This window comes from Ictalurus punctatus, chromosome 10 (genome assembly GCF_001660625.3).
Source record: "Ictalurus punctatus breed USDA103 chromosome 10, Coco_2.0, whole genome shotgun sequence".
NCBI classification, from domain to species: Eukaryota; Metazoa; Chordata; class Actinopteri; order Siluriformes; family Ictaluridae; genus Ictalurus; species Ictalurus punctatus.
Window position 1 is genome coordinate 14,599,587 of NC_030425.2, and position 144,179 is coordinate 14,743,765.

The 144,179-nt window shown below is 37.0% G+C and overlaps 9 protein-coding genes across 14 annotated transcripts in view; 6 read left to right on the top strand and 3 right to left on the bottom strand.

The window, feature by feature from the left end:
• plekhb2 (pleckstrin homology domain containing, family B (evectins) member 2) overlaps nt 1-5,682 on the top strand; it is a 7,545-nt gene extending 1,863 nt beyond the window's left edge. Inside the window, exons 5-8 of one of the 2 annotated variants that reach the window (XM_017477523.3) lie at nt 125-164; nt 397-483; nt 580-700; nt 2,336-5,682. In XM_017477523.3, coding sequence (XP_017333012.1) covers nt 125-164; nt 397-483; nt 580-700; nt 2,336-2,472 — 385 coding nt within the window. In that variant the 3' untranslated portion in view covers nt 2,473-5,682. The remainder of the gene's footprint in view (nt 1-124; nt 165-396; nt 484-579; nt 701-2,335) is intronic. The other variant, XM_017477524.3, reaches the window with a different exon arrangement.
• Nucleotides 5,683-8,948: 3,266 nt separating this feature from the next.
• On the bottom strand, nt 8,949-18,688 carry LOC108270689 (vacuolar protein sorting-associated protein 4B). Its single transcript, XM_053683422.1, has 11 exons — nt 18,450-18,688; nt 16,773-16,884; nt 16,368-16,512; nt 16,224-16,282; nt 15,918-16,037; nt 14,306-14,462; nt 13,963-14,112; nt 13,789-13,869; nt 11,511-11,730; nt 10,999-11,139; nt 8,949-9,647 (listed from the first exon to the last, which is right to left on the bottom strand). Exons 1-11 carry the CDS (start codon nt 18,468-18,470, stop codon nt 9,546-9,548), a joined length of 1,308 nt encoding a protein of 435 aa, XP_053539397.1. The 5' UTR covers nt 18,471-18,688; the 3' UTR covers nt 8,949-9,545.
• A 984-nt stretch (nt 18,689-19,672) lies between these two features.
• ankrd29 (ankyrin repeat domain 29) lies at nt 19,673-30,537 on the bottom strand. Of its 2 annotated transcripts, XM_017477513.3 has the most exons (10): nt 30,367-30,537; nt 28,109-28,219; nt 27,878-27,976; nt 25,414-25,512; nt 24,310-24,408; nt 23,670-23,768; nt 23,401-23,499; nt 22,822-22,917; nt 22,532-22,630; nt 19,673-20,050 (listed from the first exon to the last, which is right to left on the bottom strand). In XM_017477513.3, the coding sequence occupies exons 1-10, from the start codon at nt 30,376-30,378 to the stop codon at nt 19,967-19,969; spliced, it is 897 nt and encodes a 298-aa protein (XP_017333002.1). In that variant the 5' UTR covers nt 30,379-30,537; the 3' UTR covers nt 19,673-19,966. The 2 variants fall into 2 exon arrangements, with proteins under 2 accessions (XP_017333002.1, XP_053539398.1); XM_053683423.1 differs by lacking the exon at nt 30,367-30,537 and having other exon boundaries at nt 28,109-28,234.
• A 2,850-nt stretch (nt 30,538-33,387) lies between these two features.
• Nucleotides 33,388-39,219, top strand: cts12 (cathepsin 12). The gene is made up of 8 exons (XM_017477512.3): nt 33,388-33,570; nt 34,625-34,782; nt 35,027-35,149; nt 35,486-35,650; nt 35,860-36,081; nt 36,489-36,657; nt 37,340-37,445; nt 39,090-39,219. Exons 1-8 carry the CDS (start codon nt 33,564-33,566, stop codon nt 39,187-39,189), a joined length of 1,050 nt encoding a protein of 349 aa, XP_017333001.1. The 5' UTR covers nt 33,388-33,563; the 3' UTR covers nt 39,190-39,219.
• Nucleotides 39,220-40,786: 1,567 nt separating this feature from the next.
• Nucleotides 40,787-81,776, top strand: lama3 (laminin, alpha 3). The gene is made up of 38 exons (XM_017477511.3): nt 40,787-41,181; nt 43,656-43,769; nt 44,223-44,341; nt 44,534-44,614; nt 44,812-44,909; nt 45,019-45,063; nt 46,322-46,473; nt 46,584-46,694; nt 47,919-48,030; nt 48,274-48,441; nt 49,378-49,574; nt 49,665-49,781; nt 49,943-50,097; nt 50,184-50,325; nt 50,422-50,521; nt 51,150-51,266; nt 51,375-51,545; nt 51,910-52,061; nt 52,446-52,649; nt 54,904-55,052; nt 55,171-55,333; nt 55,449-55,576; nt 55,663-55,798; nt 56,546-56,647; nt 58,131-58,273; nt 74,389-74,503; nt 75,216-75,350; nt 75,506-75,636; nt 75,721-75,855; nt 76,692-76,836; nt 77,563-77,660; nt 78,471-78,651; nt 78,822-78,977; nt 79,114-79,279; nt 79,636-79,766; nt 80,347-80,440; nt 80,960-81,079; nt 81,385-81,776. The coding sequence occupies exons 1-38, from the start codon at nt 41,005-41,007 to the stop codon at nt 81,525-81,527; spliced, it is 5,103 nt and encodes a 1,700-aa protein (XP_017333000.1). The 5' UTR covers nt 40,787-41,004; the 3' UTR covers nt 81,528-81,776.
• Nucleotides 81,777-83,584: 1,808 nt separating this feature from the next.
• Nucleotides 83,585-104,550, top strand: ttc39c (tetratricopeptide repeat domain 39C). Of its 3 annotated transcripts, none has more exons than XM_047158072.2 (14): nt 83,585-84,759; nt 86,127-86,175; nt 90,294-90,434; nt 90,646-90,760; nt 91,069-91,414; nt 91,669-91,837; nt 94,881-94,974; nt 95,076-95,183; nt 96,321-96,430; nt 96,542-96,665; nt 97,372-97,469; nt 97,718-97,822; nt 98,286-98,324; nt 100,297-104,550. In XM_047158072.2, exons 1-14 carry the CDS (start codon nt 84,614-84,616, stop codon nt 100,384-100,386), a joined length of 1,734 nt encoding a protein of 577 aa, XP_047014028.1. In that variant the 5' UTR covers nt 83,585-84,613; the 3' UTR covers nt 100,387-104,550. The 3 variants fall into 3 exon arrangements, with proteins under 3 accessions (XP_047014028.1, XP_017332999.1, XP_053539399.1); XM_017477510.3 differs by having other exon boundaries at nt 83,588-84,759; nt 90,294-90,422; XM_053683424.1 differs by lacking the exons at nt 83,585-84,759; nt 86,127-86,175; nt 90,294-90,434; nt 90,646-90,760 and adding an exon at nt 91,498-91,549 and having other exon boundaries at nt 91,396-91,414.
• A 7,301-nt stretch (nt 104,551-111,851) lies between these two features.
• On the top strand, nt 111,852-121,173 carry tnfaip8l1 (tumor necrosis factor, alpha-induced protein 8-like 1). 2 transcript variants are annotated; one of them, XM_017478555.3, is made up of 2 exons: nt 111,852-112,163; nt 118,978-121,173. In XM_017478555.3, exon 2 carries the CDS (start codon nt 118,983-118,985, stop codon nt 119,541-119,543), a length of 561 nt encoding a protein of 186 aa, XP_017334044.1. In that variant the 5' UTR covers nt 111,852-112,163; nt 118,978-118,982; the 3' UTR covers nt 119,544-121,173. The 2 variants fall into 2 exon arrangements, with proteins under 2 accessions (XP_017334044.1, XP_017334043.1); XM_017478554.3 differs by lacking the exon at nt 111,852-112,163 and adding an exon at nt 115,125-115,260.
• A 3,402-nt stretch (nt 121,174-124,575) lies between these two features.
• LOC108271183 (uncharacterized) lies at nt 124,576-129,993 on the top strand. The gene is made up of 2 exons (XM_017478551.3): nt 124,576-126,128; nt 126,722-129,993. Exons 1-2 carry the CDS (start codon nt 125,229-125,231, stop codon nt 127,196-127,198), a joined length of 1,377 nt encoding a protein of 458 aa, XP_017334040.1. The 5' UTR covers nt 124,576-125,228; the 3' UTR covers nt 127,199-129,993.
• A 417-nt stretch (nt 129,994-130,410) lies between these two features.
• Nucleotides 130,411-138,682, bottom strand: mydgf (myeloid-derived growth factor). The gene is made up of 6 exons (XM_017478553.3): nt 138,444-138,682; nt 137,027-137,077; nt 134,469-134,530; nt 134,032-134,113; nt 132,338-132,410; nt 130,411-130,838 (listed from the first exon to the last, which is right to left on the bottom strand). Exons 1-6 carry the CDS (start codon nt 138,630-138,632, stop codon nt 130,759-130,761), a joined length of 537 nt encoding a protein of 178 aa, XP_017334042.1. The 5' UTR covers nt 138,633-138,682; the 3' UTR covers nt 130,411-130,758.
• Nucleotides 138,683-144,179: the final 5,497 nt, after the last annotated feature.

Consider the following 144,179-nt stretch of genomic DNA (forward strand, 5'->3'; position numbering starts at 1 on the left):
GTTATTATACTAGTGTTTTAAACTAAAAACATGTGCTTTTTAGTCTTTGTAACCCAAAGACAAATCATGTAGTGTGTGCAGTGTGAATAACATTGATGTTTACTCTTTGCTCTCTTTCTTTCAGGGCCTGGACTGTGGCCCTTCAGGATGCCAGAATCAACACAGTGAGTCATTGCTTGCTTAAAGAAGCACGTTATGGGTGGAGTAGTTAACTCTGTAATCCTCTGTGCTCGCTTCATAACAGACAGCTCTGTTATGCTGTTGATATAAAATGTAAATGGAAACCTTTTGTTAGTTTCTGTCATAAATGTGCCATATTTTACATATCTTCAATTTTCCTCTGTCTTTGATAGCTTGTGATAGTGTAGCGTAATCTTGTTGTTATTTCTTTTGCAGGTGGTTGCACCCCCTCAGTTTGGTTTAACCCCGGAAGTTATTGCCTCTGCTCCTCCTTCTTATACAGAATTAAACCCGACTCCTCAGGTAGGAGCCAAGTTTACATCCCCATCCAATTATTTGTGTTTAATCTTAGTAGTAATAACAGAATGGAAGTGACTTTTTCTGTGACCCTTTTGTCAGGTATACTACCCGGACCAATATGGTGGCTATGTGCCTTATCCTCCTCCCCCCTATGCCCCTAATGCTGTGTACTCTGCAGGTGGGCACCAGTATGCATTTGCCTCCCCCTATCACAACCAAGGTAGATCAGATACTGTCACTGAATGTTTTATATATATACTTGTACGTTTATTGTTTAATTTGTGTAATATAGTTTATAAGGTGTGCAGGCAATGTGCAGTGCTGACTAAACAGTAATTCATAATTATGCCACTGAGATTATTTTTCTGTGCTCTCTGTAGTATTTACAGCTAAAATTTTGGTGTCCCTCATATTACCCTCACTTGCCCAGTTTAATACAGAAATAGAAATAACATAGCCTTGCCAAAATGCATTTAAGTGAACTTCTAACTTGAGCCAAATTTTAAACCCTGTTCAAGCTTAAATGGTTTTAGCAAATGTTTTAGCTTGCTATAAGTAGGCCTTTAGCAAAAAAAACAAACAAACCCTAAAAAAACGTTTTCTCCTCCTGCTCTTACTAAAAAGATATTTTCTTTCATCGAATATGAGTGTCCAATATTCACTACGCCTATATTAAATTCGTCATCAGTCAACAATTTGAATTAGGCTGGGTTATTGACTCCTGTTCTGTTTTTCAGCACTGACTGGTTGTCACTCTTTCTGAAGGCGTGTTACTAAGTCGGTTTTCAAAAAGAATCAATTCTTCGATTCTGAGTCATTGTGAATCTAGAATCGACACTAAAGCTTAGCTTTGACTCCGATCAAGGGCGTGACTAGTTCAGACTGTTCGTAAGTATTGTATAAATAAAGTATCGCTAAAGATAAAGACATATATAATTTATACAGTTGTAGCTGATCAGTCTGATACAAATTCTGATAAGTCAAAGCCCACACTGGCAATTGTTTTTTCTTTTCTGTTGACTAAGTTAAATAAGTAAACTTGAAGATTTTTTGTCCTGTTACGTACTTCAAATTGGTTGTACTTATTCATCCAGCTTGCTGGTTTAAATTAGTATTATCCATTTTAATCATGTGTCTGAGGTTCTTTGGGAGGATGCCAAAAATGTCCCGTAGCACTTGCTCTCACAGATAGGCAGGTGTGGCCAACTCCGTAAAGCCGAGACTGCCATCTAGTGGTAGCTGTTTTTCTTAGGCATAGGTGTGTGTGGATCGGGAGATGTGTGTGTGGATTGTGCAAGGCAAACCGCTGAAAGAAAGTCTCTCAAAATCCAAATGAACCAAACAGAATTGACTCAGAAAAGACGCCAATAAATGCACACATGTCCCCTGATCCACAAACTCACATTGTACTTGTGGCATGCACAAATTATGATATATTAATACAAAATATAACATTTGAATTCACACGTCTCTAATTCTGAATTTTGCAGACACAAATTGTAAGGCATTTGTTTGTGGATAATAAGATGCATATTCAACATTTCTCAAGTTCATGGATCATTGTGTATGCATTTGTTAATAATTTTGACACAAATTTCATCTCCTAGTTCATTAGGTACACCTAACGTGTCGCTTTACTCTTTGGTAATTTTTATCAGGTACATCTACCATATAGGTCACAGTAGATATTCAGTTACTGAAGGTAGCCTGTTTACTGCTAGGTACAATTTGTGCGCACCCATATGTTTGTCAATCAGATATTAATTGAGTTGTGCAGAGTTCACCTGCATAAAATGATTAATGAATGTAAACAGCTGGGGTTTTTTTTTCTTTCTTCCCTATCCATGCCCCTCAGGAGTGTACCCTGCACACGAAGTCAACCATGTGATCATTGAGGAGCGCCGGCGTGATGATGCAGGTGGTATCGCTCTTGGCATGCTAACTGGTGCTGCAACAGGATTGGCTATTGGTTCCCTGTTTTCTGTATTTTAACTTAATATGCATCATTCTGTCCGTTTGAGTCCCAACATGAGATGGATTAGTCTTGTGCTACTGCTCTTATCTTTGCTGCAACCCCATGCTATATGTAATACTTAGACCTAATAGACATTAACTGCCTAACAGATCACAAGCGCAGTTAATTAGTCTGTATGAACCAAAGCCTCATGGTAGCATTTATAGCTTGGTGTGGGAGAGTTTGTTTTACACATACATTATGAAATGAAGTATTTGTGAACTGAGACGGTATTGAACAGGCGTCAGGGTGGTTGCGCATGAAAATTAGGTCACCTGCTTAGATTGCATTTGTAGGTTAAACACGGTAAAATGACGTATGACTGGTGATTCTTTTTCATTATGGTGTCTTAAAATGATTGCCATTGTATTAATTGTTCTTTCCCTGAGTCCATGGGATGAGCAGACCTTGGTAGTTAATCAAACTGGACAAACATGAGATGATATTTGCTTGAAACTTACTACTAACAGTAGGTTTGCCGTGCATAAACATTTGATGATTCCTGAACTTAACAAGTTGTCAATTGGTGGAAACCTGTAATATGTTAAGTGCAATAATTAATGCATTTTGGAAAGATTCTGATCTTGATTTCGTCACAGGTCAATGATGGCCTTATTTGGGATGCTTTTAGACATGCACATACTTCCATTGTGGCCTTACAGGGAGACCTAGAAATCCAAGAAACAGACCATATCCTATAAATAATGAAATATGTTGACATTATTTTCCCATGTTTAACAAGTTGTAGCAGTTCATTGAATGGACATGACCCAGTATGTTGTATTGAACTAGGTTGGTGGAAAAATGCAAATCTACAATGGATATAAAAAGTTTACACACCCATGTTAAAATGGCAGGATTTGTGAAGTAAAAGAATGAAATAAATCATGTCAGATCTTTTTCCAAATCTAATGTGAAATTGTGAAGTATACAGATACAGTGAAAAAGCAATCAAACTTTTTTAGGGGAAAAAGGAAAATGTAATTTCCTGTGTACAGCCCGCTTTGGGTCACCACACAGATTTTTAGTTGGATTCAGGTCTGGGTTGTGGCTAGGCCATTCAGAAACATTGAGCCTCTTTTGGTTAAACAATTCCTTTGTTGATTTTAATGTATGCTTTTGGTCATTGTTGTGCTAAAAGATGAAATTTCACATTTCTTATCATCTTCAGCTTACTATCAGACACCTGAATGTTTTGCACTAAAATCGGCTGGTATTTGTAGCTATTCATGATTCTCTCCACCTTGATAAATGCCCCAGTTCTGGCTGAAGAAAGGCAGCCCTAATGCATGATGCTGCCACCACCATGCTTCACCGGGGGTATGGTGTTCTTTTGTTGATGTGCTTTTTGTTTGCACCAGACATACCTTTTGGAATTGGTCTCATCAGACCATAACACATTTTGCTACATGGTTGGGAGTGATTTAGTTGAGCTCGGATGCTTTTGTGAGAAAGGGATTCCATCTAGCCACCATAACCCATAGCTCAGACATATGAAGAATATGAGAGATTGTCATGTGCCGAGAGTAATCGGTACTTGTCAGATAATGTTGCTGTAGGACTCTTTGCAACCTCCCGGGTAAGTTTTTGTCTTGTCCTTTTGTCAATTTTGGAGGGATGTCCAGTTCATGATGTCACTGTGGTGCACCATTTTCTCCACGTGTTGATGGCCGTCACAATGTGTTATGGTATATCTAATGATTTGGAAATTCTTTTATACTCCTCTTGATCTATACCTTTTGTGAGATAGTGTGATAACGTACATGATTTATAAGCTCTTTGCGGTCCGTGGCTTCAGCAGTCAGATAAAACCAAGGAGATGACTAAGAAAATCCTACTGAAACAGCTGGTCTTTATTTGGGATTAATCAGAATAACTTCATTGGTGACACCTGTATGATAATTAATTTTTGAACATGATATTGAATGTGATTGGGTCAGTCTGAGCTCAGCCACACTCCCAATTATAAAAGGCCGTGCACACTTGTGCAACGTGGTTATTGTAAACTTTAACTCTTTATTTTTCCCTAAAATGTTTGTTTTTCACTTAATTTTTTTAATGTTGTAATTTCACATTGAGGGTGGAAAATGTTCTGATATGATTTATGTTGGTTAAATTTTTTATTAACAAAAAAACATGCTATTTTAACGTGTGTGTGGACTTTTTATATCCACTATAGCTGCATTTAAGATGAATTTTATTTTCCTTTCTGTGAAGAAAGATTGAATTTATGAACACTGCCACCATAGCCAGAAAATACACCCTTAGACGACCCACACCAGAGCTCAGATTTAGATATTTAGATTTAGGTTATTCCGTAGCAACAGTTATTTTTAATGTATATTAGGCTATCAGAGAAGCACTCCAGGATTGCACGGGTGTGAGAACTTGTTCTCCTGGCTTTATGTTCCTTCAGTGTTTTTCATTGAACCCTCATTTACTCTACACTTTTAAAGTGTTAAATCTGAAGAACTTGAAAAGCCGTTATAATAATAGAATTTATGATATTTGTTCCTTTTTTGGAAAATAATTTTTTAAAAAGCTTCTCTCCAGTTTGAGTGTTATTTATCTGGTTTGAGTTTGTGGAAAATGTCTTTAATGCCTGGTTGTGTAAGTTCTGTTTCTACATTGTTTTTTGTTGTTGTGTGAAGAAGTAAAATGAAGCAGCACATTTTAACCCATTAAGCCAAAATGAGTGAATGAATGCTCTGAGTAACATCCAAGGGAATTTGACCTCCGAAAATAATGTAAGGAAAAACATGATGTACACAGGGCATTGGCTCTTCAGCTTTTCTTCTGGTCAGTTTTTCACATGCTATACTTTAACATTAATTATGGTCTATGTTAGACCATATAAGTTATTGACTACATTTACTTTATCTACATTGCACACTGTGTTTACATGAGCAACAGTATGTTAAATTGGGTTTAAACTGAGGTCATTAGTATGTTTAATAAACTTCCCTTCAACATTTTATCACATTTTGAATGTTTAAAATATTGGTATTTGTGAACCAATAACCAAAACATCTACTAAATACTGAAGATACTTTGTTTTAGTTGTATTTACCTTTTACTCTCTTACGCTTGGTCCAATATATCTGAACATACACTTTTTGTTGCTGAACCAACTTGCATTCCCATGTTATACTATCGTGAAATTAATTAAAGTAAGTGACTAAATTGAATTGCAGTGTACATCATCTTTATGAACCAATGTTCTTCCAACAATCATGTTTGAAATATTACATTTCTGAAATGTCCTAGATCAGAAAAGTTCCACTGGGTCTCTCTCTCTCGTATATTCCAAAGGTCTATGTTCTGAAAAACTGGCTCAAGCAGGTTTTTAGTTTTGAATATTTATTTTAAAACATTTTCAGCCACAGTGAAAATTGTGAAATCTGTACCTTGTGGGGCTTCTTCTGCAGAAAGGCAGAAAAAATATATACTTTTCCTCATTAAAAGATACAAGTATGTGTTTCAGTGTGAAAATTACAAATAGTTTCAAATAGATTTGTTGGGGGGAAAAGTCATTTTAATTTTTTGTAGTGATTTTGTTTGCAAAAATGGAATAGATTTGTTGAATATGCTGAATTCAACATGACCCAAAGAAACAGAAGACAAAAGTGGAACTGCATTTCTATTTAATTCAAGTTCAAAAGAAATTTCTGGGGATCATTCTGTAATTTTGGTAGGGTCAGTTCTTGATTAAATGTCTGATAAACCCAACCAAAGTGGCAGGTTTTACAGTTTGCTCCTAAAAAGAGCAAACTGTATAGTCAGTGTAGATTTAACAAGCTATGTATGTTGATCAATCTAAAGCAAATATTTGTATACATAGCATAACTCACTTAAAGGTAGACACATAACTCAATAATAATTTAAAGAAGAAACTACCATGGTTTTAATATGGTTACCATTGTAAGTAGGTTTATTACATGTTTCACCATTATCTATTATGAATTTACTATTGTACTTAAGGTGATTATGTATTTTACTATAGCATTATACTGTTATGATAACTGTACTTTGGACATTTCATAACTATAGGTTGGGTAGACATTTATTAATTAATATTTAATATAGTTAATATTTCTTTCAAGTTGTCTTTATGCACAGGGAAGCAGATTATGCAAATAGCATCTACAGCTGTTACAGTGCAATGAAATGAAAAGAGTTGCATGCTGGCAGCTGATTAAAAATTAAGTGCAGTTATTGTTGATTAGGCGCAGTTATAGTATTGAATACAAAAGAGGTTAGTGGAGCTGATGGTAGATGTTAATGGGGGAAAGGGATGGGGTCTTGACAGATTGGGGATAAGAAATCTTTTATCAGACACAGAAATGTGAAGGTGGTGTGAGAAGTAGAGGGCAGCTGAGTGTAAAATTGTGCTGAAAACTTGAGTACTTCATGCTTAAACTGCACAGACAAAAAATTGCATGGGTCCGTGACAGTCCATAATTCCATACACTGTTTTGGTATTACACACATACCATTAAACATACAGATATTGGTAATAGCCATTAAGTCACAGTAATTTCATAACCATTATGTAACTGGGTATCTGCAGGTATCAGCATTTCAAATTTAATACGTTTTAATACCATATTCAAGATAGTTCTAAAAAAAAAAAAAAAAGCTCTGCATGTCACTTCAATCATGCTTCATACATAAGCTATAATGGATCATCATGCATATGCATCCATTTCTGGGTTTAAGTAAACTATCGCAAGGTAAACATCTCTAGAGGTATATGGGAGACCAGAGCAAATATCCTTTTTGCATTCCCTTTTACTCCAACAGTGAAAGAAAAAAAAATCCAGCATTTCTTTTCCAAGACTTTCCAAGAGAGGAAAAAAAATATAGAGAGGTGGATTATGGCAGTCAGAAGAGAAAAACATCTCAAATTTACCATCATTACCTCAGCAGCTGTATTAGAAACCCACTCCCAGCAGTGTTGACAAAACTTGGGTAATGCCAGAGTAATGTAACAAGTAGTGTTACAGTAAATGTACAGAAATTTCTGTGATTATATATATATATATATATATATATATATATATATATATATATATATATATATATATCATTTATTTAACGTTGCTATTTTGTATTGCACTGAATAATACTTAATAATAAAAAATATAATATTTCTGACTTAATTCACTTTTATGGCTTTTATTTTGGCGGAAGACCTCAGTTTAGTTGGCAACAGGTTTTTTTTTTTTTTTTTTTTTGTAAATTCACTTCTCATTACCAAATAGGTTGAAATGCTGTAAAACTCTGCCTACAAAAATGATTATTACACTAAGGTAAAACCAAAGTGAATCTGGCGTGTGTTGTGTCTACATGCAGGTTATAAGCGACTGAACTTCATAGAATGAGTGACTGAAACAGAGATGTAGTTGGTGTGGAGCGGCGTTCACTGTGACCTGAGCCGCTTTAAAACACTGATGAGCCGCACACGCGCACTCACAGGTTTACCATCTCAAACCGCAACGAGCCAAAATAAAATCTAAATCGGTGTCAGTTCGGTTAATTTTTTAAGACCGTTAAAACTTGTATTTAAGACATTTAATGCTAATTAAGGCCTTATTTTTAAACTAAGGAATTTAAGACATTTAAAGACTTCGTAAGGACCCGCAGAAACCCTATGAAAGCTGTAGTCATTAATGTAAGATAACTGAACATACATATAAACACATACACTTGTTTGTAAAAAATTATGAGGAATACCTACTATGTAGCTACACCCACTGAACATTTAAATGTAAACATATGAGATACAGGTCACTTTGTACACAGTAACAGATGGGCCACAGTGAATAATTAAATACCTACCGGGCCAGCCTCCCCTACCCTATCAATGTAAAGGACCGCTATACATCCAATTTTTGTACCAAGAGTCACGCGGGAGCCTGGAGCCTATCCAATGAAGCTCAGGACACGAGATGGGGGACACCTTGGATCGAGGGCCAGCCCATCCCAGGGTACAATCTCACACATTCACACAGCACAATTTGGAAGTGCCAATCAGCCTACAATATATGTGTTTGGACTAGGGGAGGAAACTGGAGTACCTGGAGGAAACCCCGAAGTACGGGGAAAACATGCAAACTCTGCGCACATAGGACAATCGAGTACCCAACCCTGAAGGTGTGAGGCAAAAAAGTTAATCACTAAGCCACCATTCCCCCATAAAGGACCACAAGAGAGACCACTCAGAACCAACAAAAGCCAAAAGAAAAATTAGCCGTAAAAATACAGTTATGTTGAATGTACTATTCACATATTTTATCTATTGGATGGCAGGATATAGTCATATTTTGTCTAAATTCGGTCAATTGTCTCCATTACTGCTGCTCTGTATAGCACTCTACACAGAACAGTCAATAGTGAAACAGGAGTGAGGAGGCAATCCCCAGACACATAGACAGACAGACACAGACAGAACTCATATTAAATCACTGATATTTTGGGAGTTGAGTCTCATGTCATTTAAATAAATCTACATGTTAAAATTTTTTACATTTATATAATTTTTCATTTCAACCAGATAAAATCTCTTCAGAGAAAAAAAAAAGCTTTAAAAAAAAATACAAAGCAGGAGACTAAAATTAATTACCATCTCCTGGCAAAGCCTACTTACAATACTTATTCACAATATATGGTGGATGTATCTGATAAAATTCCTAACGAGTGTCAAAACAAAGTGGGTGTACTTAATAAACTGGCAACCAAGTGCATGTCCTGTACATGTACAGTAGACGCAGTTACTGCAGAAAAAATACATTTTAGCAAGTGCTCAGTTACAGCTTAATATTCTCGCCAATATAACATCCACATACAACAAATAAGTTACCTCAGTTCCCTGTTAACACCATATTACGTAGGTAGACAGTTCAAGAAGCTACATTATGTAGCCTGTATTCCACAAAGAGTGGCCGTTATTACAAAAGTATTTATAATAAACTCTGAGTAGAAAGATAAAATGGAATATAAAATGCCTAAAATAAAGGTTCTTGTTTGTGTTTTTATGGCTGCTGTGTAGTTAGCCTTCTTGGCCAAAGTCCTCAGTAAACTTCACCAGCTTCTTCAGGTCTTCGTCATTCACAGTGGGCTTGGTTTTTTCCAGTGACCTGAGCATGTCCTCCTGGAGATCAGAGACACAAACAAAGACATGATACACAAATGATTTTAGCAATGACCACTGCTTAAATTTATAAGCCATTTTAATGGTTAAAATGGAAACTAACAAATGTAGATGCTGTGTGATATGAATTTCTTCCAGCCTTAGTCATAGCCACTTCCAACCCGGTGAGTAGATACAATGTGCTTCGCTTGCACAGTGCAGTAATACCAAACAGCTGAATGTGTTTGGAGGTTCTGTGTACAAGTGTGTACATCATGATGGCATGATGATGATGGCATGATATACAGTGCTATGAAATTTGGCCCCATCCTGATTTATTCTGTTTTTGTGTACATCTCATACTAAATAGTTTTAGATCTTCAAATAAAATACAACATAAAAAAAACGACCTGAGTAAACATACATTAGTGTTTTTTTTTTATTGAAGCCCCAAAAATAAATAAATAAATAAAATAAAAAATAAAAAAAATCCAACACCTATCACCCATGTGAAAAACTAATCACCTACTTAAACGTAAAGTCTGATTTTAATCCAGTTGTGCTTGAGTTTCCATTTACAGACTAAAGACCGGACATTCTCCTTTAGGATTTTCTGGTAGAGAGCAGAATTCATGTTTCCCTCAATTATTACAAGTTGCCCAGGCCCTGAAGCAGCAAAGCATCCTCACACCATCACATTTCCACCACCATGCTTGACCGTAGTTATGATGTTCTTTTTGTGGAATTCGGTGTTTGGTTTACAGAAGATGAAAAGGGACCCCTGTCTTCCAAACAGTTCCACTTTCGACTCAACAATCCACAGAACATTCTCCCAAAATATTTGGGGATCATCAAGGTGTGTTTTGGCAAAATTCAGATGAGCCTTAATGTTTTCTTGGTTAGCAGTGGTTTTCACCTCGACACTCTTCCATGGATGACATTTTTGCCCAGAGTCTGTCTGATTGTGGAGTCATGAACCTTTATTGATGCAAGAGAGGCCTGCAGGCTCTTTGTTGTTGTCCTTGGCTCTTTTGTGATTTTCTGGATGAGTCGTTGCTTTACTCTTAGAGGAATTTTGGAAGTCGGCCACTTCTGTGATGGTTCATTACTGCACAGTTTTTTTTTCCATTTGGAGATACATTTCAAATCCATTTGAAATACCTTTGTAACCTTTCCCAGACTGATGTATTTCAATCTCCTTCTTGCTCATCATTTTTGGAATTTCTTTCAACTTTGGCATAATGTGTTACTGGGTAAGAGCTTTTAACCAACTTAAAGAGTATAACCGACATTTGTATAACTGACAAAGAGTATATTTAATTATATGAAACATACTATTTTTATATCATAATGCTTTGTATTTCATCCTCACCATGCTGACGATGGGCTCCAGCAGTTTATCAGCTTCCACATCTACCCATGTCATCTTTATTGCGTTTGGGTCACTTGGAGAGCAAGGGGTCAATAGGTCATCTGCTATTACATCCTGGTTGTTCCAAGTTTTTCCACAGGTCTGTACATAAAAAAGAAAGCATTACAGAAATCTACAAGTAGACAAAAATAATTCAGAAATTTGCACACACACACACACATCATGTCATATGTCAGCTCAGAACACTTGAAACTAAAGCAAACTTAGCAATTTCTAACCATTAATGCATTGGGTAAAAAAAAAAAAAATTATATATTATATATATATATATATATATATATATATATATATATATATATATATATATATATATATATATATATATATATATATATAAAATCATACACGCACACGCACACACGCACATTTTTTAAATCACACTGATCAATCTCAAAAATTCAGAAACACAACTTCAGACTTCTCTGAACTTCATCAGGTATGTCCTCACCCACCTTTTTGAAGTGAGTGGCCATCTGCACTTTGCGAATGGGCTGCATGAGAGCGTCCCTGACAATGATGCTGATGTCGGCACCTGAATAGGACTCGGTCTTCTGTCCCAGCGTGATGAAGTCGTTATCAGTGAGGTTGTTGGGGGTTGTACCAAGGTTGAGCTTGAACATGAATGATCGTGCATGCTGCTCAGGAAGTGGGATGTAAATACGCTTCTCAAACCTAAGCCATACAAACACAGTAGTGATGCATAAAGTCTGACAGTAGCATCAGTATAGACATGCATGATTCCAGGTACAGTACATCCCCATGCAGTGATGTTACAACCCCAATTCTGAAAAAGTTGGGACAGTATGGAAAATGCTAATAAAAACAAAGAGGAGTGATTTGTAAATGTACTTTGACTTGAATTTAAACAATAAAAGTATAAAGACAAGGTATTTGATGTTTTACCTAATCAACTGCATAGTTTTTTGAATATTTATTTTGAAATTGATGTATGCAACATGTTCCAAAAAAGTTGGTACAGGGGAAATTTAGGACTAACAGCGATGTGACAAGGTGAAATAAGAAGGTGATGTAAAACAGATGAGGCAATTGTCTAATCATAGTATATAAGGAGTCTCCAGAAAAGGCCTAGTCCTTCAAGAGCAAGGATGGGTCGAGGCTCACCAATCTGTCAACAGACAGATGCTTCAGCAAATAATCCAACACTTTGAGAACAACATTCCCCAAAGGTAAATCTATGGGATTTTGGGCATTTCACTTTCTAGAGTGTACAATATAATTAAAAGATTCAAGGAATCCAGTCAAACCTCTGAGCGTAATGGGAAGTGCTGAAAGACACTCCTGAATGATCTCCGATCCCTCAGACGTCACAGTCTTAAAAACCGTCATGAGTCTGTAATGGACATTCTGACATGGGCTCAGGAATACTTTGGTAAACCTTTCTCAGTCAACACCTTTCGCCGCTGCATCCACAGATGCAAGTTAAGGCTTTACTATGCAAAGCAGAAGATATACATCAACACTGTCCAGAAGTGCCACTGACTTCTCTGGGCTCGGTCTCATCTGAGATGGACAGTAGCACAGTGGAATCGTGTTTTGTGGTCCGACGAGTCAACATTTCAAATAGTTTCTGGACAAAACAGCCGTTGTGCCAAAGAGGAAAAGGACCATCCAAGCTGTTATCAGCGTCAGGTCCAAAAGCCAGCATCTGTCATGGTATGGGGGTGTGTCAGTGCCCTCAGGTCACCATTAATGCAGAAAGATATGTACGCATTTTGGAGAAACATATGCTGCCATCCAGAGCAGGACAACGCCAAACCACATTCTGCCCAGATTACAAGCACATGGTTGGGTAAGCAGAGAGTGCGGGTGTTAGCATGGCCTGCCTGCAGTCCTGACCTGTCTCTGAGAATGTGTGGCACATTATGATGTGCAAAATAAGGCAGCAAAGGCCAGTACAGTTGTGCAGCTGAAGAAATGCATAACGGATGAATAGGGAAAAATCACGCTTGCTAAACTTAACCTACTGGTGTCTTCAGCGCCCAAACGCTTAATAAGTGTAATTAAAAGAAAAGGTGATGTTACACAGTGGTAAACTGTCGACTGTCCCAACTTTTTTGGAGTGTGTTGCAGTCATCAGATTTGAAATGAGTGTATATTTTCAAAAATAAATTAAATTCAAAGTAAAACATTAAATAATGTGTTAATAATGTGGTTTCAATATAGTACAGGGTGAACCGAATGTTCAAATGACTGTTTTTTTTTGCATTTTCCATACTGTCCATACTAAAAAAAATATATATATGGACTGTAGCCATAAAGACTGTCCTGTTTTCAACTCTTATTCGCATTCTGCTCACATTGAGCATCCTTTCAATACACTTAATACTGTTTGCCTTTTCTCTTCTATACCTGTATACTGTAAGGATTTATAATCCCACTATCTGGTGTCACCCAGAAGAGGATGAGTCTGGTTCCTCTGAACGATTTCTTCCTCATGTTGTCTCAGAGAAATTCTTTCTTGTCTGTCTCCTCTGGCTTGTTCTAAATCTACATCTGGATTTCTGTTAAACTGTCTATAGTTACAAGTGCTATACAAATAAGTTTGTTACTGGTCAACTAACTGTTCTTGAAATGTAATCTCAGAACTGATATAAGTATTAAAGAAAATCCTTAATAAGATTAAGCTTCCTGATCAAACTGGAATATGGATACAAATGAATACTGTCTGTTTAAATGAATATGTCTGTTTTAAATATAGTGATTCCTTGCCTTCTTCTGATGGCAGAATCTAAAGTCCAAGGAATATTGGTTGCTCCAAGCACCAGAATTCCCTCATTATCATTTCCAACACCTACAGTTACAGGAAAAAAAAAACGATTAGCCACGTAATATTTTCAGTCACTGAATGAAAAAACGCCAGCCCTGTCTAAACCCCTCGACTCCCCTTGCATCTGGACCAGGAACTCAGTCTTTATTCGACGAGCTGCTTCGCTCTCGTTATCAGACCTGGAGCCACACAGAGAGTCGATCTCGTCGATGAAGATGATGGAGGGTTTGTGTTGCCGAGCCAAGGTAAACAGGTTCTTCACCAATCTGGAGGAGGAAGAAGCAGAGATTATTAGGAGCTATGTTGTATGTACATGTTGCATGTACCACTACAGCTGGATTTCTACTTTTTCCTCATAAGGCATCCTGTTTATTCTTGTACATAATATTCAGGTTGCAGTGTGCCATGACCATGCTACTTAAACGTGCCGCTTTGATCAAGCGCAGTGCCAGGACTTACTTCTCACTCTCTCCCAGCCATTTGGACACCAGATCGGAAGAGGAGATGGAGAAGAAGGTTGAGTTGTTGGCCTCAGTGGCCACTGCTTTAGCCAAGTACGATTTCCCTGTACCTGGAGGACCAAAAAGCAAGATCCCTCTCCATGGAGTTCTCTTTCCTGGGAGCGAGAGATTATAGGGTTACAATTTCAGCTCAAATATAAAGTAATACAAATAAACATAGAGGATCTGCTGCATGAGTAAAGGTGCAAACTAAACAGATTCTCAAACACTATTCAATTACTAAAAAAGTCTTGCTTTTTCCGCCTTTACTGAAAATGACCTCAGAGTTTATGCTTTACATTGTTATTGCTTCATATAACAGAACTGCTCTTTACCATCATTATTGTTTATTTTGATAGAAGTTCCATTAATATTTACATCACTGCTGTCACATGATCTGATCAGATGATCAGAAAACAGTTATGAAGGCACAAAATTTGTTATTATATCACAGCACAGTTAAATTCTCGAATCTGACTGGTCAGATGGTGTTGCTTAATTTTATATAACACTAGCTTATCATTTCTATACTAACAGGTAGGTTTATAAAAGTTGCTTCACATAAACAGATTAAAATAAGTGTGTAATCACTGAATATGGTGAAGTTTTCTGAAAAGACAATTATTAATGCAATAATAAGAAGGCATGTATTACAGTGATTTTATCACCGATAAAGGTGTTTTTAGGCACATCACAAAGCAGACTACTTCTTTACCCATAATAAAATAACTGAAGCATGCCCTTGCATGGCTCCTCACTTTTATAAAACAGCAACAAAAAAAAAAAAAAGAAGAAGAAGAATATGGCAGCTTAAGTGTTACGGTTTTATTGGTTCAAAACCTGGTGCATTAGTATAGAATTATTGTGATGTGGTCACAGGTGTGCACAAGGATCTTACAATGGCTTTGAACCAATCAGATTTTAGAACCTTATAATCTTATAATTTATGGATGGTGTCTCAAGTGTCTGTTCTTTATACCAGTCAGAGGTAAAAGTTTTAACCCTACCGTTTTGCAGCTTAGGTTTTTGGACATAGGAAAGTCTTCAGGTCAATTATTTTGATCAGTATAGAGATCAACATGTCTTATGGACAATGTGAAAGACAATATCCCTTCAAACATATAATTCTATTGTCAAAATGATATAACTCCACCACTAAATGCAACCAAACAGTTAAAACATACAAATGGGGTGATGCACCAGAAACTCATGAATCTCTCATGAGTTTATTTAACTTCAAATCTCAAATGTGAAGTAAAATTTAAAAAGACCATGAGGTGAGACAATGATTACAATCAAACAGTCATAGGAGCCGATTCTTAACCGTCACAGCAATACCAATTTACTTGAGTGAGTTTACTAGACCTGAAATACAAGGGTATGCAAACTTTTGACAAGGGTCATTTGTTATTATGTTAGTTATTATTATGATTAAAATAATAATTGGAAATTTCTGTGCTGATAGATAGCTTCATCTGAGCACTATTACTAAATAAATTAAATGTGTTTTCTATGCTCACTCATATTTTCTAAAAAATGGAGCAGAATCTTACTATGTGTTTGTTTTGTACCTGTGAAAAGATGGGGAAATTTAATGGGTAGAATGACTGCCTCTTTCAGTGCCTCTTTGGCTCCTTCTAAGCCAGCAACATCACTCCACTTAATGTTTGGCTTCTCCATGACAATGGCACCTGCAAAACATAACAATACCTAATATCTACATACATGACACGCTCTTTATTAATGTAACACTGAGACATTTCATAATAAAATTGAAGAACATTACAAAATCATCGATTTGTGCTTGCTTAAAGTCTCTGACTGAAACAAAACTAGCCACAACAAGATGTTAAATGCAGCTAAGAAACCCCACACACCTTGAAGTTGATTCTGCAATTTCTTCTTCTCTGAATCATCACCATCATCACCGTCATTCCTGTCAAAAGACATTTTGGTTAATAAAGAGCCTACGGATCCTAATGGTGGTGAATTCAACAGCTGGTTTGTGCAGCAAGACTGACCCTTTGTCATTGGACACTTTGACAGGCTTGGTAGGTGGCTGCTTTTCTGTCTTTTTCAGATAATCCTTCAGCTGCTCAGCTCTGTCCAGGTAGTCTTTACACTTCGCCCTGATGCTTTGCTTGGCCTTTTCACCCTGAGCTTCATCTGCAGGACCGAGCACAGTGTAATGCAGCATTTTATCTAAAATTCCACATTCCACAGATGACTGATAAAGGATTCAATCCACGTAAGGATTCAGTTTGTAATCTAGGACCTGGTTTATACCTGGCTGCTTAGCGAGATTTGGTGTCAGAGCCAAATCAGGATGAGTAGGGAAAGAATTAGGTAGTTTAGACATTGAGAACTTTTGGTAAATACAGTCAAGCTGATGTTAATAAGCTTAATTCACACAGTGCTTCACTTACACTTCACTGCATGTAGAAAGTATTGAATAGAATGCTGATAGAGGCGCAAAGCTTCCTCGTAGTTTTTGGCCTTGTCCTCCTCTGAAGCCTTGGTGGCCAAGTCAATGGCTTTCTATTGCACAAAAAAGGAAGAACGTCAGTTCTTTTTCAGGAAGTTCATGTTCAGAATTGATTTAACTATAGTCAGTGAATCGAAATATAGAGAAAAATAAAATATATAGATACGTGTCATGCAACTGCCATGAAGCATTTTCTGATCTAGCTAAATAACATTAAGGGCAAGTTTATACAAATGGAATATTCTGAATAACATTAAAATGACTGTTGAATTAAACAACTAAAGTAGTACAATGGGATTCACAGGGTAGTTTTAAATCATTTGGCTCACTTTCATTTCTTCTTTACCACTATCGACATCTCGTTTGTTATTTTTCTAGTGTCAATTGCACCTTGTTCCACTTCCTTGCAACTTAGCTCAGGGGTCTGACTACAAAATCTGCTTTTTTGGCACTGTAACATTGCAAAAAATAGTAATCAGCCTATATCTGTAATAATTACCAAATTATTATTATTCTTGTTGTCAGAGTGGCACTGGCTCCCCTGGCCCGCCTATGACTGTTAGGGGCGTAACAATTTAACAATTTGGATTGATCTATAAATTTAAAAGGCAACAACTGACATGAATCTATACAAATCATAATTCAATTACTACAGGTTATAAATAAATTATTATGGACTATAATTTATTATACAATCGACTCGAATCATTGCAGATTCAGTGGTATCAGCAAACATCCAGTTGTTGACTTATGAATCAAAATCGTACCGTATCAGCTTCAGTGATATCGTCATGTATCAAATCATTGTCCAAATCATACTGTACTGAAGTTTACACCCATAATGCCTATAGCAGACCAACCCTTCTGAAAAAAAACCCCAATAGAAACAATCACAGTAATTCAAGTGGTTTCCACAACAAATACCATTACAAACCATAAGCTAACCATTAAAACCATTACCATTATTCGTCCTTAATGGTATCCACTAGACATAACATGCCACCAATAGAAGGCAACAAGTTACCAGTAGAGACCCACTGGGACCATTACAGTATCAATAAAAAACAATACGATTCCCATTATAAGACCATTACAAATTCCTTGGGGGTATCTATTGGGTTTTTGTTTCTTTCAGCAGGGAAGTGTGACTGAAGTGTCATGTTGCAATTATGTTAACCCACGAGTTGACGGTAGTATATGCCTTTTTTTGTGGTGAAAGAAAAAAACAGCAATAGGACTGGTTTGACTAGTTTGGACACATGTCGCATACCAGAACAGACAATAATAACTCAAGCTGAAGTTTGTCTATCTAAAGTGTTTGGACCTGAAAACATTTCATGAAATATGCTGTAGCTCTTACTATATAACTCTTATGTTTAGGTCATCATTCAAATATGAACAATGCGATTGTTTTCTTTTTTCTTTCTTTTTTTTTAAAAAAATAAATACTGATTTATTTTTAAACACAAATGAACTTCCTGCTAATTTTACTTGAAATGCAATGCCACCAAAATCTTAAGTAGTTAATTATATGTTTAATGAATCGAAATATATTTCACACTGAACTTATTAGTAGTACACAATGTTTTACGTAATGTTATCCTGACAAGAGACTTACCTGTAAATTACTATTAGCCATCGCAGTCGAGATGTTACAGCTGAACTTTACTCTTTTTAAATACTGAAAACACGGTTTGGATATAGTATAGGTTTCCCTGCTTGCTACTACATTTTTCCACACAAACTAAATACACTATAAAAATATTCCGTTTCAGCGTTTTAAAACCTTTAGTGTCCTTTCTCAGGGAACTATTTTCCCCAATGCGTGCGGTTTATCTACTTCCGCATTGAATGTTTTGTTCATGACGCCACAGACGCCGAGCCAATAAGAATGAAGCACCTAATCTGACACCTTCTAAATCAGAAATGGCTCCCTTACACAAAAACATTATTTTAAATCACACATAATGCAGCTAGGGACTCCTTTAACTGTAATAATAAATAAATAAATAAATAAATAAATAAATAAATAAATAAAAACGTTTATGAGCATTATCCAACCAATCAGACATTAGACTCGTTATTTAAATATGTACAATAATATTTCGGCGTTTTTATTGAAGCCATACAGTTTTTTATTCCTGAAATTTCCACTCACAGTTTTGTATTTTTATTTATTTATTCATTTATTTATTTATTACATTAGAATTGTCATTAAATTCAAGATTACCACTATAACAAATAAGGGTCCCCTAACCCTTTTAACGGTCCTAAGATCCCATATTAAAAAGTGTGGCTACACAGGGAGTACAAAAACTCTTTAGAAACACATTTCCACTTATATTTCATTGCAGTATTTATTTCACAAATATACAGTTTGACATATTTTCACATACACATTTTGCAAAATACTTTACAATTTTACAGCACCGGTTGTTAAACAATTTAGAATACCAAATGCAACAGCTGAACTGTATTTCAGAAGAAAATTAATTTAAACAAAAATACTGCACATAAAGCTTTAAGCTTACACAGCTATAAGATGCCTCCAGGCTGAGTTATATGGCTAGACTGGGATTGATATTTCTTTGCCATAAGGAACACAGTTAGCAAAATTCATTAAATGATGAGTTTCATGATAATAAATAGAATTATTCTTTCTATCCTAATATTTAATTTAAAAAAATCTAAATTTAATACAGAGAAACTTGTTAGAAGCTGCAATGGAAGAAACAATTCCAAAACATGGAGTAAATTTTGTGTGTATATATATATATATATATATATATATATATATATATATATATATATATATATATATATATATATATATATATATATATATAAACGTATCAGGGAACTGAACTGTGTCATACTTTATTCCTGCTACAGTTGTGTTGTGAACTAAATGATAAGAAGCTAAATTAAACTGATTTACAGCTTGTAACATTTGTCCCCCAGGACAAAGAATAATCTTGTTTATGTGCAATTACGAATTTCTTGTAGAAGTTTTAAAGCTGCAAATACAATCAGTCACCATTAAAAAAAAAATGTGGTTGCAGTTTTTGGCTTGGTGTAGTGCATATTCATCAGCCACAAAAACCAAAAGCTATAAAACTCTAAGAGGAACAGTCATCAACTTTCTCCATTTAAGATCTGCGGCCGCAGAATCCTCAGGATGCGCTCGTTCTTTGTGAGATCCCCTGGTAGGTCATTATTCTGTTGAAATACAACTTATTATTAGAAACACAGATAACAAAATATACCAAAGACAAAGTAATGCCACATAGTGCTGTTGTTATACTATAGACACTGTCGCTACTTACTAGGTAGCACTAATAAGTTTTTTAATAGTTTGTTCAGTGCAAAGGCACTTCAGAACTAGGAAAATGAACTAATTACTTTTAATACAGTTAAGGTGTGTACACAGACAATACTGTGTATTGTCCACTTGATGTCACTGTTAAACTGATGTAGGGCTACCACTCTGTCCCAAACTGGATCCTAATTATTAGTTCTAAAAACTCAGATTAGCGGTAAAAGCTTTGAAGTCTTTTTAGTGTTGAGTCATTTGACTGGATTCAGTTTAAGAATTTGTTCACTAATTTGTTCGGTGACAATTCTTGTTTGTTCAAATCAATAAGTAGCTTACTCATGCATACAACTAACAGTCTTGATAAGCATACCAATCTATTCAAATAACAAACAGCATAATGTAAAAATAATAACTGCAGAGGCCACACCTCCTTCATTGGGATTGACAGGTACAGAGGCTACACCTCCTTCTTCGGGACTGATGAGAAGAAGCCATACCAGAACACATAATTATACCTCAAGCTGACATTTGTTCATCTAAAGTGTTTGGACCTGAAAAATCTCATGAAATATGCTGTAGCTGTTACTATATAACTCACATGATAGGTCATCATTCATATATGAACTATGCAACAAATTTTTTAAAATAAATACTGATTTATATTTAAACACAAAGAAACTTCCTGCTAATTTTTACTTGAAATGCAATTACACCAAAATCTGAAGTAGTTAATTATGTTTAATCAATCGAAATTTCAGGCCTCTATCACTGGGTCTGGCGGGCACAGAAATCATTCCTCCCTCACAGAGAACTGACAATCACAGAGGCCATGTCTCCTTCACTGAGACACCAACTGGACCCCAAGGCAACATCAAAGGAACTGGTGAAGGAGTTGGAGGCATCAGGTATCAAAATATGTATATCCACTATTAAGAGAGTACTACATTGCCATGGCATGAAAAGCTGTCACGCAAGGAAGAAATCCCTATTCAAAGACCGGCATAAAAAAGTCAAACTGAAGTTTACAGGTGATGACATTTTGGAGGAGTGTTCTCTTCAGATGAAACACAATTTGAATTGTTTGGCCATAACAATTAGTGTATAGAGGAAAAAGGTTGAGGCTTTTAATTTGAAGAACACCATCTCAACTGTGAAGCATGATGGTGGCTGCATCATGTTGTGGTGGTGTTTTGCTGGAAAAGGGACAGATGCACCGCAGAAAATTTATGACATTGTGAAGTAGGATTATTTAGAAATGCTGAAGCAAACCTTGAGACATCAGCCAAAAAATTAAAACGTGTGTCTAAGCAAGGTCTGACTGAGTTACACCAGTTTTGTCAGGAGAAATGAGCAAAAAATTCCAGCATGGAATGGAAGGCTTATGGAAGGCTACCCAAAGTGTTTGATTCAAGTTCAAGCGATTAACAGACAATGCCACTGTGGCAGCAGGGGTGTGGCTGAGAGAGAGGAGCTGGGTTGAACCAGCAGGTAACGTGTGATGATTCTCACTTGTGTCGGATTACCGCCAGTCTACTTATGTTTGCTTTCAGCGGCTGCCGTAATGAGAGTGAGAGATAGTGTGGCATAGCACACACACACACACACACCGGGGTTCTACAGCCACCAAATTCAAATAAAGTGTATGTAAACATTTGACCCTATAAATATCTGACGTAGCAGTAGCAAAACTTTCACAACTTCACTGTGTCCCATCTGCTGAGCTGTTTCTCAGGTGGTAGAGTTGGTTTTCCACTAATTGTAGGGTTGTCAGTTCGATTCCTGGCCCACATGACTCCACATACCAAAGTGTCCTTGGGCAAGACACTGAACCCCAAATTGCTCCCGATGGCAAGTTAGTGCCTTGCATGGCAGCTCTGCTACCATTGGTGTGTGTGTGAATGAGACACAGTGTAAAGTGCTTTGGATAAAAGCGCTATAGAAGTGTGCCATTTACCATTTTAGTAAATAAAGACAGAAATAAATCTGTCCATTAGCTATTATTTTGGAATGACTTCTTATTAAAACAAAGTAGATATCCAAATTGACACATGACATGTATGGTGACATGTAATATGAAATGTGTGGAGTTGTGAAAAAGTCTGAATGTCTTGTTTGTTTGTATGTAAACTTTTGGCTGCAACCCCACATGCCAGACTTCCTTCATTGTGTCTGACAGGCACACTGGCCACGCCTCCCTCAATGGAAATGGTTAGCACTAAGAAAGGGAGGGTGAAAAATGCACAGCGCTAAAGCAATCCGAGTTAATAATGTTTTTAAAACAGGCTTTATAGATGCAGTCAAAAAAATTAATTCCCAATTTCTGCTTCATACACACTTTTTTGAATCATCATGCAGATTTAAACCTTTATACACCTATCACACACCTTATTACGTAAAGTAGGATCTGCATTTGCTTTCAGCAGAAGAATCACAGTTTTCGGATCTCCACCCATGACTGCAGCATGAAGGGCCGTAGAACCATTCTAGACAAACAACCCGTTATTTAAAACAGAGAGAAAATATGCTTCCAGAATTCACATCTGCAAGAACAGCAATATATATTATACACCTTGTCAGGTTATTAAGTATTAATGTAATAAATAAACAAAGTGAACTATGTAGTAGCTGTAGATAAACTCAAATGCAGGAACAATTTCAACAAGTTATCTCCTACCTTCAAAAGGCCAAGAGATGGGCTGAACTTTAGGAGCTCTTCTATGACATTGCAGTGTCCATTGTGTGCAGCTTTAAAAAGTGCAGTGGAACCATCCTTTCAGGGGGCAATGACAAAAACCCCATCCATTAATTAAGACGCAAAGGAGTCAGACAACTAGTGAAATAATTACTGTGCTTAAGGCATATTGCATGCAGAAAAATTTAAGTTCAATGTAGAACTATATTATTCCCACTTCATAGCACAATGCTGCTGAATTTGAAAATCTGACTGGTCAGAAGGCGTTGATTAATTTTCTATAACAGCAGTTCTGACAATAATTCCATTATAGTTTCAATTGTAACAACTTACACATGGGTAGCAAATGATCTACAAAACGAATTATTAATTTCTGTATAACTGCTGATATGATAGTTTTCTGAGTAGGTGTTTATTTAGCATTTATGGAAGGAGTCTTTAGTGTCAGCAATTTGTAACAGTTGGAGGTCAGGCTTTCGAGCAACACGATTAAATCAGTAAGGGAAACATGTAAATGAGATTTTTCACCAAACTAATTTTGCCAGTTATATAGAGCCATACGTTTCTGTCCGCATCTCGGTCAGCACCACGCAGTAGCAGAACTTTCACAACTTCGCTGTGTCCCATCTGTGCTGCTATCCACAGGGGTGTGGTGCCATCCTGAGGTGTGAAGTAAATATAGAGCAGCAGATAAACCAGACAAGATGCATGATCAAGATAACAAAGTACAGCATACAGGCACACACAATCATGTCATACCACTTGAACAAAACAAGCACTAGCTGTATACATAATGTACTAAAGAGAGGGTGAAGAATGGATCCCCTCACCTCACGAGGCTGGTTTACTTTGGCGCCAGATGACAACAGCTGACGGACGATGGTCACATGACCTTCCTGAGAGGCTAAGAACAGTGGAGTGGCACCGTCCTGAAATGTGATAGGAGAGTGATTGTGTGCTAAACAGGCAAAGTGGTTAAAAGATATGCTTGTATATATAAAACACTGAGGGAAAGCCTCCATGAAATATAGATTGACATATATTAAATTATACATACATTTTACTATACGTATATGTGTGTCTATGTTTGCGGCAGTGCACAAACGAGATAGATGTAAAAAAAAAATAAGAAGAATAATTATATACTTAAAGTAGCTATGTTATAGCTTTTTGATTAAACTAGCTCATAACATACTTTTGCTTCTAGCATGCTTTAAAATTAAGAGTTTTGTTTAGTTTTAGTTATAACTCCTTCCATCCTGCATCCCCAGTGGCATTTGTTTACATCTAAAGAACTAATTTGGTTTGTGTTGATGGTTTTTAGGCTTTGGTCCAAAATGGATTCCCAACAGCGGTACACACCCGCTGACATGGCAGCAACCTGAGAGTCACTGAGGCAACTCAAGCCCTACAGGCAGATATAAATAGGGAAAAGGCTGGGCATGTTCAAATTGAAGAGAATGAACTAACACTGAGCTGGTCATGGATGTTGGCTCCATTCTTGAGCAGCATCTCCACTACTTTGGAGTGACCACTCTGGCAGGCGGCACACAGGGCCGTGCCACCGTCCTGCAGGAAACACAACAAAAAAGGGGCACTTTTGTGAATATGGTCCCAAAAGTTTGTATGGCCAACATAGTGTCCAAGCTTTTCTAAAATCAAACAACAAAAAATCTTCAGTTGCAATAACTAGTATATTGGCTTGATTACAACACCCCCCAACATACATACATACACACACACACACACACACACACACACACACACACACACACACACACACACACCATTCAGTGATGTTATTTTCTCAGGCTGAAAATTAATTGTGCTCAGTGCTCTGATATTTTAAATCATGTTTGATTTTCTCTGCAGTGAATCAGATGGTGCGAACCCCTCTATAACTACCAGCAAGATAGTGCTAAGAAACAGCTAATTCATCTGCTGTCATGTGCAGCAGATTCCTGAATCCAGTCTTATTGTCCATTTATTTGTGTGGAAGAACGAGAGAAAAACTGTAAGCACAATAATAATAACACTTCTATAAGAAATTATTTGGCAGGTCATATCCAAATGGTTGTTAGAAACAACAAAAATAATAACAAACATGACATGATGATTCATGGCAAAGCACAGTAAAGAAATAGCTACAGTTTTTGCACTATACCTCCAGTTCTCTTTGCAGAACAGACAATCCTTACTACTGACAAAAGTAATCTCTATAATTAATGCAGATCCATGCTGTCTAGCACTGTGCAGCCAAAGCAAGTGTTAGCTCACTGGTAATACTGGTCAGCAGATTTCCTGCCTCCTAATTGCTAGGGCTTGACACTCTGACTCATTTTTTCCCCATCTCATCTCATAAAAAGCAGACTATATATTTCTGCAAAGCTTGTAATCATTGTCAGAACACTTTTATTTTTAAACTGACTTTGCATCCCTAGACGCAGGATCTTATCTGTATTAATTTACAGAGTGATTCAGGTTGCTGATCACTTTAAAGGCCCCAAACTTTGGGCCATACACAGTTACGTGTTTGTAATCAAGCTGCACTTTAAACACATTTCATTTGAATACCTTGGTCTGGAATTCTGTGGAAGCACCGAACTCAAACAGGAGCTTGACGATGTCATCATGTCCCTGCTGTGCTGCGAAGAACAAGGCTGTAGAACCTGTCTGAAGAAACAATCACAAGCACACATACCCACACACACACATGTTTGTCTTACTATTCTTGTGAGGACCATCCACTGATGACCATCATCAGCTATAGCTATAGCTAACCTTAACCTCAGCAACCCAAATTAAACCTTTAGTGTTTTTTTTCCCTTTTAAATAAAGGCAGTTGTTCTTATACAGTATCTCACAAAAGTGAGTACACCCCTCACATTTTTGTAAATATTTGATTAAGTGAAACTGTCCAAATTGGGCCCAATTAGCCAACCCCCTCCCCCCCACCCCCGGTGTCATGTGACCTGTTAGTGTTACAAGGACTCAGGTGTGAATGGGGAGCAGGTGTGTTAAATTTGGTGTCATCGCTCTCACGCTCCTTCATACTGGTCACTGGAAGTTCAACATGGCACCTCATGGCAAAGAATTCTCTGAGGATCTGAAAAAAAGAATTGTTGCTCTACATAAAGATGACCTAGGCTATAAGACGATTGCCAAGACCCTGACACTGAGCTGCAGCACGGTGGCCAAGACCATACAGCGGTTTAACAGGACAGGTTCCACTCAGAACAGGCCTCCCCATGGTCGACCAAAGAAGTTGAGTGCACATGCTCAGCGTCATATCCAGAGGTTGTGTTTGGGAAATAGACGTATAAGTGCTGCCAGCATTGCTGCAGAGGTTGAAGATGTGGGGGGTCAGCTTGTCAGTGCTCAGACCATACGCTGCACACTGCATCAAATTGGTCTGCGTGGCTGTCATCCCAGAAGGTAGCCTCTTCTAAAGATGATGCACAAGAAAGCCCGCAAACAGTTTGCTGATGACAAGCAGACTAAAGACATGGATTACTGGAACCATGTCCTGTGGTCTGATGAGACCAAGATAAACTTATTTGGTTCAGATGGTGTCAAGCGTGTGTGGCGGCAACCAGGTGAGGAGTGCAAAGACAAGTGTGTTTTGCCTACAGTCAAGCATGGTGGTGGGAGTGTCATGGTCTGGGGCGGCATGAGTGCTGCCGGCACTGGGGAGCTACAGTTCATTGAGGGAACCATGAATGCCAACATTTACTATGACAAACTGAAGCAGAGGATGATCCCAGCATGTATTCCAGCATGATAACGACCCCAAACACACCTCCAAGACGACCACTGCCTTGCTAAAGAAGCTGAGGGTGAAGGTGATGGACTGGCCAAGCATGTCTCCAGACATAAACCATATTGAGCATCTGTGGGGCATCTTCAAACGGAAGGTGGAGGAGCACAAGGTCTCTAACATCCACCAGCTCTGTGATGTCTTCATGGAGGAGTGGAAGAGGACTCCAGTGGCAACCTGTGAAGCTCTAGTGAACTCCATGCCCATGAGGGTTAAGGCAGTGCTGGAAAATAATGGTGGCCACACAAAATATTGATACTTTGGGCCCAATTTGGACATTTTCACTTAGGGGTGTACTCACTTTTGTTGCCAGCGGTTTAGACATTAATGGCTGTGTGTTGAGTTATTTTGAGGGGACAGCAAATTTACACTGTTACACAAGCTGTACACTCACTACTTTACATTGTAGCAAAGTGTCATTTCTTCAGTGTTGTCACATTAAAATATATCATCAAATATTTACAAAAATGTGAGGGGTGTATTTTTGTGAGATACTGTAAAAATACCAAATGGGGACCAGCCCAATGTCCCCACAAGGTCAAAACTGTCAAGTATTCTGATTCTTGTGGGGACATTTGTTCCCCCCAAAAAAACCCTCACACATTCAGGTATTATTGTACTTGATGGGATCAAATGTTCCCAGAAACACAATAATGTAACATAAACCTATCTCTGTGAGACAACACACACAGACATTACATTCTGCAAGGTCGGAAAAAGCTACAACACTTCCCCATCATCCCCAAACATTATCATCAGGCACACATTATAAATCCTTAAAATGAAAAATCAGTGTTTACAAAACCAGTTATTGTCCTGTTATAAATGAAAAATTACTGCTGCAATGTTTCAAATTATTCAAAACTACAAATGATGCTAATGAATAAATTTTGAAATGCCTTAATACTGAACACTCTGTCATATTTTGCTAAGGAAATAAACTAATCCAAACACATACAAGTGGCTCAAGCTGAGCCTCTCTAACACAGGGTAAATATTTCCTTTAACTTCTATGACAAAGGCATATTTTGCACATTAATAATGCAGGTGATATTGATCCTTTCAGGTACTCAAAGTACTTACTCCAATCCTCATAAGTAAAATCTTCAATCATAAGGAGCAGGTCTTTGCAACTTTGAGAACTCTTTCAATATCACCACAAACAGCTCTCCCAGATAGCCCTTCATCCAGCCCTAATTCTGACAGAGACAACTGTCTTACCTCCCTCTGCAGGTTGATGTCTGCCCCTTGCATTATGAGTTCCCTCACACAGTCATAATGGCCGCTGTAGGAGGCCACCATCAGAGCCGAGGTGCCATACTGGTAAAAAAGAAATCATCATAAAGAATGAAATGAGATACAGTTTGAAGTGAGTATATTTTTAGTTTGTCTCTAAAGCAGTGTGTGCTGAGTCAATGGTTGTAATAATGAATGTAGGTGAAACTGTCTTACGCTGTCTTTGCAGTCGATGTCCACACGACCACTGTTCAGCAATAGCTGAAGGAGGGCCAGGTTCCCCTTTCTGGCAGCCCAAAATGCAGCATTGGCTAAGGGAGTTTCCTTCTGCAAGACACACATATATGCAAATAATATGTATGCTACTAAAACATAACACATCATACAATATAAACAGAGGGATGTCACAAGACCTGTCAAAATAATTACATAATCAACTAATTGCAATTATTCAAGCTGAATCTGATTATTTGTTCTGATCATAATCAATCATTAGATTACACAGTCAAAACTTCACATTTAAACACATTGACAGTTTCAGATACATGAAGTTTATTATGATTTATTACAGTATAATTAGTTACTATCGAAACGATAACATATTAGAATCAGTGCATTGATACAGAGCAGGCGTGTCCAATCTTATACACAAAGGGCCGGTGTGGGTGCAGGTTTTCATTCCAACCAAGCAGGAGCCACACCTGATTCCACCTGTTTAATCAGTTGATCTTAGCTTTCAATGGACTCAGGTGTGGCTTCTGCTAGGTTGGAATGAAAACCTGCAACCACACCGGCCCTTTCCGGATAAGACTGGACACCCCTGATATAGAGGGTATGCAATGATGTCACTTTCCCACCAGAACACACCCACTCGGCCGGACTGAGTGGCAAAACATCCAGCAAAATGGCTGGTTTTAATAGGGGAAGCTGCAAAAATGATAGTATAACTAACGATTATCAGATTAAATTAAAGGCAGTTGGACTCAACAGTGACCCTTACAATGTGCCCAAGAACTTGTGGTCCATGGAAATCTGTTTTCCCTACATTTATATGTACTTGATTTCGAGGCCGGGGAAATATACTAAGCAAAGCCTGAAGACATACAAAAGCCTGGGTCCTACTTCAAGGTGGGATTTGTTGGATAAATTAAAGTGACAAGAACACCAATAAACATTCTGGTTATATGTGGACAGGTTTTTTAAATTTAATTATATTATTTTATCTGGTAACCCATAAACTAGCTAGTCCTAGTTTGTTTGTATCTAACACAACACTATTTCCACTTACTAACATTATATATTTGTGAAGGTAAAACAAAGTCAGAAAATGAATGAACCCACATTATTCATCAATGGAAATAGGCAGCATTTAAAAAGAAATATGTAGCAAATGACTCATCATTGTACAACATGAATACCACATGCCAAAACAACTTAGACTGCTCCACTTAGTAAAAAAGGACTGAATGTTTTTTTGGCACTCTGTAAAAAGATAGCTCTGAATTATTGTTGAATCTGTTAGCACAGTCAATCACACAACTGCTTTCCCCCCATTTTAGACGCGTCCTTTCTGTGTTTTAGTGGAATTAATGCTGTACATTAGCTCAGTCTTTTTGCCACTCGTTGGGCGTGACCGCGGTGAATTCCGCCTACCGTGACGTCACGTGCATACACTATAAATAAGCAATATCGCACGAGCGAGAGTGCGGTTATACTGACTATAGGCACAGCCATGCCAGTATTCCGTATTTAACAGCACGATTGCAAGTGCAATGTTGCTTTTTACAATGGTTATAAAAACAAGAAATTAATATCGAGTAAATGACATTTCGGATACAATATGCCCAAATAATTAGTTTATTTTTGCTCCGAAAATGGAAATAGATCCGGAAGAAGGCACACTCGTGGACAGCCCATCAGTCTAGGTCACATGCGTACGTTATGGTGCGTCTCAAACCACAATGTCAAATCCCTTCAAAATAACACGTCATCACGGGTCGCCATGACATCATATAAAGGCGTATTAAACTGTGACATATTGACGTACAAAAACGGGTAGTATTTTGACAGGCAAATTAGTGAAGTAGTATGCGGTTTAGGACGCAGTCTTAGAGGCAGATTGAAGTAGCGGTTTTATTTTCCGGATCTTATTATTTATTATATGTGCAGAACAGTGCGAAATTTTACTATATTATTTAACCAAAAAAAACCCAAACAAACAAAAAAACAGACACAAGCATTTAGAACACCACAAAATAGCACCACGCCTCAAAATGAACTAACGGTTTAAAAACCGCCATAGAAGTGCACAGTGAGAGGCGGCATGAAGGCGTCTCACCATCCTGCAGCCTGATCACTGCAAAGGGCGCATCAGAGATCAGCTTTCTATCTGAGCTGAGGGGGAAAACATGAGCACATTTCCCTAAAGTCTAAACCTAACGTCGTTATAAATGCGCGAAGACCAAGTGATTTACCTTGAAAGACATGCTGAGCTCACTGGGGTCTCATTCCGCGTGTGTAACTCCACTTTGCCTTCAGGAGCTCAGAGAATTCAGGGATTTATAGCGACTTGCTGAGGCACAGACTCTCAATGCAGAATAGCGGCATGAAGTGTGTTGTATTCAGCAGCCAACGCTCTCTCTCTCTCTCTCTCTCTCTCCTTCCTTCACTACCTCCACTATATTCACTAAAACATGAAGGGTAAGGTAAAAAAAAATATTCATTACAGATTATACAGTGTTGCATGTACTGTATGGTATACAGTGGGGTCCAAAAGTCTGATACCACTAGTACATTTATTTTCCTAATTTAGTAATATATATATATATATATATATATATATATATATATATATATATATATATATATATATATATATATATCCTTACAAATTATATTATCAGCAAAAGCTAGAGTGAAATTAAAATCCTAGAAATACTTATATTAATTATAGAATTAAATATAGCTGCTCGCATTAATGTTGGATTCATCCTGAAGGTTGCAGATCATTTCAATATTTACACAGTAGAGAAATGTATCCCACAGATACAACATTTTATCGCATTGTGATCCATGGCAGATTTTAAGTTCGTTGAGTAGTTTTCTGTCCTCTGCTCAAGTGTTTCTAAGTGAGCATATACAGATAGCTAAACACATTTCAGCTTGTAGAGAGGCTTGAATGACCACTCAGGCAACAACAACAAAAAAGTAAGTCTTACTTTGTTCCATAAGTGCAATCAAGTACTTTCTCTTGACAATTTTCTCTTACATTTCTTGTGAACGGAAAAGAAATACAAAAACACTTATTTAACATACATTAATCAGTAAATACAATTCAGTTTACAATGCAATCTTTTAAGCTATATGCATTAAGTGTACTTTGACCCGATCCAAGACAAACAGCGCCATATATTTTTAAACATTATATAACAGAGACTATAATTGCTTCTAATGTCATTGTTTTTGGATAAACGAGGTTGCCATCGCACTTGGTAACATGCTGTAGTGTCCTCTTTGTGTGTGGCACAGATCAAAACTATAGGTTTATGTTCCATTGATTTATGGACACAAGAAATATGTGCAACAGCTGTCAATTCACCGGTATGTAAATAGTTCAGCGAATTTTTATTTGATTCCTTATTGCTTATCACCCTATAGAAAGACATGTATCCCACACATATGTACCACAATTCAAGTTAATTGGACCTACGGTTCATGAGAAGATTTTTGTATTTTTGGACAAATTTTCAATGTACTGGAATATCTATCATGAACTTTATGGGTCCCTATGGCTTTTTTGTTCCCCATGAGAAATAAGGCATGTGTACCAATTTTCAGGCATTTTTCAGGGGCGGAGGGAAATCCCATAGAATTTGGTCATGGCCTGTAGCGCCACCTATGGGATCATGTGACGTGGGCTATTTGTGGTGTAGGAGTTACAATGTGCCAAGTTTTTTTTCCTCCTGACTGATGAATCCTAATTAGGTTTTCTTAGTATTTGTTATGTCCCCCATTTGGTTTAATGACAGCACTCAAGCTGGAAAGGTCTCCACAGGTTTGTCCAAAACCTGCTAATCATTTTACAATAAATCCATCAGTGTATTGTTTGAACATATACTTCAGCGGAATGGATAATTCTTAAAGAAAATATGACCTTCAGTTAACATGGTTAATATCACAAATTTGTGTGAATTTAAATAGTGAATTAGAAATAGTGTAAAATGTATAGTTGAGATATTGAACATTTCCTTCCTTTCCATTCTTTGTTTTTTATTTAAAAAAATAATTCTAAAACTTTGCTTATTTCCAGTTTTAAATGAAAAAAAAAATCCAGATTTTCATTGTGGTCTTTTGGACTGCATTTTATGTACTGTATGTGTTGTTGTATATGTTATATAATGTACACAAAAGGTCAAATCTAGAACCCTTAAAGGTTCATAGGTTGTTACTCTGTATCCTTAAAGTTCTTTGTAGAATAATACGACAGAAGTTTCCTGATTAGAACAAGGAAGTGTTATACAAAGAACCCATTTTCTAAGAGTCTATGTTACATGATTTACCAGGTAAAATTTCTGTATGAATAAAGTTTCTAATTCTCACTCATTCAATCACTCACTCTCTCTCTCTCTCTCACACACACACACACACACACACACACACACACACACACACACACACACACACACACACACACACACACACACACATACACACACACTCAGGTAATACAGCACATAAGGGGACCAAATTGTACCACAAACGCAAAATAAAAAAAATAAAAATGACGTAAAAAAAGCCTACTCTATGTTAAAAAAAAGAAGAAGAAAAAAGAAAAACCTAATGGGGACCAGCCAAATGTCCCTACAAAGTAAAAACTCCGGTATCCCTGTCATTGTGGGGGCATTTGGTCCCAATCAAGATTTAAAAAATCATGCCCCACATGTGTACCCAATTAGCAGTCTATGTATCAGCATTGTATCATAAATATCACCAAATAATAAAGATCCTCATAACTTCAAAATCAACACTTAATATCTCACAAACTCCAAACTACAGCACCTCAAAGCAGAACAGACGAGGCACAATGCTCATCAAAGATGAATGTTCATCATAAGACAGGCTCAAGTGTAATAACAGATTATTGCAGATTTCACCAACGTCCATGACATCATGTGCTGACATCTGCATTACATCTGTATAAATATCCCGGTAGGATTGAGATATAGAAAAGTGCAGATCAGCCTATACTATTTGGAGCATGGATATATTTATGAATGGACCTTATATACAACCTATCCATCTGATTTTGATGGCAATTTACTTCACATTGGTGTAATAACATTTGTAGCTAGTTAATATAGGGCCAGATGAAAACAGTTGGGATAGTCATATAATCTGAGCAGCATTTGACGTGCAAACCTGTTTGAAGGAAACGGTAAATGGTGTATCATTCACTAAAGCAGGGTGTTATTAACAAACACAGCTTATTATTTAAGGGCTTTCTGGGCCTAGGCCTGGCTTAGTGTGCTATGACTAAAAGGACCAGCACAGTGAAGACACACCTTCCATATAGTATATAAACCTACAGAGTAGCCTAGTGTAGTGACATCTGTATGGGTTACATCCTCTAGTTCTCATTAGGCACTCATCCTCTGGACAGTGCTCGCAAAACATGCCAGGTAAGTGTTAAATGTGGTTCAAATTGTTTTATCCATAGGTTTTGATTTTCTATAAAATTTAATGTCTATATGGGGCAAAGAAAATGTATAGGGCTTTTTTAACACCCCCCAAAAATAATAGATAAAAACGATTAAAGATGGATGTTTTTAAATGTTATGTAATATTAGACTTGTAATGTGGACTGTTATTCTAGATGGAATATTTAGCATTTTTCCCCATAAATATTTTTCGACAAAAACTTTTATGAGACATGGTACTATGTTGTACTGATATGAGTGTATCAGGTGCTGCAGAGATTTGGGGTCTTTAAATACCTCGGTTTCAGTGCCGGATTTAGAAACAGTCCACCAACCAATAATAGTCAAAAGCAGTGCTATAATCAGAATGTATGATGAAGGCTCTAACTACATAACATTTACATTGACCAACAATGTAAGTGTGTGTAATAAAGTCACCAGAAAGAACCTGCTGTACATGATACAATCAAATCAGCACTATATACACTGCAGATATTGGATATACATGCAGATGGGCTACAGTCAGTAACAGTAACCTGCAAAGAAACGTATATGGTAGATTTAGCTGATGAAATGGTCAATTAGTGTAGATACATGGAAGATGGTCCTGATAATACCATGAAATAACTATACATTTATACCACAGTACTGTTGAATTTTTTAATATGACTGTTTAAAATGCATTGATTAATTTTCTGTAGCAGCAGCTCTTAAGGTAGCTCCGGCTACAATGCAAATCATAGGTAATGCACTCTTTCTAATATATAAACATTTCTTTAGTAATAGCTATTCCACAGTGATTTCTATGGCAGATGCACCACATAACCTATGACCAATTATTAATAAAATGATCAATAATGAGTTGTTATTTAAGAAAGAATAACATCTAATTATTCATATGGTGAAGTTTTCTGTAAGATGTTTAGTATTTATTGAGGGTCTCCAGTGTCAGCATTTTGTAACAGTCAGAGGTAAAGCTGTAATTTTAACGTACCCTCAAGGTGAGGATACTTAGGTATATATTGCTATTTGGCAGATATGAGTCGGGTCCCTTGGAAGGTTCTGGTTAGGAGGACACTCCTGGTCAGCCTCTTCGTGGTTGTACCACTCTCAATGGCAGTGGAGTCAGAAGAGGAAGCATCATCAGAATGGAAGCTGTGGAAGAGAGCTAATGGAGTGGACTATGAAGAAGAGGTAAATATCAAAAACAGATAAATAGCATTTTGTATATCAGGTAGATCATGTTGTTATTTATATAACACACCTATACATGATAAGTAACAGTGCTTATAAGTGCTATAAGATATACTGTACATCATTGCCTACATTCTAGGGTTATTTTTCACTTCTGCATCAGGAAGAACTGAAAACTAATTCAGAGCACATAAAGATGTCAGGTCTTATAACATAAATCATTCTCTGTTCTTCTCTCCTAAAGAACACTGATAACAAAAGAAGAGCCATTTGGGAGAAAAACAAGAACCTGATTGAGGATAACAATAGAAAATTTTATATGGGCATGTCAGAGTTTACTATGGCAATGAACAAGTATGGAGACCTGGTAAGTCATAATTTTATAGATATCTCATGCCACGCTATTCAGTCCTTACTTCTATGCTGTCGCACATTGTAAAGACGTGGATTTTTGACATCATTATAGCATTAATTAACATCTGTATTTAATATTAATAAAATAACATGCTGTATAAATTTCCTTTATTTATTTATTTTAAATAATGATGCAAATAGGCCAAATCTAAAGAAAACTGTCAATTATGAACATTCACTAGCATGCTATAATACATGTGCTAACTTCCTTTTAAAAAAAAAAAAAAAAAAAAAAAAAGTTAAGCTAAATATAGAATATTCTTTGTCAAATACACATAAATTGTTCTAGACTCGGTTGGAGTATCATCAGTTACTGGGAGCCAGGGTAAATGGAAATGCACACAAGAAGCGTAAGACTGCTGATGCACGCAAACTACGCTACCATGCCAGAAGACTACGACTGAAGTCGGTAGACTACAGACAGATGGGATACGTCACAGAAATTAAAGACCAGGTGAGCGTTAACTCTTCTCAGCTACAAAGGGTTGATAGCCTTATGTTTTTCTTTGTAAAAACATGTAATAAAACACTTACTAAACATGAAATGCCCTGAAGATCTCCAGGAGAACTTCACCATTCTTAGCCTTCTTCCTCTGAATGTGTGTGTTTGTTTATATATATGTACATATCAATACATCACAAGTGTCTTGTTTTCTCATTCAGGGTTACTGTGGGTCGTGTTGGGCTTTCAGCACTACAGGTGCCATCGAGGGACAAATGTTCAAGAAAACAGGTCAGCTGGTGTCTCTTAGCGAGCAGAATCTGGTGGATTGCTCATGGTCCTACGGCACATACGGCTGCAATGGGGCCTGGATGGCCAACGCTTATGATTATGTGATTAACAATGGGCTGCAAGCCTCTGCAACATACCCTTATACCTCAGTGGTGAGTGCGAGTCACAGAGTCCGCTAGGTGGAAGCGTTTTCCTAATGAACACGAAAAACCTTCATCACATTAAAAATTATATTACTATTATAGGCTTGACCTGGCAGTAACAAATTAGTAATAGCAATAAATCAAATGGTTATGTTAGAAGTTTTTCCATTCTCTCCATTTCTTATTTACACTCCTCCAAATATGGGAAGTGTTTTGTGCATTTTTCCTTTTCACAAGAATTTCCAAAAATGTTTATATTTCTAATACTTGATTGGAAATATAAGGTACTGTATATTAGCAACATTATTGTAATATTAATTAGAATATCGCAATATTCTAAATAATGAACAGAACATGAGCCTTGCTTTGTTTCTTTAAATCACTTCTGAAATGTACTATTTGATTGTACTTCTCAGGATACACAGCCCTGCTTCTATGACAGCAGCAAGGTTGTGGCACAAATCAGTGACTACAGGTTCATTCCCAATGGAGATGAACAGGCGTTGGCCGATGCTTTGGCAACTATCGGTCCAATCACTGTAGCAGTCGATGCTGACCACCCAAGCTTTCTGTTCTATAGCTCAGGTGAGAGGTTCAAAATTGTACTTCAAAACATGATGAGAACATTTTTATGGATTAAAATGCAGAACTACTTAAAATAAGTAAATTGTAAAACATAGCAGAGTGTGCTGTTATAGGAAAATAGTCATTGATGAGGTGTGATGTGGTCATACGTGACGTTACTGTTACCACCTTTAAGTTGATTCTTTTCCAATAAAAGCATATCCTGAAGTGTTTTATTCCTCAATATAACAACAATTTCCAGATACCACTAACAATGAAAATTAACATAACTTATTAATGAAAGATATGTCTGTCATTGGATCGAGGGAGATGCAAGTGCAGATTTCTTTATTAAAAAAACAACAACAAAACAAAAACAAATAAATGACAATTTAATGCTTTTTAACCATTTGTAGTTATATTTAATGTGGTATATCATCGAGAAACATTAGTTGATGTCATAAATTACGTTATAGCAGCTATCTCTTGAACTTGATCAGATTTTTTTTTTAAATGTAGTGTGTCACATTACTGAGAAAATATAAACACAAACTCCTCGGTCCTGAAGACGCCAGTAAAGAAAAACAAACCTACTGTTACAAAGAGCTGACACTGATGACTCATAAAATAGAACTTAGTTCATATAAACTAAATCAAAGTGTACCTTTCTTTCACATTAAAGTAATTTTAAATGTTCTGTCAGGGATCTATGAGGAGCCAAGATGTAATCCGAACAACCTGAGCCATGCAGTGCTTCTGGTTGGCTACGGCTCAGAGAGAGGCAGAGACTACTGGATCATCAAAAACAGGTCAGAACATGCCCTTACACTCAGTGTATTGAAGATCTTTGTAATAACTGATTTTAGAATCAAGCTAAGGAAGTTATGACTTAATAGGTAATTCGCCTTGGCCGTTTATCACATTGATATACACTACAGTAGTGACTTACTAAAGGTTTCACAAACTTTCAAGCACAACTGTTTATATTGAAACAAATTAAGGTGAGGTGAACTTAAGTGAGGATTTTAAGCATTAAAGATTAAAAATATATATATATGAACACTGAATAGTGTAGTGTAATAGCATTGTTCACAGTATGGCCATGATATAGGGGCATTAGCACATGCTTTGTATGTGTATGTGTCCTGTACACACTATAGATACACATTTAGCATTAGCTTTGTAAATTGGAAACCAGCAACACTCTGAAAATGTAATCTAACCATAATAATTATGCAACATGTTACATTAGATTGGTTAAAGGTCAGTGGGTAGTAATGTGCTACATTCACAACTTTTTTGAAAAAAAAAAATACTTTTAAGAGAAGGTTTACCTGGCCATACATATAATATTACTCAAGTTCACTTTTAATCACAAAAATGTTCTTTTACATCACTACATTCGGTGGCGTTCCTCCATTACTGTTAAATATTAATGAATATATGTAGTTTTAATAATTAGGGTATTTTGCATATAATGAGGTCGCCAGTCTCGCAATACACTGCAGTGGTCTGAATGGATTTCCCCTTCATTTTGATCAGATCCAAAGTAACTAGTAACTTGCTACCTGAGTAGTCTTCTCATTGGATACTTTATTACTCTTACTCAAGTAATTATTAACATTATTACTTTTACTGTTACTTGAGTAATTATTTTTAAGATAAAATAAGATAAGATAAGATATAACTTTATTAATCCCCCATAGGGGAAATTTAGGTCAACATAGCAGCACGAAGGAATATAAAAGAATAGAACAGAACAGATGCCATATTGTAGAAGTATTCACACCCTATTTACACTATACAATCCATAATAATTATTTACAACCAGATAATGTCTCAGATATAATCAGGCTTAAATCTGTCAGTTTGGTGCTGTGGTGTTGTGGAGCCTGATGGCTGATGGCACAAATGAGCCCCCAAAGCGCTTTGAGGCTCGGGACTGGATGAGTCTGTGGCTGAAGGAGCTCCTGAGCTGCCTCAGCTCAGCATAGAGAGGATGAGAGGGGTTGTCCATGATGGTTTCTAAGTAGTTTTACTTGTACTTGAGTAAAAGTTTTCACTACTCTACCCACCTCTGCTGAATTTGCAGTTTGTAATGTTTACAGTTGGGTAGGGAAGAAAGAAACGGTTTGTCAGTATTTTCACTGCAGTCTCAATTCAGTCGCAGGCAGGAGAGGGCTCTAAAATTTCTTCTTTAAAGCACATCAATATCCTGTGCAAGAGAACACCAGGATTAGAAAATTCCACAGCTAAAATGCTAGGTTTTTTCCTCATTATAGCACACCGCATCTAAACTTCTGAAGGAGAAATGAGCTGAATCATGTATGCTAGAGGAGCATGAAGGAAAAACAACACTAAAATGTACTAACAAGTCCTACAGGACTGAAATATTGGGACTGTGGTGGAAGAGTGTACACTGTTGATAAGTCTAACCTTCTCTCTGTCATCAGCTGGGGCACAGGTTGGGGAGAAGGAGGATACATGCGCATGATCCGAAACGGCAGCAACACCTGCGGCATCGCTAGCTATGCTCTCTACCCTATTGTATAAATCTTTTTGTATCTCTCAATTAAAAAAATGTTGACTTATTAACTCAGTGTCCAAGATTGATTCTTTGTGCTGGAAATAATTAAACAACATTTCACTCTGGTTGAAAATGTACACTATAATATCCACGACTCTCCGACTCAATTCAGGAGCTCTACATGTGACATGATAAAAATGAATAAGAGATACTTTATTCCTTTGTATTCCGTGACTATCATGTCAAACACTGGGCAGTCATAGCAGGTGCAGACAGGGTATTTGGAGTCAGGTTTCCAAAGACTAAATATGGCAATGTTTTGAGAAAATGGCTCAAAAATGGACAAAGTTTCCAAATTTGACAGCAAACAGACAACATTACAAATGGCTTTAGTGGCAATCCTTCAAGTGAATGTAGAGACATTGGGGTGTTAAATCAGGCATAAATTGCACCTGGATACTGTAGATTTGTACCTAAGACCTGCTGCTGTAATCATAAAGACCTGTGGTCATCGCAAGACTCAATCACTGAACATCCTTTCAACACCGTAAATACTGATTGCATTTACTCTTACCTTTCTGATTCTAGCTCCTCTGAAGTTTTGGAAATAAAATTGTATTTAATAGATGAGGTCTGACAGGATAAAATGGCATATTATGCGTATTACTCATACTAAATCTCTCTCCATAGCAATCTGCAGTATTTACTATGTAAACATGCATAATAAAGGTAGCCTGATGACATACTGATGACATACTGAAACTTTGTCTCAACCTTTCAAAAAAAAGAATAATAATCTTAGAAACACACATACAACAGTTGACCCATAGAAGAGGGTATTGCATGTTTTACAATGCTAGATGCTGTACAACTGATCTGAGATATTTTAATTTTCCCCTTTTATTCACAGTGGTTAGGTTTTACTTTGGGATAATGGGTGCTGATCCTGGATCAGAATAAAACAAGCAAACATTCTACTGTGTTTATGATACATTCTCTCACTCCCACCACACCCGCACTGTACATACACTCATTTCAGAAATTACACAGCCACAGCAAATATCTTCTGCCATGCTTCACCCTTGAAAGCTTTGTCACATGACATAAAGCAACATGCTTGTTGTGTCTGGTTTGGGTATGTTTGGGGAAATTGGGAACATTTAACGCCATAACACTGCTTTCTTTCCCACAGTGCTGCACCTACCTCAGATATGCTTTGTGTCTGCCACAGGTGCTAGACACTATATTTTATTTTTAATTATAAGAAACAAATCAATTTTATTTTGGCTGAATTGATTGTGATGTACACTACACGGCAATGACAAATCGGTTTTCAGCGTGCAGTGATATTAATCCTCATGCTAGTAGGCTTTGGGTTTCTTTTGGTGTTATAATGATTGTAGACTGAAACACATTAAGTTCAATAAGGAGTAGGTAATCTCTCCCTCATAAACAAAGTTTTAGAGGTTGCACAAAATTAAGATCTATCCTCCCCTGACTCCTTGCCTGTGAAAACATGTAAGAAAGTCAGTCTCTGCCATGCCTTTATACTTTATACTATGCTATCAGCACTGAATGAATATGCAGCAAGATAAAATGTGATCTTTGAACCTGAGAAAGAGCCCAGCCCAAGCCAAGCACAAGACTTTCTCAGTATATGCATGCAGGAAGGAGACTATTTGATGTGTGCAGGTTTTTTTTTTAGATCAATACAGTTTTTCACATAATTGGCCTTTGGAGTAGATGTTGAAACTCAGAGGTTTGGCACTTAAATAATTTACTTTTGATTTCTTAATTCTGGAAGTGGATGTCAGAACTTCTTCTTGGAGATTGCAGGTAGGATGAGCTATCTCTGGTTCATACTGCTCTGCAGTTTGGCTGGCTCAACACTCTGTCTCGTGGACCAAGCATCACGACCCATTCAGGTACAACTGGAGAACAATCCAGAACATCCGAGGCTTCATTCTAGAAAATATTGTGACCCTACATACAACAACCACACTGGAGGGGATATACAGGTAAGGAGCTGCATGAAACGTTATTAACTGAATGTAGGCAGGTAGGCAGGTGTGAAAATGTCTGGATAACTGTAGCTCAAGAGTAGTTTGCATTATAAAAAGTATAGGATTACAAATCTGTGAACAAAAGAAAGAAAGACAAATTTTGGCAGCAGGTCAGCAGCTACAACATATGAAACTGGATTCATTTGGGGTCATAATGCTCCATGTACACCTCTGTTGATGTCAGTGTTATTCAGTATAACTGAACCAACCATTTCTGGTGTTTCCAAACTGAGACTATCTTTAACCATTCAATTTATTGGCCTATAATTCATTCATAGGTTATTCATTATTCATTATTCAGCAGTTGCTACTAATTATTGAGTAGTTACAGTGAAATAAATTGGAAAAGTATGTAACTGCAGGAGGAAGGAATGTAAATCTGGACCTGCTGATAAATCCTGTAGTTAAGCATGTTGATCCCGATAGAGGTTGAGCTCAATATTTGATATAGTTTAAGGTTTAATCCCTGCATGCAGGGCTCTAAATACTTTTCTAAAAACTTAGCTTTCCTAAATAATTAAGGGTTCAAGCGATTAGCTCTGAACCCCTATTGTAATTGTAAGGATTTTTTAAATAATTTTAAAAATATATATTTTTTATTATTATTCTACCCTAAAACTGATCATGCAAACCAAACCGTAAGGCTTAGAGAGCTGAAACATTGAGGGAAGGTAGTACCCCAGAGTACCATAGTGTCGCAAAGGTTCGGCCTAATCAACCAGACGGTGGCGCTATAATGAGCATGTTTAGAAAAATTGCCATAACTTTTGAGCTGTTTGTCACAGACTCAAGTGCCTTATATCTATGGAATCTTTGGGACCAGACGACCAAGAAATATATCATTTCCGATTTCATTTCTCCCTATAAAAAATTTCCGCCATCTTGGATTTTTTTGTAAAACCCACTTTTACGAACTAGTCGGGACCAAACCAGTGCAAAATGATTCTATGGAGTATCTATATCAAAAGTTATCAAAAATAAGTTTGAACTTTCGACTTGAGGTAGCTACAGTATACGAAAACAAAGGAAGTAGGCGTGGCCACTTTTACCTAAATGACTATGACTCTTGAATGAAATTAGATATCTTCACCAAATTTGGCAAGCTTATTTGTGAGGACATTCTATGGTCACTTAGAAAAGTTGGCGCAGTTTTGCCACATGGTGGCACTATAATACCGAAAAACATGAAATTGACTGTAACTATAGAACCATTGATCCACTGAACCATTGAAAATTTGCTTACAATATCTTTGTCTCAGTTGCCATCACTGTTTATGAGCACGTATGTTGAAAAACATGGCCGCCATGGGCCAATCAAATTTCAGTAGTTATTAGACAAGGTTACCAATGACCGATAGGACGAAACAACACCTGTTTGACTCTTGGTCTAAGAGGTTTGTGAAAAGTTATTTTTTTTAATCAGGCACTAGGTGGCGCTATCATGATTTCTGTCATTTTAACACAGTATTTTGAACAAATACAACTAATACATATCAAATGATAGGTCTTCTCATTCTAAATATATTTGCCTCAAAGAACCATTGGTGTCTGACAAACTGTTCGGTAAATGCTTTAGATAATGTTAAAAGACTACTTTTGCCAACTAGTCATAGGTTTTGGCTCAAGTGAAATAAAACTATTGCAGGACAATACTATGGACGTGTTAGATCAATAGTTATCAAAAAAAAAATTACTTTTGATTTATCCTTGCAGGGGCACATCAAAAGGTTTGAAGTGCGTGTGGCCTCTTTTACTTAAATGGCTGTAACTCTTGAACTGAATGAGATATTTTCACCAAACTTGGGGTACATATGTGTGGGTTCAATCTGAGGACAGAAGTAAAAACATTACTGAGTGTGACCAGTTGGTGGCACTATAGCAAAATGTGGATCCATTGGTCCAATAGACTTGATAAATAAATCTTGCAAGAATTGTCCTTGTCCAAGGTCCAATCAGCATATACGAGCACAGTTGTGAATCTTGAAAAACATGGCCACAATTCTCTTAATGAAGGCCAATATTTCTTAAAATTATATTTGGGGTTTTTAAATTTTTATTTAGGTGCTTATAGTATTTCACAATATTAATTAATATCTTTTAACGTCTTTAAGGGCCCTGAATGGCTTGAACCCCAATTATTGCTGCTTGCAGCTATATATATATTTTTAAAAGTTGCACATGAGCATCCCTTCAAGTTGTAAATATAAGCGTACATGCTTTCTAGATCATTAATGGGAATGTGGCTTTTCCTAGACAGTTAGCTAGCATGAGCTAACCTGACAAAAGTTATCCATAAATGTTTATTATCTTCACTGATAATGCCAACAGGCTAACATAAACTACAATGACTGTATTTATAAAGGATTTAAATAATATTCAGGTATGTTAATAAAATCCTAATTTTGCACCATTTTCTGTAATCTCTAAAGGACTGTGGCCCTGGACAGTACAGGGTGAGATGGGGACCATACAGAGGGCAGTGTGTCCCCTGTAATTGCAATGGCCTCTCCCATGAGTGTGACCGAGACACAGGGAAATGCTTGGTAAGAGCCTTCATCTTCTTTTAAGTGCCCTTCCCACTTTCAGTCCTATTATTCAGCTGTAGACAGGATGCAGCCAAGAATGCAGGTAACTTTTCTGATAGTCTTTTTCTGAGAGTCTGACAGATTTAATGAAGTGGAACTGTTATTGTGGAAAGCGAGACCACTACCATATGACCTTTTATATGTCACATTATTTTTAGGTTTTTCTTTTTAAATAAGAGTTGATTTAAGAGCATGGATACTACAATGTAATGTGAATTTTAGGTAATGGACAATGACATTGACAGAACAATTTTTGTAAATATTGCAATTTCCGATATGTTTTGCAAATAGGAATCTGAATTATCTGTAATCAGGTGTCCACAACACATTACTGGTCTAGTGCTATTTCTGCTGATTCTGTGATTCCCAACCTATATATTGCCAGCTGTGTTTCCTCTTCTGATTGTGTAGAATTGCCAGTTAAACACAGTTGGGGATCACTGTGAGCGCTGTGCCGAGGGACACTATGGCAGCGCTATTCTCAGGACCTGTCGACTGTGTCCATGTCCCTTCTCACATCTGTCTCACAGGTAGGTTCATATGACAAAAAGCACACACACACACACACACACACACATACACACACACACACACACACACACACACACACACACACACATTTCTCTAATGTACACACAGCACAGCTAACTGTTAATGATTAACACATCACAATCACACAGATGGGTAAAAGAAAACAGTTCAAAACATGTTTGTTTTTACAGTTTTGCCATTGGTTGTCTGCATGTTGAAGGTCACGTTGAATGCCTCTGCAAAGCTGGTTATTCTGGAACCCGCTGTGAAAGGTGTGTGTAGATCTAAACATTTATCCAGAGAAAACTTGACACCTAAAATTTGATGTCCTGTATATGAACACAACAATAAATGTTTATGTCTTAAACAAGACTATTTACTTTAGACAAACTCTAGACTTCCCAATAACGTCAGGCAAAGACATCTTTTAAATATCTTCATGCTCACTGAATCATCCCTCCTTCCGTAGGTGTGCCATTGGTTATTACGGTGACCCGCTAGCAGATGGAGGGAGTTGTCAACTCTGTGACTGTCATCATGGATACATCTGTGACCCCATTACAGGCAGTAGGCAACACTGAGCTCCTCAATGTGTTTGATATTATCCTGAGAATGAGCCTTTTTAAGTTCAGCTGCATTACTGTTTTGTGACTGTAAACTTGATGTGTTTCTGTAGAATGTGAATCTCCAGATAAGCCAAATACTGATAATGACTGCCAAGGTATGTATTCATTCTTTGTCATGCATATGGACATTGTGGAATTCAGTCAAGCACTTGAGTACCAGAGGGTCACAGTCCAGACTCAAGACACAGTGTTTTACTTTGTAATAAGAAATTGCTTTTAATGCATCCACATTACCCTTGCCATTTTCCTAGTTTGTTTCCCTGCTATCATTTTAAGTGCCACTCGATTACTTTGTCAACTAAATCCAATTAAATGACTGTTGTAATGACCAAGTATCTGTTCAAAAATAATGGGTACTTTAAAAGCAGAACTTACTCATCAGGCATTGTGAAATTTGACAACTTAATGTGTCAATACAGGTAAATGGAAGCACGAGGGTGGACAAATCAGTAGCAGATTTCGTGCACAGGCAGTAATAAAATTCTTTTTTTTTTTTTAGTTTTGTAATTGCCTGGCAAACAAGAAGGTTTTGCAAGCAGAAAAAGAAATAACAATACTCTTTATTATGTTTGAAAAACGAAAGATTTCATTTGGTAAGTATGTTTAGATCTTATGCAATGGATGCTGTAATTATAATCAAAAGACATGATTCGTTCCAAATCCCACTGCCTAAAGAACAACACACATCGGCCACAGGCAGTTTTACTAGCTGGATTAATGAATTTATACAGATAAAAGATGATCTTTTCAGAATCAAAGTCGTCATATAACTCTCTCTCTCTCTCTCTCTCTCTCTCTCTCTATATATATATATATATATATATATATATATATATATATATATACACACACATACATATCCTGCTATAAGTAGCAACCATCTTTCTGTTAAGCATTTTTTTTAAAAAAACAAAGTACTGACAAATGTGTTCAGAGATCCACCTGACACATGCAAATGCATACTCCACCCCAGTGCAGCAACAGCCATTCATGTGTACTCATGCTCTTATAGCTGTGAGGGGAAGTCAACAATGGCATGTTCCAAACAGTACTGGGATACAGAGCAAGACTCGCTCAGTGTGGCTTTGGTTTTACAGTCTCTCTCAAAGTGAAAACATCATCAACTATTGTTAGTAGCTACAAGAAAGAATTTCAAACCTCCACTACAGAAAGTAAAAATGCAAACTGTAATGGTTCAGTAGAGATTTAAATTTCCCTTTAGCAGATGGAGCATGTAGAATGAGTGCTTTTTTACTCAAGTCTTAAAACTGAATCACACTGGACCATAATGGATTGAAATCAGGCCTGGCTACAATATCCTCTTTCAGTGTTTTCAATGTTTGCTTTTTACAGAGTGTGATAGTTGCTTTCAGACATTAATGGATGCTTTAGAGGCGATGGATGATGAGCTCTCCATCCTCAAGGACCAACTCAAGTTTCAGAGAAACATCTCCATAAGTCTTACCGCTCTGAGAAAACTAGAAGATGACATTATTGCTACAAAGGTAGCTAAAATCTCAGCATTATACGATTTCATAGATTTGATTATTTCCCAGTACAGAAATGATCTGATGTCAAATCTCACATTCAGCCAGTTTATGTTTCATAATTTCAGGAACTAGTAAAGAATTACAGAGTATCTGTTGAAGTGCTAAAGCAGAAGGTGAACGAACTTGAGACAGACATGGGTGGTGTCAGAAAAGACAAGATGAAGCTTAAGATTAAGGTATATGTACTGCTATATTTGGACTTTTGGACTCTATAATAACAGGAATTCAATGGTTGAATCTGTTTATTAAAAAAAGTGTTAGATAATCAGCAGACATAATCAGAGGCAATTCTATAGTTACAAATGAGCATCCTGTCAAAACTACAAAAGCCCAAAATTAAGGAATAGGCATTTGGGCTAGAAACTGGGAAACCAGAAACTATGACAGACAAAATCCCTTGGAATACAGATTCAGTAGAAACAAATGTGTATATTCATAGGACAACACGACAGCAACCTAAATTATTATATAACCAAATATAAGGGTGACGTAGAGGTTCTTTGGATAGTTAAAGGTTTGTATCTTCCTAAAAGGTTCCTTTTTGAAAGAGAAACCTTCTCTTGTTTTATATAGAAGCTTAAAGTGTTCCAATAGAGGAACAAACTAAAGACCACTATAAGTTTCCAGATTCAACCTTTTTCCCCTTTTATATGTATATTTATGTATATTGAATATACAGTATGTAATGAGTAAACCAGGACAGGGTGTGCTGTTATTACAAAATAAACAGCACATGCTGATGAGTTTATTTTCTCTTATACCATAGCAATTTGACTACAATAACAATAATAATAATAATAATAATAATAATAATAATAATAATAATAATAATAATAATTTTTTACTTATGGACATGAACACGTTTAATGTTGTGGACCATCCACAAAACAAGTTAGTCCCTGTTATCAATTATGTTGTAACATCTAGAAACATTTGTTCCCTCACCAGCCTGTTTTTTCTATGTCTTAAAAATTAATACAACAATAAAATACAGCTTATCTGTGCATTATTTAAAATGATTATATTTAGAATCCTTAATGGTATAAGTTGCTCCAATGGGGAAACCCATAAAGGTTCTATGTATTCTCTAGTTCCAAGTAGAACCCCAGTGGGAAGCTAAGAACCTTTAAGAATAACTAGATAGCTCTTTGCTATCTACCTTATCTGTCATGGGCTCGGGATTAGACAAACCAAAACAAACAAACAAACAAAACAAAACAGAACTGTTTCTCTAATTATGTAGTCAAATATATTATACTAATATAAATATAAACAGATATGTTTACTTTTACTTAATATAAAATATATATATAAACAATAAAACAATATATTTTACTTAATATGTTAATAGTGGTTTACATTTAACATGTTTAATGGAATGTTAAAATTTTGTTCATCAGGCAGATCAAACATCTTTAACCATTAAGGACTTATTAAAGGATTTGAACAAAACACACCAAAAGGGACAAAACCTGCTCACTAATACTGGCAAACTTTTGAAAAGAATAAAAGGCAAGTCAGAAGATTCAATTATTTGACTTTTACCTTCAGATTTAGATGTGGTACAGTGGTATATTTTTGAGAAGACTGAATGTTACTGTTTCTAATTCTTGAAAAAATTCAATGAAAATATCTGTTTTTCAAACTCATGCCTTGCAGTAGTAAATCGAGTAGTACATTGTAATTGTAATGAAGTGTTCCTTACATACAGCCCTTAAACAATTCATGTTTATGACTGATCTGGTGCTTGTTTAGATTTCCTGGAACAACTGAGGATTTCAAATAGTATCGACTCCACTCTGTCCAGCAAGGAGCTGGCTGGCATGCTGGGGGAGGCGCAACGGATGGTGGAGCATATGCAAAAGCAAAATTGTAAGGTGCAGAGGAGGCTGGCTGAGAATGAGCTCTCAGAAACACAAAAACGTGAGTTTTAGTCAGTTGTGTTCTCTTGATAAACCTGTGGATGACTGCTGTTCAGGTGAATTTTGAAGTTGAGAGGTTTTGCCCTTGTTTTAGGGCACTGTTATTAGAAATTATTAGACACATACTTCTTTTGTTAAGATTGAAATATTCCCCTACCAAATTTAATCTCTTCCTGCCAACAACAATTGTTCATATTAAACTCAGAATTTATTTCACATCTGTTTCTAAGAAAAAAAAATGTAACCCTTTTTTTCTGTCCCATTGGACCATGCCATCCCTTTAGAATTTATAGAAATACAGTTGTAAGTTGTTTTAAAATATGTAAAATGTTACCTTTTTTAATGGCAAGTTGAAATAGAAATACAAGATAGTATGGGAACAAATGGAACATAAAGTAATGGTAAGATACTGGTTCACATTTACAAACATTTTACTTTCCCCTAAATACTCCAGGCAGATAATAACAGATTAATTCCAGATTAACAGATTAAACATCAAATTGAATTCCATTTATTTGCTATAAAATGAGATCTTGGTGGCCATGGACAAAAAATGTTTATAGAGTGAGCATGGGGCAGCGTGATTCCTGCCTGACCTCTGTTAGCACTTCCCATTTTTGACCACTAGGTGTAAAAATAACTAAATGGGGAAGTGAGCATGCTGCCCCATGATTGTGCATCATCTAGAAAGGTGAGCAAATCAGTGGGATGTTGCCTTATATCTGCCAAATAGCAATACTCTTTTCAATCATTGGTCACTCAAACGAGATAATTAGTCTTTCAAAGGAATTTGAAATGTATGGAGTTGTGAATGAAGATTAGCATTTGTTATATGTATATGGTGATGCTCTATATCACCTACCCCTATATGTACAAGCCACCACTACAATACATTCTACAATCAACCATTTTTCAAGTGAATGTGTCTTTTCCACAGTCTTAGACTACATCATGAACAATCTGACTAATCATCTGGAAAGTACCCAAGCTAATGTTGAACGAATAGCTCAAGACCTAATGTCCTGGAACACTGGCCTTAAAGAGCTAGAGGAAGCACTGAAACAGGGAGAAAAAGCTGTAAACAAAACAATTCTCATGAATGTTGGTAATGAAGACGTTCTGTCTGATATTATGGTACTTATATTTGTTTTCCCTAAGATTTTAAATAATGACAATCACATACACTTGTTCAGTAAGCTGCAGTTCACTGTATTGTGTCCTCAGGATCATCGGATGATGTTTCAGATCAAGCAGGATGACATCTTGTCTGATCTGTCAATGATTAGAGGAATACTGAGCGACACAGAGGATCTTCAGAACATGATGAACAATCTAAAAAATGTAAGACACTGGGATTGTAATGCATCATAGGATATACAGTATGTCAGTTTATATAACACATACATTAGTGTAAAATAGATCAAAATAACCGGTAAATAGCTGGTATTCATTTAGCATGAGTTATTTGACAGAGTTTAATGTTTTATATTTTTCTTTTTTAGGACTATGCAAATCTTGCAGCTGAAGTGGATGGGGCAAATTCACAGTTGAACCAGAGACTTGATGAGCTTTCTAAAGCCACAGCCATGGACATTATTGTCAGAAAGGCAGAGGAGCATGCACAGGAGCTCATGGATCTTGCAATGCATTTTCAAATGTAAGTTGACTTGTGTGAGTTTTGTGTGTTTTATACAGTATGTGTTGTTACAGAAATGCTAGTATTAACCACACATTTTGTTATAGGTCTCTTTTAAATTTCACCAACACTTCAACTATTCATAAAACAATAGATATGATCAATGCTTCTGGAGACATAATTAACGCTATCAAAGAAGCTGACGCAGCAGCTAATAAAGCCAACAAAGCTGCAGATCATGCCTTAGCGGTGAGTGCTACTGTGCAAAACAATTTCTATCAGTATAATTCATTTGTTTATAATGTGGCAAAACCTTTTATTTGATTGTATTCACTCTTTGGATAGGATGTGAAAGCACGAGACCTAACAAAAAAGGCAGAAGAACTAAAGAATTCTGCAAACAGCCTAGATGACAAAGCTAAGGAAGCAGAAAATAATCTGAAAGGTCTTCTTGTTTAATTTGCCATTGATGACCTTTATGGGTGTATAATACTAATTATGAACATAATAATTTTTATATCACAGTACTGGTGAATTCTTAAAATCAATTGGTCAGAAGGTGTTCATTAATTTTCTATAACAGAGGCAAATTATTTACATTAAATACACTCATTCTTATACTTTATCTTTTCTATGGTAACAACTTAAATGGAGACTTGTATGGGTGATATTCCACATAAACAGATTTCAAAAATGTGTTTACATAGCATTTATAATGTAAAATAAATATGATATAGATGTTGCATGGCAGAAATTAATAAACTTTAATGTATAACTATAATCTGATGAAAGTACAATGTGTTGTTCTAAATAAAAAATTGTAATTGTGAATTGCATTAGTATAAGCAGAGTAAAACTCTTGAGGGTGAGTTGTTTTTGGAACATTATCAGCTTAGGTATTGATTATTTTCCTAACACAGCACATACCATCATGTTTTTTTACTTTCATATTAACTGCAATATTCAAACCTCAGTTTAGCATTCTCTTCTCTGCTAACTCATCAGAACGAAACCTTATACATTAGTCTATGTTTTTAAAATCTCTAGCTTATGTTTTCCATATTGGCCTTCAGTGGCTGCTGAAAAGTATGATACCATAAAAGAACACCTGGACAAGGCAAAGGGCAAAAAAATGGATATGCAAAAAGATATCCAAACTCTCAAGGATGATCTAAACATAATCAACCGAGGTGAGATATCTGTCCATAAGAAAAACTTTTATTTCAATTGAACTATTTGCCTAGTACAAAACATATGCTGTTGGTTTAACAAGATTTTGAATTCACTTTTTGATTCAGATCATATTGGTGCCCTTCTGAAACAAGCTAAGGATGCTGTCCAGGCTGCCAACAAAACAGTCAACAATGATACAGCACGTTTAAGCTCCATTAGTAAGGAGCTGGACAAGATCAAAATACCCAGCGGTGACTCAAACGTGGACAACATACTCAACAGCATCAACAAAACATGTGAGATTCTTCAGATATTCCAAAAATTTACGGATATGCAATATATACAAAAATTGCTTCCTGTAATATTATTATAAAATTATTAAGGGGTGTGCGCCTAATTATACTGTCTAGGACAAAAATGCATATTCAGAACATTATTAGTTCCTTGACGATGTACTGACTTTGCTGTATTGGCATCATACTTGTTTTATAGTTCCTAATAATTAAGTGATTTGGTCAAAATAAGAATTCTACAGTGATGATTTAACTCACCATGAGCTAGATATGATTAATTCAGTCTACATAAATTGCACAGACATAAAAGATCTTTCAAATGTATAAACTGGGGTGTCAGTGCAGTAAACCTTGTGTTTCTTGTCAGTGGCTGAACTGAACAAATTCTTCCCCAACCTGACTGATACTCTTGCTGAAGTGGAGAATCAGAGCAGCCGGCTGCCCAGCAGAGCCAACATGTCTGATAGCATTATGAAAATCAAAGACATGATTGAGAGAACCAGAGAACTAGCCAATACAGTAAGTACTGGCATTGTATGCTATAGCATATTTTCACAAAAAAGCAGATTATTTTGGATTTTTGTGGAACCAAGCATGACAGCAGAAATACGAGAAATACACAGAACAGTATGAAGAAGCAAGGCTTGGCATGGCATGGCATGGCATGCCTCTTAGGTTTGCTCGCCCTTTGTGCTGAAATTTTTCAGCCCGCATCTCTGACACATCCATAACATGTCATCAGCGGTGATTGAAAAGGCACATGTGAAATATAATTGCCAGTGTAATCAATATGAATGAGGTGGATTGTTTACTCTATCATTATTTTTTCCCCCAAAATGACTGAGGCATTCTTGAGAGTTAAACTCATGATCTCTTGACTCAACATTTTGTCTGTGTCTTCAGATTAGGGGACCCATCTTATTCTCTGGTGAAAGCCACATAGAGCTGCGTCCTCCTAAAAACCTGGTTGATCTACGAGCATTCACTGCCATGGACCTGATGCTCCATCGGCCCAAAAAAGAGCCCCCTGGTCGTGAAGGCAGGCGCAGTCGACGCCAAAGTGGAGAGGAAGAAAATCTGTTTGTCCTGTACCTGGGAAACAAGAATGTAAGTTGTTGATGAATAGTATGTAATTGTACACAATCAAAACAAAACTTATTTTAACACATCTCTGTGTCTAGTTAAGGGCTTTTAAGACAACCTGTGTATCATTTTTTATACCATGGCACTGCTGAATTCTCAATTCTGTCTGGTCAAAAGGTGTTGATTAATCTTCTATAAGAGCAGCTCTGACAGTAGTTCCACCTCCAAGGCTAATCATACATTTATGTTAATGCTCTCATTCTGATATGTTATTGCTTCTACAGTAACTACAGCTCCTATAGCAACTTGCACAGACGTATATGGCAGACGTTACACGTAACATATACAGTATTGTGAAGAAGTACTGATCTCATACTAACTTGTTTCAGAAATTAAAGCTAAATCTAAGATAAAACAAAGGTAACCTGAGTAAACAAAAAATACAGTTTTTAAATTATAATGTTATTTATTGAAGCAAAAATGTTATCCAATACCAACTGGGCCTGTGTGAAAATGGCAAAAATGGCATCAATGGAAGAGTGGTGAAGCAAAAACCACTGCTAACACAGCAGAAAATTAAGGCTCATCTGAATTTTGCCAGATATACCTTGATGATCCTCAAATCTTTTGTGAGAATGTTCTGTGTATTGATGAGTCGAAAGTGGAACTGTTTGGGAAACAGGGGTCTTGTTACATCTGGCATAAACTAAACACAGAATTCCACAAAAAGAACATCATACCTACGGTCAATCATGGTGGTGGAAGTGTGATGGTGTGGGGATGCTTTGCTGTTTCAGGGCCTGGACAACTTGCAATAATTGAGGGAAACACAAATTCTGATCTCTACCAGACAATCCTAAAGGAGAATGTTTGGTTTTCAGTCCAGAAGTTGAAAGTCAAGCGCAACTGGATTATGCAGCAAGACAAGACAGTGATCCAAAGCATAAGAGTAAATCCTAGTCCTAGAAGTAAGTGAAGGACTGGTCTCCAGTTATCAGATGCATTTGGTTGCAGTTATTGCTGCTAAAGGTGGCACAGTCAGATGATAAATTTAAGGGGGCAATTCGTTTTTCACATGAGTTATAGGTGTTGGATAACTTTTTTTGCTTCAATTAAAAACAATAAATAAATAAAAACTGTATTGTGTGTTAACTCAGGTCGCCTTTATTTTATGTTGTATTTTGTTTGAAGATCTAAAATTATTTAGTATGAGATATACACAAAAAAAACAGAAGAAATTAGAATGGGGAAAATATTTTTTACAGCACTATAAGTCTAATAATACGTTTATGGTCTGATTGTACAAATTGGCAGCACTTTGAAACATTCAGCAATTTTTCCACAATAGGAAATTATACGCTTTCCAGTTTCTCAGTAACATGACAAGCTGTGTTTTTATAGAAAAGGAAGAAAAGGAAGGCTAATAAGAGAACCATAGTTTATAGCTGCTATTATGTTTAAGTGATAGGAACTAACTTGTTTTGAGGCCTTTTCACTAAATTAACTATAAAACAGATTTTTTTTAAATCAAATGTCCTTTAAATAAACAAAATCGAATTGTTGGCAATATGTGATTGTGCCCTGCAATGAATTGGCACCCCATCCAGGGTGCACCGCATCACTGTGCCCCATTCTCCCTGGGATAGGCTCCAGGTTCCTTGTGACCCAGTAGGACAAGTGGTATAGAAAATGGATGGATGGAATTGTTGTAAAATTGCCATGGAATACGAGGAATAAAAAACACTTCAGCATGTGCTGTTATAGGAAAATAATCAACTTTGTGGTGGTAACAGTAAGTCTACTCTACTGTAACTCTACAGTAACTCTACAGTAACTCTACTGTAAGAATTGTTATAAAGAAGAAAAACAACCCTGTTCTATGAGAGGATGGTGCAGATAAGGCTGCTACCTAGATTTTCTTTCTTGATGTTGCTAGTTAACAATGATATTATCTTGGATTTATTAGCAAAAGTTGCCTTTTGTAGTGAGCTTGCTAATTCAGGGAGTTCAGCTCTTGTAAAACAATTATTAGGTTTACAATTTGCTAATGACATTTGTTGTGTGATTGGACAATGATTTAACATGATTTTCTTCTTCATTTTACTAGATTTAACTTAACACCACAAGTGTTAAACACAAAAGGATATTGATTAACTAACACATTTCACATACTGTATGATATCTCAGCTTGTATTATGTTGCTTGCTGTTTCTAGTTTGATTTTGCTTACTCTTGATTGACAGGAATAACATTAGCTGCTGTTTGTAATCTGTTCCAGATAAAGAGAGACTTTATTGGAATGGTAGTCATGGATGGTATCCTATATTGTGTGTACAAACTGGGGGGCATAACTTACAAAATGAAGACCCAAACAATTACCCAGTCCAGCATTGACAGCTCCTTTATGGACAGAGTGGAGTTCAGCAGGTAAAATCAAATTCACCTGCTAAATCTGGCAATATTTGAATAATGTTCCTTCCAGTTACAGTTTATAGTATACTTGTTCAGTGCCTTCCATTCTTTTTTGGTCATGTGCCCTAATTAGAATTTACCAAGATGCAGAAGTCATCTTTACCCAGCATTACACCTCAGCTGTACCCAAGAAGCTGCCAAAAATCATAAATCAACCTAATACAACTGTAAACTTGCTGGACCTGGACAGTGATGAGGTTGTTTTCTATGTGGGAGGCTATCCAGATGACTTCACTGTAAGTCCGTTTCACCTGATATTGGATTAAGAAATTTGATGAATTGTTAGGCAGCACAAATACATTTGTATTTTCATCCTTTCCTGTTTTTTTTCTTATTTGTTTCTGATATTAGCCACCACTGGAGCTCCAGTATCCCAAATTTAAGGGATGCATTGAGTTTAATACATTAAATGAACACATCCTCAGCCTATACAACTTCCAGCATGCTGTCAACATTAAAAATACAGACCGATGTCTAAGGTAACTGGAAATATTCCTGCCGCTTGACTCTGACTTAACTGTTCAATTCTAAGGTACAATAATATAGTCTTTCTCTTCCCTTTTAGAGGTGAGACCCGAGACGTGAAAAAATACTTTGACGGTACAGGCTATGGCAAGATCGATGTGGTCAGCAGTAAATCCATCAAGTTCTTTGTTCTAAGTCGACAAGAGAATGCCTTGCTGTTTTTTATGGGGAATGAGGTAAGCTAGGAAATGCTAGACTTTAAATTGGAGTATTTTAACTAGGATCATGATAATCTAAAGATTTTTGGAGAATTAAATGCAGCTTTCAGACATAAGGGATGAATGTTTCTATGAAGAATTACTTTAAAGCATCTACATGCCAACTGCACAAAAATTTATGGTATGACATTTATGTAGTGATATATTGTAAAATATATCATACCTTCAGCAGGCATGTTATAGTCTTCTGTTGTTATAGCCCATCTGCCTCAAGGTTCAATGTGTTACGCATTGTGAGACACTTTTCTGCTCACCTTGGTTGTAAAGAGTGGTTATTTGAGTTTCTCTAGCTGTCCAGTCTAGCCATTCTCCTCTGACCTCAACAAGGTATTTCTTACAAACTGGATGGTTTTATTTTGTTTGGTACTATATTGTGTAAACACTATAGACTGATGTGTGTAAAAATCCCAGGAGTATCTGAAACCAGCCCACCTGGTACCAACAACCATGCCACGGTCAAAATCACCAAGATTACTTTTTTCCCCATTCGGATGTTTGATGTAAAAATTATCTGAAGTTTTTGATCTGTAACTGTATGATTTTATGCATTGCAGTGCTGCGATATGAATGGCTGGTTGGATAATTGTGTGAATGCGCAGGTGTGCAGGTGTGAATAATGTGAATAAAGTACCAGTAAATGTAAGTGTATATATATCATATTGTTTTAAATTAACTAACAAATGAAAGTATTTCTGCTTTTCATAGGACTCTCACTTCACTATTACTGTTGAAAGAGGCTATGTTGTTTTGCGGAGTACAGGGAATAACCAAACGCAAATTCGGAGTGACAAAAAAGTTTTTCCTGTGGTAAGCACTTTGAGGTTGCATAGTTGTTGTTTTATAATAAAACGTTGTTGCCTTATGACTGAAGTCAAACATCGCATATTATTTCATTTAGTGCACTGAAATAATCGTCTCTCTTTAAAATTAAAATTCCTCAACATAAATTTTTATCAGTTTATATAATGTAAGATTTGTTTTTAGCTATAACACCATCTCGTTTTAAAGGCAACCAATGACCTGCTACTTGCAGTCAATTCTGGTAATTGTGCTCTGCTACATCTGTTAGACATCAGTGCTGCGTTTAACACCATACTTGGTGATATCCTTATTGCACACCTTGAGCGTATAGTTGACCTGCATGATAGTGTGCTGAACTGATTTAGGTCCTGCCTCAGTCACAGGACATTGTCAGTTAATATTGGTCATTTTTATTCCTCCATTGCTACCATTGATTGTGGTGGCCCACAAGGTTCTGTATTAGGGCCTGTCCACTTTTCATTGTACAAGCTCCCACTCAGAATCATTATTCGAATAAACAACATCTCCTTTCATTGGTATGCAGCTCTATCTTCCAGCTCTATCTTCCTTTAAAACGGAATGATCTGGGCACACTACATGATATTAAGACTTGGATGACAAACAAATTTCTTCAGTTAAATGAAAACAAATCAGAGCTTATTCTTTTCAGCTGATCCAAAAACATTTCAATTCTGTTAAATGATTTAGGAGTAACGGCACAATATGTTAGACCACAAGTGAAGAAACTTGGTGTTTATTTGACTGTGACCTCAGATTCAATCTGAAAATCAGTTATGTGGTTAAAAGCAGTTAGAACAATTACATTTAATTAGAGCAATTTAATTTAAAAAATTTAATTTCAAAATATTACCTCTCCTCCCAGGATTAGGAAAAGATATACATGCTTTCATTTCATCTCACTTAGATTATTGTCATTCACTTTATTTCAGTATCAGTAATGCTTCTCTCAATCATTTACAGTTAGTTAAAAATGCAGCTGTTAGATTACTCACCTGCACCAAGAAAATAGAACGCATTACCCCGGTTTTGGTGGCACTACACTAGTTCCTTGTCCAGTTTAAAGTTTTACTGTTTGTTTTAAAACTCACCACAGTCCTACATCTCTGACCTATTGTGCCAAGACTCTACTCCCAGGTCTCTGAGGTCTTGAGACTAGTTGCTGTTCCACCATCTTGGCTGAATGCTAAGGGTGGCTGTGCAGTGGCTGAGCCGAGATTGTGTAATAGCCTCCCTCTGGACATCAGATGTACTCCCTTTGTTACAGTTTTTAAATCAAGACTATGGTCTACACTTATAAACATACTAGGAACACACTTTTATAAATTGGCTTTTTAAGTGTTTGCATGTCTATTTAAGTGTGTGTTTGTCTATTCTATCAGTGTTTTTTTATGTTTGGTAGTTTCTTTCTTTTTTTATATATGAATTTCTAAATAAAATGTATTAACTTTACTTATCTTTTCTTTCTCAGGCCTATTTCCAGAACATTAAAATCCTCCAGTCACCCGGCAAAACTGAGATGAAAGTTGTCAGGTTTTCGGTCAATATTAGGATCAACTACAAGGCCTATACACAAGCATTTATAGGAGGAATCCCAGCAGCAATCGCAGAGAGGTAATGGCTGTTCAAGTGCAAATCCTACATACAAGTGTTGAAATCAAGAAAATAAAATAAATCTTTTCTTTTATGCAATTAATCGGTCCTTAACTAAAACAATACATTTGTTTGCATTATCATAAAGAGAAAATGAAATCCGCAGCAGCTCTGTTTTTGTGCAAGTGCAGTTGTGCCCTAGTGGGATAATACCAATGCATTGCTAATGTAAAGCAGGTTAGAGAGAAGATAGTTTGTATATATTGTAACCCTAGTTTTGACAGGTATAGGTCAAAGGTCAAAAAGATGCACATTCTAACTCTCTATATCTAGATCAAAGGTCATGATCATAAAAATATGAATAGTTATGTTAAATCTGGATCACATCCATTCGTGACCATATATGGTGCTGCCATGTGTGTTTTTCCGCCCCACACGTTGCGCACACCTGGTACATCTTTTCACATAGAATATGAAACTCTCTGTGGTAGGACATAAAAATATATATAGTTTTGTTAAATCTGGTTCACATCCAAATCGTGACCATACCTGGTACGACCATTTGTTCCCCCCACCTCACCCCACCCCACTCCACACACACACAGACAGACACAAATTGCATAGTCATGTTTTCTCACACTCTGTGGTAGGTCATCGACCATGTCCCCCCCCCCCCACACACAGACAAAAGTTGCATAGTCATGTTTTTCCTCTTCACATAGAATATGAAGCTCTCTGTGGTAGGTCATAAGAATATATATAGTTTTGTTAAATCTGGTTCACATCCAAATCGTGACCATACCTGGTACGACTATTTGTCCCCCCCACCCCACCCACACAGACAAAAGTTGCATAGTCATGATTTTACTCTTCACATAGAATATGAAGCTCTCTGTGGTAGGTCATAAGAATATATATAGTTTTGTTAAATCTGGTTCACATCCAAATCGTGACCATACCTGGTACGGCCATGTGTATCCCACATCCAAACAAAAATATGACGCACACAAACGCACTTTATTTTCACATTATTTAAAAGGAATTTAAGTGTTATGTACTAAATTACCGTAATTATGAGCACAAGTTGTTAAGTTGACAATCATTTTTAAAATTACGTTTCTCCATTTAGATTGTCTGCAGTAGAATGCAGTCTTTTAATCCAGGAAAAATGACTGCCTTTAAGTTTTATAACAATAGTAAGTAAAATCCAGCGTGATTTACATTACAAATCTCATACGTAACATCTCTGCAGGATTTATAGACGGTAAAGCACTGAATGAAATGAACAATATAGACAAAAAATAAACACTCTGTGTCTACTACTTTTATCTCTCATAGAACTATCCACAGTCCAAAGGCTGTGGAGCTAGAAGGCTACGCGTGCGAATGACAAAAGATTTTTAAAAAGAAAATAAAAAATGTATCAATACATGAAATTAGATTACACAATGTAGTTGAGGTTTACATGAATAAGCAGAAATGTAATCATGCTTATCTTTCCTATAGCACAAATGAAAAGCCCTCTCTAGATGAGCAGATTTGTCAAATGAAACTTTTTCCTTCTTTTCCACTGCTACGGTAAACTAAAGAGTGGATATTCAAATGACACTGCTAAATATGACTAGCATTAGCTACGTGTACTAGTGCAAAATAGTCCATCAATTGTATTAGCAGGTGTAGCCTATACACGAGTCCACTATTGGTCATATCGCAACTGAGAACATGCCCCAAATTCATTGCTTTAGTAGAATTTAATGGTAAGTGAAATGATAATCACATTGTAATGTACTTAGTATTTGTTCAGTCTACAGGTGCTCTAACACTCTGTTAAATGAATAAATGTAAATGTACTACAACGTAAATTTTGTTTTAAATCAATTAATGCAGAAATTACACACAATATTAAGTTGATGTAATTATCAACATTATTATGTCAACACCACTCATCAAAATAATGTGTACAACTTTAAATATTTAATTAATTCAATAAATTTTTTTATCTTGCAACCACACATTAAATTTAGATTGTGGGGGTTTGTTTTGTATCGCTCCGCTGTTAGAAAATACACGATGGTTGAATGTGAACATAAATGAGCAGAATGTAAGCTTGTGAAATAAATTCAACTTTATTGATTGCACTTTTTGAGAAAATGACATGACTTTGAATAAAACTTTACTGAAATAAATACTCTAAAACATTGATATACCCGAAGAAATGTAAAAAAGAAAAAATAATTAAAAAAAACTTTTTACATACCTTCTAAATAGGTCCCTTTAGGAGGTAAACGTTTTAAAGACGGTGTTTTATAAGAAACGCGCGTATTACATGCCTTCTAAACCTAACCCTTTAGGATGTAAAATGCTGCTTAAAAGAATCGAGAGTTTTGTTTAAACTAGAAGACACAATTTCCGGGGAATGTCTTGTAGGCCTATACACAGTGTCCTACACATCTGAGGTGTGTGTGTGTGTGTATGTGGGTGTGGGGGGGTGTGTGTGCGTGCGTGTGTGTGGGTGTGTTAGAGAGAGAGAGAGAGAGAGAGAGAGAGAGAGTCGAGTGTTTCCTGGGGGTTTGCTGACCAGTAGGTTTGCTGACCAGACTGCTTACAGTGTGTTTATGTTAATGAATCAAGGTACGAGTCGTGTGTTTTAGGGTTTAACGATCCCTACCAATGTGTACATTTGTGGTTTAAGTGAATCTTTGTTTCTGAAATTACTTCTGTGGTAAATATCAGTTTGTGTAACTAATCTATCAGAAAATACTAGACCCGGTGACTGAATGTGGTAGATGTATTAGAATTTTGGACATGTTATGCATGTGTAGCTCCCTATGTGTATGATCTATGTGTAATCCTTCCGTCAAGAAATGAGCAGACTGAGGTTTGTGAAATAATTGAACTGTTTATTGGCTACGTTGTTGAGAAAAACACTGTGATGTGTAAAACATTTCTACAGTCCTTCAAGGGTTAGGAGGCAGAAAAACATTTAAAGACGGTGTTTTAAAAGAGTCGTGCATTTTGTTTAAACTATAAACAAGATTTCAGAAAATGGTCCGCCAACGAGGATACTTACACAGAACTGTCGCTAAATACATAAGCTTTCGTCTATGCTTTGACATCCCGTGTCCCAGCAGTACATTTATGACCTCTGGTGACCATGTGGGTGTGCGGGGGGTGGGTGTGAGAGAGAGAGACACAGGTGTTCTTTCGGGGGTTTTGCTGACCAGAATTCTTACAAATGTGTTTGTTAACGAATTAAAGGGAGTCGTGTGTCTCAGTGTTAAAATAGTGGTTAAGACGTCGTAGTGGGTGTGGGGGTGTGCGTGCGTGTGTGTGGGTGTGTTAGAGAGAGAGAGTCGAGTGTTTCCTGGGGGTTAGCTGACCAGACTGCTTACAGTGTGTTTATGTTAATGAATCAAGGTACGAGTCGTGTGTTTTAGGGTTTAACGATCCCTACCAATGTGTACATTTGTGGTTTAAGTGAATCTTTGTTTCTGAAATTACTTCTGTGGTAATTATCAGTTTGTGTAACTAATCTATCAGAAAATACTAGACCTGGTGACTGAATGTGGTAGATGTATTAGAATTTTGGACATGTTATGCATGTGTAGCTCCCTATGTGTATGATCTATGTGTAATCCTTCTGTCAAGAAATGAACAGACTGAGGTTTGTGAAATAATTGAACTGTTTATTGGCTACGTTGTTGAGAAAAACACTGTGATGTGTAAAACATTTCTACAGTACTTCAAGGCTGTATGATATCGTTGTTCTCTTTTACTGAAAGAAAGGTCAAAACCATCGGTGTTATTCGTTGTGAAGACTGAAGTGACAATATGTCTGAAGAAAATGAAAATATGTATTACATATCCTACCTGCTAACCAGGTTATTTTAAGGGTGGAAAAAAAAAACCTTTTTTAAAGACGGTGTTTTAAAAGAGTCGTGCATTTTGTTTAAACTATAAACGAGATTTCAGAAAATGGTCCGCCAACGAGGATACTTACACAGAACTTTCGCTAAATACATAAGCTTTCGTCTATGCTTTGACATCCCGTGTCCCAGCAGTACATTTATGACCTCTGGTGACCATGTGGGTGTGCGGGGGTGGGTGTGAGAGAGAGAGACACAGGTGTTCTTTCGGGGGTTTTGCTGACCAGAATTCTTACAAATGTGTTTGTTAACGAATTAAAGGGAGTCGTGTGTCTCAGTGTTAAAATAGTGGTTAAGACGTCGTAGTTAAAACACAGAAGAAACTCTGCAACAATCTGTTACTATGTCTGCTCCGAGAAATCCTAATACCCTTAGAAGATTGCTGTGTATTCACCAACAAGAGGACCTGTTGAAATGAGAGAGGACCTGACTTTTGCTCCAAAATTTTTTTATTTTTTTAAAAAACAAGAGGTTAGTTTGACAATTTATTAATGAAGGTAATGTAAATACGTTGTTGTTTAACCCTGAGCAGGGCGTCAACAGCTCCAAAGATCGTGTCTTAAGCCGGAGGGTTTAGTTAGGAGGTAGAAAAACATTTAAAGACGACGTTTTAAAAGAAACAAGTGTTTCATCCTTAATGGTAAAAAAGAAAAATGGCTGTACTCCAATATGAAATAAAACGGCGGAGACACACTGAGTACACTTCTGTTCCACAGTCTATAAGGATCCCCAAACTTCATGCAGTGTGGAAAAATATATAAGCCCTCCGTGACTACGATACTTAAGGTTTAAACATTTTTATTTTGTGATGGCAGCAAGACAAAACGGTTGTGCATTTGGTATGTGGTGATTTTAGAATTAGGCCCCAAATGTCAAATATGTTTTGTGTATGGCTTCGTCAGGCAAAGATCACGATGGTATGGAAAGAGTATACAAGAGTAATTGGGGTGATCTAATGCTTAGGACTTGTACAGTACTTCAGCTCGGGAACGTTCCACCATGGCGTTCAGAGAGGCGTTATCTATGGTACACGTATATATGATATAGATCAGATCACCAGTCTGTCTTTACCCACTCCTGATCTGGGGTGGGTGGGATGGGGATAACAGTTCGGGCATATTTCCAACAGAACAGAATATTAGACATTTAGTGTAAACTAGTGAAAAAAAAATCTCTGAAATATTTCAGTGAAAATAGTGGTCCATATTTATTGCATTATATTAGAAATGATAGTACAGTCTTTGTTGATCAGTTACCAACTCATACTTTATAATAATTTGTTTAGGAGCATCTGAATCTGGCAAATAACTTTTATTGCAATTAGGCATACAATAAAAGTTAATAAAAAATTAGGAAGAAATGACTTGTGCACTACTGCTGCGGATATTAAGTCAAACCATTTTGTTCAAACTTCAGCACGACCCTTAGAGAAGCAGAAACCTATGGCACCTTATGAATACCATGTGAAGGATTACGTTGACTCGTCCCTTACAGTTACAAAGACGTGTCCTTGTGCAGGATCACCTTCGCACCAGCATCGGACCCCTCTTCTCCCATTTCAACGTATAAGAAAAGGCAAAATGTAATATAAGATGTATAAGAATATATTTATAAAATATAACACATTATGAGGAAGAAAGATAAAATATTATTTAACAAGGTCTGCCGTTCAGCCCTCTTAACTGTAAGAGCATCATCAGTATTGTACGGCAGTTGGGGAACAGTAGTTAGCTTTCAGATGTCAGATATAAAACAACTTTTTGAGTCACAGTGCCAAACTACTGGTGTTATATTCGGATCCTTCTTTTTCAGCATGAAGGACCGGCATTTATTTAATAGACAGATGGTACAGCCATATACTTGGTCAGAGGATTTAGGAATTTCTTTGAGAAAGGTTCACTGTTTTCGTTCTTTTATCATAGCTTCAGTTTGTATACTTAATTTGGTTAGTGACTTAAACTGTTTTATTAGGTACGGACCGATTTCATTAACAGAACGATGATAGGTGAAGATTAAGTTGGTATGCGTGTACAAAATAAAACTGTCTATATGTATATTTGTCTGCTATGTATCTGTTTAAACACTGCTGTAATGGCGATATAAAGAGAGAGAGATACCCATTTACTAATTCATAGAACCCCTTTCCACCTTTTCAAGTGCGTTATACATTTTTCTTTTCAAGCATCGTGTTCAGACATTGCAAATCATCAGTCTGAAGGTTAAGGGTTACTTAGATTTTTGCTTCTTCAGCATAAAAAAAGTCTAAACATGAATCTTATTATTAAACTCAGAAACAATATAACTGTCTGGTTGTGATCATAATAAAAGGCAATGTCAAAGGTGACTTATTTCCCATTGAGATTTCTCTATGTTCTCTATGACCTTTCTACAGTATATGCCATTAAGTCCTAGTGTCCAGCCATCATCACAGCACGGGAGAGGAAATCTCGTTCATCAGATGTGCGATGTACGTCTAGACAGTCTGATAACAAACTACACACACAACATTTATGTTGAGAGAATTCAGATTGATCTTTGTTCCCAAATAACATTGGATCAGATCCATAGTTTACAGCATCTGTCCCACGCGTATTTAATCTGTATTACGAGTACTGAACAAGTTAGAGGAGGAGAAAATGTAGATTTACTGTTCATTGGAACTTTATTGTTTATTTAGATCTGTCTTGATTCATTTTCATATTCAAATTTTAAAAAATTTAAAAAAAAAAATACATAACGTAACATAACATAACGTATGAATGTAGGAACATGGATTTTCACCATGCGACTCTTTTCAGAAAATGGTCTTTCTCTGTTTCTTATGCACACAGAACCTACTTTTCTTTTCATAAAATCATACACCAATTTACTATTCCTGTATAGGGATTGAGTAAATATAGATAAACTCATTAATGTACTGTAGCTCTCAGAGTTACTACACCACCCCACTTGGTAATTCAGACCATAACCTCATCTCGTTAACAGTTCTTTCCTGCAGTTCAGTCTGTCCACAAGGAATAGGTACACTCAGTAAGGATAGGGGTAGGCAATACGTGTGCATCACTTTGTTTCAAAGGTGGTGGAGATAAAGACACGTTGTGGAAAGTAGTAATACAGATATCATAACGAATGACCTTTTTGAGCTGAGTGAATGAAAATCAGTAAACTAAAACACTTTATTAGTGGTTAATTAACACACCCTATTGCATCCTATAAGAGATTAATCACATTCATAGACAACAAACGCAATTCTACAACATGGATCTACACAAAATTACATGAACACACAACTATCTGTGATAGCCATAGTCAGGAGCTGGTAAGGAACACTTACTAGCACAGTAATCTTAATAAGTATTTAAATAGATATGATATTTAATAGATATTAGACTTTTTATGATGTAATAATAAAATGTATTTTAAAAAAATTTGAATATGAAAATGAATCAAGACAGATCTAAATAAACAATAAAATTCCAATGAACAGTAAATCTACATTTTCTCCTCCTCTAACTTGTTCAGTACTCGTAATACAGATTAAATACGCGTGGGACAGATGCTGTAAACTATGGATCTGATCCAATGTTATTTGGGAACAAAGATCAATCTGAATTCTCTCAACATAAATGTTGTGTGTGTAGTTTGTTATCAGACTGTCTAGACGTACATCGCACATCTGATGAACGAGATTTCCTCTCCCGTGCTGTGATGATGGCTGGACACTAGGACTTAATGGCATATACTGTAGAAAGGTCATAGAGAACATAGAGAAATCTCAATGGGAAATAAGTCACCTTTGACGTTGCCTTTTATTATGATCACAACCAGACAGTTATATTGTTTCTGAGTTTAATAATAAGATTCATGTTTAGACTTTTTTTATGCTGAAGAAGCAAAAATCTAAGTAACCCTTAACCTTCAGACTGATGATTTGCAATGTCTGAACACGATGCTTGAAAAGAAAAATGTATAACGCACTTGAAAAGGTGGAAAGGGGTTCTATGAATTAGTAAATGGGTATCTCTCTCTCTTTATATCGCCATTACAGCAGTGTTTAAACAGATACATAGCAGACAAATATACATATAGACAGTTTTATTTTGTACACGCATACCAACTTAATCTTCACCTATCATCGTTCTGTTAATGAAATCGGTCCGTACCTAATAAAACAGTTTAAGTCACTAACCAAATTAAGTATACAAACTGAAGCTATGATAAAAGAACGAAAACAGTGAACCTTTCTCAAAGAAATTCCTAAATCCTCTGACCAAGTATATGGCTGTACCATCTGTCTATTAAATAAATGCCGGTCCTTCATGCTGAAAAAGAAGGATCCGAATATAACACCAGTAGTTTGGCACTGTGACTCAAAAAGTTGTTTTATATCTGACATCTGAAAGCTAACTACTGTTCCCCAACTGCCGTACAATACTGATGATGCTCTTACAGTTAAGAGGGGCTGAACGGTAGACCTTGTTAAATAATATTTTATCTTTCTTCCTCATAATGTGTTATATTTTATAAATATATTCTTATACATCTTATATTACATTTTGCCTTTTCTTATACGTTGAAATGGGAGAAGAGGGGTCCGATGCTGGTGCGAAGATGATCCTGCACAAGGACACGTCTTTGTAACTGTAAGGGACGAGTCAACGTAATCCTTCACATGGTATTCATAAGGTGCCATAGGTTTCTGCTTCTCTATGGGTCATGCTGAAGTTTGAACAAAATGGTTTGACTTAATATCCGCAGCAGTAGTGCACAAGTCATTTCTTCCTAATTTTTTATTAACTTTTATTGTATGCCTAATTGCAATAAAAGTTATTTGCCAGATTCAGATGCTCCTAAACAAATTATTATAAAGTATGAGTTGGTAACTGATCAACAAAGACTGTACTATCATTTCTAATATAATGCATTAAATATGGACCACTATTTTCACTGAAATATTTCAGAGATTTTTTTTTCACTAGTTTACACTAAATGTCTAATATTCTGTTCTGTTGGAAATATGCCCGAACTGTTATCCCCATCCCACCCACCCCAAGATCAGGAGTGGGTAAAGACAGACTGGTGATCTGATCTATATTATATATATGTGTACCATAGATAACGCCTCTCTGAACGCCATGGTGGGACGTTCCCGAGCTGAAGTACTGTACAAGTCCTAAGCATTAGATCACCCCCAATTACTCTTGTATACTCTTTCCATACCATCGTGATCTTTGCCTGACGAAGCCATACACAAAACATATTTGACATTTGGGGCCTAATTCTAAAATCACCACATACCAAATGCACAACCGTTTTGTCTTGCTGCCATCACAAAATAAAAATGTTTAAACCTTAAGTATCGTAGTCACGGAGGGCTTATATATTTTTCCACACTACATGAAGTTTGGGGATCCTTATAGACTGTGGAACAGAAGTGTACTCAGTGTGTCTCCGCCGTTTTATTTCATATTGGAGTACAACCATTTTTCTTTTTTACCATTAAGGATGAAACACTTGTTTCTTTTAAAACGTCGTCTTTAAATGTTTTTCTACCTCCTAACTAAACCCTCCGGCTTAAGACACGATCTTTGGAGCTGTTGACGCCCTGCTCAGGGTTAAACAACAACGTATTTACATTACCTTCATTAATAAATTGTCAAACTAACCTCTTGTTTTTTAAAAAAATAAAAAAAATTTGGAGCAAAAGTCAGGTCCTCTCTCATTTCAACAGGTCCTCTTGTTGGTGAATACACAGCAATCTTCTAAGGGTATTAGGATTTCTCGGAGCAGACATAGTAACAGATTGTTGCAGAGTTTCTTCTGTGTTTTAACTACGACGTCTTAACCACTATTTTAACACTGAGACACACGACTCCCTTTAATTCGTTAACAAACACATTTGTAAGAATTCTGGTCAGCAAAACCCCCGAAAGAACACCTGTGTCTCTCTCTCTCACACCCACCCCCGCACACCCACATGGTCACCAGAGGTCATAAATGTACTGCTGGGACACGGGATGTCAAAGCATAGACGAAAGCTTATGTATTTAGCGAAAGTTCTGTGTAAGTATCCTCGTTGGCGGACCATTTTCTGAAATCTCGTTTATAGTTTAAACAAAATGCACGACTCTTTTAAAACACCGTCTTTAAATGTTTTTCTGCCTCCTAACCCTTGAAGGACTGTAGAAATGTTTTACACATCACAGTGTTTTTCTCAACAACGTAGCCAATAAACAGTTCAATTATTTCACAAACCTCAGTCTGCTCATTTCTTGACAGAAGGATTACACATAGATCATACACATAGGGAGCTACACATGCATAACATGTCCAAAATTCTAATACATCTACCACATTCAGTCACCAGGTCTAGTATTTTCTGATAGATTAGTTACACAAACTGATATTTACCACAGAAGTAATTTCAGAAACAAAGATTCACTTAAACCACAAATGTACACATTGGTAGGGATCGTTAAACCCTAAAACACACGACTCGTACCTTGATTCATTAACATAAACACACTGTAAGCAGTCTGGTCAGCAAACCCCCAGGAAACACTCGACTCTCTCTCTCTAACACACCCACACACACGCACGCACACCCCCCACACCCACATACACACACACACACACCTCAGATGTGTAGGACAATGTGTATAGGCCTACAAGACATTCCCCGGAAATTGTGTCTTCTAGTTTAAACAAAACTCTCGATTCTTTTAAGCAGCATTTTACATCCTAAAGGGTTCGGTTTAGAAGGCATGTAATACGCGCGTTTCTTATAAAACACCGTCTTTAAAAACGTTTACCTCCTAAAGGGACCTATTTAGAAGGTATGTAAAAAGTTTTTTTTAATTATTTTTTCTTTTTTACATTTCTTCGGGTATATCAATGTTTTAGAGTATTTATTTCAGTAAAGTTTTATTCAAAGTCATGTCATTTTCTCAAAAAGTGCAATCAATAAAGTTGAATTTATTTCACAAGCTTACATTCTGCTCATTTATGTTCACATTCAACCATCGTGTATTTTCTAACAGCGGAGCTATACAAAACAAACCCCCACAATCTAAATTTAATGTGTGGTTGCAATATAAAAATTCTAATTTATTGAATTAATTAAATATTTAAAGTTGTACACATTATTTTGATGAGTGGTGTTGACATAATAATGTTGATAATTACATCAACTTAATATTGTGTGTAATTTCTGCATTAATTGATTTAAAACAAAATTTACGTTGTAGTACATTTACATTTATTCATTTAACAGAGTGTTAGAGCACCTGTAGACTGAACAAATACTAAGTACATTACAATGTGATTATCATTTCACTTACCATTAAATTCTACTAAAGCAATGAATTTGGGGCATGTTCTCAGTTGCGATATGACCAATAGTGGACTCGTGTATAGGCTACACCTGCTAATACAATTGATGGACTATTTTGCACTAGTACACGTAGCTAATGCTAGTCATATTTAGCAGTGTCATTTGAATATCCACTCTTTAGTTTACCGTAGCAGTGGAAAAGAAGGAAAAAGTTTCATTTGACAAATCTGCTCATCTAGAGAGGGCTTTTCATTTGTGCTATAGGAAAGATAAGCATGATTACATTTCTGCTTATTCATGTAAACCTCAACTACATTGTGTAATCTAATTTCATGTATTGATACATTTTTTATTTTCTTTTTAAAAATCTTTTGTCATTCGCACGCGTAGCCTTCTAGCTCCACAGCCTTTGGACTGTGGATAGTTCTATGAGAGATAAAAGTAGTAGACACAGAGTGTTTATTTTTTGTCTATATTGTTCATTTCATTCAGTGCTTTACCGTCTATAAATCCTGCAGAGATGTTACGTATGAGATTTGTAATGTAAATCACGCTGGATTTTACTTACTATTGTTATAAAACTTAAAGGCAGTCATTTTTCCTGGATTAAAAGACTGCATTCTACTGCAGACAATCTAAATGGAGAAACGTAATTTTAAAAATGATTGTCAACTTAACAACTTGTGCTCATAATTACGGTAATTTAGTACATAACACTTAAATTCCTTTTAAATAATGTGAAAATAAAGTGCGTTTGTGTGCGTCATATTTTTGTTTGGATGTGGGATACACATGGCCGTACCAGGTATGGTCACGATTTGGATGTGAACCAGATTTAACAAAACTATATATATTCTTATGACCTACCACAGAGAGCTTCATATTCTATGTGAAGAGTAAAATCATGACTATGCAACTTTTGTCTGTGTGGGTGGGGTGGGGGGGACAAATAGTCGTACCAGGTATGGTCACGATTTGGATGTGAACCAGATTTAACAAAACTATATATATTCTTATGACCTACCACAGAGAGCTTCATATTCTATGTGAAGAGGAAAAACATGACTATGCAACTTTTGTCTGTGTGTGTGTGGGGGGGGGGACATGGTCGATGACCTACCACAGAGTGTGAGAAAACATGACTATGCAATTTGTGTCTGTCTGTGTGTGTGTGGAGTGGGGTGGGGTGAGGTGGGGGGAACAAATGGTCGTACCAGGTATGGTCACGATTTGGATGTGAACCAGATTTAACAAAACTATATATATTTTTATGTCCTACCACAGAGAGTTTCATATTCTATGTGAAAAGATGTACCAGGTGTGCGCAACGTGTGGGGCGGAAAAACACACATGGCAGCACCATATATGGTCACGAATGGATGTGATCCAGATTTAACATAACTATTCATATTTTTATGATCATGACCTTTGATCTAGATATAGAGAGTTAGAATGTGCATCTTTTTGACCTTTGACCTATACCTGTCAAAACTAGGGTTACAATATATACAAACTATCTTCTCTCTCTCAGGTTTTCTTGTTAACTCTCCTCTTCTATTTTTATGGCCAAAAAATAAACATGTCTATGTTCACGTTGGTGAAGTGCTGCAGCAGAGGGGTGTGACATTTGAGAAATTTGCTGGTGCAGTGGTATTGTTGCACCCATAGCAGACCACTGCTGAATTGCACTGAATTTACTGCCTCCTGAGGCATACAGGCAGAGATAGAAGGTTATAACTGTGCTTTTTCTGACTTCCTAAAGTGAAGACTTTTAAGTGCTGTCCCATTTCTTTCAATACAGTTTTGTGGTACCCCACTTATACATAAAATAGGCAAATTTAAAAAAAAAGAACAAACTTCTCAGTTGTGACTACTGAATGAGCATCATTTAAATTATTTCCACCATATTGACCTACAGTCTATAAAATGAATCATTTATTGTCATATGAGGAGCCTGGAGGGCATTAAACATCAAAACGGAAGACACACAACCGACCAGCTGCACATTTTCTTCCTTATTAAATACAAACCATAACAAATAACAGGCAATACACTAGAACCATTAAACCATGTTTAATATGTAACAAAGAATAAATTACAATTACAGCCAAATATTAATGTAATGCCCTCTCCTCCATCCTCTTGTGGGCAAATAAAAAGAGCAGCTTTGAATAGAGATACAGATGGGTGCTCTGTGTTGCCAAAAGGGGGAGCACAGCACTCGGCAGAATCAGCTACTCTCCTTAAATTGACCTCAGTCGAGACCAGCAGTGGGTATACTCTGCTCTCCATCCTGCAGAGACAGGTATTCACAGAGCGTCTAAGAGCCCCCGGTTCCCTCTGCAGCATGTTAAATCCACCTTGCTGGAGATCTAAAAATGCCAGGTCACTTGCTCTTTGCTGGCTGTTCTGTTGCCTTCCTCTCTGTTGCACAGGTTCATCTAATTCTGCCATCTCTTCCTCTGCTGCTTCTGATTTAGGACCTTGTGCACCATCAGCCTTAGGACCTGAAGCTGAAGTGTGTTTCAGGATCACTAAAGTGTCCATTATAACCACAAAGCATTGTCTTGTATTTATTAGGGCTTGAAAGGTTTTAAAGGGTTAATTGGTATAGCAATAATCATTTTTAATGGCAGTTTATATTGTACATTAATTCACAATGTACACATTATAACACTGACAATTCCCAGAGCTGATTACCTCTGTTTAATGTGGGGTTAAAAAATAAATAAATAATTAAAAAAGATATCTGGGCCAAAAATATGCACACACAAGTCTGAATTGAGTAAACTAGCGAGATACACTGTGCAGTAATATTGCAAATCACATTGTGAATTGTGAATTTCTATATATTTATATAATGTTATATATAATATATAATGATAATAACATTTATACAGAATTGGAAACTCTTTTAAGTGTTACAAATTGCACCTTTAAACATTTGAGGGGTTAAAAAAAAACAAAAAAAAAAAAAAACACAACACCAGAAATACTTACAGTATGTGGAAGGCAAATAATTGTTCAAATTATTGCAATACTGTTGTGTTGCGCATTATGTAAATGTGATAAATGAATTTAAAGTGTGGTAATTAAATTATATATATATATATATATATATATATATATATATATATATATATATATATATATATATATATATATATATATATATGTATGTATGTATGTATATTAAAAGGTATACCTCATAGGCCGAGCTCAATTCCCTCAAATCCTATTTTGCTGTCCTTGGAGATTGTGGAGACAGCCATGTCCTGGGTTGCATTGAGGGTCTGGCTAAATGAAGACCCCCTCCAGCAGCATCCATGTAACTCCGGGACGCTGGAAGTTGTTCGGCTCGTCTCCTGACATCGTTAGAGCGTTTCCGACACAGGCCAGAGGTTCTCACTGTGCCAGTGGATGAGGTGACATTTATTATTGTAGCCACTTCCTCCCAAGCCTGTCTCACATCGTCAGACCTGGGAATCCTATCTTGCGTGCCGTATATTTGGTCATGGCGATTGTGCACTTCCCGCAACAGTGTGGCTGTTTCTGGTTTTGTGAATTTTCTCTGGCGGAGTCTTTCCTCCTCTACAGACGCTGCCATGGCGAAAATGGGACTGCGCTCACCCGCCGGCGCATACACGCCTTTACAGGGCAAGGCGAGAAGCTAATCTGATTGGATGTTTATGTCTCATTCGTTTTTTAGTTGTTTTTTTTTTTTCCTTCTTAGAATTACGTCACTATTCGCCAGTTGTAAAGGATATCAAAAAGACAGCAGTTTTTCTGATCATAACGCAAACGCAACGTAGAAAAAAACATTTTAAAAAAACATTAGAAACCAGAAATTCTAATGGTTTCCACTACAAATACCATTACACACAGTCAGCTGACCAAGTGCTTTAATATGAACTTTGCAGCCAGAACTACTGTCAAAGATGTTGTTATGTAAGGAATGAAACAATTGGGGGTTGCTGTTATAGGAAAATAATCCATGACAGAGTGGTGTGATGGTGTAATCTGTTAACTCCTCAACATTACATTATTTTCCTATTACAGCATATCCTGAAGTGTTTTATTCCTCTTATACCACAGCAATTTTCCAGTGATTACAAAGTTTTATATATAAGATTAAGGCTTCTCAGGGTTTTCATAGAATTTGTACGTAGCGTCACATCACCTGAAAATTACAACTTGCTCTGAATAGAGAAAATAAAGTAACAAATATATTACTGAGGATTAGACCAACAGAACATTTCAAACTGTTGTATATCTTTTGGCAGTAATAAATAATTAAGCAGTGTTCAAATAGACATTTAACTTTAGATTTCAAACTTTAGATTTCAATAAATAATCTGCAAACATATATATATATATATATATATATATATATATATATATATATATATATATATATATATATATATATATATTTGTATTCAGATAACATTTCTGCTGTCACTGCTCTCAGAATTGTCAATGCTATCAAGCAATTTACATTGATGCACTGTAAAACCGGATAGTTCATTTAACTCAAAAAATTTGAGAAAACTAACTACCTCAAAATCTTTAAGTTGATAAACAAATTTCTTTAAGCCAAATACACTTAAATATAACAAAAATTTAACTCAAACTTGTTATATTTAAGTGTATTTGGCTTAAAGAAATTGATTTATCAACTTAATACTTTTGAGGTAATTAGTTTCCTCAATTTTTTTGAGTTAAATGAACTTATCCAGTTTTACAATGCAGCAAACTGAAGTGCTGGGTGTGGTTTTGTTTGCACTCTTTGTCAAGACACTCTTTAATTAGTTGAACTGAAAAAAATGGTCATGTGATCACTTTGATTTATCTGGAAAATCCTCTTTTTATTCCAGACTAAATATTAACCACCCAGCGTTTAGAGGATGTCTTAACAGGCTTGAGATGGACATTGCCATCAAATTTTCAGAAGCAATTGGAATTCATCCTGGTTGTCCACTATCTTTACTGGTAAGGCTGGATTAAAACAGCATTTTAATCCATTCAGCATAAGCATTTTAATCTAAACCCCATGCATTAATCCTTTCATGCATAAATTATTTAAAAACCATATCTAGATTTTTAGATATATATACATATATATATATACATATATATATATATATATATATATATATATATATATATATATATATATATATATATATATATATATATATATATATATATATATATATATATATATATATATAACAAATATAGAAATTATGCAGTTTACTTTAGAATTCATATGATCTCTTTATCATATATATACTAACATTATTTGTTATAGTCTGACATTATCTGACATTTTTTTAATGATTAGACCTTTTTGTGTAGACAAAATTACCAAGAGAGAGTTAAATAAACTTCATATATTCCCCTATTTTCCTCTCTCTTTTTCTCAAAGTTACTTAGTTTTTGGCCTAGTTGTAGATATCTACCATGTCACTTCAGTGGCTCTGCAGTGTACAGAGTGATCATTTAGACATATAAAATTGTTTTATTTGGGAAATTGAAAACCAGAGCTGTCTTATTTAGTTCAAGTGTCTTCTGTCTTCTGCCCGACTCGAGAAACCTTAGTTTGTAATGAAACAGTCTGTCTTTTCAGACTACAATATAGTCTGAAAAGATTAATAAATTAGACTTTCTAGTTAAGTCACTGATAACTGTTTTTGCTCAGGGTATACATGAAGTTACTTTGGAAACGGGAAGCTCTCTTGCTCTTAACATTACATTGCCAAATTTGACCACAGTGGTTTCACTGGGCTTCAAATCCACACAGAGCAGCGGTGTTTTATTGCACACTGGGGACTCGGTGAGTGCACAGTCATCTCTAACGATTCTTCATCTCTGTATGAACATTGTACTTGGTTAGATCTTCTGTAAATATGTGTAACACAATACATGTCAATGCATAGAATCAATACAGATCAAGCTCATATACTCAGTTTATTTGCCTCTGATGAACAGGACAGTGGATTTGAACTGTCTCTTGTTGATGGACATGTTGAGATGAAAGACAGTACAACCAATTTAAAGTCCAAAAACAGATACGATGAGGGAAGATGGCACTATGTGACGGCTTTTAGAAACAGCACGGGGTAATGAAAGAACTAAGCATTTTCAGAACCAATAAAAAGTAGTAAATGTACATTCATGCCAGGCAGAAATAATTTTTTTTCCAGGATGGAGCTAAATGTTGACAATTCAGACAGAGGAGACGTGCAGACAATGTCCAAAGGCTCTATAGTCCAAGACACTGTTGTGATTTTAGGAAAAGACACTTTCAGAGGCTGCCTGAGGAACTTTTACATGAGGAGGTTAACATTATTCTTTTGCTTGCATTGCTCTATTTGTATGTAGCTATAATGAATGAAGAGTGGGTTCTGTATACATTTTGAAACCTGGTGGGTACATCTGTATTTGAAACAGATAGGCGTGTCTTCATTTTTACTCAGACACTTTTATAGGTGTTCAAGTGTAATATTTTTATGATTGCACTCAGAGAGGTGCTTTCAGATTCTTAGCAGGCTACCTAATGTTAACTTAAAGCTAATATGATTTAGGTCATTTTCACAATGTAAGTCCATTTCTTATGTCCAAATCAGAGCAAAATTGACACTTAAACATTATTCCATGTTAGTCTTTTCAGTTGTACATGCCCCTCATTCAGAAGTTTTGCTTTTTGGTTTGTTTCATTAAGTCTATTGAAACCAAACCAAACCAAATAGCAAAAGTATCAGTTTCACTCCGATTCGGACTCTCTCTCTCTGTGTGTGTGTGTGTGTGTGTGTGTGTGTGTGTGTGTGTGTGTGTGTGTGTGTGTGTGTGTGTGTGTGTGTGTAAATATACTTATGTGTAATAATATATATGTAAAAATTACTATATGAATACCAAATAGTTCATTCTTCCTAAATGAAAACTTTCATATATGGATTCAAAGTCACAGCCACATTGCTTAAATAAAATCTATAAATCATGTCCACTCAGAGATACTCTTGTCCATATATGGACTCATTCATACCTTCTGTTATCTGTGATCTGTAGATACCCTATAGTTTAGATTTTAGTTTTGTATCTTAGTAATCTGAACAAGATCTTTAATGAAGTTAATATGAGAAAGTCTAACATGTTTTAATGATCCCACTGTGTCCAGAATGGAAAACAAATACATCCCAATTGATCTGAGCAATTTCACTCAGACAGGAGTCTTGTCTTTTGAGTTGTGTAACACTCAGCAGCAGCCTCAGTCCATCATTGCAAGACGCGGTTTAAAACTAATTCAATCCAATATCAGAAAGGTATGTCCAGAGAATACAAAATAATATAAGAATCACTTACACATACACGCACACTACTCCAAATAAATTTTGTATCCTCACTGTATTTCTGTAACACTTTACAATATTGTTCAGTAGCTCATAGCTAACATTGCAGGGTCTAAGTAAGACTGAATGAGTAATACTATACAAACACCTTTTATTTAATAGGTCACTGCTGTTAACTACTAATGAATACTGGGTAATCACTCAATAAGTAATAATAAAGTAATGGTTACAGTACAGTTACATTACTGTAAACTGTTACCCATGTTTCATTTGTGCCATCTGCAATTGCTCTGATATCCAGTGCTAATTCAGGGTTGTCACGTGCCCTGGAAAACCTGGAAATTTGGAATTTAGATTTTCAGTCATGCAGAGCACATGTGAAAAGAGAGTTTAAGAGCATATTTTCTTCCCTGCTGATATCCCATAAATAAAATAACTGTATGGACGGTATCACATAGTATGGTCACTTTATGTACAGTACATTTACCTTTAAGATCTAATCTTTTGAAAACACAACCTGGAAAAAGGCTAAAATATGCATATATATTTGTTTACTTTTTTAAATTATGCTGATCTTATGATGACCTACCATCTGTATATAACTCATGGAAAATGTCCTGGAAAAAGTCTTAGAAAATTATGTCTTGAAAAGAGTTGGAAGCCTGTAGTTGCATGTGTTGTGATGCTTTTTACTCTCAGAAAGACTGTAGCAAGCCAGTCAGTCACATCCTGGCCTACCATCTCAGCACACGTAGTCAGCTGCAATACATCATAACTCCAGAAGACCTTAATTACAGGTGAGTCACACTGAGCAAGTGATTTAGAGTTGCATTTTCTTTGTTGTAGGAGCACATACTAGAAACGATTTCAGCAAAGACATGCTGATTTTTTAATATATTTTTTTTAAAGTTGTATCTTAAAAGTAAAAGGACAAACATGTCTTAGTAATGCTAGCAATGTTGTGTCTCAATCCCAAGTAAAGTTTTAGCATTTTACCCCAAAAAAGTGAAAATATAAATGTTTCATTCCAACCGTGGCACAGGAACATCACTGTTATTTTGACAGTCGGTATATGATTACAAACTGAACTGATGACAACTGACACGTGTCCATTTTGCTATGGCACAAAGCTATCCAACCACATAATCAAAGCATGATGTTCACTATTTGAGAAAACACTTAGCTAGCCAGATATTAGACAATTTAGGCAGGATGACTGTTTTACAACCATGTTTGTTAAACTGGCTCTTTACACATATTCAATGCAGGAAGAAAGCCAAGACAAGGTTAGAAAAGTAAATAAAACGTTTTCCTGTCATTTTGGGTTCTTTAAAGCTGAGATATCAACGTATGTTACAGACAAAACAAAAAAGCCAATTTTGACCAAAACCAGAGTTTTTATTTTTCAGCTGAAACAGGATTCAGCATCAAAGACAACCGACAGGTTTTCCCATATCACCACTAATATCCATGTCTGTTGGATTGTGGACACCACTCTGAGAACTATGGACCTAGATTATTGCATAGATTGTAGATGTTTCATCCACAATGTGAAACAAACATTATTATTATTACCATCCGTTTTTAAACTGTTTCATGTCTCTCAGGCCTCATATTTTCCTGGACATGCGGACGAGGTCAGCTGATGGATTGCTGCTCCACATCACAGATAAGCAAGGTTTTGCTCGTGTCATCCTGTTCTTGAAAGGTGGCAGAGTCAATCTGTTTGTCGGCAATGGAAGATTGATTTACTATCAGAAGAAGATTAATAATGGTGCCTGGCACAATGTATGTCTCTAAATCCATTATTTTTACATGCGGAATTACATTATAGGATTGTAACATTGTAGAGAATATATATCATTTAGATTTGATGGTTCACTCTCAGTGAGATTTACACTAAACTATAGTAGTGACCTCAAGCACAAGCTGAGGGTGTTTGTATCATTTTTTTACAGATCAGGTTTAGTGTTGAGCAGCACGTCACGCACATGGTGGTGGATGGTTTTCGGGTGCCGGATGGACAGTTGCAGAAGGATGAAGGGATCTCAATGGAGCTTCAGCCTCCTGTTTATTTTGGAGCTGGAAAGATTCAATCAAGCAGTGACACTCAGGCATGTTATAATACTTTGTTATTATACATACTGTATACAGTACATGAAAACAGTACAATGAAATTCTTTCTTCACAAATCAGAACGTGGAAGGAAGCTTCATTTCCTGAAAAGCTGTCCTTGTTTTTCTTTCTCAGGGCATACGTTTCTCTAAGAAGAGTATCATAGGATGTATCCGCAACGTCAGGTTTAACAATGTCCTTATTGGAGAGCCAGCTGTTAATCATGGAGGAGCTCCCTGTTTTGATGGGGCAGTTGAGGAAGGGGCATACTTCACTGGTGGTGGCTCTCACATGATTTTAGGTCAGGACTTCATTTACAACATATTTCATTTCATTTAAATTCAGAGTAGATATGGAGCAGTACCATGAAATCTATCAATCACAATTTTTACATTTTGCTTATAACGCTAAGTGCAACAGTGACATTATCATTTTATGGAAACTAATGAGTGAAAAAATTATGGAAAACCAACATAAAGGATGAAGATGAAATGCTCTCAGACATTCAATTTAGAGTGAAAAGGTTTTATATAAACATGTAGTACAGTATAATAGTTATAATTATATATAGTTATAAAAATGTTGTATTTTATACACCTATTTATGCACTTTATGTCTACACCTGAATGGCATTTTCACTCAACTTTTTTTCCCCAGAGAAACACTTCATGTTGGGTGCTGAGTTCGATTTAACTTTTGAAGTTCGTCCCAGAAACATGACTGGTTTACTTTTCCACTGCAGAGGTCACCAAGATCACAGCCTCAGTGTTTTCCTGAAGAAAGGCACAGTGAGTCTCTGGTTAGAGTCCCTTGTTGGTATTATGGGTGTCTTTATGTCTTTAGCACCCAGTATATGTTTCAATATTTGTTGTTTCATTAGCAGCAGAGTTAATTACAAATAATTATAAGAGGGTATTTATGCAACTTTTCCAGTTGAACCAATTAATATCATAGTGTTCATCAATTAACCAACCACATTGTTATTTGCAATGTTGCCGTGCAATGTATCTGATTGTTTTCTTGATTCCAGAATTCTGTTTATGGCTATTTTCTAGCCCAGAAAAATTAACTCCACCCCCATTCATAATACAGATGCTCAGACACACCCCCTTGTTTAATGCATACATTATACTTTATAACAGAGGGGTTGGAGGTCACTTAAGGGAAGGGGAAAATTTGTCTTTATGTTTTTATAGCAATTGCCATTTGGCTTGCAGGCAACAGATAGCAAACTGCTACTTAATGACCAATATCAAATCTAAGCCTTCTTCTCAAAATGTGTCCTGTTATATATAATATGTTTTTATGTCCTTCGAATAATGACAAGAGCTTTTTATTGACTGTGCTGACCTGCATGTGTGATTATAGATGGTGGTCCAGATGAATGATGGTGCAGGAGACTACAGCACCTCTGTGACCTCACCACTGCCGCTCTGTGCGAAATCCTTCCATCATGTGACAGGTGACATTTTTACTCCTGATCCCAGAGGACTGGTTTCCAAAAGTCCTGCTGTACATTGCCAACACTGATCCCAGCCAAGTTAGTATATAATTGAAATGAAATGGGCCCAAAATATTAATTCTTTATTGATTTGTATGATACTGTATTAATACACAGTGTAAGTTTATGGTCAGTATTCATTGCTGGGGTCAGAACAGTGTTGTCATGTTTACACCTGACAGCTTGGCAGTAGACACATTTTACTCATTTGGCAGATGCATTTTTAACCTATAGAGTTTCAGACAATCTGCATTTTGCACTATTTTGCTACCTATGACTAAAAATCTTAGTAACCTAAGAACGAACTATTTTGTGGTAGAACAACACAAGGTGATCTGAGATTAGGCACTGACCTTGAAACCATCACCTTGTCAGTGGAAGTGCAGTTAGAGTACTAAGAGACAAGGGCTAGGAATTGGTGAAGGTAGAATAGGAAAGGGAGGAGAGGAATCTTCTTTTTACACACTTTTTTCTCATCAGTGACCAAAAAAGGAAACTTTATCAAGCTAAAGATGGGACAAAATTCCAACAGTGCTTTTGGGCCTCATGTTCATCCCCCCTCCAAGACTCATCATACACTTTACATTGGAGGCATACCAGGTAAACTCACACAAATACATTTGTTTCCTGTTCAAGCACATTTGAAGAGTCTTAAATATAGACAATATCACAATAATGATTTAATGAATTATGAATTAATAATACCACATGTCCTGTTTTTTAAAAATCAAAATAACATTTAGAGGACAATATGAGAGATGTGCATGCAGTGTTGTTGATTAACATGGTTGGTTAAGGTTAGCACTGTATGTAGACGGAGATTAAATATAAATAAATGTTTGGTAGTAATGACATTTGTACATTACTGTTTTGTTAATGGATTTTTATTCATATTGTCAATGCAGAGACCAAGCGGAAGAGAGTACCCGTGTTGAGCTCCTACATGGGATGTTTGAGAAATGTGCAAATAAACCAGGTTGCTCTTTCATTTCAGTCTGTTAGCAGTGTGTTCGGTTCCGTCAACGTCAATCAGTGTCCGGCAGAGTAGTATAAAGCCTGTTTAGATTAGTAATGTATATCCTATTCAATTTTTATAATTATTTGATTATGTCTAAGTCCAATTAAATTCCTTATGAGGAACTAGACTTAAAAGGCAGTACTAAGTGTATTGAAACTATGTGCAATTGTGATTATTTTATGAATAAGAATCCTGGCATGGGGACATGTTTTCAGCAGTTCCACAATTAGTTTCATAGTAAAAGCAAAAGTATGAATAAAGATTTTTTTTTTTTAAGTATTCTGATGTTCTGTGAGATAAATAATTTTCTCTGAGCCTACGGTAGTGTGCAAAAGTTTTGGGCACCCTGTTTTTTTTTTTGTTCGTACAAACTTTGTTATAGATTTTTATTTTATGACTTCTATATTATTGCATCAGTATAAAAACATTTTAGATTTCCAAACATTAGTTTTCCAGCACAAAATTAAATGTTACAGAAAAATGTTTGTATTTAGGTAAAGAAACCAGCATATTAAGTGGTAAGAAAGCACTTTTCAGACAAAAAAACACAATGAAGGCTGCTGCTTTTTGCTACAAAAATAAGAAGCAAGTGCGACAGTCAAAGTCTCCAGAAGAACCGTGTCTGGTTCTGCAAGATGCTCAGTAAAACTTGCAGCTCATTTCCTTATAAAACTGCACTAATTCTACCTGAGACAATTTTTTTTAAAAGCAAAGGGTCATCACACCAAATATTGCCTTTGTTTTATTTATTACTGTTTATTGCTTTATAGATTTTTTTTAAATGTAGAAACATTTAATTTCATAACTTGTGACTAAGACTTTTGCACAGTACATACATACATACATACATACATACATAGATTTATATATATGTGTGTGTGTGTGTGTGTGTGTGTGTGTGTGTGTGTGTGTGTGTGTGTGTGTGTGTGTGTGTTTTCTTGGCACGCTTTGGGCCCGTTAATACCAATCAATCATCGTTTGGCACAGCCTGTTTGAGTATTGTTGCTGACCATGTGCATCCCTTCATGGCTACAATTTATCCATCTTCTAATGGCTACATCCAGCATGTTAATGCACCATGTCACAATGCAAACGTTGTCTCAAAGTGGTTTCATGAACATGACAATGAGTTCAGTGTTCTTCAGTGACGTTCCCAGTCCCAGGATCTGAATCTAATTCAACACCTTTGGGATGTGGTAGAACGGGAGATTTGCAGCATGCAAGTGCACCTGAAAAATCTGCAGAAATTGCATGATGCAATCATGTCAACAAGGACCAGAATCTTAAAGGAATGTTTCTAACATCTTGTGGAATCCATACAAGGAATTGAGGATGTTTTGAGAGCAAAGGGAGGCCCTACTCAGTATTAGTATAGTGTTCCTAATAACGTGATTGGTGAGTGTATATACTGTACTTAAATGCTGAGTGCTAGAAGCTGACTCAAGCAAGGTGAATCAGACATATGCCGTTTGGAAGCAGGGTTGCCAGATTGGGATGGTATATTTAATTCTCGATATAATAATAATAATAATAATAATAATAATAATAATAATAATAATAATAATGATAATAATAATAATATACTGTTGATATTTGAATTCCTATGGAGCTGAAAAATGAATACGAGTTTCCTATATTTGAACGACATACCCTTCACAGTCTTTAAATTGACTTCTTTTTTCTGTTTTTTCTGTATTTAATACCTTTATCAAAAATGCTTTGTTTGTTTTCAACTTGAAAATGAAATCCTAGATCTATCAAGTTCAAAACAAAGAAAAAACTGCAAAGTTATTAAATACACCACAGAGAAAACTTATTTGTGAGCTGTAGGCGATATAACTAAAATAAATCAAATTCATATTAAAATGCCTTTGTCAGCTTCCAAGCTCCATAATTTACGTAATTATTATAACAAAAATATTAATGCATGCAATCTGGCAACCGTGGTTGAATGTACAGTGAGAAGAGGGTCCAGTTCAGTGATAGGCTGTGACTTGCTGACATGAGTTGCCAGATTGACCAAAACTCTTTACTATTTAAATTTCTATTCAGCACATTTATCTGTAAAACAAACAAACAAACAGTTCATATAATAACCATTGTTGCTTTAAGAAGTTATGAATTGTTGAATTAACGTTTTTATTTGAATGATTTTTTTAGAAATTTATCCTGTGTTAATATGTAGTGAGTTGTGAATGGTTTATCAACAGTGAATATAAATGCAAATAGGCAATACAATCTGGCAACCCTGCCAGTCTGCTTTTTTTGTGTACCGCCTCGGGAATATCCGCTGTTCTGTCGATTTGTCCTGCCTTGTCAGACTTTCCTGCAGTAGCGCAAAATTATAGCTAATATTTATCGATCCATCATCCTACCACATCGAAAACCTTCTGCGGGTTTTTGCTTCGCGTCTGTGACTACGTAAAATAATTCAGTGTAACTTTGCCGAAGATTCTTACTTGGCAATGGCAGGAAGATTTTACAGTGCAAAATACTCTATCAGATTGTCCTAACGGTATAAAATAAACAGGTAGGATGATTTTACAGTGCAAAATACCTCATCAGATTCCAAGACCACACGCAAGTAGTAAAAAATGATGGGCGTGTTGTTCAGCGTGACAAAAATGACGCAATATTGATTTGCGCATGCGCAGTAAGCACTGGTCGGACAATCTGACGGCTAGGATGAAATGTCAGGACACCTGCAGAAATGAATGAGGAGCGAATATATCTCACTGTATTTCGACTTCACGCTGCCGGGAGGATTATCACACGGCGTCATTGATTAGGATGGTAAACAATAAAAATGATTGTATGTTCTAGTTGATTTGAAACCATATGAGAGATTTCGAGTAGATGGATATGACAGGGATGCAGAGGACGTTTGGCCTGAACATCGGTGTTCTCACAAAATATGCGAGCTAAATCTTGGCTGAAACACACGTCGCTAAGGATTTGAAAGGCGCACGAAAACTGGAGAAACTTGAATTCCCAGCTGTGTTTTAATATCATTTTAGGCTAGGTTTAGGGCTGTTTTAGGATTGGCCCGTCATTTTGATGGTTTCTCTACGCTTGGTATTCGTTGTTAATCGCCCTTCTGTGTGAGCGCATGCGCAATGGCAGGCCGCGAGCAGCATCAGCATCAACATCCGCAGGTGGAGATGAAGGAAGAGCTGGATGATGCGGAGCTGGCACTGCAGGGCATAAGTATGCTCCTCAACAACGGGTTCAAGGAAAGTGATGAGCTCTTCAGGAGATACAGGTAAGCCTACTGCAGCAAGAGCACAGTTGGTTTACTGCAACATACCTGACAACATACCTGACATACCTGTCAGTTAATGAGCAGGGCTAGCAGGTGTGTTTGAGCAGAAACATCACCAAACATACAGAACAGGGTAGTATACTGAAGAGTGTAGCTCAGGGGTGGCCAGTACAATTGTAGGTAACCTCAGGCCACCCCAATAAGATATTATTATTATTATTATTATTATTATTATTATTATTATTATTATTGTTTCCATTGTTGTTGCTGTTGTCATTATTATTGTTGTTGTCCGTGTGGTAACATACGTCATATGGCGTGAAACTGAACGACTTGATCAATCTTGCTCTGATAGGCTAATGTGAATAAAAACAAAACTCCCACTACAGCATCTCTGTTAAATCTGAACGATCATTACATCATTCTTCGACTGTGAGGATTGTCACTCAGTGTAATGTCATGCTGGAATAAGCAAGTTTTACTAGCTAACACAAAAGCAAACAATTCCTTGGGCATGTTATTTGGAGGCATAACATTAGATTTTTCAGTTTGTTATTAGCTATCGTTAGCTAATGATATTGAATTGTTAATGCTAAAATACAGCATAAGATGTAACCAAATGTTATGTTACCTATGACATTTTTGTAGCTTGGTAAACAACAAAAAATTGCTTAGGCGCTGGCCAGATAGGTATCCTACTCAGGCCATATAGAGATGGGGGAGCCACATTATGACATGCGGATTAGTATTTTGCCCCAACCGAGGTTTCCACACCACCCCCTAAACTGGGCACATCATCCCATTGTAAAATGTCAGGCTATGCTCCTGATTATACGCACTCCAACGTTTATGAATTATCATAATACATCAACCCTTGTTTTGTACAAAGAATTTCCAGAAATCTGCATTCGTGGTAATCAGTGTGTTTGCATTATAAGCCGTGTGACTTCAGCCATAGTTGAATAAATTTATTACCCAGTCCTACATAAATAAAGAGGATTTGGAGTGGGGAAGGGGGGGTGTCCACCTTCAGTCTAGGATGGAGAGGTCCAATTCAGTGGAGAAAATGCAGCTTGTTTAACATACAGAAAGTTATAGAACAATACTGAGACCAATTCCTAATTCATATAAATGTCTAAGAATTTGATTCTAATTCAGGTCATTTTTGTGCATTATGTGGCTGCTACATCCCTGCTGTGATCATTACAAGCCATATATTTGTTTGCTACAGCTGTTAAACCATCTGGTTGTGATTTCTTTATAGTCTGTCAATAACCAAGAAAAACAGGAACACATTTTCTGAAATAGCATAAGTGTAGTAATTACAAATTTGCTGATTCCTTGTATGTAATTTTTCCTCTCTACAGGACCCAAAGTCCATTGATGAGCTTCGGAGCCAGTTTTGTGTCTTTCCTGGTCAGTGTTTCTTACGAACCTCCATTATTATCACTAGTGCTGGCATTTAAATACCTATCTGGGAATAATTTAAGTTGAATGCAGTAATTATGTTGTGTTTGGCTTAACTCAGAGGTGGGAACTCTGAACCTGGAGTTATGTCATTTTTGAGCTCAGCGTGTTCAAACTCCAAAGTGGGGAAAAACATGGATGCCTCTATGAATGAATATGTCTGTGTTTTGTTATCAAAAAGCTAGCCATCTAATATTATGATGTATGGTCAATTTTATAGATTTAAACAACTAATATGTTTATGTTGATCTTGATTGACCTTAAAGTAAATACTATTCTAAAATCATTTAAAGTGGTGAAGTGATACTTACACTTGACAGTGTGGGTGGCCATGTTGACATGTCATATGCTGAACTCAGGACTGAGCAGTACAGAACTGCTATTACAGAATGCAGTTAAACATCATAATGAACAGAAATACAGTATATTATCATTCAGAACCTTAAAGAATATTTTTTGGAATGGTGATATTTTTCTGGGTTCCCTGAAAGTAATATATAATCCACTTTATGATTTGCTAACAGCAATTAAAATTATGTGGATATCAGAAATTGAGGCTTATTTTTATGCCCAGATATGTCTCTCTATGCCCAGATACAGTACCCATCATGCAATGAATCATTGAGGTCCATCTGGTCTTGTGGATGATGATAAACCTTCCACCTCCACAGAGAAAACAATTCATCTGTGGAGTTCAGTGATGGAGGAGGTGGAAAATAAAAGGGATATTTCCTGTTTACTTTTGGCCACACTTATTCCCATTCTTCATCTGAAATCTTCCATAGTGGGTGGCTTCCAAGAATTAAATTAGATGTAGTGTACTGTAGGGAGTAGACTTTGGATTACAGCAATCCATTGTATGATATTGCATATTATATAGTGATCTTGGCATTCTGTTGGCCAAGAACATTCACTGTGGTGTGTAGGGTTAGCATATTGTATTTGTTACTAACATACTTGAATTGTATGTTGAGTTTTAAACCTGAGTCTGATCATATTAGAAATAGAGCATTTGAAAAATGACCTGCAGAAGCATGCGGTTTTGCTAGTGGTTTAACTTGAGTGAGAAATTAATGCAAACTTTTTATAGACTGTATTATCTGAGTGCATTTTGCATCAAAGCAAAGAAAACTATGTACAAGTGGTCTGGGAAAACCCATCAGATGTTCCTGTGGCTGAGTTCTGAAGTCTGGAAAGTCAGGTTTTAACATACCTTGACATCTCTACATTAAGACAGCGTTAGTGTATTTTACCAAAATGACGCTGGAGTTGAAATTTTTTTATTCGGGTAATTTCTAACCTTACCTTTGGTGCCTGTCGCACAGTGAACCATGCTTTGATCAAGTTGCTGGATAGTTACATGCTGTAGCCTAATTAGTTCAGTTTGCAATCAGATAACTGCTGTCAAAATATCAGAGATACTCATGTTCTGTCACATCATCAAAACAGAGAAGTGCACTTATACACTCAGTACAGACCACAGCAGACAGCTTTTAAAAATTTTTAAAGACATAATAAAAAGACAGAATTCAAATGCAATTTTGTCAACCAAACAGAACTGACTGAAGATCAGAACTGACAGAGATCAGTCAAGTAAAGAAATGACTATGACAAGACTTGTGTTTAAATGTCATGAGTGACTTTCATTCCAGGTGATGAGAGATCTTGATGTAGATGATGCTGATAATCAAAGTGAGAACTCATTTCCCTTTGCAAACTCGTAATTCTTTAAAAATTAGCATCAGTGTTGCTTATCCATCAGTAGATTGGTTGATAGTGTTAGGTGAGACATCTTTCAGTGGAATTTGGGGGTAAGCAGATTTTAAAATGATGGAGATCACAAAAGATGCAAAAGAGAAACATTTTTCAGTTCAGAAATTCTGTAGATTTCAGAACTGTATATAGTGTATATAGTAGAATTTTTTCACACATATAGCAGTGCTTTGTGACCTCAAAATTGGAAAATTGCAGTCATAAAAATTGTTATCACATTCACTGATCTTGATTAGAAATAGAAGGATAGAGTGCATTATAAAGAGTAAGAGTTAGAATAAAAGAGGAATAGAGAAGGCAAAAGAGAGAGCTTTTCCACAATTAAACAGACCTGTATCATGACCCCATATGGGAGAGCTGCTGTTCTATAATGCAAACGTCGATGTCATTACCTGCCCTCAACACCGGAAGGAATTGCATTAGAAGGCTGAGGAGAGAAGCCCATTAAATATAATCAATACAAATCTACAGGAAGGGTTCATTTGTTTACCATGCAATTACATTGTGTTCAGGACAGGAATAGTACTAAATGAAGTGAAAAAGTAAAGTGAATTAAATTGATCAGGACCATCTAGCAGTTTATTATTTGTCACTGTGTTTTCTTAATATTTGGTTATGGTGTGATTTTGTACACGTACAATAGAGGCCCTTGTTCCATGATCCCAAAGAGGACCTGAAAGAAACAGTGTGGTCTAACCATCTTTCTTGTGCTAGTGGAGTAGAAAGATATAATAAATAATATGTAAAGGATCTGTAGAGACCCTCTTGACACATCCACTGATAATTATATATGGTATTTAACATTGTTTTTTTGTAATTACATAAAATATCAGGCACATTCTGCTATGTCAGTAATTCTTCTCCTTTTTCCTCAGTTTTTCTCTTTCTGTTTGTTAAAAGTGTCTTTGTGTATATTAAGAAAAGGTTCTTTGTTGTCAGTATTTGTTAATTTCCTCTGATTAGCACATTTTCCCCATCTCTGTTTCCCTGGTTTTATAATGCTTGATAATATAATCTGAGTTTGCAGATGAAAATGCAAACTTTCTGTTTCACCATAAATAGAATATTTTGTCTAGTAACATCTAGTTCATAAGTAAGTAAATAACTAATGTTGTATAGATATTGGACAGTGGGATTATAATTTGGTTGTACTGTACATAATGCTTAGGAAAGTTTGCAGCATGCAGTGTGTCAAGTTAAGCACATATGAAATATTTCTGCCTTTTAGTGGACACCCTGGCTAATGTGTGTGTGTGTGTGTGTGTGTGTATAATCTTTATTTCACCCATATATATATATATATATATATATATATATATATATATATATATATATATATATATATATATATATGAGTGAAATAAAGATAATAAAATATTATATAAAAAAATATATAAATCTGTACAGGTGTATCTGGCAGGTACAGCAGCTTTGTACAAGGTGTTTGGTATGGTAGAATTTTGATACCACTGCAGGTGGTATGACGTGATATTGTTAGACTCACTTTAGGCTAAATTTGTGCTAAAGTTTCACCATTTGAGACTTCCTCTTAACACTGACTGAATGTCAGTATAATTATTTTTATTTTTATTTTATTTCAAGTGAAGGCTTGATATTCCATTCATAGTTTCATTTCATACATCCCAGTTTTGTTCAACCAGTCAAGTCATCCAAATTCAAGATAAATTTGCTTCTTTACCGAACCACAAACTAAATGCTTAGTCATCTGTCACAAGTAAGAAAAGAAAGCTATTAAATGTGAATCAGACAGATGTTGTGTCATTACATGTGAAACATAATTAACTGCATCATCATTTCTAACAAGAATAATTAAATACCATTTATTAGCATTGAACAGACAAGGAATTAGCTGACTGTGTAACTCCCATGCAACTGCCTGAATAGCACTTAGTCCATAGTTATGCCTGAGGTTTGAATACTGATGAGCACAATTTCAGTATTAAATCCTCACTATGTGCGCTTAGCTTAATTCTGAGTACAGCCCTTGAGCTGATTTGATTGGATTGCAACAGCATACCGGGAACGGCGCAGGTCAATGCCCCCGTCCCTCAGGAGCACCAATACCTAACCACACCTCCTGACAAAAGTATTAATTCTAACTCCACCCCCTTTTACAATTAGTCTGTTCTTAGCCAGGCTACAGCCTGTGCCAGTGGCTATGGAAATGCTAAAAGATAAAAATCTGCCATCCCCTCACACTGAATGAATGGTCTTATGCCTCATGTTATGATCATGTGTTATAAGATAAAAAACATTGTTTTCTGTTCCTGCAGAATGCCATGATGACGTTTGAGGAGGAGAAGATGCAGATGGCCTGTGATGACTTGCGTACCACAGAGAAGCTGTGTGAAAGTGACAATGCTGGTGTCATCGAGACCATCCGCAATAAAATCAAGAAGAGTGTAAGCATGCATGTGTGTATATTTGTGAATGCAAACTGTAATGGTCATTCAAATAGCACCTCTTTGATTGTATATGTTAATGGCAGTGAGAGAGAGTGAAACAGTGAATGAGAGTGAGAAAATGAATGAGAGACTGGGGCACCCTATATTATTCTGTCATACATAATGAAAAACCATCTGCTCCGTGGGGTTGCCAGATCCATTTTTGTTCCTCCCTCTTCAGATGGACTCTCAGACGTCAGGATTGGCAATAGTAGATCGGCTGCAAAGGCAGATAATAGTGGCTGACTGTCAGGTCTACCTCGCTGTGCTCTCGTTCATCAAACAGGAACTGTCAGGTATAATCCTGAATTCTTTACATTGATTAGGATTGGTTGATTAAAATCGCTGCACTCAGAGATGGTTATGATGCAGTAACCTGTAATATTGATTGAATTATTCATGTGCAGTAATTTCAGGACTATGTCTGGTACAAGTTTCTAAACTGTAATTCCATGTCCTATTTTATTCACTTTACGTTATTATTGTTTGCTTTTTGTAATTTGCTATTTCAAAAATGACAGCTACCAAATGACCATATGCGATCTAATGCGATGTGAAACAAATGCCCTAACATTACCTCCTTCTCCATTTCCATTTATTGCAGCATACATTAAAGGAGGCTGGATCCTCCGCAAGGCTTGGAAGATGTACAATAAATGCTACAGTGATATTAGCCAGCTTCAGGAGGCGTGTCGCAGGCGTTCCTCTGATCAGGCAAATCACAATACGCCTGCTGCTGAGAGCAATGGCGGGCTGACGGAGGAGGCACTGGGGCGTCTGAAGGGCTCAGTCAGTTTTGGCTATGGCCTTTTCCATCTCTGCATCTCTATGGTTCCTCCCCACCTACTGAAGATTGTCAACCTGCTGGGATTCCCAGGAGATCGACACCAGGGCCTGGCATCACTCATCTACGCCAGTGAGAGCAGAGACATGAAGGCACCACTGGCCACGTAAGCTTTGGTTATTGAAAAATTCATCCTTAATTTCCTAATAATGTTATATGTTTATAAATTCTAGTTTTTTCGTACCACAGCATTGTTGAATTCTTGATTCTGTGCTAATACAGACAGCAAGATGGAAAGCAGGTATGGGCTGTAATCAGGAGAAAAGCCATTAGTGGATGCCCATGCTATTACACACACATTCATTGTGTTATCTTTTGTGATCTTTGTGCCTCTCTCATGCCCACCTTGTCCTCTTCCAGGCTAGCTCTCTTGTGGTACCACACAGTGGTGCAGCCCTTCTTTGCTCTGGATGGCTCTGATTCCCGGGCAGGGCTGCTTGAAGCCAAAACCATTCTGCAAAAGAAATCAGTAACTTACCCCAACTCCTCTCTCTTCATTTTCTTCAGAGGACGAGTGCAGAGATTAGAGGTGGGTGTGTGTAGCCCCAAAAGGCTAAGATCTATACTGTTTCTTAGTTACGTGATAAAGCACGTATAAGCAAAAAAAATGTAAACTGAAAATTTTGAATAATACTTGTTTTGTTAATATTTTTAACAAAACAATGACTGTTGTGAATATGAATACCTCAAGTAGGACAACATTTCTTTCAACCAGCCCATGACATCTGATGTCATCATTGTGTTTCATATTCCTCCCACTCCTGAGCCAGACACACTACCCCTGCAGACATACCTTTAAACACAAGCACCTACCTTTAGGTCTGAAAAAAGATCAGTGGATAGAAAATGAAGAAGCAAATTATTTTTTTTCTTTGCTGTAAAATATAATATGATGTAACATAATTTGAAAGAGACAGTTTCATCAAAATAGAGAGCTACAAACAGTTTAATGATTTAAAAAAAAAAAAAAAACTATTTCTGCTTCAATTATTTTGAAGTGAATGATTTTGTTAAGTTTTACTGCAACAGGCAAATGGAACAGCATTGTTTGGGTGAAATTTTAAAAGGACTGACTGAACATTACACATTCAAACCATTCTTTGTGGTGGTTTTATGTATAATGTTGACTCAGATTCCAGACTGTCAGGATTCATTTGAGGAGATGCAAGTGCAGATTTTTAACGTATGAAGTACAAAACAACTAAAACTGTGAACACAAGAACCATGAAACAGAAATAAACAGAAAATAAGACAAAACATTTAAACTATATGGTATACTATGTGTAAACTATATGGTACACACACAAACATAATAACACCAACAAACGCTTGACAATAAAACACTGAAACACAGGAACGTATATAATCAGGGTAAAAATGAGGCACAGGTGCAAGTGATAGGAAACATGCTGTGACATGTTGGGGCTGATGGGTAATGTAGTGCAGCACCCTATTTGGTGCTATCATGAAACAGACACAAAAGTTTATTGTGTAGCTTTGTAGTTTGTATTCACATTATTCAGCTGCATTCAACAAAAAAAAAAATATGTTTAGTTTGTATGAGTAGCTAGATAACAATTTGGCTAACCATTAAACTACCTTGCTAGCGCAGCAGAATAGATAGCTATTTAAAAAAAAGTTTATATAACGTTTTAAAAAACAGATTCTGTGTTACTGTTTTTATTTTAATTTTAATAATAATTTTTATTATAACGAATGAGTCACGGATTTCATGAACTTCCCGAAGCGCGACAGCGCGTGCGTCCAAGTTTTCACTGACTGTGTTTACTTTTGACACGTGTGTTTTATTTTGGTTTCTGTCCTGTCTCCGCCCCTGTAATGTATTGGTTGTTCCTAAGATGTTTCAGCTGTTCTGGGTTATGTGCTTTGATTTCGTTGTGCATTTAAACCCCTTGTGTTTCATTGTCACTTCACATGTCACTTCACGTGTCACTTCACTTTGAAGTATCGTGTTCCTGTGTTTTGCCTCCAGAGCCATACCAACCCTTTGTTCTTCGTCCTCGTTTCCTGGTGTTTTGATCCTCCTCTCGTCCTCGTTTCTTGGTTTTTCGTCTCTGCCTAGTTTTGCCCGTTTGCTCATCGCCTGACCCTGTGCCTGTTTTTGACTACATTTTTGCCTATCGATTTGGATTTGTCTGCCTGTATCTTTAATAAATGCTTTAACTGCACTTGCATCCGTCTCAACCCTGATTACATGACAGAATGGAGAAAAGCACTATTTTGAGGGAATTTTTAAAGTGTTGAAATAACTTTACACATAAAAAACAATCAAAATTGTTGTTTGGGCTTAAATGTTTGACTGTAACTAATTATTTTCAAGAAATAAACCATTTTTGCTTGATTGATTAAATCTTTGGAGACGAAATGTAGAGATACACAATAGGATTTTGAAATAGGAGTCTGAAAGCTGACTATTGTGGCACAGGAGTATGAGGAATAGAAAACATACAGATGACATCAGATCGCATGGGTTGGATAAAATAAGTGAATAAATAAGGAATGTAAATAACTAAGACAGCTGGACATACCAAAGACAATTATAATGATATATTTACTGTATTTTTTGTACAACTATAAATTCATGCATGTATCTAATCAGACAATCAGGTCACAGCGGTCCAATGTATAAAATCATACGGTTATAGCTTCAGGTAATGTTCAGGGTAATCAACCATCAGAATGGGGGAAAAATGTGATCTCAGTGACTTTGACTGTGGCATGATTGTTGGTGCCAGACGAGCTGGTTTGAGTCTTTCTGTAACTGCTGATCTCCTTGGATTTTCACACACAACAGTCTCTAGAGTTTACTCAGAATGGTGCAATAAAGACAAAAACATCCAGTGAGTGTCAGTTTTCCAGACAGAAACACCTTGTTGATGAGAGAGGTCAACGGAGAATGGCCAGACTGAAAGAAAGACTGACAGGTCGACAGTTTGAGCTGACAGAAAGGCTGCAGTAACTCAGATAACCACTCTGTATAATTGTGCTGAGCACAACATGTCAAACCTTGAAGCAGATGGGTTTCAACAGCAGAAGATCATGTTGAGTTCCACTTCTGTCAGCTAAGAACAGAAAGCTGAGGCTGCAGAAGGCACAGGCTCACCAAAACCACATCTGAGGGCAATACAACACCTTTGGGACGTGGTAAAATGGAAGATTTGAAGTATTAAAAGCACCTGAAAAATTTGCAAGAATTGTGTGATGCAATCATGTCAACATGAGCCAGAATCACAAAGGAATGTTTCCAACATCTTGTGGAATCCATGCCACTAAGAATTAAGCCTGTTTTGCAAGCAAAGGGATGCCCTACCCAGTATTAGTATAGTGTTCCTAATAAAAGTTCTCAGTGTGTATATGTCTCGATTCTCAACTATTTCTACTATTTATATAAAGATTCTACAGTCTGTTTGAGCTAAGCATATATCATCTCATTTTTTGCTCACATGAAATCATCAAGAACATCCACTAGCCTTTTGCTTTACTATTAGTCCTTTCATTAATCTTTAGGGATACTGATTTAATATTAAACTGTGAGCTTTTTTTCCTCTCAGTGCCAAATAAACAGTGCACTGGCATCTTTCCATGATGCCCTGGAGTTTGCTTCAGACCAAAGAGAGATCCAACATGTGTGTCTCTATGAGATCGGTATGATTCTTGTATATCCCATACAGTATATAAATACTTTGAAGATTGCAGTGGTCAAAGTGTGTTATAAAAATCTTGTATACTGTGTGTGTATGTCTCAGGGTGGTGCAGTATGATTGAGATGAACTTTGAAGATGCTTATAAGGCTTTTGAAAGACTGAAAAATGAGTCCAGGTGGTCACAATGCTACTACGCTTATCTAACTGGAGGTATGTTTCATCATTTTTTCAGTCTGAGGTTTTTGTAAGGGATATGAGGGACACTTTAGGGGAATGCTCTAATAGGAAAATAATCAGTGTCGGGGTTGTGTTATGCAGCCGACTTAAAGCAGAGTTTCATTGTTCTTTTGTTGTTTAAGAATGACACATCATACATTTTATTGATTTATAGTTACATTACATGTTGTGGAACATTCACAAAACAAGTTCATTCCTGTTATCAATTAAGTTATGAAGTTATAAATAGTCATTCTGTCACCATCCTCTTTTCTCTCTTTTGAGATTGATAAGACAGACAAATGCAACTTGTCAAAAGTCAGAATCAGGAACCAGGAGACCAGCCAAGAGTCAGGTTGTAGAAGTATAGGAAATATATTAAGTGCACACAAAAAGCAAAATAAACAAAAAAAAGTGATGTGTCATAATGCTCTGATCATCAATGGTTTCCATGTCTCTGGATTATGAATGGTATCTGGTCTGGTCTGGTATGATGTGGTATTGTATGTCTCTAAAAACTCACAGCTTAAATACAGACATCTTCAGGTACAAGTCCACGTTATCAACCCCTCATGAAAACTATTTCCTAAGCATAAGAGGAGAGCGTGAAAAACAATAAGATATACCTAACAAAATCGTTTAGTGCTTTTCTCAGAATTCTTCTCAGAATAACCTGTTTACATGTCAGTTGTCAGTTGGGCAAAACTAAAATGAACATAATCAAATAAACAAGGAAAACATCCCACAATTGAGAAACTGTAACGTATAGACTCCGCTGTCCTGAAGACTTTCCTGTAGCAGAAAACATAAAGTTACAGTTTCCAGTTATAAAGCGCTACCACAGGAGACTTCCATAAATGGTGAATAAATGTCTCACACAGAAACCTTCACCGTATCAATGAATACATACATTTTAAAATTATTTATGTGGAGCATCCGCCATATAAGTTCCTGTGTAAATTGGTAAAATAAACATGATAGCATACTATAACAAGTGCATTCATATAAACCTTGCAGCCAGAACTACTCTCAGAGCTGAAGACCAATCAGAATTGACAATGATTATTGACAGTGGCATTATATTATAATATAATGGTTGGTCATTTGTGTTCATTTATATCCCACACCAAGTATGCCAGGGTGCGTCGGGTGATTTGGACGGTGCAAACACTGTTTTCCAAGACGTACCTAAGCTCTTCAAACGCAAGAACAATCAGATCGAGCAGTTTGCATTCAGGAGGGTGAGTTTGTTACTACTAATAAACATAATTAGCAAACAGTTATCATATGCTCTAAGTTGACCTCCTGCTCTTGATACCTCTGTTCACTTCTCTTTTTCACTGATTTTACAGGCAGAGCGATTGAGGAAGCTGGGGGCCACACAGGAGCTGTGCATTCTGGGAGTTGTAGAAGTTCTCTACCTGTGGAAGGCTCTTGCAAATTGCTCATCCTCCAAACTGCAGCTCATGAGCCAAGGTGAGATAAAGTTCACTTTTTTTTTGCTCCCTCAGGTTCAGTGTAGAACCCTACAAAAGAGTGTTTTCCTATTAAACAAAAGGACTCCGAGAACCCTTAACTCTCAAATGAACCCCTCAATGAGCCATTTCTAGGAGTATGATCTGTATTAGACCTCATATTAGTGTTTTGACTTTGATTCTTAAAAAGGTTTGTAGGCAGCACTGTTGAAGGAAAAAATTTGTGATCTAGAATGGTCTAAAATATTTTTCATCCAATGACCGCAAGATTTTAGATATCTTTAGACAGACTGTTTTAACCACTGCATTTGTTAAACTGGCCACTGTTAAATATCCACTGACGAAAGCACAACCAACATGGTGCTGGCAAACATAGTCCCTATGTATGGAGATTTTTGGGACAACCTGTACTTGAAACATTGACATATTCTGTTGTTTTGAGTAGGCAACTGCATCAGATCACAATACCGTCTTGGCAACTTCTACTCCTTAAATCTATAGGTTTGTCAACTCTATCCCTCAGCTGTTTAAGGATCATCTAAGAAATTTTAATTTTGTAATATTTAAGGGTATATTAAAAACAGTATTGAAACACAGTCCATCACTAAGAAAGAATAAATTGAGCAGGTGTCTAGTGTTGCTTTGGTTTTGCCTGGCTTTGCCTTTTTTTGTCTGACCCTAACCTTTCAGCTTCTTTCTTCTCTCAGTGCTGCAGGGTCTGGACGACCCATCTTGCCAGGGTTTAAAACACCTGCTTCTCGGTGCTATACAGAAATGTCTTGGAAACATTAAAGATGCTGTCCAGGTTTGTTTCCTATTAATCTGAATGTTAAAGCCATATGCTTGACAGTCTGCCATCCTGTAAAACTCCCAATCTAACACGGCCTTAACTGTATTCAGATAGTCCAGAGGATCTTGATTAGTTAGATCAGGTGTGTGAGATTGGAACCAGAACAGCTTAGAATCATGCAGAACATGTGTCTGATACAGTGTGGCTGTTGTTTACAGTCTGATTAATGTACTCCGTGTTTATACTGTCGTTCAACCATACAGTCGTACCAGATGGCAGTCAGGGATGAGCTGGGTCGACTGAACAACTCTTACGTGCAGCCGTACGCCTACTACGAGCTAGGATGTGTGTTATTAGCTAAACCTGAGGTAAGCTTAAAAAGCTGAGGAAACCCAGCAAATACAATTGTTTTATTTTTGTAAATGTAAATATTTTTCAAAATGATCTTTTATCTTGGCATCAAGACACCTGTAGCATGATGTATGAAAAGTGTATAAAAGTATAAACCATAAGGAGGAGAGTAATCCAAACAATTCATCGCGATGAAAGTCACATTGGCGATTATTGTATAGTCCTTGTACATGCAATAATTTTAAACAGTTTTCACATCCTTTTCATAATTGCATTTGAATAAATTGTATATTATTTTAAACATTGCAACTATGCATCTTCCTATATAATCTATTACTACATTTCATGCCATATATAATGATTAAATTATGCTGTATATTCCATGCTTTAATTAAACCCTGCCAGAAATATGAAATAACAAATGTGCTGGTATCATTGTAAATTACAGTAAACAATTCTCTTTTTTTTGTTTGCTTGTAGACTTTGAGTAAAGGAAGGTCATTGTTGCTTCAGGCAAAGGTAAGCAATATGTATCCTTGAGCATTGCGTAGTGTTTTACAGCATACACACACTAGCAGCCTGTGATGTAAATAGGAAGCAAAGCAAAAGGCAAATAGAAGGATTCTGTGATAGAACGTCATTGAACTGAAACTGTGACCAAGCGAGAAGCACTGTCTGTGACTGTCACTAGAGGAGGCACTTAGACTGACACAGTGGACAAATCAGGGTTGAAGATTATTATTGTCAAAGATGGGGTCAAGGCAAAGGGAAATAAATTCTCAAAATCCAAACTGTCGGACAAAGGTCAGAAGAGAAAATATCAGATATGACATCTACAACAAGAAAATTAAGAAAAACATGATTCAACGACTCTGACATACAGATGAATTTCACAAAATGAAATACTATAAATACATACAATGACTGAGCACTTTATTAGGAACACCTGTACACCTGCTCATTCATGCAATAATCTAATCATGTGGCAGCAGTGCAATGCATAAAATCATGCGTATACAGGCCAGCAGCTTCAGGTAATTTTCACATCAATCATCAGAATGGGGACAAAATGTGATCTTAGTGATTTTGATCGTGGCATGATTGTTGGTGTTAGATTTTTTGTTGGCGTCAGAGTATTTCCTATAACTCTATTATCTGCTGGGATTTTTACACACACCATTCTCTAGAGTTTACTCAGAATGGTGCAATAAAGAAAAAACATCCAGTGAGTGTCAGTTCTGCGGACAGAAACACCTTGTTGATAAGGGAGGTTCATGGAGAATGTCCAGACTGGTTCAAGCTGACAGAAAGGCGACAGTAACTCAGATACCCACTCTGTACAATTGTGATGAGAAGTAAAGTATCGCAGAATGCACAACACCTTGAACCTTGAGGCAGATGGGCTATAACAGCAGAAGAGCACATCGAGTTCCAATTCTGTCAGCCAAGAACAGAAAGCTGAGGTGGCAATGAGCAAAACTAGACAGTTGAAGACTGGAAAAACGTAGCCTGGTCTGATGAATCTTGATTTCTACTGAGGCACACAGCTGGTAGGGTCAGAATTAGGCACCAACAGCATGAAACCATGGACCCAACCTGCCTTGTGTCAATAGTTCATCCTGGTGGTGGTGGTGTAATACTGTGAGGAATTTTTTCTTGACACACTTTGGGCCCATTAATACCAATCATCGCTTGATCCCTTCATGGGATGTCCATCTTCTAATGGCTACTTCCAGCGTGATAACGCACCATGTCACAAAGCAAAAGTTGTCTCAAACTGGGTTCATGAACAGGTCAATGAGTTGAGTGTTCTTCAGTGACCTTCCCAGTCACCGGATCTGAATCCAGTAGAACACCTTTGGGATGTGGTAGAACGGGAGATTCACAGCATGAGAGTGTACCTGCGTGATGCAATCATGTCAACATGGCCCAGAATCTCAAAGGAATGTTTCCAACTTCTTGTGGAATCCATGCCATGAAGAACTGAGGATGTTTTGAGAGCAAAGGACGGCACTACCCTGTATTAGTATAGTGTTCCTAATAAAGTGTAGTCTGTACCAAATACAGTCTGAATGGCTACTGCTTAAAAATATACAGGGGGCAGCATGTAACATTCCACATGTCACCTGTATTATAAAAGTTCCCCCAGGACACGATGAGACTAATTCTGAAGAACAGGTCTGAACAAACTGAAAGAAAATATATCAGTAGAGCAGAAATGGAAAAGTTTGGTGAAATTTGGTGAAATGGGAAACTAAAAAGGAAGTCCCAAACAGTATTATTATACAATAAGGTACTTTAACATGTCAGAACTTAAGCTATAGTAAACTGATTTTCAGTTATATCCTAAAAAAAAGCCATATAAGCATTGTTTAGCTAATATAAGCTAATATAAACATTGTTTTGTTTTTTTGCATATAGCTGTTTTTCACTGTCCTAATTCACTTCACTGTAAAGCGAGTTGAAGTAGTGAGTGTGTGTATGTTTGCAGGAGAACTGTACAGGATATGACTTTGAGAACAGACTGCATGTGCGAATCCACACGGCCCTTGCGTCTGTGAAGGAAGTGGTCCCTCTGTGACCCCAACCGATCCAGGAAGTGCATTTTACAGGGACCAGTCCTGTTTGGCACCTTTTAAAATGCGAGCCATAAAAGAAAATTCTCTTTCTTTTTTTGTGAAAACCAAAATGATGACAAATTATTTTCTAGTTGGATAGGTTGATCACAGTAATGTTTCTTTCCTCATTTCTTATGTTCAAGGTGGATTTCTTGTTTTTAAGTAGTAGATTATGCTTAAAGTTGAGTGTATTGCCACATTTTTGTTCATTTAAAGGTAGCTGATCCATTATACTAATGAATGTTTCTGTTTCTGAATGTTTTGCTTTTCAATATGTATTGAGTTTTAGACAGAACATCTGGAAAGGGTCAGAAAATGTTCTGAATTTGGGTGGCTTTGTTTTTTTTTTTATAATTTATGTTAATTTAAGAATGAGTGTCATGAGAATAATACTAGATTAACACTACCTACCTAACACTACCTAACACTATTACTAGATTTACACACACACGTTAATGTCAGAGGATGGTATTATTCCGACTAAGGTCTCTGTCACATTTCAACGTTTTCTCTAATAAGAATATTCCCACATATTCCCACTGAAAGAAATAGAATTTAACCCTAATTTTTCAGTTTACAAAACATATGAACATATCTACATGTGATCTCTAGTAGCCCTGAAAATAATTGAAATAATCACTGTGGAATAATAAATTGTTTAATATGTTTTAATGCCCAGATAACTACTATAATGGCTCAAGAGCATCACTTAATATCTTGCTCAGTTACTGGGATTTAAGAACATAAGATAAGATAAGATAAGATAATACTTTATTAATCCCCAGATGGAGAAATTATAGTGTCACAGCAGCAGAGATGGAGATGAAGTGAGATGAAGGTCTCCTTGTTCATCTGCCAAACCAAATAGCTCAGTAGTGAACAGGCTCACATTTGTCAAGAGGGATTTCAGTATCTCAGATATCTCAGATGTATATTATGAACAATTTTCAGCTGGTTAGCTGAGTATGCAGGTTCTGCAGCTAAAGAAGGTCCTGTTTCCTTTGAAAATCAGCATGTCAGATGTGACCGGTTTAAAGACAGCAACCCTTACACTCGCCACATTAGTTTTACTAGTTTAGAAGTAGTTTTAAATGGGAATATGTAGATTTAGAACTGTGTTAACAAATTTGAACCAAAGACCAATCTATAGTATCACAATAGACCATACCAGTGGAGTTAACCATTTAAAATTACACTTTTGAATTTAGGGATATTCAGGGGTATTCAACTAAAATTTGCGAAGGTTCAGCTACAAAGGTGCGGATAAGTGACTAACATGACTGAATGACAACAGTTACCTTTTAATGCTGAACCATTAATGATTAGTTTGTGGATATAAATAATGCAATTTCAAGTCGTTATGTTTTGACAGTGGTGCTTCACATTACAATTTTATCTAGTGCTACAAAAGGATGAGATGGATGTTTTAAACATAAAGTGAAGAATAAACCCATATATTTCTCTGTCCAGTCATCTTTAAACATTCTGTTTTCCTCATCAAGTCATGTAGTCATGTCACTAATCAGAGCAGAGTGGGTAGGCTAAATGAAACTGGAGTCATCAAACTATGGCCAGTTTTTTTCTTTTTCGATTCAGTCTGCTGAAATACTATGCTGGGACTAGCATTTCGATGATTCCTGCTTTAGAGCATTACTGATTAGTTTGCAGACACACACACATTAGACATTGCTATCTCGGCTACAGTTCACTAATCAGTGTTTTTTTTCAGTGATCAAATGTGCTGAGTGATATTCACTGCATGTGTTGTCTGCATTGCAGTGACTTGTGTATGCAGTTTAATAGTCTAAAATCTGTAATCATACTAACGTCCCATCATTAAGACAAGTTTGAGGTGTGCAAAAATCAGAATTTCTATCCAGTCAATAAATCAGTTGTCTTCATTATCATGCTGGAAATATGTTTGCCACTGCCAGTGTAGGAGAGAGAGAGAGAGACCATGTTCCCAAAACTGTGAGAAAAAAGTGATTATTCAAGGAACTGATTACACATGGATACTGTCTTGGGTTTGATTATGAGACATACAGTAAGATACATAATAAAAATATAACCATCTTACCAGAATATTGACCATATTTAAATATTCCTTCTCTGCAGGAAAAACAAGATCACTAAATCAGATTGCTACTGTATCTAACCCTTTACAATTGTCCTCAATATTATGATAAGTCCAGACTATCAGATATGTTATTCAGTTATGAGCCCAATTGACTGGTCTTTTTTTTTAACTATACACTTAAAGTGCATACAAACAAGTATACATAATGTCCACTCAAATCTAAATAATATTTTATAGCCTAATATTTCAGTAATAGTAATAGGATTACATCAAAAAAAATACCTAATTTCTGATATGATTTTCTACACTGGAAAGACTCTCTGGCTGCATAAGATGTGAGGAGCCCTTCTCTAGAGATCTGTACAGGTTTCTTTAACATTTCTGAACCTCTCAATCTAATTTAATAGCTGCTGTTACATTAAGATGATTTAATCAGGTTTGTTAGATGACATATTCTTGAAGCATTAAATAATCAGCCTGTTACCCCACAGTTGCATGAGATACTAATAATCGCTGCATATGCTGCCTAGACTGAAACACTACAAATATATTCATATGGTTAAATATGTTCAGATAGATTTCCTCATAGTGTTGTACCTTCCAGTGAAGTTTGTTTCAGTAAAACACATCATCCTCAACTTATCCAAGTTTTCTGAAGACATTTATCAGCTAGATAGGGTATTAGATCTAAACTTTACATGAAGGATGATCTCTAAGCACTGATTCTGACCACTGATACATTTACCAGCCCAAAGCTGGAACCCCAGTGGGTTCCTCGGTTGTCCATCTGGGTGTTTTTAAAGGTTCTATGTCAAATACTACAACAGAGTGTTTCCCTATCAGGCTTGAAAACTAGAACACTTTTAGATATATGCCTCTTTGCTATTACTCACTTCTTTTCTATTTCATCTATCACAAAAAATATTCTTTTAATTCACTTTCAAATAAAAGGTGACTATACAGGTTTATTTATGTTTCCCAAAGTAGAAATACGTGCTCCCAAAGGTACAGCAGTGGTTTTTAAGGTCCAATTATGTACCTTAATGAAATTCTTTTAGAATTATGATCTTGTATGATCAAAAGACATACTTTGCCAGTGACGAGCATTTGTATCAAAAAAAAAATTTTAAAAATGAGATTGCTTACTTTAAGGCTGTACTCTGATCTTTCCATGCTAATGACTTGCCTTTCTTTGAGCAAGGTTTTCTTTCATTCACCATCATTTCAATTTAAAATATGGAGGATGAAGTGTGATTTGTTCTTTCTTCTTTGGCAATGCTTACATTCAAATATGGCAAATATGTACAGTATTTTGATTGTGTGCAAAATAAGTCAAAGTCTCACATCTGTACTGATCATTTGTGTGCTTTACTGTTAAGTGCCCAGGTATTGTGTTACTATGTTAACCCTATATGCATAACCATAACTAACATTCTGTAAAGTAATGTCACTGAGTGTGTATGAGTGGCAATTCTGCCAGCTGTCCCTGAATTAAAATGTGTTGTTAATACCTTTTCACATCATGGTCATGAAATCTGTAACTTTGATTTCTCTCAGAATCTGTGAACGTACTAGCTACTGCATGTAGGGTTCAGAACCAAACCAGCTTTTGTGCCACAGGCTCAAATTTCACACAAAAAGGGGATTAAGCAGGTGCTTGCTATAACTATACAGCAAAAAAGTTTGAAATGTCACTGCTATTATTAAACAATCAAATTCAGCATTAAAGCCTTTTATGTCTTTTACATTCCACACACAACTCCACAATATTCCCAGAGTTTTCTATATATTTACAACATATTTCTGAAAGTTCTTGTAAATGTCTATTTTGGGACTATGTCAGAGATAGTCCAGCATTAGAAATTCTGGACCATAGATGCAGTAGAATCAGATTTTGAGGCTTTGTCCATCAAGTCCTCAGAGTCTCAGGGGCTAATGATTCACATCAGAAAAATTCAGCATTGTTACAGGAATTGTATGTCTTGTTTGTGTTTTCTTCATTAAACTGGACAAAATGTAAAAATACAACAAATAAATTAATAAGAACAAATGCATGTTGTCCTGTCAGTTTATTCCAACACCTGATTACTGTCATGAATTCCATTCAGCCTGTGCTTTCAAATAAAAATGCACACTATTGTGCTTCGGGTTTGTATAATAGGAAACCAATATATATAACATTAATAACAATGTTATTATGAGGCTACTGCACTGACAAGCAAGCAATATGGTGTAAAAAAAAAAAAAAAAATTGTGCATAGCTTCACTGATGCTGGATGTAGAAATAAGCACCCTGGACAAAACAAAATTACCCACCAATTACACTGCCTTATTGTATATTTTCAATAGACTGTGCACCTAGGTGAATATAATTTAGCCAAAACTGAACTTTATTTGGAACATCATATGAATATGGGGTAGGACTCAACTTTGCTCTCAGAACAGCCTAAAATATTGAGAGAGAAAAATCACGGCATGGATTCCACAATATCATAGAGACATTCCTTTAAGATTCTGGTCCCTGTTGACATAATTGCATCAGATTTGTCAGCTGTGCATTCATGCTATGACTCACCCACTGTACCACATCCCCAAGGGTGCTCTGCTGGAATCACAGCTTGTGACTGAGGAGGTCACTGAAGTACACTGAACTCATTCTTGTGCTTTGTAACATGGAACCTCTTTATGCTGTATGTATTAATTCATCATAAAGTTACATTTTATTTATATACCGCTTTTAACAATTAATATTGTCACACAGCAGCTTTACAGAAAACTGGATATAAATTTAGAGAGTGTATGTGTGTGAGAGAGAGCGAGAGAGAGAGAGAGAGAGAGAGAGAGAGATGAAGAGAGAAAACTGAGAAAATCAGGAACAAGAAAAACATAGGAGATTTTCATCATTTTCATTTTCATCAGTTCTATGTTATCATCAGTTCTCTATTATAATACAAAAAAGTTATGCATTATAAATTTTTAAAATAGAAAATAGAGTTCCTGGAGACTGAGAATAACTTTTACAACATTTTATTTAAGCCACAGTTAACACACAGTTACGCTTGATCCAAAATAGCTTTTTATTCACTATATAAATTGTAAGTGACAAACTTATATAGCGCTTTTATCCAAAGCGCTTTACACTGTGTCTCATTCACCCATTCACACACACCAATGGTAGCAGAGCTGCCATGCAAGGCACTAACTTGCTATCGGGAGCTACTCGGGGTTCAGTGTTTTGCCTAAGGACACTTCAGCATGTGGAGTCATGTGGGCCAGTAATCGAACCGCCAACCCTACGATTAGTGAACAACCCGCGCTACCACCTGAGCCACAGCAGCCACTATATAGACACACTGCATAGTGAAAACCGTTTTTTAATAGGCATATGTTTTGTCGAATCTATGCAGTGTCAAACTCTGTTAAACAAATAGAAATCATCACAGAAATTCTAATGATTTCCACTACAAACACCATTACCATTATTGGTCCTTAATGGTATTCCCTAACATAACATGCCACCAATAGAAGGCAACAAATTACCATTAGAGACCCACAGAGACCATTACAGTTTCCATTAACTACCAATATAATTCAAATTCATGTTGGGCAGTGGTGGCTCACTAGTTACGGCTCTGGGTTACAGATCAGAAGGTCAAGCCCCAGCACCGCCAAGCTGCCACTGTTGGGGCCTTGAACAAGGCCCTTAACCCTCTCTGCTCCAGGGGGCCCGTATCATAGCTGACCCTGTGCTCTGACCCCAACTTCCTAACAAGCTGGAATATACGAATAAAAAGAATTTCACTGTGCTGTAATGTATATGTGACAAATAAAGGATTCTACTTCATAACCATTAAAACCATTAGAAATTCTATGAAGGTTTTTTTTTTATCAGCAGGGATAGCTTAGAAGGCCACTTAAGATTAGGTCATATATAAACCATTTACTCCTGCACAGTAGACATCCAAACACAAGATGGCGGTGTGTACCTATAATTTACAGCAGCACCGAGACAGAAACAGTAACAAGGACTAATTACTACAGCACTGCTTTACCATTTATTTATTTATTTATTTATTGCATTCATATTATTTCATGTCACTATTTCAGCAATTGACTTACACTTAAATATCTGCTATATGGCCCTGACTTAGAAGACAATGAAGAATTCGATGACACTCTTTCCCTCTTTCAATTTCGAATTTTCTGAATCTCAAATGGTGATTGAGTAGACAAATAGTGCACAACTTAGATACACCATTATGACATACACTATAGTATATAGTGTATATACAGTATATAGTGTATATTGCAATAGTATATTTATAAACTGAAAAGAACACCTTGGGTTTCTGTGTTGAACAATGTTTGACAAAATAAAATACTCCTATGTGAAAAAGACAAGAAAATTCTGCTAATATTCAGCCAGAAACATCAAGATAATAAAACATTACTGTAGGTAAATAATGAAAATTAACCTGAAAGAATTAACTTCCACACAATTTCAGCTTTCTATCGTTTTTACAAAATAGAAATCTTCTCAAGCAGAATAAAATTACAAATGCATTAAAATAATACATACATCCATCCATTTTCTGTAACGCTTAGCCTACACAGGGTCACAGCCTATCCCAGGGAGCCTGAAGCCTACCCAGGGGACTCTGGGCACGAGACGGGGGACACCCTGGACAGGGTGCCAACCCATCACAAGTCACAATCACACGCACAACGTGCTAACCACTAAACCACCATGTCCCCTCCAAATAATACATTTTAAGTCATTATTTTTCACAACATTGTTTCTAAAAATGTACATGTAAGTTAATGTTCTACATCTCTCAGAAAAAAATACGCTTTGAGCCTCTATTTAAATTTAAAAACCATTAGAAGTACAAATTCATTAGAAAGCTCCATTTCCTGCACAAGAGCAACTGGACTTGGTGGATGACCCTGATTGCTGTGTCTCCTACAGTCTTAGTGGATAGTAGTGATGAGATTTGCCTAAAGCTGCTTTCCTCTCCACATACCACTGTACTGGGCAACAATGATGAGTTCTGCCTGGACCATCTCTTTACTTCATGCTGTTTAGTGGTATTATTCAGGGGAACATTAAGGATATGTTGGTTGTTTTGAATCATGATCAAAGGCTTAAAATGTATAATAATTCTCAGTCACTGAATAATACACAGGGGGGGAAACTACTGGGATTTGTTGCATAAGGGAAGATTACATTTACCAATTGTGCCTTAAATTTAACATTGGAAGAAAATCCTGTTAGATATTGGGCTCATAAGCCGCAGTTTTCCCCCTCTTTTTCAGGGAACAAACTACACTTTTTCACATTCCAGCATCCAAATGACTACAGCAGGAATACAGCAGGATCATCATGACCTGTGAGGTAAAATTATCAGTTTATGGAAGCCACATCTTTAAATATGGTAACTGCCAATCAAATGTTGCGCCAATTATCAGCTGTGTTTTTTCTGAAGGAAACCCTCTACAGTGCCCTCCACTAATATTGGCACCCTTGGTAAATATGATCAAAGAAGGCTGTGAAAATTTGTCTTTATTGTTTAACCTTTTGATCTTTTGCTAAAAAGAATTCACAAAAACATTCTGCTCTCATGGATATCGAACAATTGCACAGAAAATACAGGTTAGGTTATCAAAAAATCTTTGCTAAATATAGGTGTGCAACAATTACTGGCACCCTTTTAGTCAATATTTTGTTCTACCTTCCTTTGCCAAGATAACAGCTCTGAGTCTTCTCCTATAATGCCTGATGAGGTTGGAGAATACATGGCAAGGGATCTGGCACCATTCCCCCATACAGAATCTCTCGAGATCCTTCAAATTTCGAGGTCCATGCTGGTGGACTCTACTCTTCAGTTTATCCCAGTCAGGGGACTGGGATGGTCATTGCTGGACCTTGATTTTGTGGTCAGTAAACCATTTTTGTGTTGAATTTGTTGTATGTTTTGGATCATTGTCCTGCTGGAAGATCCAACCACAGCCCATTTTAAGCTTTCTGGCAGAGGCAGTCAGTTTTCATTTAATATCTGTTTATATTTGATAGAATCCATGATGCCGTGTATCCTAACAAAATGTCCTGATCCTCTGTCAGAAAACCAGACCCAAAATATTAAAGAGCCACCACCATATTTAACCGTGGACATGAGGTACTTTTCCATATGGCTACCTCTCTGTGTGCACCAAAACCACCTCTGGTGTGCCACCTCTCATTGCCAAAAAGCTCTATTTTGGTTTCATTTGACCATCCCATTTGAAGTAGTGTCTGGCAAACTGAAGACACTTGAAAGTAGATACTTTTTTCTTGAAACCCTTCCAATCAACTTGTGGTGATGTAGGTGACTTTGGATTGTAGTTTTGGAGACTTTCTGACCCCAAGACGCAACTAACTTCTGCAGTTCTCCAGCTGTGGTCCTTGGAGATTTTTTGGTCACTTGAACCATGTTCACAGTGCGCTGAGACAATATAGACACTCATCCAATTCCAGATTGATTCATAACATTTCCAGTTGACTGGAACTTCTTAATTAATGCCCTGATGGTGGAAATGGGCATTTTCTATTCATTTGCTATTTTCTTCTAGTCACTTCCCATTTTGTGTAGCACATCACAGTTATAATACTTGGTCTTACCCATTGTTATGAATGACTAAGGGAATTTGGCCTATGTGTTACCTCATATTTATACTCCTGTGAAACAGTAAGTCTTGGTTGAACAAAACAAGGCAAGGCTGCATGTGCCACATTTTTGTCAAAGGTGGCCCACATTTGTTTTGTGATATTTGGGCCATATTCACTCTTTATCACATGGGCCACTTTAGGGTCACATGCAGATTACACATTGCCGTGAGCACTGCATCTTTGCCTAAAAAGGCCCATTTCTGATTTGGGATAATCGGGGCATATTTTCTATTTTACATGTGAGCCACTTCAGGTTCATATCCATTTTGTCTGGGCAAAATGGGCCAGCGGTGCTGCATCACTGCCTTGAATTTAAGGAATTTAAGAAAAATGTCAAGTCTTTCTTAAGAGCTTCTCCTCAGGTCCACCAACTCTGGGAGTCAGGAAGGGATGAGAGCAGATGTACTCCATGTGAAGACATCTGCAAAGCACTCAGTAAGCAACAATTATTTTAACAGATCAGGATGCTTAGAAGAAGAGCCACACCAAGTTATTCTATTTCCTTTGGCCAACAAAAAAATACACTGTCAAACTTAGTCGAGTCCAGGGTTTTTTCCATCTAGCATAAAATGTTCAACTGAGACAGGAAAGCCCCTCCAAAAAAGTATGTAATAATGAGTAAAGCAATATTAAAAATCATGCGTTCATAGATAATGACAATAAAAAAATTGTTAGCTCAGAGCTAGAGCACCATCTGCTGGGCAAAAACACACCTGCAATATTTTCATTTTTGTATCATCATGGAGCAACCAACAAATATGTCTGTTCTCCTATCTTTCCATAACAGAAAGGGGAAACTTGGCTGGGTGAAAAAAAATGTTAGTCAAGTCAGACACGGTGAAAAGAGTATGAGGAGCAAAATGAGCAAGGAGAGGTGGCCTGGTGATAATGATGACACTGAATCTTCTTTTCCAAGACAGAGCATTCACAAATCTAACACTCCAACTAATGATTATGGCAGCCCTTAGCTACAAACAGAGTTTCTTTTTTTCTATTTTCCTGTATCTCTATATCCACGAGTACAAGGTTTTAAATCCTGCCTTACTTTTGATCGGATTCTTAAGCAAGGCCAAGTGCTCCAAGGCCACCCAAAAAGCTGACCATGTATTATGACCCTGAACTTTCTTTCACATGTGTCACAGGTGGAGTTGGGATGTGAGATGAGAATAATTCCTATGTAGTATTACAATAAATAAAGATACTGCTCTTCTATACTGCATGAGATACATTTATTCATCTTTCTCGAATAGTTGGTATAAACACCTGTTTGGTTGTCTAAATGGACAGTTTTATATCTGTTAGTCTGAACTGTATTTCTCAATCTTCCCTCATTTAGCACTGTCCCATTCTAACAAACTGATGTTAACAGTGTAGCTCACTGGTTCAATGATATTGCACACAGAACCTATTGAGAATTCATTTCTGAGAATTCATTTCTTCACCTTGGGCACAATACTCCACGTTGAGGGTGATGAAAAGAGGCTTATCATGGGATCTGGGATCTGTATATGATTGTTTAAAACTATAATATTTGTCACCACCCTGTGGAGGTGGTGACAACATGAGAACTCTGGTTAAGACATATTCACACACTGAATATGTCATATGGTTCACACTTCTTATTCAAGTCATATAAGCATTGTTTAAAGTCAGTCTATTTCCTTTGGGATGTCCATTCACAGAACGGAAAAAACAAGAGTAGGCCTTCATTCTGTCACGGAAAACATCCGGTAATGGGGAAATGGTTGGTTACTTGTTTGGGTGTACAATATGTATGTTACTTGTTAATCATCGCAATAAATATATTTTATACCACAGTACTTTTGAATGCTCAATTCTGATTGGTGAGATGATGTTGATTCACTGTCTGTAACAGCATGGCTCAGACAGCAGTTCTACCAGCACAGTTTATATTAATGCATTAATAATAAAATATTTATTTTAATGCAATTTTAATACATTATCAGTAGAATAATGACAGTATCGTATTTTGTCAATATTGTGCATTCATGGTACATGTTCCTGTTTACCTACACCTGTCTCTGCTCTGTGTGAGCAGCTTGCAAAAGAGGGATTTATAAAAGCCATTAATGTCATTTCCTTCCTCCCACTCATCTAAATAGTCTTCATCCAATTGTTTTGTAGAGAAAAAAAAAAGTGAACAGGGTCCATGAATTCCCCTTTTTCATTGTTCTCTATACCATTTCCTCTGGGAAATTCTCAGCCTTCATGTAAAGAACAAAACACTGCAGAAACAGACAGTGAAGTTCTATAATTATGAAACGCCAAAAAATTTAAGGTATTACAGATAACAAATAAAATGCACTAAAATGTCCATTTCTAAGTGAAATAAGCTAACATTTGTCTCAATTACAAATGTTCTGGTTGTATAGTTATTACATTCACCTAAATGACAGACGGTTGCCACTATCGCTAGCTAACAAAAATCTAAACTGTGAGCTTTGGAACTTTAAAAGGGTTGCTAATCACAGGAAACCTTAGAGCCGTGGGCGGGAAACAACTGGTTTCTAACGTCCTGTTCTTCATTCTGATTGGTTGCGTAGCAGCTGACTCGAACAGTTTATTGGTTAAACATGACATCAATCATCCGGTCTCCAAGAGCTTCGAGTTTGAAACTTTTCGTTAAAGGTGGAGTCATGTAACACAAACTCATGTAACCGATCTGAAGAGGCGGAGGACGGTCCACAACTTCTTCAATTATTCACAACGACAGTAAACAGCTTTACAGAGCTCTCCAGCGGGGATTTTTTTTGTTACTAATCTTTGTTAGAATGTTTAGCTGGTATTGTTGTTGTTTTTAAACTAATGGTTATAAGAGGTCTTATGAGATGGCTGCCACGAACTGTTGCTGTTAGATGGAGATTTGAGGAACGGAGGTTGCGGAGTGGATCACGGATTTGACGGCCCCCGTATCCGCTTTAACAGTCGGAGAGAAGGTATATTTGCTTTATTCAGATAGCCAGGTCTACATAGTTTTGATCGTTATGCGTTAGACTTGGAGTTCATGAGGTTCACAGTGCGCTGCAAAACTATGAAACAGTCTGAGGTCACGGTGTTTCATCTTTAACTTTGTGCTGGTGGTGAAAAGCTCTCATTACACTCTGATTACAGGAGCTATTTACAGCCGTCTACTTCTAATGGCTTACTTAGAACACAGCATATTTTAATAGCTGCTTGTGTTTTGGCGATCAAGTCATTTGCATTATCCTGCACTTAAGATACAAGCAGAAATAACACTTTCACACAGTTTATGAGCTACAGCCTGCTCCCTGTCAAATAAGTTAGATAAAATGATTTTCTTTTGAATGAATAGGTAGAACACAGCTATTGTGATATGCAGACACCTCATTAGACTCCGATGATGATGATGATATTATTACTAATAAATCTTCAGTCATGGCAGCCTCCTTACATTTTTAACTCTCAGCTCTCAGAAAGTGATAAACTGTATCTTTACTTGGCCCTTATCTCTTGTACAGTTAAAATGTATTTCACCTGGAAATGTCAATATAGTGTACCTTTTAAAAATTATTTTACACAATTAGACCGTAATTAGCTTTTATAGTAAGGCTTTAAAAGGTAGCCCATAATACGAGCACCTTTCTAGTTAAAAGATGCATACTAATGATACAAAAGTTGCACCTAAGTGATGAGGAAAGATACAGTTTAGTGCCATTTTGTCTGAGAGTGTATATGGAATATAGGCCTAGCTTATACTGCAGCAAGCATCTATGGCTTTTACAGCGATGGCAACCTGATGTGTTGAGAACCTGGGTAACTTATTTACAGGGTGGAGGTGACGTGACCTGATTTACTAGCCTGCGAAGTGTATTGCACCTTCATCTGTAACCCAGGAAACACCTATGTGTGTGTGTATTAGACATGTAATGGTATGAAAATTTCCTATCACGATTATCGTGAGCAAAACTATCACGGTTATCAGTATTATCACGGTATTGTGAAAATGTACAAAAAGTATTGATGCACACACTGAAATCATTTAAACAGGTTTTATATTTGAAAATCAACAAACAGCAAATAAATTTAGCAGCATAAACATAACATTAAAGGTGGCACCATGTAGCCATGAGAGGTAAAAGTTTATCCAAAATCTCGGAAGCGCTGTCACCGCCTTCTGCCATGTTTTCACGTTCAGAAAACATCAGTGTTGCTTGCTGCGCCTGTGTCAGACTCATGCTGGCTGCTTGTGGACAGCAGTTATTGCGAGTATTACAAATCATGATTAATCGTGCACGGTTTTAGCGATAAATAAATGTTACACGGTAATACTAACCGTCAGGGAATTTTATTGTGAAACCTGTAACCGTTTCATCCCTAGAGAAATTAAATGTGCATGAAATCTTTGTTTCTATCCTGGATGTAATCAATCAGCAATTTTATGTATGATTTTCCAGTCACACATTGTTAAGATGTTTTTAGTTATTTTTAGTGCCTTTAGTGACCAAAGACAGCCAATGACAAAGTTCCGGCAGAAATATTTGCTTCAAATGTCAGAGTGACCTCTGGTGTGATGTGTGTTTAAAAGCCACCAATAGGTGGACAGGGATAGAATAGGATGATGCAAAATTTATGGGACAGCTACAAATGGCAAACTGTAAATTCCTCATTACCTCAAGCTCACCTTGAATATTTCTGTTTATGCAACCCAGTTTTCTGCATGAGACTGATTTCATTCTGATTGATGATGAAAGCAGAACTTAGACCTGCTATTAAAGAAAATTACTACCTAGAGTATCTTCATCATATAATCTGACATGGAGTACACATATTGTTTTGCAATCTTATAAAATTCAGCAAAGATTTTATTGGGATCATCTTATATAATCTGATAAGTAATAACCTTAAAAGACTGCTGTAATCCTACAATCGAAAATCTGCTTACTATCTTAGCAGAAGCTACCAGTTTACCTTCACATAAGAAGAAAGCTTATTTCCCCTACTTTTTTGACTAAAGTATTCCTTTAACATGATGTGCGACACCGCCAGTTGTATGTTATGTATTTATACACCAGATTTAATTGTGTGGCGAAACAAATGAACGTTTCTCATTGAGCGGCAAGATCAGTGAATCCTCCTCATCTGGCAGTTACAAAAAGGCTATTCTGTGTGTTGTTACATAGCCTAAAAGCCCTGAGAGAAAGCTTTGTCACGAGCCAAATTGTAGAATAGAAAGCTCACTTCTTTCCCCTCCTAAAACATACAAATTTGTTCTGCTGCACAAAATCACACACACAAGAGATACTTTTGTGCAACTGCAAAGAGTACAGGAAATGCTTTTGGCTGTGGTCTCCTCCATAACATTTGCCCAACAAATGCGCTGTGTGCACGTACCGCTATTCCTCACATGAGAAACAAACATTCAGTCAAAATCACACCTCTGATGAGTGTCCCAGTTTCTGGTGTCTCATTGTTATGCAGCTTCTGGTCACTATCACCTTTAGCTAATTACATCCCTAGTAGGCATTTTATTTTTTCAAATTATACAGCATGAATTATTAATCTATGGCTTGTTTAGTGGCACACTTGAATAATTAATTATGCCCCAGGCTTCGGCAGACCTATGTGGCCTAAATGGGGGGGAACAAAAGCATATTATATATTTTTGTGTTGTTTGATAGTGAAGAGACAGTGATGTCTTAAAACACACACTCCTACCTCTGGAAATGAGGAATGACTTACAAACACGGTTGCATAAGCAGACCTGATGAAAGCAACACATCCTTTATTGCATGTAGTTTTATACTTGAAAGTCAAGCAAAACATACATTTACTGTTTAAAAAGAACCACGAAGGAGTATGGAGTGGGCAGGGCAAGAAAAGATAGTGGAAGCAAGTATCAGGTGCATTTACTTAGTCACACCCTTTCTCACCTGAGGCAATCAAGGTACACACACACACACACACACACACAAGGTTGCATGTCCCGCCTGGAAGCTTTCTAGCTTTGCTCCCATTCGAGTTATTTATAGATGCTTTTTAACGTGGAGATGGCAGCATTACACCTCCATGAAGGTGAGTTTTAGTTCTACCACTACCACTGGCCTTTTACCTTGAATCACTCTGTGGTCAGTCAAACATTTAGGAAAAGCAAGTATGAGCACAACTTCAGCTGCATTTGTAATCAAACTATAAAATGCTTTAGATACTGCATATCTAACTGGTAGTGCTAGTTGCCTAGTTTGGTGTTTAATACCCATCATTGAGCTCACAGTTGCTCCTTTTCACAGTTTTATTACTGTAGCAGTATTGAAATTTTTACATAAGTACACTAAGAACAGCTGTTGTTCCTCTTGACATTCCTTATGACCATGAAATGTTTTTATTTGCACTTGTGTAAAACTAACCACAAATGACAGTGCTCGACAGTTGGTTGCTGCCCAGTAGTTGCTTGGACAAAGTTCAAAACCATATTCCTGCACCACAGTTGGCAATGTTCTCATGTCTTGGTAGAAGCTTGTTTCGGAATTTCAACACAGAGTGCGTGCATGCTATATGGCTACCTTAACTTCTTTAAAAATGCATTCAGCACTGACTTAGATTACCACCCCTTTTTTTTCTTTTTTTTAATCTCAGGCTTTATCTTAGGCTCCAGACACAGGTGGGATCCTCATTCTCCTTGTGAGACACTGTTGAGGTAAAATGTAATATAAGTGGTGTTTTATGGCAGCAGAGTAATACAGTGAGCCTTAAGTTTTGACCTGATTGTGTTCCTTTAAAGTTACTGTGCTGTTCTCATCTCTGCTTTTTGCAATGAAGAGTTCATATCTCTTCAACCTTGCCTCACCTTGTACGATTTCTTCAAAGGATTCTCCCTTTGATCTCAGGTGATGTTATTCACGCTGGCTAAAACAGGGGCTTCTCTGAAGGAGCAGAAGGATAGATCTTTTTGTCTCGTCTACATGTGTAGCTCAGTTTCTGTCTCCATTTAGGACCAAAAGCTGATTAGACTTGTGCTTTGAAATGAATACAAAAGAGATGGGTGCAATATGAAGATATGTTATCAGTATGTGCTACCACAGTGCTGCTGAATTCTTGAATCAGATGCCTTCAGCACTGGCTTAGGTGTTGATTAATTTTCTCTAACCGCAGCCTTGTTTAGTAGTGCTGTTTGGAAGGCATATCAGCATGCTAGCTAATAGTATTACTAATGCATTTTTCTAATACGTTATCCTTTCTAAAGTAACAATTTACATGCTGATTTGTATGGGGCATACTCAGTCTGATCTACGATCATAATCTAATTAACTTGTTTATTAAAATAAACAAATCAAGGAAAATAAGTTTTCTGTAAGGAGATATCTATGTATTATTCATGAAAGGAGTCTTCAGTGTCGGTGCTTTGTAACAGTCAGGAAGTTTCTGTAATGGCAAAGTCTTAAGGGCAGAGGATTTTGCTCCTTGTGGTTTCCCTGAAACATAACATAAGCTGCATTTTTGTCTAATTACCATTTTTGTCTGACTTTAAAATATTATTAAATGTCCAGAGTAAAGTCATGCAGTAATAGTTATGTCTCCCAGCAGGACAGAGTTTAAAATGGACTGAGTATGCTGAAGCTTTTAGGATTACGTTTGGAGTTGCTGAAAATTTAATTAAATCCATCCCAATGTACTTGTGTTGCTTTGTATGTTTGTAAACATTGAATATATCTACATTTTAATCTAATCTATTTATTTCCTGCTCAGTGTGTCCTTTTTAGTATGAATGAATGAAAAATACATTTTTAATGCTGCAGTTATTTTCTGCTTGTTTTAAAGGTCTTTTGGGACTAGACTCGGCTATGATATAAAGCCATTTCCTGTCGTTGTGCTGTTGTAATGATGGATTAGCTTTGGTGCAGATAATTGCTTCCACCATGCTGTCTGTCTCTTCCGTCTTTTACTGAATTCAGCATATGGTTTGACTGCTGCATACTCGATAATCTGATTGGTTGCTGCCTGATGATATTCACTTCTCCTTTGTAAAATATGAAGATATTCTCTCCACCCATATTGCCTGCCTTGTGCTTTTTGACATTACACTTTGCATTGCTTAAGTCATCAAATCTGTCTGAATAAATGTTTGTTTTTTCATATATTTGCTTTCCCAAAAGCAGTCAACATTCCTTCATGAATATTATTGCAACTGATGTCTGGGCTTATCTTTCGTTAAAATAGAATTTGAAGTCTCGTATCCATGTATAGCTTTCCAATACAGTGAACATGTAGTTGTCGTTGCGGCCATCTTAAAACCAGATTTGCTATCTTTCTTGGAACAGCTCACTGTTACTGAGCCAGACAGTGGTTGTTGTTGTTTGGTGGGTTGTTGGTTTTTTTTTGTTTTGTTTTGTTTTCTAGGTGAGTGTGTGACGATTTAGTCATGAAGTTTACAGAACCTGAAGAGTTAAGCTTCCTGTATTTGCTATCTACGGTAGCTTCAGTGGAAGAACAAAAGAAGAAAAGGTCACACACCAGATATGTCAACTACATTTGATATAAGGAGGAACTTGTCTTTTTTTTTGGGCTGATGGTTTGCTTCTTAACCATTTCAGAAATACATTTTTTGTATGCACATCAAATCCTCTTTTATTGTTTTGCTAGTGAGTCATGTCTTCTTGAGCTTCAGCTTGAGCAAAAAATAAATCATTATATTGTTATGGCAATATTTTTTGGATATAATGCCAAACTCAAATGGAAATGACACATTTTAATTTTTTTATTTATTTATTTATTTATTTATTTATTTATTTATTATATGAATTAAAGAGCTACACTGGAATTACTGCTCAGTCCTCTTTTTCATGACCTCACTGTGATAACAATGTACTGGAGCCTTCTTTCAGCTTTTGATACGGAGTACTTGAGGGTGGGGGAAGCATTTTTTCCAACAGAGCCTATGTCTGAGTCTGTGTGATTTGTAATGAGGGAGAAAAAACTCCACTAGATGCTAGGATTTCATCATATCTGTAATAATACGTGTTTGTAGGCAGCTCACAAACTCGTGTATAAAGCTCTGTAAAGAATTGAATAGCTTTGGAGCTTTGTTGTGCAGAGAACTGTGGGAGATCAGAGAGAGCCACAGACAGAACTGGAATTTGCACCAGTGTGCTTCCCATTTGGCAGGATGTCGTGAGTGGGGAGCAAATCAATATCAATCCAACTCTTCAGAAAATTAAATGACACCAGTGACACAGCTCTCCACAATGGAGGTGTTCAGTCTTAGTAGCAACCCTGTGTGTATGTGAGCAATAGCTGGAGTAAGAAAAAAAGCAATGCTTATAGACGGCATCTCGTCTTTTATTGTTTTTGCCTCCTCGGAGTTGTTTTGTGGGTTATAGAGGGCAGGAATGCATTATGCATGCGTAATCTTTTGCAAACACTCTGGTTTTTCATGTCAGTCTTGGTCAATGAAACTGTGGTGAGAATTTTCACACTTGCCCTTTGCCTTGCAGCATGAGTCAAGTAAAACACTGCAAGCTCTGACTCCAAGATAGGATGTCCTTTCAACATGCTTATGTTTCGTGTGTGTGTGTGTGTGTGTGTGTGTGTGTGTGTAAATATATATAAATATATATATATCATACCTACCTCCTGTTTCCATATGCTTTCACTCAGGGTATTCTGAGGTAAGCATCCAAACAACAATTTGGATGCATGAGAATTGAAAAATATGTACCGCCCCAGTTCCTCCCACTCCTATCTTTTTTTTGTCCCCTCCAGATAATCATGTCTCCATTTGTCCTCTGTTTCCAGAAAACATGGATTCCTTCAGCACGAAGAACCTGGCCCTGCAGGCCCAGAAGAAGCTTATGAGCAAGATGGCTACCAAGACGGTGGCCAACCTGTTTATCGATGACACGAGCAGCGACGTGCTGGATGAGCTGTACCGTGCTACCAAGGAGTACACGCGCAACCGCAAGGAGGCGCAGAAGATAATTAAGAACCTCATCAAGATGGTGGTCAAATTGGGCGTGCTGTACCGCAACGGCCAGTTCAGCAGTGAGGAGCTTCTGCTCATCGAGCGCTTCCGCAAGAAGGTGCACACTCTGGCCATGACTGCAGTTAGCTTCCACCAGATCGACTTTACCTTCGACCGGCGTGTCATGAGCAGCCTCCTGAACGACTGCCGCGAGCTGCTGCACCAGGCCATCAACAGGCATCTCACAGCCAAATCACATGCCCGCGTCAACCACGTCTTCAACCACTTCTCCGACTGTGATTTCCTGGCAGCACTCTACAGCCCCTCTGAGGTCTACCGCACCCACCTGCAGAGGATCTGTGACGGCGTGAACAAAATGCTGGACGAAGGCAACCTCTGACCCTTTGTTTTTCTCACTGAGCTATTGTTATATTCTGTTGGGTTTTTATTGTATGTGAATATTTTCACTTTCATATTTTTATGTAGTGTGGCTTTTTGTTATTTTTAACACAGCACCCTTCATCGAAGCTCTTTCTGACTCGTTCTGAGTGGGCTGAACAGCTGTGTGTTTATCGCGACAATACAACACCCGCGTTTAAACCATTAAAAGACGCGCATAACCCAGACTTTAAACACTCGCTCATATCTGGAAGAATTGTTCAAGGGTGCTGGCTGAGTTTTAAAGTTGAAGTAGCACATGGACATGCTTTCCCAAAGGTCCGTTCTTCTTGATGAGAAGATGTATTATAAAACTTGTCATTTCATGTGCTAAAATAATCAAGCTGAAGCAGATTTTACAGTTTTGCTCTAGCATTAGTTTGAGGTTTACATTGTACACTTTCATGTTCCTGCTTGAAAAACGTCAGCTCCAATTGTCCTCAAAAGCCCAGTGTAAGCAATCTCTCAATGCAAACATTCATAGTCTTCATGTCTAATACCTGTGTGAGTCACATGAGAATGCATGAATTGAATGGAGCTGTATGTGGAGGAGAAACCGGTTTAGTGAAGTCTGAAATGGTCAGTTCCTTGTCATGTTTTTATTCATTTTTTTGCTGTGACAGATGCCCTTTTCACCCTGATGCAGTTCCTCAGTGGGAATGAAGGCAAAATGATTAATTGTACTACTATTTCATAAGTTTGTTTTTATATTTTATTACTGGGCCTTTTTCTGTTTTGTTATACTTTTTATTTAATTTTTTTGTGTGTGGCTATCCGTGAGTTACTACAGTGACCTCCATGGCTCTGATTAAGACACCGTGTAAATGAAGCAACTCTGCCAAAGAGATGCTAAGCAGCATTTTATTTTAAGTGTAGGAAGGAACAAACCCCAGTAGCTGCTCTAGGGGTTCAAGTTCCCGGAAGCAGCACATGACACTTCAGCAGCCTGTGCCCTAATATATTTAAAGATGTGATGTAAGAGTTGATTTTGAATCTTAAACCACTTACATTTCCCTGATAAATTGAGCAGCTGTTGACGGACCTACGTGAACAGGATACTCCGTTTGTGTGCAGAGATCCTGCCCAATGCATCCAGGTGAAACAAATGTTTGCTTTCAAAGTTATCACCATCTTGCATTGCATATCTATTGTATAACCAAAGAAGGGTGTTATTACTACTCACCATCCAAAGATAAACATGACCCATAAATGTTTTACAGCATGTATGCACTTATCAGTAGTTATATTCTCTTTTTTTTTTTCTTCTTTAAATAAATGATGTATGTTTTAAAAAAAAAAAAAAATGGAATTTGTCCCCACCTGACACTAAAGTTTATAGTCATGAAGGCAACAAGCTTGAAGTTGAGTGAAAACCAACCTAATAGTAAACACAGCACTTCTTCTCAGGATTGAAGCCGACTCGCACACAAAAGGATTAAAGAGTCCCGAATTGCTAACCACCGAAAAGACTTGTAGGTGGACTTGTAGGTGTTTTTTGTCTGATGTGCTTTCACCTTTCCAGACCGGTTGTATAGAAGTACATACATATTTTATATATATATATATATAAAGGAATGCTTATTTTTAATTGACCTGTTGTTGATGTCTCTTTTTCTTAATGAGGGCTAAATAGCTTGTCAGGCCTGAATTAATCCTCCTAATCCACAAACTGTGTAACTGCTTTGTATGGCTATGATTCACTCAAGCAAATCAGCTTGGGCTCTCTTTTTTATTTATTTTTTTATTATTATTTATTTATTAACTTCATATGGTCACGCAGGTCCAACGAGTGATATGTGATCTAATTACCTATTCAGCTGTGTTTAGGTTGCACTGAGAAAGGCTGTAGTTCATGACTCAGAATCCTCTTCTTTTTTTTTTTCTTTCTTTTTAAGCTAACTTATTTATATATTTAGGGAAGCTGTTGGCTTGTGAGTCAGTTCCTGAAAGACAAGTAGAAATGAAAAAGGAAATGACCCACTGAGCCTGAAAATGAGTCTGCCTATTGACGTCCATGTCACTTTGCACTGTATTTAAGAATCCAATTTAGAACAACAAGACTGCTGCCAGAATACTGTTCATTTAGCAGTTGATAAGGTTCAATATAGCATTGCGGTACGTCAGCGAAAGGACATTTTTAGTGTGAAGAATGAACCGAGAGCCATGCTTCTGGAAGCAGGAGGCTATGAAAACGTCTGCACGCATTGTGTCATTTATTATTCCCCTCACAACTTGCGGATTGCCTAGGTGACATCCTCTCCATCCTGTATGCCGATGCCTCTCCCCTCAGGCTGCTGCTACTTGAGATGTGACTGTTACCTGAGACTCGGCTTCTTAAGACAGGCAAATTCTTTTTGTTTTCCTTCAACTCGAAGATCATCCACTGAGAATAGTCAAGACTGACATGTTTGTCTTAAGCTGAAAGTGCTGAGAAAATGCCAGAAGTGATGCAAAAAAGATGGATTGCACTCGCAAATTTGTTAATATTCTGAATGTGTTTTCTAAAAGTTATGAACGAAGGGCAAGGTCAAAATGAACAAGGTTCTGGTTCTTGGTAGTTGCAAGCTGCGTTTCATTTTGGGGTTCTTTTTCAAGTCTCAGATTTATTTAAATAAAACCCTCTAATCCCCAGTAGTGCTGCACAACATAGAGCAGGTCCATAAATATTTGGACATTATTATGGATATTTTTAGCTGTCTACCACAGTATAGTGGAGTTTAAATAAAATGAATGTATATGAACTCAAAATGTAGACTTTCATCTTTAATTTAAGGGTATTTACATCCAAGTCAAGTGCACGGTGTAGGAATTGCTGTACTTTTTTTAAATGAGTTCCTTCACTTTTTAAGAGACCAAAAGTGATTGGACAAACTAACAATAATAAATTAAATTAAATTTTTAATGGGTGGTTGCAAATCATTTGTAGTCAATGACTGTCTGAAGCAATAGACATCACCAGACACTGGGTTTCTTCCTTGGCGATGCTCTGCCAGGCTTTTACTGCAGATGTCTTCAGGATATGCTTCTTCTTGGGGCATTTTGCTCACCTCAATTGGATTCAGGTGAGCTGATCAACTTGACCACTGCAGAACTTTCCATATCTTTGCCTTAAAAGATGTCTTGGGTTAAAATACGCTTCGGGTCATTGTCCATATGCAGCGTGAAGCACCATCCAATGAGCTTGGAAGCATTTGGCTGAATCTGAGCAGATAATATAGCTCTATACTCTTCACTAGTCTGGAACCTACAGCTATGCCAAACTCAAATTCACTGAGATCACATTTTCCCACATTTTGATGTGAACATAAACTGAAGCTCTTGACCTTTATTTTATGCATTGTGCTGCTGCCACGTTATTGGCTGATTGGATAATTGCAAGAATGTGCAGGTGTTCCTAATAAAGTGGACAATGAGTGCATGTTTAATCAGATTCTGTGAGCGCTCTGACTAATATTTGGCCTTTCCAGGTTCCTGATAAGTTGTCTGTGGGTTTTTTGATAAATTGTGACATTTAGATGATCCAAAAAAAACAATTAGTCTCCCAAACCGTAAAACTGTGATGCAACACAATTTCCATCATTTTAAAGCTATGTCTATATCACAATCACTAACAATATACAGTAACTAATATGCTACATTTGTATAAAGCTTGCAGGCCAAGTTCCAAGGAAAGGTCCAGTCTTTGTTCAGCCCTCACTTGCAAAATGCATGCTGCTTCCTTTTACATTATCATTAACCAGGTGCTTCAGTGACAGGCAGAAAGTGTAGAGTTACCCAACCTCCTGTAAACAGAGGATACAGCTTTCAAACGAACACAGGCTTATGCAATTGAAACTGAAGTATCCCCCCCCCCCCCCCCCCCCCAAAGTCAATTTTGTCATCTCTCACACACACAAACCATGCAGATAAATACCAGACATTCCAAATCATGATGCAAAAAAGAAAACGACACAGGAGTCCCAGTCCCATTAAAGTGACTACTTAAAGTATAAGTGGGACTAATATGAGACGAGCAATAAATAAAACTCATGTATTATGTTATAAAAATGACTGTCCAAATAATTAATTGTTGTTGCCAAAACCTGTTGGTTTATTATACAATCTGGGAATGTAGCTATAGCGGGAGACTGTGTGTGGCAGGCTGTTAGAAATATTTCCTTTGCAGCTGAGCATGTAACAACACACACTTGTCCAAACTGAATTTGTGATCAAGTGCAGTGTGAAGCTTTCCAGCTATTTCTGGCTCTCACATGCAGCAAGTGGGTGATGAGTTTGAAGGCTGACTGTTTACAGAAAGCAGAGCTTCATTACTTGAGTCCCAAGATGGGCCCTTTGACCCCATCGCTGTGAGGGGTTAGCAAGACTGAAGAACGTGCTTTTGAGAGCTTCCTCAAAGGAGCAAATCAGCAACACTCATGGAGATGGCTATTGTAGCTTTTGGATTTTTCGCTGATTTTAGTTTTCAATCATTCTGCCTCAAACAGTTATATTTACACAGGAAAGTGTATCACTCGCTGCATATGTTCCATGTTGGTTTGTTTAAAAAAAAATTTTTTAAATAATAAAAAAAAAATTACTGAATCAAATAATCAAGATTTGTACTTGACTTTTTCTCCTCTGGTTTTTACTTAAGCGTAATTAGCACTAGACTATGATTAAAATGTCAAGAGGCTTAATGAAGAGAATTAATTTATTAAGATTAAGAACATGAGAAATGGTTTTGAATTGAAATTGAAAAGAATAAGCCTAAAAAAGTCTGCTATTATTCTAGGAAAACAGCTTATTTTTAAGGAAAATGTTGTAAAATGCCGTGTGGAAAAAAATATGGAAAGATCCAGTCTGGCAAGATGTAGACATTCTTTTTTTTTTTTTTTTTAAATACTTTCTTTTATTCCTTGTGGAGAAGCTGTGCGTGTTCTATCCCTTAGAGAAAGAGAGGGAGGAAGAGAGAGATCCTCCCTCCCAGAGGTTATCCTTGCTTTAATTGTGGCATATGAAGCAAGGGACAGACTCGAACAGATCAGAGATAAGAGCTGCAACACACGCAGTCACAGTGCTGATGGTGGATTTTTTTTTTTAAACCCTGACTGAAGTCGACTAGATCCTGCCACTGAGTGAGGGAGAGAGAGGGAGAGAGAAAGGGGAACAGCCATGAGAAGGAGTGGGAGGAAGAAAGCGCCAGAAAGGGAGTGAGTGCAATGCGTGAGGGGAAGCAAGAGAGAGCGAGAGGGAATGGGGTGGGGGAGAGCAAGCGATGGAGAGACAGGAAACATGCAACAGCCACTGAACCTGGAAGACAGGAAGAGTGGAGGAAGCGGTGGAATACAGAGGCTCTCAGCCAAATGCAGGGGCAATGGAATACGAGCAAAGGCAGCATGTGCTTGTTGAGGAGGAGGGAGGGAGGCTGTCAACGGTCCAGCAGCAGAGAACAACGTGGGGATAATATCAGAAACAGGCACTGACGGGAAACGGAGCGAGAGGGTGGGGGTGTAAGCCAAGGAACATGCTGACGAAAAAGTTTCAGGCTTCAGGACGGATAGAACTTGCATGACAATACCATCCAGCCAGGAGTGGTGGGAAACGATGCATGCGGGAAAGACGAATCTGTTCCGGAGTCTCAATATGAAGCTTCTCACCTGCCTCTGTTATGTTTACTGATACCAGAAGGCTTGGGCGACATACCATCCCATGTCACTTCTGGCTCCCACAGAAGAAGACCAAGATGGGACACTCAGCAAAGACTGGGAAGGAATCTTTGTTTAGTTTTGAACCTGAGGAATACAAGATGGGTTCTCATGGATCTAAGCAGACGGTCCATAATGGATACAGTCACCATTCTAGGGTATCTCTTACCACTCTGAAGTGGCATACGAAGCTCTTTAGGACTGGTGAGAGCTGTCAAACTGATTCGAGCAGTATGAGGTGGCGTAAGTGTCAGGGGCAGGGATTACAACACAACAGCGCCTCTGTGAGGGACGGCTCAAGAGAATGCAGCTTTGTGGAAAACTTCCACCAAACCCAGACTCCCCTCCCTTTGAGGAAATGTGCTCTGGATTTGCCGACGCAGTTCATAGGTCAAAGAAACTGTGGAGTGCCTGTTTGCGTGGTGGCACAACAATCCGACTCTGTCAGAAAGTCACAGGCGCCTGGGCAAACTGAGGCAAATGAACACACCTTTGACAAACGTCAGACGCCAAAAACCAGCTGCAGTAGAAATCCAGAACACTATAGTGTGGATAGCACAAGACAGAATTTCCCTAACTCAATGGGACATGTAGCAGAAGACAGTGATGGGTACAGGTCCATGCATGAAGTTTTCTTCTCTACAGAAGTTCCTCAAAACCTCACCATCAACCACAATAAGAGCTCTCAAAAAGGGGATTTGCAAAATATGTCAGACAACAGGGGGACGTCCCTGAGTGGAGATCCTTACGTCTTCAAATCAAAGAAAACTCAGAGGGTTCTCCAGGACCAGATCCGTAAAGTGGTTGTGAATCTTGAGGAAGTTCTCCGTGGCTTGAAGGAAGTGCATTTGGAAATGAAGGAGGTAAAATCTCTGGCTTAGTAAAATTTACAGATGTGCTAATAGATGTTTTTGATAACGACTAGAAGAGACATGTGCCTCACTGTAGAATTGTGTCTATTCATAATATGGGAGTTGTTAATCATGTATCAGTTACTCTTCTAACTGCATTGTAAAATCCATAAATTAAGTACTACACTCTGAGTTTTGAATTACAAAATAAAATTTAAAAAAAAAAAACTTTCCAAGGTGCTGTAGTTGAGAGAAAACACAGGGAGTACTGAAAAAAATGTGAACTACCTGCTCCATTTCTGAGGTGAATGCAGTGCTTGTAAATGATGCTGTGCTGCACCTTTTTTATCATCCATTGTCAGCTGGAGCAAATAGAGTGGGGCAGCTGGAAGGCAGGGCGACTGCCTATTTTTAGTTTCATGCTGCTGCGGCCTAATCTCATTTACACAAATGCATCCCATTGGTGTCCTTGTATGTTATCTTCATGTGGTACTGATTGTTTGGAATAAAACTGGGAACATGTTCAGGGATCTCAGGCTTTTGCAAATATTGCTGGATGGTTTGAGCAAAGCTGCCATATGGTGATGTCTTGCTCTGACACTCAGGTGGTCCAGCAAATTGACCAGCTGACCTCCATCATTGACCTGGGAGAGGAGGACAGCAGAGAAGCCTCTGGACGTTGCAGCCCTAGTGAGCAAGTTTCTGCATCAGAGGAAGCAAAGCATGTGGAAACCAGCATTGACAATTCTGGGTACACAAACAACCCAGGTCTTGTGTCAACTGTACCAAGGGGTGCCAAAAGGCTTGAAGCAGGTAGCAAAGACCATACACAGCGTGAAGGCCGCCTTAGAGTTGCACCACCAGCATACCCATCTGCACTTTCATCTATAAACAATTCAGGGCTGAAATTCAATCATGGAACAACAGCATCCCAAATTAATGGCCCAAAATCAGAGGCCAATGCTCTGTCTAGAAGCCAGAAGCCTCCTCCTTACCCCCTTAACAGCAGAACCTGGAGAGCAAATAAAGAAAAAACTCCCTGTTATGCAGGCAGAAGAAGACTGCTGTCCACAATTGTGTAATGGGGCAGCTGCTTGAGGGCAGCTAGGGGAAGATTACAGTTTGAAGAAGCTGGTATCCAAGGAGACCAGTAGTATTAAGTAAGTATGTTCTGAGCGTCGCTGCATGCAGCCGACTGAATCAGCACCTCACTATTCAAACACGATTCACTCTGAGTGCATGTTAAGTATGCACCATGGTGTGTCTGCATACTGTATGTATGTGTTCAGCTGTGCTATTTGAGGCCAACTTGTCACAAAAAGTCAGGAGGTGCTTGTACATTAGTGCCAGTCTAAAGAGACATTTTGAGAAGTATGTAATTACATAATCAATGCTTTTTTTTTTTCAGGTAGTAACAATTTATAATCTGAAATAAGGATTTTTATTTATATTAGTTTTGACAGTAGGAGATTTTACAATATAGTTTAGTCATCAAGGTTTACAGATTAGAGGTGAACCTATCTCAATTTTTATATGACTGAATCATTTAAGGGGTCATTGTATTGGGAAAATCTACCACCACATGTACCACATCACATTTGTATTGCTGGTCTATTCATGCATCTTTAGAAACTTCTTTATTCTGGTCAGGGTCATAGTGGAGCCAGAGCCTGTCCCAGATACACTGGGTGTGAGCCAGGAATATACCCTGTTGGGATGGCAGTTCATTACAATACACCATGCACACACACATTCACACATGCATTCACATGTAGGGGCAATTTAGCATGACCAATCTACCAGTTTTTGGGAGGTGGGAGGAAACCGGAGAACCAGGAAGAAACCTACACAGACTGTGGTAGAAATCCATACAGACAGGAACTGAACTCAGGACTGAACCAGGGACTCTAGAGCTGTAAGGGAGCAACACTACCCACTGCACTACTATGCCGTCCTTTATAAGTATATTATTATCTAGTAATGTTATCAAGAATTGTGACTTTCCCATTGTACTCGGTCCTAGTAAGCACGGCCTCTCCGGCTGACATTTCCAGTGGAGAAGGTGTGGCCTCCCATGCCTCAAAACTAACATTATGTTTGGATTAAGATAGATCAATGTTGCACAATCCTGAAGGTATCAAACCATATTAAATCTAATAAATTTACTAAATATATCTAATGACCTCAGACCATGCATTAAGCCTTGTTTATTCGATAGTATTGGAAGCAGAGATCTCATCCATAGTTGTGCAGTATGTTCTCCAAATGTTTGACAGGAAATCAAACACGTGCATATGAGCTTATTACTTAAATCCCATGGTGCGAAATCTGGGCAGCATTTATTGCTATGCATTTCATGATACGGGAATAAAAATAGGAAATGTTATTATTTAAGTGAACAACTCTGAATTAGCTTCATTACAAATAACTCAATCATCTGAAAGCAGGCCTCTTCAGTCAAGCATTCGGAGCCCAGCTGGATATTTCAGGCTGAAATGCTGCATCTTACGATTAATTGATTAATGTGAACACCTGGAGGAACACCAAGATGGCAGAGCTTTGGCTCCAAACCACAGGGGGAGAGGAATAATGGATGTGCTATTGTACAGAACACAGTTATATGCACAAACTTTTTGCTGACATGAGTAGAAAAACCTCATACCAAAACAGATAAATGAAACCACAAACAAAATAACAGAGCTGTATGTGAGCACTGCTTGCATTAAGAATGAGCTTCCATTATCAGCAAGCATGAGGGCATTGTGAAGCTACATTCGAGCTTAAAACGGTAAAGTGGTTTAGAATCACAAAACTATAACAGCTGTTATAGTGATCACAATTAGTTTTGCATGCAAATTATGGTTAGCTTTGTAAGAAATGAAACACTTGAGGGTGGGTGTACTGTTACAGGAAATAATCCAGGACTGGGTGGTGTGATGCCACCCTAAAGTGGATTATTTTCCAGTAACATGTTCCACCGTGTTCCACTTACCATTGCAATTTCCAAAGATTATTTATTAAAGAATGAAATGTAGTGCTTTTTAAACATTTAAAGATACATTTAATGTTGTGGAATGTCTGCAACACAAATTACACATAAGACATTTCCGCTACAGCAACTCGTTTTTTTTGTCTCGTTAATGGGACAAAAAAAAAAGCTTCTCATGTTACCAAGAAACTGACGTTCTTCTGAAAATGTAGTCTGTTACAAACCACTGACACCAGAGACTCCTTCCTAGCATTTGAAATACAGATAGCACTTCTTTCAGAGTGGCTGCTGGAAATCAAAATCTTGAATGAATCAAAATATTCTAACCAATCAGATTCCAGAATTCAAAAGCACTGTGGTATTATATTCATCACTGCAGTATTTTGCTGTTTAGAATGAATAGCTGTGTGTAGTACACCTACCCTAAAATCATTATTAGCAAATAGAAATAGCAATTAGGTAAAGTGAATTGAATTATATTTTCCACCATGTTGCTCCATTGCATGCATCTCACTCAAGTTCAATCAGGGCTGTTTCTTGAAGCTCTGGGGGCCCTTAGCACCCCCTCTGCCCCAGTCATACTTCTCAAGTTTCAGACCACCAGGAGGCCCCGTACGAAAGCCTGAACCACAGTAACAACAATGAGGTCAATGTACCTTAGTGTCAGTTTGCATGATGCGCAGAGTCCCTAAGGGTTTATACTGTTTACATCTAGAAACTGCCCTGAGTAAATGTTATAGCATTTTAAAGTCTAGTTAACTCCAAAATTGGATTTAAATAGGTCATTCCGACTTTAGCACAGTACCATCACTGACATTTTGATAGTCTGCATCTAATTATAAACTGAATTAATTAGGCATATGTCTGTTTTACTAATGCACATAGCTATCAACTTGATTTTAAATAAATAAATAAATAAATAAATAAATAAATAAATAAATAAATAAATAATAGTAATAATAATAATAATAATAATAAAGTGTCAAATTCACTGTGTGAGGAAATCACACTGTATTTACCACCACATTTATACTGGCTCCTTATACAACATTATCTTTACAATAGGATAGCCTAGGCAAGATTAAAAAGTAAGCAAAAAAAAATTTTTGCTGAAAAATTCAGTTTTGCTTAAATATATTTATGGTTTCTTAAAGTTGTGTTTAAGTATGGTTAAGAAATAAAAACATTGTTGGCAAAATCAGACAGATCTTCGGTCAAAAATACATGTTGTAGTTTGGTAAGTACCAACATGAATATTTTGACCACAGCCTTCTGTTGATTAAAAAGAGGGTGATGATCCCACAATCCATGATCAACTTATTTATTAAAATCTGTTTACACCATTACTAGATCATGATAACAGAAACTGAAAATATTTTTCTATGTCAAAGTGTGGTAGAAAAGTAGAACCTCCTGTTTTGTTTTGTTGTAATCCCCTTCAGGCGCAGGCAGATGACAATAATGCTTGTTTTTGAAAGTGGAGGAATCGAACAACAGGAGGAAAAAAGAACATATTTCATCTCTTCTTCTGGCTAAATCTCCGCTGCTCAGTGATGTCAGGGAACAGTTCAGTAACAGAGCTTCCAGGACTAGACCAACATCCATCCACTTATTCCCCCTTTAGTAAGGGTAAGCGTCTCAGAGTTCAACCAATCAGAGCTCGTCATGACGTGTCCTACCAATGACGGTCAGTTTGGAGAGTTCAGCCCGGAATTTTCCATCTTTGTGAGTCACTGAAGGAAACAAAAATCAAAAACATGAGCAACCTCAGCAGGCAATGGTATCTCAGCTGTTAAGGTTCTGCACTAGTGAACAGAAGTTTATACGAGTTCACTACCACTGAGCCAATGTTGGGTGCTTGAATGAGACGCTTTAATGCTAAACAGCACTTCTGTATGACTGACTTGATTTGAGTTTCACTTGTGTAATTACAGTTTGTATTAAAATGTGTCTGCTGAATGAATAAATGTAAATGTGAATCTCAGGGCTCTCTGCAATTACATCCATCACAAACTATGGCTTCAAGGATCAAAGTGGCTCTCAATCACAGATACAATCATACTGTCAGAAGAGATAAAAGTGAAAGCTGTGTTGCAGAGCAATACAACATCCAGATTTTGCCAAATGACAGGCACACCTGGGACAACAAAGGATCATAAATCAAACAAAAACAACATAAAAAACAGCAATGCCTTTCTTTTCTGTTCATTGCTTGATGTCCCTGGCAATTATGTGCATTTGTGCAATTAAGTTCAGCTAGTACTTATTTGTTTATTTATTTATTATACTGTAAAAATAACAGTAATTTACACTAAGCAATACAGCATTCCAACTCGGATGTGGGAAATCTGAACTCAGAATTACATCATTTTTTTAGTTCGGTGTGATCAAGCTACAAAGTGGGGAAAAAACGCCTCCTGTTATTAAGAAGCTACCAGCTAACATTAGTGATCATGAGCTTACAATATATTTACTTTCTCAAAACTGCAAACGTATACGCTACCCAGCCATAAGTCACTTAGTAGCAGTCTCGTTTACCACATCAACTCTCCCAGTATCCCAGTGCCTGTGTTCAGTAGCCCATATTTTGCTTAAAAATGACCCCAATGAGCAATAGTAATGAAGCTGGCAAATCAGATCCGTGCCAAAGAGAAGTCGTAAAGTGCTTCCTTTTAGTGAAAAGGTGACAATTCTTGATTAATATAAACTAAATGCTGAGGTAGCTAGGATGTATGGTAAGAACAAATCTTCTACCCGTGAAATTGTGAAAAAAGAAAGAAAAAAAAATTGTGCCATTACTAAACTTTATCTTAGGTATGTACAGTATATAGTGTTCGCTACTATCCGTGGTTTCAAGCATCCGCTGGGGGGCTTGGAACCTATCCCCCGTGGATACAGAGGTCCTACTATACAAATTAAATAAAAACTAATTTCACATTGTGAAGTGATATTTTATTTAGTGATGACCGTGTGAATGGCCATGTTCACATGACGTCATATGCTGAACGCAGGAGTCAAGACACCTTCCCAACTTTCCGTGTAGAAATTACAAGTTGAGTAGGTGCTTCCTAATACGAGGTCATAAATTCAGTTATAAGATTCAGTCAAAAGCAGCACGGGTTTACATTGAACAGAGCACATTTCAATAAGGCTCCACCCTTGGTGACTCAGGAACTCTTGTCACTCACAGCATGATCAGGATGTGCAGTAATCAGCAATGAAGTCAGCTCACCTGTGGAATCACCAATTATGAACTCTTCTTCCTTCAGCGCCACATCCTTTAAACCTCCTCCAGCCGCCTGGGACTGGAGGGGAGAGAGAGAGAGAATGTTTTATTATTTTTCCATTATTTATATTCTTTTCAAACAGGTCTTTTTCTTTTTACACCAAGGAAGCCTGGGGCATGAGAAAACAACGCCTGCAATTTGATTTCTTATCAGAATGAATTCTTTTTTTGATGAGGCCATGCTCTGAAATAGCTCCAAAGAAAAGCCCACATCTGTTTGATCTGTTCGACATAACGAGGGTTAGGAGTCAAATGAAGGATTGATTCATAGCCAAGCTCAAAAGGAAAGTTTTATCCAAAAAGGAAATTTACACCATTTTCTTCTATATATAGTCCCTTTGCCAAGACATTTTTGGGATTTGAAGTTTGCTGCCTAGTTTTCTGCTGGAGCTACCAGGCTAAAGAGGGTAAAAACTAACAAAAGAGTAGTCAGATCTTAATAAGTCTCTGGAACTGTACTGGAGGGAAGAACAACATTTAACACTTTACTAAGAAGGATGGGTGTCATCCTGGAAGAGATCACTCCCATCAGGATAGAAATGTTTCATCATATAATGAAGATGATCAGCTAGAAGAACTTCATATTGAGTTGCAGTGATGCTTCAAATTAAGAGTACAAGTGGAGTCAAACCATTAGCCTCATACTTCCGGTGTTGAACTAAAGAAGCACATGTCTTGGCATTGTCTACTTTGGTTTTACAGGGAGGAAAATTGTGTAAATGGGTTATGTCTTTGCGGAAGTTATGACATAAAATATATTCACAATGAAAAAGTATCTACTGAATTCACTATCCATGTGTCATAACTGATGCACACAAATATATTCATAAACCTATTCAATGAGCATTTACACAAGAAATCTGATATTCAAAAAAAAACTACAGTTAAGTAAAACAAGAGCTCCAGAGTTTGTTGAAATTGACACAGATGTAGACTCACAAATATGAAGCTTGAGTGATAGGCTTCAAAGCACATAAATTACTCTAGTTACTCGAATTTTATATACAAATTATGTTGTCAAATTTAAATCAATTATTTATTTGCATAGCACACACAAATTTAATGTATATTTTGTGGAATTCATATTAATGACTTGAAAAAGCGACCCAAAAGAAACCCATTAATTAAGGCAAATAAAATTACCCGTTTAATTAGAACAAAATTATAGCCACAATATAAAAGAAGGTTTGTCTCTGATAGATGATGCACTGTAATGGCTGTGCTGCACTACTGGAAGTTTTAGTGCACATGTTTAGGAGGTGTTCTTTCACTATTTAGTTATCATTTTCGGCTCTCTGTGAGCCTTTTATGGAGTTTTGTGGGTGTCACTAAATGTAAATCAGCTGTGCCATAAACATGCTTGGTCATTTACAGCTGATCAACATTTATTAACATACACACATGGGTGTGAAGAAAATAAATGTTACAGAAACTCTTGCAAATCTGGCTGGAATTTTTTGTTTGGTTTAGCTTACGAAAACATTTAAGACACAACTTTACTAAAAACTGATAAACAAGACCCATTATGAGCACTTAATTTAACAATATGCATTAGATCTGATTTGTTACATGCCTTCTTCATGAAACTTTGAAGAAAATGCCGCATCTTGAGTGTTGTTCACAGGATGAATGATACTCACATATGCACTGGCGTATTCAATCTTCGCTCCTTTAATCTCAGCTTTGAACTGTGTGAAAAACAAGTAGGATTTCCCTTGGGGCCTTTGATTAAAAAAAAAAAAAAAAAAGAATCAATATATTTGCTTCATCTCATGATCCAGGATGCATGACAAGGTATGAAAACAAAACAAAGACTCAAGATGTCAACAAACTTCTGTGTGCATCACATCATTTCAGAGACAGAATCAGCACACCACCTGGTGTCTTAATGGAGCAGACCAACTAATGCTAATCTTCCTGATGGTGAATACATACAAACAGCCATCGATTACCATTATGCAAATAATGTATTGTGCATTTTCAAAATAAACCATGACTGTACAGGACCTCAGTTCTGACCGTATACATTAAACCTTCCCTGGAGATCCCAAACCTTACACCAACATGGGACTCTTACCTCCATACTGAGCAAGAGAAGAGTCTGTCATCATCACTCAAACCCACACTCATCAGCCATTGCTACAGGGAAAACAAACAAACAAACAAACACACACACACACACACACACATAAGCAGAATTTACATATTTCAAAAAACACACCAAATTTTTTTTTTAAACCAATGAAGTATACACATGAAAGTTCTAAGAGGATTTGTTGCCTGATATAATAATAGACTGTGCAGTGTTAATTTAATGTATCGGTATTTAAATGGTGAAGGGGTTGATTCTCTGTGCCACATTCTAAATAGCAAATTTCTGAAATGTTGATGTGTGTTCAAATGTTGAAATTTCTGAGGAATAAAAGCTGCAAAAATAAATAGTATTATCAAAAAAGCCATGGAGTGAGAATGATATGGCCCAGCCCAATGAGCCAAAAACAAAGGGCAATCTTACTGTCTCATTTTTTGTTTTTTGCAGTTACCACAGACAACGTATAAACAAAAACACTATAATTGTTTCACTTAGATCTTATCATTCTTATCCTGCTCTTGGAATTCCCCTATACTGCTGGTTAATGAGTCAGGTACTTTGTGATCAGGGAAAGTGCAAAAAAAAAATGTGCAGATGTCCTCCAGGGATGCAGCGGATGCAGCCTTTGCAAAGTATTTCGACTGAACCAAACATGCAAAAAAAATCCCACAGCAAAACTGATCAACGTGAAAAAAAAAAAGGCCGCAGTTCAGCAACACCAGGTTGTTGGTGGATTTTTGTGTGCCCTCCCCCCCAACTTACTGTATCTTATGCAGATCCTCTGCTGCGATTTATCCGATCAAGTGCAAAATGATTTTCATTGGCTAGTTTTGCTACTACTTATTAAAATAATTCAATGAAAAAAATAGAATGCTTCTTTGTCTAAAGACGAAAAGACAAAAGAACTCGTTTATTTCCAAATACAAAACAGAGGTGTCATCTGTTTGAAGTCAAAAGTAGTAACATGAAGCATTAGTCAAAAGTGGTCACATGAAACATGAACAATTCATTTAAACCATCACATTTATAGCCACCAACTAATCACTGTTCACAGTTAAGCATTAAAATGTAATGCTGAAGTCTTGGCTGATCCACTATATTTAGTTGAATACCCCCGATATAGATGTTTTGCCAGTCATCCAAGAGACTTAATCAGTTCTACTTTATGGTAAACAAAAGAAAAAAAGGGTTATAAAGAAGGGCATCTATATCAAACCAGAATAAATCATCTCTGAGCAAGACAAGTCTACACCCTACCAACAGGCTGATAAATATTTTTTCTGGCATGTTTATCATGGCAGCTATCACACCAATTCACCTCTCCAGACTGCAGCGTGAGGTCAGTCTCATGATGTCACAGGTGTGAATAGCAGTAGAGGGGATTTCCCACCAGTTATAACTGAGGTAGTGGGGTGGCACAGTTTGTATACATGTAGCAAGGGTAAGAGTATACTTAAGGGGTGGAACTAACTGGTTGTCTATGCAGTGGTACTCCAAGTGGAGGGCATAACCTGGGATTCAGTCCTTTTTTCTTTTCTTTTTTTTTGTTTCAGTGGTGGAATCACAATCCACCATTATCAATGCTGTATGCTGTTATAGTTCTCATTAAGTTCTTATTATTACTAGCTTGTTTGACTGATCACTTTAATTGAATGGGTTTAATATCTATGGCTCTAATAAATGCCCAAAATATAATTTTACACATTTAAATAATGTCTATAATATTTGAATACTCTGGGTGGGGAGGTTCTTTTTGTTCATTTTTCATTTGTGCAAAGCAAATGACAACATGGTGACATAACTGTATTGGCTTCATAGTTGCGCTATAGATTTGGCCAAAATGTCTACATCATAATTATTTAACAAAATCATCATGAATAGATTCAGAGATAGATTCATGAATTGGATAGCAGCATTACACCTCGCAGAGATGTGTGTAGGTTGTGTTGCCGGCCTCACAGCTCCAGGGTCGAATCTAAACTCAGGTTACTGTCTGTGAGGTGTACCATATGTGACTGAGTGGGTTTCCTCGGGGGATCTTTAGTTTCCTCACGTCTCTCAAAAGCACGCAGGCAGGTGGACTGGCTACTCTAACTTGCCTCAAGGTGTGAATGTGTTTGTGACTGTGTTTGTGTCATGCCCTAGCATCTCATCCAAAGTAGATTCACACCCAGTCTCAAACCCAGTGTTCCTGGGATAGTCTCCGGGTCCACCATGAGAGTAAAGCGCCTACTGAAGACGAACGAATTAATATGAATATATGAAAATAAGAATATTTATTCTTATTTTATTTAATTTATAATGGTAATTACTGTTAGTATATTTTCTAACACTCTGTGCTGCTGTAATTTGTGAATTTCCCTCTGGGATGAATAAAGCAATCTATCTATCCATAAATAGATCTTGAGATATCTATCTATCTATCTATCTATCTATCTATCTATCACTCACGCGCACACACAGACCTACACATATGGTAGATCAGCCAGTCGACACAGCTGAGTTTACACATATACATCAGGCAAAAGACACATCTGTCTTACCTCATTGGTTCCTCCTTGAGAAGCATAAGTGAATGTGCATTCATACTCTTTCTGTAAAATAAAAACAGTTTTTCCATAATTTAAAATCTTGAACAACGTTTTTTGTCTTCAGTAAACTAGCTGGCACAGCAAAGCATATAACCCTTGTGAAAAGAATCGCGACAGAGATAATTAATTACACGAATGTGCGGGCTTTATACACTTTCTACAGTTAAAATAAAGCAGCTCATATTCACAACCCCAAAAGCTCCTGGAAGCCTCGCGGGGCGTTTTGGACCAATCAGATGACGCCCTATCATCCGGGTATTCCAACACCCTTGTTCCTTCCTTGAAGCTGGAGATTTTTATTTATGTATTCCTGCTAGAACGTAATAACAGCGATGCCCTATACACTCTCTGCTTTTACGTGAGAAAATGAAAGTTTATGTAGACATCATCTACTGCATTAGTAGAGATTAATCAATCGCTAACACAAGCTAGAGCGGTGTTCGAGCGGGTGTTCATGTGAGGTGTATCTTCTACCTTCTACCGCTTACTCCTTTTCAGGGTCACGGGGAACCTGGAGCCTATCCCAGGAAGCATCGGGCACAAGGCGGGGTACACCCTGGACAGGGTGCCAGTCCATCGCAGGGCACAATCACATACACACTCACACACCCATTCATATACTACGGACACTTTAGACACGCCACTCAGCCTACCATGCATGTCTTTGGACTGGGGGAGGAAACCCCCGCAGCACAGGGAGAACATGCAAACTCCGCACACACATGGCCCCGGCGGGACTGGGAAAATAACCTTTATACAATTTTTTTTTCAAATGTTTTAGAGAATTAAATTAATTTAACACGTTAAATAAAATGCGTAATAAGGAAGTAAATAAACTATAATTCAATAATTTAAAAAAAAATAGGTGTACACATAAACGATTTAATGAAGATTGACATTAGATAATTTACTTCCGTATGACAATCTTACTTCAAGTACTCGATTGGTACAAAGTCCTGATGCCCCGCCTCCTGACCAATCAGAAGCTGACTTGTGGCATCGCGCTAACCACGTGACACGCTTTTCAAAGACATGACACGCATCCAACTCCCAGCTAGTATTTCAGAAGGCGTTTTTTTAAGTAGTTTTAATAGGACTGAATGTTAGCAAATTATCAAGTCACCTCAAAAAATATTTATTCACAAGGACTATTAACTGATGCAGTCTCACTCTGGTTGTCAGCTAGCAACACCCATGATGCATTCGAGGAGTAATAGAATACTACGCTTCCTGTAGTGCCTCTTTGTTAAACACAATTTAATGTTTTAGGTCTTAATGTACACACAAAACTGCACCTTTATCAAAATGCACTCTACCGTATAACTCAACACTATAGCTTGTGTAATTTCACTGTGTAGACGGAACTTACCATTTTCTCAGAAAATGAATGCACCACACCTCCTGGCTTAACGTTGAACTCCACTGTTTTAGTGTTCTCACTAGATGCATTAGCAGCCAACAACACAGATAACACAATGATCGATTTTGCCCAAAACGAAAAGGCTGAGCTGCTGAAATCCATGGCTGTATACGGAATGTAGCGAGACAACGCTCTCATTCTATTTAAATGTGGTGTTGTTTTTGTCTTTCCTACCCGTATTCTGGAAAACCCCGCCTCTTGTGTTAGGATTGGCTACCAGTGTCACGCGCGAGCAGTGTCAAACTCTGAGACGGAAGTATTGGCTGCGTCCGAAACCGCATACTTACCTACTATATAGTAGGCGAAAAGCAGTACGCAGGACGGGTAGTATGTCTGAATTCTCAGTAGGCGAGAAATACCCGGATGGCGTATTGCTTCCGGCGAGAACAGTAGGCAACCGATGCTCGCTACAATCCCATGATGCAACGGCACTAGTGTGTATAAGCTCAGAAAAAAACGCGGAAGACAGCGTCGCTCTTTTTAAGTATTAAACCTTGGTTGAACAGGACTTCTTCTGTACAATACCCGAATAAATTGTTAACTTGTTTAAGTTTTTTGATGACGTAGAAGGTCACATGACAAATGCTAACATGGCGGATGTAGTATGTCCGGGATTGTAGTCATAATACACACATACTGATTAGTACGTACTGTCATAGTATGCGATTTCGGACACAGCCATCTTCTTCTGGTGTTTTATGGCGGTTTAAATTAACTGATACATTCCCGCCACCCAGGGTTCTCAAATTTTATCAAAAGTTTGGAGTGAGATTATTTGTTAGGGGAGGAGCCACTTAAATATTTGCAGCAGCGGCCCCTCGGCCCACCCAATTCTCTCAAGTTTTTGCTAGGAGTTCGATTTTACCTATTGTTTATAATTGGCCAGCACAAATAGAAATTATAACAATTGGTAAATAAATTTTAAAAATCAGACAAATTCATTAAAAATAAAATAAATAGTTTTATATATTTAAAAAATACAAATGTATCAAAAATAAAAAGACATTTGGCCCCAAATGAGCCAACTGAACAGCGGTGCTCAATGTACATACTGTACACATACAGCAGGATTTCAGAACCTGTCATGTGTGTGTGTGTGTGTGTGTGTGTGTGTGTGTGTGTGTGTGTGTGTGTGAGAGAGAGAGAGAGAGAGAGAGAGAGAGAGAGAGAGAGAGAGAGAGAGTACGTACACATTTCAGCTTAAGTGTTTGTTGCACATTTTGAGGCCTTGATGACAGGGGTTGGGGGCTCCAACTTAAAGCACTGTGGATCAAGGCCAGCCATTTTCACAGTCATGATGGATGATTGAGATCCATCCAGAGCCAAACTGTTACTAGTTTTGGTTTTGTTGTTTAGATTCATGGATAAATATCAATAACTATTTCTCTCTCTCTCTCTCTATCTATCTATCTATCTATCTATCTATATATATATATATATATCTATCTATCTATATATATATATGTGTGTGTGTGTGTGTGTGTGTGTGTGTGTGTGTGTATGTATGTATGTATATATATATATATATATACATACATATATATATATATGTACATATATACACATATATATATATATATATATATATCTGCATTTGAGTGGGGAAAGACTCAAACCAGTTTGGCAACTTAGCCAGCTGTCAAAATCTGCTCAAACTTTTCACCCTCAAAAAAAACAAAAACAAAGGAGGCCTAATTGCTCTCTTAATTTTATTTTATTTTTTTTTGCATTCATTAAGTTGATTAAGTAAATGTCAAGGGGTGTAGAGTATATCTTACACTATTTTTCACTGATGACATATAAAACAATTTAGCATGAATTTGGTTGTATTCCCCAACATCAGCTCGTACTATCTTTGATCACAGGCAAGTGATTTTGTCCAGGTATTGTAAAATCAAAATGCTAAAAAAAAGAAAAATGAAGGGGTTACCTACCGCAGTGGTTCTCAACCAGACATGATCGGAATGGGTTGCTAATTGTTTTCAAGAAAAAAAACACAGATAGGGCATCATTTGGGTACTCTGTTTATTTTATTGTTTTTCAAATAGAATGTGCACAAATGAAAAATTCCACGTTCCTCATCCCTCTGTATTTTCTTTTTGCCCAGGAGAGGTGGAGATTAGCCTGCCTTTTATCTAGCTGTCAGTGCAGACCCGTGTCACCAACTTGGCGACTTTTCAGACCCCTTTAATGACTTTTTTTCTGGAAAAAAAAAACCCCGCGCCTAGTGACAAATCTAGCGACTTTTTGGACAAACCTTAGCAACTTTCCAAATGACACCAGTACTGTCCTGCAAGTGTGAGGTCTTGCTTTCCCACTGCACTCAAACCTCTCTCTGCATCTGCTCTGTTCAGTGAGTGTCTGAGAGCCGGAGAGTTAACAGTACTGACTACATTTACATGGACAGCAGTAATCTAATTATTGACTTTACTCTGAGTAAGACAATATTGTGATTAAGGTGTTTAACATGAGTTGCTTTTAGAATACTCCTTTCATGTTCCCGTTTTACATGTTATAGAACATAATTAGATTAACGGCACGTCATTACATCCCTGCGCCACACCATCCGACGTTCCCTCCAGAATTTCATGTATTAACATACAGTTCATCTTCAATTTGGTACCGTATACAGTTTTGGGTGTTTTTATTGAAAAATTTTACAAATGCTTCAAGTGCAGTTAATTATTTGTCATGCTGTACGTGCAAATAGACGACTGCCTGTAGCCGCGGGCTGCGTCCAAAACCGTGTACTTACCTACTATATAGTAGCCGACATACATGTATTTCGCCTACTACAGGCCTATAGTAGACAAGTACGCAGTTTTGGACGCAGCCTGCTGTCTTGTTTGCCGTAAAACGGTTGAGCACTGCCGTGTGTGATCATGTCCTGTCGCAAAATGCGGTGAAAACTCTCATGTGATGTTAATAGTGTGATTAAGGTGTTTACATGTCTGTAATACACGTCGATAATGAGACTAAAACAGGAGTACTCCATATGTCTTAATTTGATTTGTGTTTACTTTCGAATATGACCTTAATCAGATTAAGGTAATTAAAAATGGCTGTTTACATGGTAATTTCTTAATCAGAGTATTGTCTTAATCGGGTTAATATTTGATTATTGTTGTCCATGTAAACTTACTGAATGTTGTGGATAACAAGATGCGCCGTTTGTCCCAATTTACATAATTCGTAGGCAAATGTTTTTAGAATGCAAGACGAATGTAATGCAACATGTTTTACATGTAAAATAGTCCACGTTATTACAACCTAGTTCTCTTGTTCAAAGTAGTTATAGTGTTCAGAAATATTTTTGATCATTCATGTTCCATACCTGTCTGTTATATAGTTTTATAAAAGTCATACAAGTTATTTTAAAAAATCATAAAAGTTATGAAAAGTAATTAAAACAGTACAAAAAAAGCACAAAAAAAATCTATCAAAAACATTATAGATTAGATAGATAGATAGATAGATAGATAGATAGATAGATAGATCATTATTATACCTGGTCCCCTCCAATATGCAGGGGGCGGGGGGGATTAGACGTGCCACATAATAGTGGGCCTTGTATCTAAAGCCTTGCGGGGGGCTTTAGTTACAAAAGGTTGAGAACCTCTGACCTACGGCATTCTTGCTCTTCCAACTTTCACTCCGTGTTGCCTAGTAACGAGCGTGCTTGCAGTGGGAATTTACTAGGAAACAACACATTCTAATTTCTGATTGGCTGGTGGTATTTAACTCTGTCTCTATATGACTCGAGACAGCTATGAACTCGGCAGAAAACTCAGTATACCTGCGCCTCGTAAATGGTCTGCACTTACATAGCGCTTGTTAACCTTAAAGGTTCTACAAAGCGTTTTACACTGGTTCTCATTCACACACACACACACACACACACACACACACCAATAGTAGCAGAGCTGCCATGCAAGGTGCTAGCTTGTCATCAGGAGCAACTTGGGGTTCAGGACACTTTGGCATGTGGAATCATGTGGGAATCGAACTCTACGATTAATGGACAACCCGCTCTACCATCTGAGCCACAGCCGCCTCGTCTATTAATTGTACAGTATATAGCGGAACAAGTTATCCCTTGTCAGCGTGAGAAATACAAGGTGTACCGTGTGAACTGGTTGAAATGCGTGTGTCTCAGGTGAATGCATGAACCTTGAGAGCCCTGACGCCACCTACTCTATTGGAGTGTGGAGTGATAAATGATTGGGAATTACATAATTTTATTTTTTTTTAAACAAAAAAACAAACAAACCGTATCTTATATTCTATTGATCAATCTTGTATCTTTTAAGTAAATAAAATTATTACTTATAAATTATAGTAATTAAATAATTCTTGATAAGTTCTTGATTGCTTTGGGCCATTTCCTAACAAAACCTGAAGTGACGCATTATTTACTCCCAGAGATCTTAAAGCTTGAGTTAGATGAAATCTTGCTCTTTCATAAGTTATAATTACGTGTTCTACTGATTCTTTTTGACCACATTTGTCACATTTATCATTCTCATGTTTCCCTATTCTGTACAAACTCTTGTTTAATGTACAATGTCCAATACGCATGCTGGAAAATAAAACATTCTCTTTCCTGTTTCCAAATTTTCTTCTTTCTAGACCAACTTTTTCTTGAATGTGATGCAAGTGTCTACCTTTAGTTCCATTATCCCACTCTTTCTGCCCATTCTATATTTCTAATTTCATTTGCTATTAATCCTTTTACTTTTGTTATACTTAAAGACAATTTTATGTCAATTTGTGAATGTTTCAAAGCCCGCTTAGCCAGATGGTCTGCCTCCTCGTTTCCTTTTACATCCATATGTGATGGTACTAACAAAAAGTTTGTGTCCAGATTGTCTTATTCTAGACTGCTTCACTTCATATCAAATCTTGTCTTGCTACAGATATTCCACTTGACAAATTATTGATAGCTGAAAGCGAGTCTGTACATATCACTGACCTTGTAGGTTGTATTTCTTCTAACCACTGAAGTGCTAGGATTATTACTATTAATTCTGTAGTAAATACAGGGATATGATCAGAGACTCTTTTTGAAATTTTAACTTTAAAATGGGGCATGAAAACTGCTGCTGCTGTAATTCCAGAATCTGTATCCTTTGAGCCATCTGTATATATTTGCACTGCGCTATAATATGTTCAATCAATATATCGTTGTACTGCTAAACTTTCTAACATTCCTTGTTATGCTTTTCTTCATATAACTGAATGTCCACTAGAGGCATAAGGAAAAATCAAGGAGGTATTTCTGACCTAGCTACAGAAGGAATTATGTTGATATCACTTATTCCTATATTCTGTGCCCCCTTATTGGCTGTCCATTGTAAGCTTGTTAATGGTTTATACTCATATTCCCAGCAATCATTCAAGAATTTCTTAACTGTATGACTATCCGAGTGACCTTTTATATTAGTCCAGTATTTCATCTTTTGCTTTAGCCTTCTAATTTCTAGAGGCATTTCGTCCATCTCTAAATTGACTACATCCTGTGTCTGAAGTAGTGGCAGAGCTCAATCTTGGCTGTGAAGACATATCCTGGTGCTGATTGCAGATCAGATCAACCAACTGCTGGTAGCCACAGTCATTTGACACAGACAGGATCAGCCCCAGCTATGTAGTCAAAGTAAAGAACAGATTCAACCTCCTCACTACAGA

Bases quoted from the DNA above. Each gene is read 5' to 3' on its own strand.
- LOC108271183 (XM_017478551.3), top strand. From the start codon at position 125,229: ATGTTTACTGATACCAGAAGGCTTGGGCGACATACCATCCCATGTCAC. The intron at 126,129-126,721 runs GTAAAATCTCTG...TCTGACACTCAG, and splicing joins TGCATTTGGAAATGAAGGAG to GTGGTCCAGCAAATTGACCA.
- lama3 (XM_017477511.3), top strand. From the start codon at position 41,005: ATGAGCTATCTCTGGTTCATACTGCTCTGCAGTTTGGCTGGCTCAACA. The intron at 51,267-51,374 runs GTGAGATATCTG...TTTTTGATTCAG, and splicing joins TCTAAACATAATCAACCGAG to ATCATATTGGTGCCCTTCTG. The intron at 75,637-75,720 runs GTAATGAAAGAA...TTTTTTTTCCAG, and splicing joins GCTTTTAGAAACAGCACGGG to GATGGAGCTAAATGTTGACA.
- LOC108270689 (XM_053683422.1), bottom strand. From the start codon at position 18,470: ATGGCTAATAGTAATTTACAG. The intron at 16,283-16,367 runs GTCAGTCTTGCT...GTCTTTTGACAG, and splicing joins AAAGTGTCCAATGACAAAGG to GAATGACGGTGATGATGGTG. The intron at 11,731-13,788 runs GCAAGGAATCAC...TGTATGGCTTAG, and splicing joins GATTCTGCCATCAGAAGAAG to GTTTGAGAAGCGTATTTACA.
- tnfaip8l1 (XM_017478554.3), top strand. From the start codon at position 115,218: ATGCTTTTTAACGTGGAGATGGCAGCATTACACCTCCATGAAG. The intron at 115,261-118,977 runs GTGAGTTTTAGT...CTCTGTTTCCAG, and splicing joins AGCATTACACCTCCATGAAG to AAAACATGGATTCCTTCAGC.
- mydgf (XM_017478553.3), bottom strand. From the start codon at position 138,632: ATGAGAGCGTTGTCTCGCTACATTCCGTATACAGCCATGGATTTCAGC. The intron at 132,411-134,031 runs GTGAGTATCATT...TCTCCCCTCCAG, and splicing joins TTGAATACGCCAGTGCATAT to TCCCAGGCGGCTGGAGGAGG. The intron at 130,839-132,337 runs GTGAGCTGACTT...TGTTTCCTTCAG, and splicing joins CATAATTGGTGATTCCACAG to TGACTCACAAAGATGGAAAA.
- ankrd29 (XM_053683423.1), bottom strand. From the start codon at position 28,234: ATGTGTGTCTTGCAGAAGGAAACTCCCTTAGCCAATGCTGCATTTTGG. The intron at 24,409-25,413 runs GTATTCAAATGA...TGTTTCCTGCAG, and splicing joins CCACAGAATTCCAGACCAAG to GACGGTGGCACGGCCCTGTG. The intron at 22,631-22,821 runs GTAGGAGATAAC...TTGTTTGTCTAG, and splicing joins CATCTCTTGGCCTTTTGAAG to AATGGTTCTACGGCCCTTCA.
- ttc39c (XM_047158072.2), top strand. From the start codon at position 84,614: ATGGCAGGCCGCGAGCAGCATCAGCATCAACATCCGCAGGTGGAGATG. The intron at 84,760-86,126 runs GTAAGCCTACTG...TCCTCTCTACAG, and splicing joins GAGCTCTTCAGGAGATACAG to GACCCAAAGTCCATTGATGA. The intron at 91,838-94,880 runs GTGGGTGTGTGT...TTTTCCTCTCAG, and splicing joins GACGAGTGCAGAGATTAGAG to TGCCAAATAAACAGTGCACT.
- cts12 (XM_017477512.3), top strand. The intron at 34,783-35,026 runs GTAAATATCAAA...TCTCTCCTAAAG, and splicing joins GAGTGGACTATGAAGAAGAG to AACACTGATAACAAAAGAAG. The intron at 36,082-36,488 runs GTGAGTGCGAGT...TGTACTTCTCAG, and splicing joins CATACCCTTATACCTCAGTG to GATACACAGCCCTGCTTCTA.